At 35.7% G+C, this 117,884-nt stretch overlaps 15 protein-coding genes across 22 annotated transcripts; 8 read left to right on the top strand and 7 right to left on the bottom strand.

Moving 5' to 3' along the window:
* The first annotated feature begins 6,400 nt into the window (after positions 1–6,400).
* Positions 6,401–6,826, top strand: LOC113750299. The gene has a single exon (XM_027294295.1). The coding sequence runs from the start codon at positions 6,401–6,403 to the stop codon at positions 6,824–6,826; it is 426 nt and encodes a 141-aa protein (XP_027150096.1).
* Positions 6,827–15,686: 8,860 nt separating this feature from the next.
* Positions 15,687–17,069, bottom strand: LOC113750298 (MDIS1-interacting receptor like kinase 2-like). Its single transcript, XM_027294294.1, has one exon. The coding sequence runs from the start codon at positions 17,067–17,069 to the stop codon at positions 15,687–15,689; it is 1,383 nt and encodes a 460-aa protein (XP_027150095.1).
* Positions 17,070–18,492: 1,423 nt separating this feature from the next.
* LOC113749052 (serine/arginine-rich splicing factor SC35-like) lies at positions 18,493–22,027 on the bottom strand. Of its 3 annotated transcripts, XR_003464491.1 has the most exons (10): positions 21,860–22,027; positions 21,692–21,770; positions 21,085–21,164; positions 20,901–20,967; positions 20,617–20,688; positions 19,890–20,093; positions 19,608–19,791; positions 19,368–19,507; positions 18,906–19,191; positions 18,493–18,809 (listed from the first exon to the last, which is right to left on the bottom strand). XR_003464491.1 is itself a non-coding variant. In XM_027292694.1 (8 exons), the coding sequence occupies exons 1-8, from the start codon at positions 21,933–21,935 to the stop codon at positions 19,502–19,504; spliced, it is 768 nt and encodes a 255-aa protein (XP_027148495.1). In that variant the 5' UTR covers positions 21,936–22,027; the 3' UTR covers positions 19,193–19,501. The 3 variants fall into 3 exon arrangements, 2 of the variants coding, with proteins under 2 accessions (XP_027148495.1, XP_027148496.1); XM_027292694.1 differs by lacking the exons at positions 18,493–18,809; positions 18,906–19,191 and having other exon boundaries at positions 19,193–19,507; XM_027292695.1 differs by lacking the exons at positions 18,493–18,809; positions 18,906–19,191; positions 20,617–20,688 and having other exon boundaries at positions 19,193–19,507.
* Positions 22,028–25,526: 3,499 nt separating this feature from the next.
* Positions 25,527–31,008, top strand: LOC113749396 (sugar transport protein 5). The gene is made up of 4 exons (XM_027293121.1): positions 25,527–25,889; positions 27,598–27,917; positions 28,322–28,951; positions 30,398–31,008. Exons 1-4 carry the CDS (start codon positions 25,727–25,729, stop codon positions 30,818–30,820), a joined length of 1,536 nt encoding a protein of 511 aa, XP_027148922.1. The 5' UTR covers positions 25,527–25,726; the 3' UTR covers positions 30,821–31,008.
* A 10,325-nt stretch (positions 31,009–41,333) lies between these two features.
* Positions 41,334–42,390, top strand: LOC113749530. The gene is made up of 2 exons (XM_027293298.1): positions 41,334–41,656; positions 41,811–42,390. Exons 1-2 carry the CDS (start codon positions 41,423–41,425, stop codon positions 42,261–42,263), a joined length of 687 nt encoding a protein of 228 aa, XP_027149099.1. The 5' UTR covers positions 41,334–41,422; the 3' UTR covers positions 42,264–42,390.
* Positions 42,391–43,805: 1,415 nt separating this feature from the next.
* On the bottom strand, positions 43,806–52,283 carry LOC113748668 (carbon catabolite repressor protein 4 homolog 1-like). Of its 4 annotated transcripts, none has more exons than XM_027292182.1 (12): positions 51,769–52,283; positions 49,633–49,669; positions 48,864–49,388; positions 48,673–48,759; positions 47,760–47,843; positions 47,594–47,677; positions 47,433–47,513; positions 47,273–47,326; positions 47,112–47,200; positions 45,399–45,507; positions 44,540–44,681; positions 43,806–44,182 (listed from the first exon to the last, which is right to left on the bottom strand). In XM_027292182.1, exons 1-12 carry the CDS (start codon positions 51,903–51,905, stop codon positions 43,989–43,991), a joined length of 1,623 nt encoding a protein of 540 aa, XP_027147983.1. In that variant the 5' UTR covers positions 51,906–52,283; the 3' UTR covers positions 43,806–43,988. The 4 variants fall into 4 exon arrangements, 3 of the variants coding, with proteins under 3 accessions (XP_027147983.1, XP_027147984.1, XP_027147985.1); XR_003464436.1 differs by lacking the exon at positions 43,806–44,182 and adding an exon at positions 44,817–44,872 and having other exon boundaries at positions 44,598–44,681; XM_027292183.1 differs by lacking the exon at positions 48,673–48,759.
* Positions 52,284–54,878: 2,595 nt separating this feature from the next.
* On the top strand, positions 54,879–55,442 carry LOC113748773. Its single transcript, XM_027292321.1, has 2 exons — positions 54,879–55,060; positions 55,158–55,442. Exons 1-2 carry the CDS (start codon positions 54,884–54,886, stop codon positions 55,341–55,343), a joined length of 363 nt encoding a protein of 120 aa, XP_027148122.1. The 5' UTR covers positions 54,879–54,883; the 3' UTR covers positions 55,344–55,442.
* Positions 55,443–56,994: 1,552 nt separating this feature from the next.
* Positions 56,995–64,215, bottom strand: LOC113750297 (synaptonemal complex protein 1-like). The gene is made up of 18 exons (XM_027294292.1): positions 64,056–64,215; positions 63,906–63,955; positions 63,394–63,601; positions 63,182–63,307; positions 62,951–63,049; positions 60,868–61,544; positions 60,539–60,787; positions 60,317–60,445; positions 60,144–60,212; positions 59,958–60,068; positions 59,568–59,675; positions 59,350–59,460; positions 59,198–59,284; positions 58,371–58,460; positions 58,178–58,321; positions 57,715–57,801; positions 57,553–57,615; positions 56,995–57,135 (listed from the first exon to the last, which is right to left on the bottom strand). Exons 1-18 carry the CDS (start codon positions 64,213–64,215, stop codon positions 57,034–57,036), a joined length of 2,670 nt encoding a protein of 889 aa, XP_027150093.1. The 3' UTR covers positions 56,995–57,033.
* Positions 64,216–67,042: 2,827 nt separating this feature from the next.
* Positions 67,043–74,994, top strand: LOC113748694 (probable mitochondrial adenine nucleotide transporter BTL3). The gene is made up of 4 exons (XM_027292226.1): positions 67,043–67,668; positions 72,248–72,551; positions 73,211–73,678; positions 74,384–74,994. Exons 1-4 carry the CDS (start codon positions 67,214–67,216, stop codon positions 74,450–74,452), a joined length of 1,296 nt encoding a protein of 431 aa, XP_027148027.1. The 5' UTR covers positions 67,043–67,213; the 3' UTR covers positions 74,453–74,994.
* Positions 74,995–76,259: 1,265 nt separating this feature from the next.
* Positions 76,260–82,657, top strand: LOC113749358. The gene is made up of 8 exons (XM_027293058.1): positions 76,260–76,655; positions 76,892–77,032; positions 77,422–77,649; positions 79,014–79,221; positions 80,432–80,568; positions 81,026–81,106; positions 81,871–81,937; positions 82,021–82,657. The coding sequence occupies exons 1-8, from the start codon at positions 76,360–76,362 to the stop codon at positions 82,318–82,320; spliced, it is 1,458 nt and encodes a 485-aa protein (XP_027148859.1). The 5' UTR covers positions 76,260–76,359; the 3' UTR covers positions 82,321–82,657.
* Positions 82,658–83,160: 503 nt separating this feature from the next.
* LOC113749252 (multifunctional methyltransferase subunit TRM112 homolog A-like) lies at positions 83,161–83,952 on the bottom strand. Its single transcript, XM_027292941.1, has one exon. The coding sequence runs from the start codon at positions 83,773–83,775 to the stop codon at positions 83,407–83,409; it is 369 nt and encodes a 122-aa protein (XP_027148742.1). The 5' UTR covers positions 83,776–83,952; the 3' UTR covers positions 83,161–83,406.
* Positions 83,953–85,533: 1,581 nt separating this feature from the next.
* Positions 85,534–87,141, bottom strand: LOC113749588 (signal peptidase complex-like protein DTM1). Its single transcript, XM_027293376.1, has 2 exons — positions 86,720–87,141; positions 85,534–85,827 (listed from the first exon to the last, which is right to left on the bottom strand). The coding sequence occupies exons 1-2, from the start codon at positions 86,965–86,967 to the stop codon at positions 85,740–85,742; spliced, it is 336 nt and encodes a 111-aa protein (XP_027149177.1). The 5' UTR covers positions 86,968–87,141; the 3' UTR covers positions 85,534–85,739.
* Positions 87,142–97,156: 10,015 nt separating this feature from the next.
* LOC113750152 (transcription factor MYB93) lies at positions 97,157–98,440 on the top strand. The gene is made up of 3 exons (XM_027294097.1): positions 97,157–97,289; positions 97,393–97,522; positions 97,690–98,440. The coding sequence occupies exons 1-3, from the start codon at positions 97,157–97,159 to the stop codon at positions 98,438–98,440; spliced, it is 1,014 nt and encodes a 337-aa protein (XP_027149898.1).
* A 7,227-nt stretch (positions 98,441–105,667) lies between these two features.
* On the top strand, positions 105,668–112,321 carry LOC113750142 (cryptochrome-1). Of its 3 annotated transcripts, XR_003464634.1 has the most exons (6): positions 105,668–106,329; positions 107,736–107,954; positions 108,975–109,681; positions 110,310–111,115; positions 111,585–111,663; positions 111,772–112,321. XR_003464634.1 is itself a non-coding variant. In XM_027294082.1 (5 exons), the coding sequence occupies exons 1-5, from the start codon at positions 106,017–106,019 to the stop codon at positions 111,773–111,775; spliced, it is 2,049 nt and encodes a 682-aa protein (XP_027149883.1). In that variant the 5' UTR covers positions 105,669–106,016; the 3' UTR covers positions 111,776–112,321. The 3 variants fall into 3 exon arrangements, 2 of the variants coding, with proteins under 2 accessions (XP_027149884.1, XP_027149883.1); XM_027294082.1 differs by lacking the exon at positions 111,585–111,663 and having other exon boundaries at positions 105,669–106,329; XM_027294083.1 differs by lacking the exons at positions 111,585–111,663; positions 111,772–112,321 and having other exon boundaries at positions 110,310–111,119.
* Positions 112,322–112,546: 225 nt separating this feature from the next.
* On the bottom strand, positions 112,547–113,932 carry LOC113750296 (nodulin-26-like). The gene is made up of 5 exons (XM_027294291.1): positions 113,759–113,932; positions 113,447–113,653; positions 113,087–113,293; positions 112,860–112,921; positions 112,547–112,766 (listed from the first exon to the last, which is right to left on the bottom strand). The coding sequence occupies exons 1-5, from the start codon at positions 113,930–113,932 to the stop codon at positions 112,547–112,549; spliced, it is 870 nt and encodes a 289-aa protein (XP_027150092.1).
* Between the last annotated feature and the right edge of the window lie 3,952 nt (positions 113,933–117,884).

Raw genomic sequence — 117,884 nt, 5'->3', positions numbered from 1 at the left:
GATAGACTTGACATGCTCTCATTGTTTGTGATTACTTCCGAGAATTAGTAGAAAAATAGTCGTCGTTTGTGTTTACTTTCGGGAATTGAAAGAAAATGAAAGTTGTAACCAATTGGTTGCATCATTTTTGTAAATTGACTTGACATCCACTCGTTGTTTGTGTTTACTTCCAAGAATTGGTAGAAAAATAGTCGTTGTTTGTGTTTACTTTCGGGAATTGGTAGAAAATGAAAGTTGTAACCAATTGGTTGCATCATTTTTGTAAATTAATGAGGCCAGGAAAATCAGGGTAGGCTTGACATGCTCTCGCTGTTTGTGTTTATTTTTGGGAATTGGTAGAAAATGAAGTTGCAATCAATTGGTTGCATCATTTTTGTAAATTAATGAGGCCAAGAAAAAAGGGTAGACTTGACATACCTTTGTTGTTTGTGTTTACTTTCGGGGATTGGTAGAAAATAAAAGTTGTAACCAATTGGTCACATCATTTTTGCAAATTAATGAGGCCAAGAAAACAAGGGTAAGCTTGACATACACTCGTTGTTTGTGTTTAATTTCGGGGATTGGTAGAACATGAAAGTTGTGACCAATTGGTTGCATCATTTTTGTAAATTAATGAGGCTAAGAAAATAAGGATAGGCTTGACATACTCTCATTGTTTGTGTTTACTTCCGAGAATTGGTAGACAAATAAAGCCGTTGTTTGTGTTTACTTTCGGGGATTGGTAGAACATGAAAGTTGTGACCAATTGGTTGCATCATTTTTTTTAAATTAATGAGGCCAAGAAAATAAGGATAGACCTGACATACTCTCGTTGTTTGTGTTTAATTCGGAGAATTGGTAGAAAAATAAAGTCGTTGCTTGTGTTTGCTTTCGCGAATTGGTAGACAATGAAAGTTGTAACCAATTGGTTGCATCAATTTTGTAAATTAATGAGGCCAAGAAAATCAGGGTAGGCTTGACATGTTCTCGTTGTTTGTGTTTATTTTCGGGAATTGGTAGAAAATGAAGTTGCAATTAATTGGTTGCATCATTTTTGTAAATTAATGAGACCAAGAAAATAAGCGTAGACTTGACTGCGCATAGTTTTCACGCAGAGCTAGAATTTAGTAATATATGAGAAAATTGGGCATTTTCGCACTAAAGAATTAGTGTTTGAGCCAAGGACTTAGTTATTTCTCCGTAAAACTTATCAAGTCTAGCATGAAAGGCAAGTTTTATTGCGAAAAGTAACAGAATATGTCATGAAGTAGCGAGTTTTCTCATAATTATGGTAGAATTGGGTTTTTTGTCAATTGCTTATTTATTTATTTATTTTTTGTGGTGAAAATTAGTACCATAATCTAAGAATGTAATAGTTCAACTGGCTATTTTACAACAAAACTTAGACGTAGATTTTGGTGCCTTGAAAAACTTCAAAGTCATAGCTGCATTTTCGTTGTTCACACGCTAATTAAGACATTTCCTACATGAATGTCAGAATGTGCATATGGTTTTCTTCAGAATCTTCTAATGAAGTAAGCCTTTCCAGGCATGAATGGAGGAATTTTGGCTTGCAAAGTGGGCCTGCTTTGATTCATTGAATTGGTAATTCTACAGCCAATGATGTTCATGGTCAGCATGAAATAAAGTCTTTCCCTCCTCAATGATGGTACAGTCAGAAGCCATTTGACGGGCAGCAATTGATACACACAAGGACAAGTAACTTCAGAAATCAAATATCTTCACTAATGTTACGCACACTGACTATTTTTAGTGGGCTAATTACTCAGAATATATCAAAAAAAACACTAGTTCGTCAAATGTATGTCAAACAAAAAATATTATACAAAATTATACTTGAGCACGGCAGGAAATTTGTTTATTTTAATGGCTGCAGGCTATCGTGCTGACTGTGCACGATAGCCTGCGGCCAAATTTTTTTTTTAAAAATGCAGCTTGTTACGGTGCACAGTCAGCATGGTAGCAGGCAATCGGTCAAAAAAAAAATAGCTACGGTTGCAACTGCATATGCCTGGACTTTCTCAGTCTCTTCTAAACTAAACCTTGGTGTGTTTTGCTAGTGGATTTTTCAAGGGAAGTTCAACAAATACACAAGGCTGTACACCAGCTTTGCCATCTTCAGATTTAGCAGCAAATAAACACTGGTAGAATAGAGATCGTCAGACAGTCTAGAATTTGACACCAATGAACTATGACAGAGTCATACGCCTTTCTCTCTCCTTGAGAGCACTTTCCCCCCCATTGGTGGGTTTTAAAAAATTTCAAACTTCCAAATCAGTATTTCCCGGTAAAACTCTAACAATCATCAATAGCTCAATGTTCCAAACATCAACAAGCATGAAGATCTGGTGCGGACCATGTGTTTTTGTAAAGTTAATACTGACAAAATAGTGAGGGGGCTGAACTTAAGGAAGTACGAGATCCAGAGAAGCTCAAGCGTCATTATTGTTGAAGTTGCATGTCATGCTGAACTTGATAGAATAGCCTACTTCCAGCAACCATAGCTCCAGGTACTGAAATAATGTATATATTCTGAGCTTGATCCACTTGAGGTAGTGTGCGCAGTGATTTGTATCTTTGTGCATTCCTGTCCTTTTCGCTGCTCTGTTTTGTGCGTAGCGGTGATGTTTGTGATTTGTGCTCACTGATCTTGCTTTGCGTCATCATCTTAGATGAGTCAAGATTCTGAGCTGCTTGAGCTCTAGAGTCTGGTCTTTTCCCATCTTTTCCTTGTCCTGTTTTTCTCTAGTGAAGGAACTGTGTTTTGACTCCTCCCCTGCACTTGATTCTACCTGTAATACCTCTGGGTGTATCTATGGAGTCAGACTTGAGTGACATGATGCAGAAATTCTCACTTGCTGGTAATGAACTCTCAGGAACGACGTTAGATTTAGGGGACCTGGAAAGTGGTATAAATGAGTGTAAGGATAGCTTAATTGGGAGAGTTATGGGTGAGAAGATAGTGAGCTTTACAGGGGTAAAAGGATTTACCACTGTAGCATGGGGGTATCCCAAAAATCTGGGGGTGGTTGAATTGGGACCGAACCTGTTCCAGTTCACCATACCTAACTGGGAGGAGAGGGATAGGATCTTGCAAGGTGGGCCTTGGGTCATAGATAACCAAGTTTTGGTTCTGAACAGGTGGAAGGAAGGTATTGAAGGAGATATGGAGGCGTTTAAAGTGACTCCTATGTAGGTGCAGGTGTGGAATTTGCCTGTGCACTGGCTCTCAAAGGAGGTTGGACGTAAAATAGGGGCAGTTTTTAAGCAAGTTAAGGAGATTGTCATTCCCCAAATGGGTGGTAAGGAAGGAAGACATCTAAAGTTATTGGTGTTGGTGGACTTATCTAAACCTCTTCTGCGAGGGACCATAGTAAAAACTGAGGGGAACATGACTTAGGTTGCCTTTAAATATGAACGCTGCCCTGATTTTTGTTATAACTGTGGATTCGTTGGGCATAGTGAAAGGACCTGTTCTAAGCAGGGAGATACTTCTGGAGGGAAGATGGATAATCAATTTGGTCCTTGGCTGCGAGCAGGAGTAGGAAAGGTATCCCCTCAGCCTAAGCAAGCTGGTCCTGTTATGGAAAAGGATAAACATTATTGGAAGTTCATAAATGGGGAGTTAGTTGAAAAAACTCAGGCGAGTAGCTTGCTGGAAAAAAACTAGCTGGAACTGAATAAGAATCTAGAGCGAGGGCTGTCTGAAAGACAGGTTCTCTTTGAAGGCCTGAATGGGAAGAGAACTGTAGTTGAGCAGTTGGCTTCCACTCAACAGGAGGAACTCAGAGGTGAACCTAATAGGTTGGTAGGAGCGCAGGCACACTCTGAGGTGGATAAGATCGAACAGGTAGGAGCAATAGGAATTGATGTAGATTTGAATCCACTGATTGAGGGCATTTCGGAGATGGAGGAGGATAGCAGTAGTGGAATTCCTGTTGTAGGCAATGTTGGGGTAATGAAGGGAGAACAGGAGGACTCATTAAGGAGTCAGGATAGGAATTATAACAAGGAGAAAGTGCAGGAAGCTATTAGGAAGCAATCTAAAAGGTTAAATAGGAAGGTTTATGCCCCTATGAAGTCTAGGAGACCTTTAAGAGAGCTGAATAGAAAGGTAAGTAATCAGCTTGGTGGGAGTAAAAGGAAAACAATGGTGCAAGAGGATGATATGGAGTGTGATGGAAGTGAGGGTCAGAACTGGAAGAAAACTAAGTCCTTGGAGATGCTGGTGGTTCTAGAGGCTGATCAGGTGGAGGTGGGGTCCTTCCCTAATGGGGCCCCCACGGGTAAATGAGGGTTGTGGTGTGGAATTGTCAAGGAGTGGGGAGCCCCTTGACAATTCCCCATTTGAGGGAGGTCAACAACCTCTTCTCTCCAGATATCATCTTCTTGAGTGAGACTAAGAATAGAGAGTTATACATGTCTAAAGTCAAAAATTGGCTAAGATTCGATAATATGATGGTGATTGAAGCGATGCATAGATCAGGTGGTATGTGCCTGTTATGGAATGAGGGGGTCAAAATAGTGAGGACAGTTCAAACAACCTTTACTATAGAAGCCAACATAGGTGGAAGAGATCCTAAGGAGGAGTGGTGGTTCATAGGTGTGTATGCTAGTTGTGATCCACAAATTCGAAAACAGCAATGGAAGGTGCTAAAGGATAGAAGTAAGCTGTGGGGAGAGAAATTTGTGATAGCAGGAGATTTTAACGATATAGTTTCTAATGAAGAGAAATGGGGGGAATTTGAGAGAAAATAAGAGTTTCATGGCCTTTAAGGATTTTATTGCTGGGAACAGATTAATTTACTTAGGATTTGAAGGCCACCCCTGGACTTGGAGCAATCACTGGGATAACACAGGAGAGGTTAGGCAACGTCTTGATAGATGTCTAAGTAGTAGTGACTGGAGACTCAAGTTTGAAGGGGCTACTTGTAAACACATTGATTCTTTTGCTTCAGATAATAGCTTGCTCATGTTGGATACGGAGCCAGCAAGATTGAGAAAGAAAAAAAAGTTCTATTTTGACAAGAGATGGATTCAAAAGGAAGGTATTCAGCAAGTTGTTGAGAGGGCGTGGAATAAGGCTGAACAGGGAACTAAAATGTTTAGAGTCACTAGGAAAGTGACAAACTGTAGAATAGAGATCTTAAAGTGGAGAAACTTCTTTCAAGCGAACTCTAAAGCTAGGATTACTGATCTGAAGAACAACTTGGAAGCTCTTGAGAGGTCAAATGAGGAGAACAAAAGTGTCATTAGATCAGAGCTAAAGGAACTATTAAAGCAGGCTTATAGAGATGAAGAATCCTTTTGGTGCCAAAAGGCTAGGATCAATTGGCTAAGAGAGGGAGACAAAAATACTGGTTACTTCCATGCTAATGTGAGAGGTAGGAGGAATAGGAATAAAATCTTAGAGGTACAAAGAGATGATGGAACTTGGACCAAAAATGATGATGAACTGGTAAGTGAGATGTCCTTATTTTACAGCAATCTGTTCTCTAGTGATAGTGAAAGAGATAACTCAGAGGTATTGCTTGGCATCAATCAAACTATCACGGAGGAGATGAACAACAATCTGACTAGACCAGTTCTTGAAGAGGAAATTAGATCTGCCATTTTTTCTATACAGCCGGATAAGGCACCTGGTGCAGATGGCATGACCCCTTTGTTTTTTCAAAAATTCTGGCCAATGATCAAAATGGTTGTAGTTCAGGCAGTTCAAGATTTCTTTATATCCGGTTACATGTTGAAATCTATTAATCATACCTTTATTTTACTCATACCCAAGATTCTGCACCCAATGAGCCTGAAAAATTACAGACCAATCAGCCTGTGTAATGTGTTGTACAAGACCATTTCAAAGATCCTTGCTAACAGACTCAAACCAATCCTCCACAAATGCATCAGTAAAAATCAATCCGCGTTCATTCCTGATAGACAAATTCTGGATAATGTGATTTTAGCTCAGGAATATATGCATTATTTCAAGAACAAAAGGCAAGGGCAAGAAGGGTATATGGCTATCAAGCAAGACATGACTAAAGCTTACGACAGAGTGGAATGACACTTTCTGAAGGCAATGATGCGGAAGATGGGTTTTTGTGAACAATGGATACACTAGATAGCAAGATGTATGGAGACTGTATCGTATTCCTTTAACTGCAATGGGGAAGTGAAAGGTTTTGTAAAACCTAGCAGGGGGATAAGACAAGGTGACCCTTTGTCACCTTACTTGTTTCTGATATGCTCTGAAGGCTTTTTTAACTTACTTCAAAGAGCTGCTGAAAACAAGAGACTAAAAGGAGTGAAAATTAGTAGGAGAGGCCCAAGCATCACTCATCTTTTCTTTACGGATGATTCACTCATTTTCTGTGGAGCGGATAAATAGCAAGCTGAGGAGCTTATGACTATCTTACAGGCTTATGAACAAGCTTCTGGTCAGTTGATTAACTTAGAGAAATCATCTGTCATCTTCAGTAAGAATGTGTCTATTACGCAGAAACAGGATATATGTGGTAAACTTTGTGGTATGGAGGAAGTGAAACATGGGAGATACCTTGGTTTACCAATGGTCATATCAAGGTCAAAAGAACAAGTCTTTGGCTATATTAAGGAAAATATTAACAGGCGTCTAGAGAGCTGGAAGAATAGATTCTTAAGCCAAGCAGGAAAGGAAGTCATGCTCAAACTTGTTACTATGGCTGTGCCAATTTACGCGATGTCTTGCTTCAAATTGCCAAGGAAGTTATGTAAGGATCTCAGCTCAACTATGGCAAACTATTGGTGGGGAGAAGCCAATGGTAAAAACAAAATGCATTGGATTTCTTGAAAGAAAATGGCTCAGGAGAGAAAGGAAGGAGGACTGAATTTCAAAGATCTGGAAGCTTTTAACAAGGCTTTGCTTGGAAAGCAGATTTGGAGGTTTATCACCAAACCAAATCTACTTGTGAGTAGAGTCTTGAAAGCCAAATACTTCAGCAAGGAGTCCATTTTCACATGTAAAGTACCAAGCACTGCCTCGTGGTTCTGGAAGGGATTGATGAGTGTGAGAGATGTGTTGGAAGAAGGGGTACTGAGGAGAATAGGGAATGGGATTAGCACAAAGATATGGGAACATAAGTGGATTCCACAGGCCCCAAATGGCAAGCCATCAACAACTAAGCCACAAAATTGTAAGTTTGAAACAGTTCAGCAGCTCATCACTAACAAAAGATGGAACTCCAACCTGGTTTTCAGACTTTTCAATAAGTCGGATGCTATGATGATTCTTAGTATCCCAGTCAGGCTAGGGGGGAGAGAAGACTCACATTATTGGGGATACAATGAAGGAGGAGAATACACGGTGAGGTCTGGCTATAAGAGGTTTATGAAAGAGAGCTTAGGCAGTAGCAACTCTAAGAAAAAGGCTGGTACGAGCATGGAGGCAGGCAGTAACCAAAGTAAACAGATATGGAATGCATTATGGAGGCTTAATATCAAACACAAAATTAAATTGTTCATATGGAAATGTATCAGGGGTGCTCTCCCAGTCAGAGAGGCAATTTTCAAGTGAACTGGAGAAGGTGATCCAGTTTGTAAAGGCTGTGGAGAAGAACCTGAAACAATTGAACATACTTTTCTGCAATGTCCCATAGCAAAAGCCATCTGGAAAATAGCTCCAATAACTTGGGAGGGGGCTGATGATCAGATAGGAAACTTCCACAGATGGTGGAGTAGGATCACAGAGGCGAAGAATAGACAAGATGGAAGAAACCATATGGGGCTCACAGCTAATATACTTTGGCAAATTTGGAAGGACAGGAACAAAAGGGAGTTCGAGAACCAGGCAGGCTATAATCCGTGCAGTGTTATTCAAAAAGCACACATGGAATGGCTGGAGATTGTGGAATTAGATTCGAAGAAGGAGCCTCAGAGCACAACAGAAACAGTGGTACCAGTGGAAGTGGACAGTGTTGCACCAGAAAGTCACGAAGGGGTAAATCTGAGAGTGGCAATCAAAACCTCTAAGAGAAATGCAGTACTGGGAATTGGAGTTTCTGTGCGCAGAGTACCAAATGAGGCACAGGAAGTATGGGCCTTAAAAGACAGAAGCTCGGGTGACCACAATATTGATGAGGCTACAACAATCAAGCTAACTTTATGCAAAGCTTTGGACAGACAATGGAGTACCATCTCAGTACAAATTCGTAACAAAGGACTGCTGAAGCTACTCAAGCTTGGTAAAGCTTCGGACTGCAGAATGACAACACTGATTGAGGATATCCTTAGCTTAAAATCACTGTTTCGAATGTGCTCATTTTGTTTAGACAATGATGATGATAACATAGATTGTAACAGTGTTAGTTCTTATGCCCATGGCATTTTGTTGGATGAGGAATTCCTTGTTCCTCCGTGTTCTTGAACACATTGTGTATAGCTTTTCGGGCCTTTGCTCGATGTGTAAACATTTTTATTGATCAATGCAAGAGTACTATCGTTTCGAAAAAGAAAAAAAACTATGACAAAGTCAACCAAAGTCATAATATCAATCTGGAGCTTTTCATCTTCAAAATAAAATATTCTACATCTTTGTCCGAAATTTGACATGAATATGTTTTAGTTAATCATTTATTGGAAGTTAAAGTTACCACATAATGGCGTTTTTGTGTAGAAAGATTTTACTTTGACATAACATATTATTCAGAATATTTATCCAAAACTTGACTAAGAAAAATTGGCGGACTTGATAATTGTTGCTTTCATGGCTCCATCAGCAACATCAATTTGGTTTGAAATATTCCTACCCTTGACTTCCATAGATAGACATGATTCGGTCAAACTAGAGGATAAGTACAAAAACAATAGCAAAATAACTTAGAATGAAACCATGACATTGTATCGAGGCACTTGGATGGTTAGTTAGTTTGCTACATTTTTTTAAAAAAAATTTGGTAGAAGGTTCCCGTGCATAGTCAGCATGGTAGCCTCAGCGATTAAAAAAAATAATTCTTGCCATGCTGACTGGGCACGGCAGGTATAGTTTTGTACAATACATTTGTCAAACATATATTTGACGAACTTTTTTTTTTGGGTGTATATTCTGAGAAATTAGCCATTTTTAGTGGGAATAATTTCAAAAATCTCTCTTGAGATTTGTGACTATTTTACTGATCTCCCTCTAAGTTTTAAAAATTGCACTAACTTCTCTTGAGATTTATTATCTTCTAATATTTTGGTTCAACCAATAATTAAAAAATGATATTAGAAGAGAGAAAATAATGATTCCACTATTGCCTCTCATCTACTAAATTGTTTAATTAATCTAATACCAGCCTAAACATTAAAGAAAACACTAGAATTTAGTGTTTATCATCAAAGATTAAATCACATATGACATGAGAAATAGTATATCATTCTATATATTTCACTTAATGTAAGATCAAAATTGATCTTTTCAGTTACAAATTCATTATCAAACATAATCAATAACAAATAATCAAAAAAATCTGTAACTAAAATATTACAAAGAGTTAATTTTAATAATAATCTCAGCTACTAACCTTAATATGTTGAGAAGAATGTTTATAATATTAAAGTTTGTTCTTTGTAATATTTTAAATATTATAAGATAATTAATTGTAAGGGAGGTTGTGCAATTTTAAAAATATGGAATGAAAACCTCCCTGAGCTTTCTAAAATTATCGCATCTAAATTTCATAAAATTTGGCCTATTCAAGAGTTAAGAGTCCAACATAAAATCGTTTCATTGAAAATGTGCTCGCTTGACCCATACCGCAAATTGGTTCTTTGTGGGTCCCCCTTAGATTGCTTTAGGGCCGGTCTTTAATTAACTCCTGCGTTTGTTTAAATTAGGTGGGTGGGTGTGGGTTATTTATCGATTTCAAAAAAAAAAAAAAAAGACCCGTACCATAAATTGGGTCCTCTACCGTACGGTCGATACAAACTACAAAGCATGTGTGGCTGTAATTTTCAATTGCAATTTGCCGGAACAAATGTAGGTTGTCTGTGAGTATACAACCATACATACATTACCTGTATCACTAAAAATACAACCTCGAAGATTACACATTATTTTCACCTTATTTACACGATTTGAATTGTTTACATCATCAATACATTTTTCAATTATTTTTTTACCTCATATACATCACATCAAAAAAGTGCTACAGTATTTTTTTTCATAAAAGCATCTCAAATAATTTACTATTCGAACACACTCAGATGAGCATGCCATAGCTAGTTACCCCAAAAAAAAAAAAACTGGCCATTACTAGGATCAATGGATCATAAGATTGAAGAAAAAAAACGTGCAAAGTATAGCATGGATTTCTCTTTTAGTAATGCTTAAAACACTAAAAGTTTTACCCAGAAAATTTATCTCCTTCGCATGATGTGTACTTGTTCTTTTGAAAAAACAAAAATGGCAAATCTTCCAATGTAAATGACTTCTTTCCCCAGACCAAGCAGGATTATATCTTTAGTCATATAACCTCTGAAAAGAACTGAAGAAGGCCAATAGGTTGCGTATTATTTCTTGAAATTACACTTGGAATTTTTACACTTGTTCTGTCAATTGAATTGGTCTTAATGACACCGGAGTAATGTACTGATTTAATGGCAAGCTCATACGTTGTCACTGTAAATAGAAAAGAGTGTAAAGTAGCTGGTGGGAAATCTGATGAGTGTGAAGAATATAAAAAATGAAGCAATATCGTACAAACAAAGAGAACAATCACCATATTTCAAAAGAAATTGGAGGTTTGGTTCTGTCAACTTTTAATTGTGTCCTGGAAGTGAATTCGGTGTGATGCTTATATATAGAAATTAAATTTGGTACTTTTCATATAGGATTGGAGAACTACTTAACGATTATGAATTCGTATTTCTTCAGGCTTTTACTCTAATGAATTTCAATTATCCTTGGATGAGGTAATTAGAAGTGATGAAAATTATTTTTCAGTGTCTGTCAGTCGTTAAAGATCATGGTTACTAGAAGGGAATTTGGTTCTTTGGCTACGGGTTATTTTTTGATTTGTCCTCCTTCGTCCTTTTTATTTGAATCAAGTGAAGAACTAATTAGTGATAGAATTTTGGCCAGTAGCTAAAAAATGGATTACGGATGGAGTATGCGAATTGGCATCCAAACACAACAAAAGATGTACATTTAGGAGCCTTTGGATTTAAAACTCAAAAGTTTAAGCACCATTCCAAAAGAAATCCCATGTCATTTTATGATAGAAGTTAAACTAAGCTTCTTTATTTCCTAATTGTTCTAGTTTCCTTTAAATTCCAGAGTTGTTTGAAAACTAGTACTAGTTATTAGTTAGTTTCCTTTTTAAAGGCTTAGTCGGTGATTAGTATTAGTTTGAGTCCGAATCTAATTGAATAGTCAGTTTCCTATGTGTCGTTGGTTTCCTTGTTCGAGTCTCAGGGTGCATTTGATAAAACTGAAATTTGAAATTTGAAATCTAAATCCATTAAGTTATTAAATTATTAAGTATTAAATCTAATACATTTGAGTGCATATCACATTCATGATAAGTGAATAGTTTATCACTTAATTTTGGGAGCAAATTTTGTCTAGGAAATTCAGTGCCATTTAATTAATTCTGATGCTCAATTTTTTATTATCAAACGATATGAATATATTAAAATCCGACTTATTTCTTGATTCATTAGTTAGTTTGGATTTGTACATAATTAAGAAACTATTAGTCTATAAACGCTAGTTATAGCGCTGGGTTAAATTTTGAAGAGTCAAGTCGAGTCATAGAAGAGTTGATATTTGGAGAGTTGAATTGAGTATTGAAAAATAGATTTGAGAGAAAGTTTCATACTTGAGATTTGAGAGTTATCGTAAGCTAAAGACTACAACTTAATATTGTTATCATTGAGTTCTGGATTAATAAATTACTGAGTATTTATTCTCTTCCTCTTTTCACATATTTTTATATGTGTTAAAATTGGTTCTGCAAAGTGTATGCATGTTTTTTCGAGCCAACTACAATTTAGCAACTTCCCAAGTTGTTTCTTACATTATTTAGGTGTATAGCTGAATTCTACATTTGGATGCAACCTATGGAAGTCTGTTTCTGTTTGTATTATTATCATTTCTAAAGCACTAATGGAGCAATGAATGAAAGTTGGCTGATTACTGATTCATAGCAAATAGAAGACATATTATCCGTTGAGAAGGTAGAGCGCTTTCTCCTTTTTTGGACAAATGGCCTTGTTTTCCGTGAACACATTTCCCTATCACCTTTTTACCTCACATACATCAAATCGCTACAGTAATTTTTCATCAAAACATCCATGAAAAATGCAATCCAAACACAAAATTTTTTGGGGGTAAATCTTCAAAAAGGGCTAGCAGTTAACGGGGTCGAGGTAGGGCGGGGTAAATTTCTTTGACATGGCAGGACATGCCATTTTCATACTCAACTGATTGGTTAATTACTCTAATAGCCCATATTCACCTAGATTCTCAATTTCATCTTTTTTTTGAAAAAAAAATGATTTGATGGACTTTTAAATGGCTTGCATTGGGTCCTATTTTTTGCTTTTACGGTGTTCTTAACATGATAACTAACTACTATCATTGCAATGAAGATAGACAGTACAATTACCTGTCTAGCAATTGTTTAAGACGTTAAATGTTCAAATTTTCTTCAACTTTCTCCGCTTCTGAAATTCCACTCATCTCCTATTGAAGGGAAAAAAAAACTTTAAGATGATAGATGTACATTACTTTTCAAGTTACATGTCATAAGTTTATTATTTTACAGCATATTAATAATGAATACTGTTTAAAACGTAGGTCATGTGTTTTTATAGAGCACATTCTAAAACTTCAAAACTTGGCCAAGAAGTCCTGCTCATAATTTGACCTTTCCAATCACCGACGTTTCCAACTGTTAGGGCTGCGGAAATACTATTGTTTGAGGAAGAAGAATACAGCATCCTTTATGAATCTGAATATGATGCTAATATTCTGCATTCAATAGGGAGCTATTCGCTTTATTAATCTGTTATACAAAGATCATTTTTACAATTCCCCAAACTACAACTATATAGCATCAATCACCGCCAAAGATCGAAAATCATTATCATGCGATATCCTACAATTAGATGTATGACATGAAAGATAAATAATTTAGCAAAAAATAATTTATTAGAATTTCAAAAAAAAATTGAAAAGAAAAGACCACAGACAGATAACTCATGTATACTCCTTCTGTATAAAGAAAATTCTACATATTAACTTTGTATACTAAGAAATCTTTCATTACCTTTTATATAGTGATGATTAATTTAAATACTTAATAACTATCACACATATTAAAAACAATAGACATACTATATCCCAGTTTATATATAAATTTAAAATTCACATTTTAATTTAAAGTATTAGCAAAACTCATAGTAACTAATAATAGTAACAATTACTAAAGTGTAACATCTATTGACATATAATGACAAGTACATAGTAAAATACCCTCTAATATAACACTTACAATATTCAACTTCATCTTCTTGACGTACAAAATTGCAAACCTTGTAGCCCATCTCCAATTTTTAGTTTAGTCTCTTTTTTCCTTCCCTACACCCTTCGCATCCCCAAATATCAAGTTCATGGTTCAAATCTTGAATATATGCAGTGAAAAGGATTCTAAGAACTCCTAATTTTTATTTAAATCTAGAGTTATTTATTAGTAACAGCTCAAAAAAATTGTTATTAAGATTGTCAAAAATATCAATACTACACAAAAAGGAAAAAAGTGCTCTTAGGACAAAGGAATATTGCTCGTATTTAATTTGTGTTTGGAAAGTTTAGAACAAGGCTGGCTAGTGTTGATTAAGCGTAACTGACCTGACCTTTTGAAACTCCCATCAATCAATGCTTTTGCAATAAAATAATGAACGTAAAAATCAAAAGTTAGTACAAAGTACAAAGTCGAAGTGTAATTCTTGTACTGCAAACTTGTGAGTTCCTTCTAATCCATAATCAATACTAATTCATAATGCGCCTACGATTAGTGGAAGGAAAACAAAGAATGCATGATTATGAAATGATGCAACCAAATTATCAAAAAAAAAAAATGAAATGATGCAACCAAACTCAATATTCGAATGACCAAGAAGGACAAAAAAATTCGGTTAAAAGTTACACTATTAGTTTTGAATATAGGGCAATGACAATGGATTACACTCTACAATGGGTCACACTCAATAGAGTATAATTCATATACTATATCATCACTTTGTTAACTTCTCTTTCATTATATTATCTTTCACTATAGATTGCACTCTACATAAAGAAATTAATCTTTTTTTAAGTTCAATATTTGGTTGGAATTGATATAGATAAATCCTATTTTATAAAATATTTTTTTTTCAATCTACGTTTTTTTTTCTCCTTTCTTTTGCATTCCTTAATGACCAGTACGAAAATAATAATTAGATTTCTTAATAATGATAACTGGCCAATTTCTATATTGTTTTGCCACTTTGATTATTGCAATTCTTTTCCTTCAATTATTTTTTTTTCCTGATTGTGGGTAATCAGTAAATTTATTTTGAAATATTGGATATTTTGATATTTGAGAGAAAAGGAGTTCTTTCGCCTCGAACTAGAGTATAATAGTGTGGGGCCACAATCAAATCACATATTTATTTTAATAATTCATAATACATATCCCATAAAATAAAATTTAAAGCTTTTCAAATCGTCAAATAGGACCCATAATTAGCCTATTATACGTGTAATAATTACGATACGCATCATGACTATTACACTTCACCTATACTCCCACTATGGGAGGGTATAATAATTAGGTGTAATAAAGGTATTACATCCTCTATGACACGCCATTGTGAATGCCGTTGTAATCTTATGAACTAAATTTAATGATACTGTTAGTATGTAGTAAATTGTATAAAACATGATAGTATCAGTACTTGTATGTTAGAGTTGGAGTTATGAATTATCTAAAAAACTCAAAAAAAATTTCCAAACTCGCTTGGCATTCCGTGTATAACCATAGCAACCTAAATTTGTACTGTCAATGTAGTCAAAGCCAATTTATTGGCAGGTCGCAATTTGCTATGGGATTGCTGTCCAATATCGGCACATTGCTGTCCAATGATGGTATCAGTACTTGTATGTTAGAGTTTAAGTTATGAATTATCTAAAAGCTCAAAAAAAAAAAATTCCCAAAAATGTTTGATTTATAATTCCAAATTCACTAACGTTTTTAGAAAACAATTGATTAAAAAATGACCAAAAAGTACCATGTTATATGGGTGACAAAAAATTCTTTGTGTCAACTTGATTGTGACAATCAAGCATGAGTGGTATTACTGGTGCAATGAAATGTAGAATATGTAAATGTAAATTTTTTTTTTGTTAGAAAAAGTTTTTTTTTTAGCCCAAATATAAGTTTTGAACATCATACACTATCACACTGTAAAAATGAAGATAAGATAGATCTAATTTTACTTCTATCTCTTCATTAAAAAGAATAACATGAATAATTGGAACTGATCAAATATAATATCTACAATTTGATTTATTAAAATAATCTATTATTTTACAAAATAAGTAAAATGAAAACATTCTAATAATATAATTTACATTCTAATTCAAATAACATTCAACATTCTGTTGATTTAATTAACATTCTAATGGTTCAAATAACAGAAAACATAGAGAGGTCGCCATAGAAAAAGTTGTTGCTAAGATCCAAGTGGTCCAAGTGTGGATAGAACCCAAACATGATCAGTATCCCCGAGAGGTTTCCACCGAGCTGGTTTCCACCGAAGGCAGCTCTACGCAAACTTGAGCAGTTCTTCAAGCCTCTAGGAATTGGACCTGTAAGCATGTTGTCATTTACAGTGAAGTTGCGAAGCACTCCACTTTGACATAGCTGATCGGGCAAGTGACCAGAGAAATGATTTTCTCCCATGATCAGATGAAGTAACTTTGTCAAGTTTCCAAGCTCTTGGGGAATAGGACCAGAAAGATGGTTCATGCGGAGATACAAATACTGCAAGTTACTCAAGTTACCTAGTGTAGCAGGAACGGAAGCACTTAGCAGATTATCGGCAAATTCTAGATCCTCGAGAAGTTTCAGATTGCCCAACTCCTTGGGAATTGAACCAGAGAGTTGATTGCCATATAAGTGCAGGAGAGTCAAACTGGCTAGATTGCCTAGTGATGGTGGGATTGAGCCGCTTATACTGTTATTGAATAAACTCAGACTATGCAGTGATGTTAGATTCCCTATCTCAGGAGGAATGAGACCAGTGAGTTTATTGCTGTAAAGATGCATGACCTCTAGTTTGTTCAAGTTTCCAAAGGAGGGTGGAATAGGACCTGATAACTGGTTTCCGTACATGTAAAGGTCAACAAGATTGTAAAGATGTCCTAATTCAGGAGGAATAGGGCCAGAAAGCAGATTATCATAGAAATACAAATAAGTCAAGTTTTTTAAATTGCCCAAGGAAGCAGGAATAGGGCCATCAAGATTGCTAGTGGCCAAAGCCAGATCACTTAGAGACCTTAATTGCCCTATCTCCTCAGGAATTGAGCCATTTAACTCGTTGGCATTTAAATGAAGGGTTTGGAGATTTTTCAATCGGCCAATCTCGCGTGGGATAGTATTTGAAAATAGATTGCGCTGCAAGTCAAGATACAAGAGCTTGGAGAGGTTACCTATCTGAGGTGGTATGGTCCCAGAAAGATCATTCAGGGTCAGATCAACATATTCAAGATTTGGGAGGGATGAAAACGGAAAGTTGTAGAGAGTACCATTGATACTTGAGTTTGTGAGGTTCAACCGGTTGACACTTCCATGAATGCAAGAGACACCATACCAAACGCAGGGGCTGGCGATTTCTTTTCGAGAATGAGAAGAATTCGCAGCATTTGGCGGAAGATTCCATGAAGATGGCAGGGGATTATCCGGGTTCTGAAAACTTGCTTTCCATTTAAGAAGAGCCTCAGCTTCTTCAACAGAAGCTAATGCACTTCCCAGGATGCAAAGGAATGCCGTTAGAACTATAATGATCATGGTTACTACGTTAATGTGTGAATTCAAGATGGCTCAAAGTGAACATTTGAATGGAAAAAATGAAAGTAGTCGTCTCATATATTGTCCTTGTTTGTGTTACTTTCGGGGGGATCGGTAGAAAATGAAAGTTGTCACCAATGGGTAAACTTCGACTACGCGTGGACTTGATCGATCCTCTTAGTCTGTGTTTTAGTCAAAGACTAGTTATTTCTTAGTAGACAAAAACACAAGTACTTAAATTTTTGTTTGGAAGTAGTGAGTTTCTCATAATTATTGTAGAATTGCCTCTTTTTTTTGTGATGATAAGTAGGCATGTCTCACCAGTAGTATTATCTAATTTGGATTGCTATTTTTTGAAATTTTTATTAAAAAAATATATTGTAATGATTTGATGAATGCGAGGAAAAATAGTGATTAAGAAGACGTGTTCATAAAAAACGTAAAAATTTTTTGATAGAAAATTACAATCCAAACATCACCTAACACTTTTCCATAACTCAACTACTATTGTAAGATTTGGTGCCTTCAAAAACTTCAAATTCATAGCTGTTATAAATAGTTGTGTATTTTAAAAGATTTTGTCTCACATTAGAGAATCAAAGAGACTTCCAATCATTTTATAATGCTTAATTTCTTATTACACTTGTGGTGAGTTAAGACCTAGTGTGGACTCGTGCCACAAGAAGGAAGTGTAAACCGATGGGTTTGCACCCACAAATTTTTCCAACAATAGATAGAATTTTGACTAGTATCACAAATTTTTCAACCATCCAATTTCACGTGGGATGGTATTTGAAAATAATTATTGCCCTGCAAGTCAAGATACTTGAGTTTGTGAGGTTCAACCTGTTGTAATGATGACGTAAGCAAATATATTTTGACAAATAAACCGCAATCCAAACAAACCCCTATTTCCCTGACAAAAAATTGCTGCACATGTAACAAAGTTTAACGTTCATGCGCGTTTACTTTCTATCTGGAAAACAACGAGTCCAACACGAATTCTTCAGTGTGAAAATGCCCAATTTTCTCATAACCTAATAAAACCGGGATCCGACTTCCTCAGGCAAGAATGAAAAGGAGTCCCAAAATAAAACAGAATACTCTTATACATACATGCACACACATATATGCCTGCATGCATGCACATAATCATACGAAGTTCATTATCTCGCAGCTTCAATTACCCTGAACTTTGAAGATGAACAAAACTCTCCAGCGACCCTTTTTTTCTTTATTCTTGCTTATCAACGCAATTTTTCGTCGTCAGTTAGCTAACTAAAACTAAACATGTTCTGACATTCAAAAATACCTCTTTGACACCAAAATGTAGCCTACATTCTTCTGAAGTAAATTTCCAAGAATGTGGCCCACATTCTTCTAAAGTAAATTTTCTATGCATTAGTTTACGCAAGCACAGTAGTTCACATGATTAAAATTCTATTAGTTTGAACAAATGTTAAAAAGTAATATTAGATTAATACACATCAGAAGGATAAACACTTGCATGTTGCACGTTCTTCCCACCTAGTTTTGGCAAATGTGGTAAAAGCTAAATTTAAAACCAGCAGAAGCAATAGACCAAACGTCATCCTCCAAGTCCAGACTATGGTTTTATATGTCAAACTCCATCTAGCAAATTATCAACATTACTGGACCCTGGTTCCTGAATCAACTGCACCAGCTACACTTAATAAAGCAGGCGCTCGAACCATCTTCTAATTGATCACATCAAAGATTCTTCAACACAAAATTGAAATCAGCAAAAAGTGAAGGCTATTAGGTCAAGTGCAAACCATATTCGACTTGTAGCAACTTTGAGTTGATTAGTCTTACCAATCATGACAGGGTCAGAAATTTGTAAAGAAACTGAAGTTTGTCACCAGCAACAAAATAAAATAACCAACAGCAAGTAAAAACAGCATCAACAGCTGCTGCATCACACAAACAGCATCTACAGCTGCATCATAAAAACAGCAACAACAGCTGCTGCATCATACAAACAGCATCTACAGCTGCTGCATCATACAAACAGCATCAACAGCTGCTGCATCACACAAACAGCATCTACAGCTGCTGCATCATCTTGCCAATCAGCCACATTTACTCTTCACGAACACAACTATAGAAGGCCAGTAGAGGGTCCATCATGAGTAAAAAATTGAGTAATAGTGGTCACATCAGTCAATATGTTCACCAAAATCGACAATTTACCAAATCCACACAAACCATAGTGCAGAAACTAGCATCAAACTAGATATAAAGAAAGCGCAAGTACAACGACGAAAGGAGCTAAACCTCATAACCAGTTCGGCCAATTAAGTTCTATCAAGGTCTACACATTCATAACATGAATATCAGAAATGGTCTCCTCAAGACAAGCGCTGCACCAAGCTTCAATCTGAAGATCCATGAGATGGTATCCTGCCCACTCAATCCTAAGAAGAGAGAGAGAGAGAGAGAGAGAGAGAGAGAGAGAGAGAGTTTAGATTCAAATCTTCTTAATCCAAGTGAAAGTAAACAAGGTTTTGATCTCACATCAGCATCAGAGTGCGGAGATCGGCTTCGGGAATCAGCACGTCGACCACGCGGTGACAGACTTTTTGAGGTTGGTGAACGATCTTTCTGTTTAACTGCATCAGGACTTGCACCACGAGAAGGGGGGGTTCTGCGGGGAGATTGGCTCCTCCTAGGACTTGCACTGCGCCGAGCAGGGGAGGCACTGAGACATTTATAAAAAATCATTAGACCACAGCCAAAGCTCATAAAGCAAGAATTCATCCCTAAACGATGAATAATGAGCAACAAGAAAAGCACTACCTTCCATAAGACCGACTTCGACTGCGTCTATCATCATCATATCTGCCCCTTCCACGGTCTTTGTGGTAATCAGGGCTCCCACTGCGGCTTCTGCTTCGGTGACGATAATCTCTATCCCTGCCACGACGACCCTCACGATCCTTTCCTCTGCTTCTACTACGGCTACTTCTACGATGATCCCTATCCTTGTAATCATCCCTGTACCTGAAAGGGTTCCAACAAGTCAGCAATTATTTGTAGGTTTCATATGCGAGAAAAGCAACATTCTTGAAAATCCAAGCTACAGATTCCAAAAATTTGAAAGCACAAGAAAATTTCAAAACATAAGAAAAGAAAGATAACAATAATAAATTGAAACGACAATAAAACTTGCAGTCCAGGACTAAAGAAGCACTGTATTTACCACTACACTAGCAGGTCTCTTATAAGACCCAGAATTCAATTATAAAGAGATTCAAACCCCAACTCTACTTGACAGTATTTTTGTGGACCAATCCATAACAATGAACAATGATAACTCTGTTCCCAGAAGAGCAATGTTAACCAGATCTGAAGGTTCCAGAATCACCAACAGAGTTCCAACTCAAGTATGCCATTACACCAACAAAACACAACTCACTATAACCATAAAGTCAATCTTTCTGCATGCTATGTCTCCTCAACTGTCAAGTAAATACAAGACAAGTTCCACAGTAAAACCCCATAATAAACAGACTAAATTAGATACCTTGGCCGAGGGCTGCGACTTCTTGACCTTCCTTTTGACTTGTAAACTGGTTCCATTATTTTTCCTTTGTGACTATTATCCAAAGCAAATGACAGTTGAAACTTAGTAGAAAACCTTAATATACATTCCAAAACATAGTAATCAAACCTAACTACTTTAATCTTATAGTCATTTTTTTAAGTGTCCTTGGACAACTAAGGGGAAAAAATATTCCAGGAAGCTACATTAAAATAATATGGCACAAGTTTAAAAAATAAAAACTTAGGGATAATCAAATCTCTCACATTCGTTCAGCATTTGGACCATATTTTGCGAATTGAACCATTATCTCCCTTCCATCAACAACTCTTCCTGAAATATTAACCAAACTCCATGATGAGAAAGCTTGAAGCAGAAAAGAATTTCAAACCAGAAGATAAACCCAAAGCATACTTAAGCAGGTCAAAATCTTTATGATACACAACTCACCATCAAGCTTTTCAACTGCCTTCTGTGCTTCATCCTGGTACTTGTATCGCACAAAAGCAAATCCTCTTGAATCACCAGTCCTAACAATCACACCCACAATTTATCATATGAATACTATGCACATGCACACACACCATAAGGCGGCAAAAATAGCCATTCAATGAAAATATGTATCAAAACAAACTGGTTTTATTTTTCCCGTGGGAAGTCCAGGTTTTTTGCCTTTTTATTTGTAACCTAAATTTCGACAAAATACAATAGGACTATCATATTTAAACAGATTAAACATTGGGATAAACTTCCAGATTGGATTAAACTTCTCCAAATTTTGCTACAAGTTCTTCCAACACACACAAAACTGAAAAACAAAACCTACAAATTTAAATGCGCGAATACTCTATCTAGAGGTGGAACGCTCAGCATACAAGCATATTTCCAATCCTAACTAGTAATATTTGCTCAAAAAAGAATAAAGCCCAGAACTCGATAAAAGTTCCAAAGTATCGAAACCCTGTTTCTACAACTCATCAAAAGACGAAAACTTATACATTTATGCACATAAATTAATGCTCCGAATCCAGCTGAGTATGAATACAAGAGAGAATACCTGCGGTCGCGGGGGATGAACACGTCAACGACTTTGCCATACTTATCGAAGAGCGGGAACAAATCATCGGCGGTGGTACCTAAAAAATCATAGAAACAATACTAATCGGAAGAAAAAAGAAAAAAATCTTAACAAGAAAAAAAAGAACAGATTTTTGGGTGTAATTACGGAAAGTGATGTTAAGGACGAGGAGAGAATAGGTATCTCTGATGTCCGGAGGGCCCGATCTCCCGAAGTGCGACATTTTTTCAGTCTGAATTGAGAGTGTGTGACTGTGTGAGAGAGAAACTGATGAAGAAGAAGAGGCGAAGGGCGCAGGAGGTGCTAGGGCTTGGGAATTTGAGGAGCTGACGAGTGGATGGAGTAACGAGGGTATTGGTTGATTTGACGAATGTACCCTTGGACACTGGAGTTAATTACTAGTTATACCGCTTGATTATTGTTCGTTTGTTCTAGAATGTTTAATGGACTATTGGCCTGTTTGGAACCTGGAGTTTTTTAGGAGTTTGTCTAGTGTACCGTGGAAGTTTTTGAAAAAATTTTGTTAAAGTTTTTGTAAAACGAAAATTTTTTTTTCCTTTTCTTTTTTTTCTTTCTCCTTCTCTTTCTCTTTTTTTTTTCTTTCTTTCCTTTTTCTTTTCTTTTCTCTCTTCTTCTTCTTCTTCCTTCTCCCTTCTCTCCCCCGTTACCTCTGCCTTCCCAGCAGCCATGGCCCTACCATTTTTTTTTCTTTTCTTTCTTTTTCTCTTTTTTTTTCTTTCTTTCCTTTTTCTTTTCTTTCCTTTTTCTTTTCTTTCCTTTCTTCTTATTCTTCTTCTTCCTTCCTTCCCCCTCCCTTTTCCCTCGCAGTACCAGACGAACCAGCAGCCCCTCTCCCCAAATTTTTTTTTCTTTTTCTCTTCCCCTCTTCTCCCTCTCTGTTCCCCTCTCCCCCTCTACTCCCCTTCACCATCTCCCTCTCCCTCCCAAAGCAGAGAACCAGCAGCCATGGCACCTACAAATTTTTTTTTTTGCTTTTTCTCTCCCCCTCCCTCTCCCATTCTCCTCCCCTTTCCTACTCCCCTCCCCTTCCCCCTCCCCTTTTGCCCAATCCGGTCGTTCGACCAGATCGCAGATGCGATATGGTACCGTGCGATCAGATCGCAGCTAAGGAAGCGGGAGAGTGGCCAGGGAGGGGAGGGGAAGGGGGAGAGGGAGAGGGAGAAGGAAAAAAAAAGGGGTAGGTCGGCGGCGAAAACAACGGCGGAGGTGGTGATGGCCGGCGGCGGAGGGGTGGCCGGCGATGAAGGTGTGGTGGATAGGGATGGGGGAGAAAGAAGAAGAAAAGAGGAAGTTTTTTGTGTATTAGATATTTTGAAGTGTGTAGGTTAAAAAATTTGATAAGTTTTTTTGGGTTCCTGTAGTTAAAGTTGTTAAAAAACTAGTAGCTAAAAAATTTGGCCAAAAAACTCGGTTCCAAACAGGCCCTATATGTTTTCAGATTCGCATCGTAAATCGACTCGGCCAAACTCAGAGTTCAGAGGCAATGAGTTCGACCACCGAATAATGTCATGAATATGTCATATATATATATATATATATATATTGTAAGTTAAATTTACAGAATATAACCAAAGAATTCAATCATCCAAATTTATATCCAATTCACCAAATTCAAAATTCACAAAATTTATAAAATAGAAATCCCATACATACTCAATCCTTGATAAATAGCAATCCAAATAAGGCAATAAGTTCATGTTCAATTCTTGATAAATGTCAATCCAAATAAAAGCAGCATGTTCAATTTCTAAATCAAAGAGCTATCTAAGCCATACTTCATCTTCATTTTCATTATCTCCAATTTCATAACTTTTCAAGTACATATCATCCTCATTATCAAGTTGCACAATATTTGTGTCTTTCTTACCCAAATCTCATTTAAACACTCATAAATAAAAAAATTAAAAATTTCATGCCAGATTCTGTTCTACGTTTATGATCTGATTTGGATGTTGGATTTGGTCAAAAGTACGTAGCCGGAGGCCCGGAACATGACAAAATGGGATTAAATTAAACTGCCGCTGGCATCCTCCCTTTATTTTCATCAAAGCAAAAGCCCCCAACATTTTTTAAGAACAAGAATGATCTTCAGAGCACTCTTACTAAAGAGACATAGCTATCACTAGACGTGACATGAGAAATCCATTGTATATCACCCATTTCAAACACCAAGTCCATCAGATTTTTGGGGAGAAAATGATCACTATGGGTGTATAAGAACGAAAATGCGACATTATGTAGTTAAGAAACATAAAAAGATTCCCATCAGAAATTAAAGTTTGCCATGGGGGTGTTTCATCAAAATGATGACATGCATAACCAAAGCCAAAAAAAAAAAAAGGTATGATGGGTTGGATGATATCTGAAATAGTTTACTATTAAGTTTCTAATTTGACTTTTCTTGGAACATTTTATTATGGCACCAACTAGGTACAATACAATTGCAAGGCTCCAAAATTAAATATACACCTCTAATTACGCGACCCAAAATCCAATGACTATAAGATTATCAGTAGCGACAAAGAAAGCATCAAAGCATGAAAGCAATAGCCCCTTCATTCACTTGAGATATATAGCATATACCTTCCTTGCAAGGCGCGATGTAAATTGCAATCCATTTTTTGTTATTTGTATTTTTATCATTTGCTTTATTATGCAATCTAATAAATAAAAAACATATGATTAAAATTATAGTGAAAATGTAATTAACGAAAATAGAAGTGCCATCTCTCTAAAAATGGATAATAAAAACCATTTTAAGCCCAACTCACAAATTGGTTTTAGTTCTACAAAAAGACTGAAATCAACTTCATTATCTTTCTCATTTGGTTCAAGCATTACAGTTTCTGTATTACTCCAACTGAATACGGCTTGCAGATTGATTTAGAACAAAAAATTTTCAATGGAATTTGAGTTTTGAGGCAATTACTGGAGTGGAATGCCCTTGGTAAAGTAAATTGCAAATAAAAGTATTTTGGACAGGGACTTATGCAATTATTTGCTACGGAGTCCTCCTCAAGATTTATATTTTTTGAGCCCCCACAATTTTTCAATATGGAATTTCCAAAATTACATCTACCAATCAATCGCGAGTAGGGGTGCTAGCAAGTCAAGCTGCTTGCGAGCAGCTTGATCAAAAGCTTGACTCGAGCTCGGTAAAATCGAGCTCGAGTTCGAGTTCGAGCTACTCGTTAAATTTAACGAGTCGAGTTCGAGCTCAAGAAATAAGTACTCGAGTGCTCGCCGAACTTAATCGAGCTTTCATATTTTATTTATATTATTTATTTATATTATATTATATATTATATATTTTTAAAAAAAATTATAGATTTATTTCAAAACTCGAGCTCGAGCTTGAGTAGCTCGGGCTTAATATTTACTCGAGCTTAAACGAGTCGAGCTCGAGTTTAGTTTTATTTCATCGAGTCGAGCTCGAATTCAAATTTTTTTACTCGATCGAGTTCGAGCTCGAGCTCGAGTAGCACAAATTTTGATCGAGCTCGAGCTCGAGTATGGTGCTACTCGAGCTCGACTCGGCTCGATAGCACCTCTAATCGCGAGGAGTAGTAGGCAGCATATTTGCTCGGCTGCCCTTGAATTGGTTCATATTGATAATTGAACCAAAAATTCTCTATTGAGCACAATGCAAAAGGTACTTGGAGGAGCCGTGGGCTCATTTTCAGGGGCCGTCCGCTTCAAAATTTAAACAAAAAAAAAATAAATGAATGGATAAATGAATGAAAGGTCTAGATCGAGCCAAATGGGCCGGCTCGATTAGGATCCTTGCTTGCCGTTACCTAACTCGACATTATTTTCACTCTCCAATTCCCCTCTCATAAGCAAATCTTCCTTTCTTTATACACTGACGATTGAGAAATAGCAATAGTATTACCACTTCAGTTGACTAGCGCAGGGATCAACACTTCTTGCTCTTGCTGGAAAGCAAAAGTACAAGCTGAGAATAACCAAGAAAGTTAAGAGAGTTACAACTTAATGACGAAAGATAAAGGCATGGCTGTAGGCGTTGGGGGTCATGAAAGGCTTATCAATGGCCAGGGCTTAGAGGTTGAAGGTAAGATCACTGATGCTGTGGTCATCACCTGCATCGTGGCTGCATCAGGTGGTCTCATTTTTGGATATGACATTGGCATTTCAGGTATGTACTTGTCTTCTGTTTTCATTCTTTAATTAGTTCGGACTCCTTGCTACGTAGTTTTCTGCTTATTAGTATGATTTTGCTTGCCACCTGATATAAATGAGAAAGTATGTCAGGCTCAAATATGGGGCTCACCAGCTAGATTTTCAGCCCATCTATTGTATTCTTCGTATTTTTTGCTGCTTTTTACCTTCCCGGGATATTAAATTTCATCAGTTAACAGGATAATGGTGCTAGTGCAATCTGTTGACTGTTAGATGAAATTTATTTCCTACTATACAAACCACAGCGGTTATAATGCTTCAGATGTTTGTTGACTGAATTGGTTGAATGAAACATGCGGTCAAACTCAATAATTGATGATCACTAGGAGGTTAGAATACGCAGTTGTTATAATTGGTTCGTCATATTTTAATGTTTTTTAAATGCATAAGAAATTAAAATTTACATATATACAAAAGAGTCCAGTCAAAGTTCCACCAAACTATCACTTCCTATGTGGAATATGACATGTTTGGCACTAATGACATGGCATTAACTTGCTTTCTTTTTGCTCTTTTTCGTCTTGATGTGCAATTTTCCCTGTTTCCTGTTTTCTTTCTTCTGTGTATTCTTTAATTCCATGGGAGCGTCCTCTTGTCGCTGCTGAATCCATAAGCAGGGCTAGCACTATAGCGGCAATGGCTGCTGCCCCTTTTCAAAGACATGAAGAAGCTCAAAGTATATGCATAAAATCTCACAACATAACAACCATCATTTGTCTCCGATCAATATCTAAATAGCCAGCTAAAGGAACATGACATTAGTATCCATCTTCTTTGAGGTGTTGGTCACCAAAATTTCGATTAATTTAATTTGTTATCTACATGTTCATCTAAGCATTTTCAACCTAAAGTAGTTAAGAGTACTTAAAAAAATAAAAAAGAAAAGAAAAGACAATCCCAAATACATGTTGTAATCGAAGGCATTTTTTTTTTTTTTCATTTTTTAGTGTAAGTGGGAGATTTTAAACATGTAACCTCTCACTTACACGTTCTCCTCTGTACAACCCGCTGTAAATAATAAAAAATTAGGCCTACAACTGCACAATTGTTCGCACACTACAATTGACATGTAAGGTGGCTTTTGGGGGAGCACGGGGAGATAAAAGAGGACAATTAGATCATGGTGGAGATGCTGATAATCAAGGGTATAAGAAATTGAAAATATCACTTGTCAATAGGCGTTCAAGTACTTGAAATTAATGTAATTCAATGAAAATCTTAAGTTCAAGTTAGTCATTTTCAGACAAGCAGCATGTTGTGAAATCTAGAAGAAAGCTTCAAAGAATATCTACCAATAAGACCTTCAATTTTCTTTTTCTTTTGCTTTCTTAATGAATTGAGAATGGTAGATTCTATTGCCCACATAAGTGGGAGAAATCAAGAAAACAAAACAAGATTGGAATCGCTAAAATATCAACATTTCTCCTCGTCAGATTTATGCATAGGTGACCAATTGGTGTACCCCCGATTGAGAAATTTTGTTTCACATGTACACACCATACACAGCCCTACTGTTGCCCTATTTTTTTAGATAGATGGCATATTTGATATTTCTCCACATATCATGGAACAAGTCACTCTGCACAAGAACTTTTTAGATGATTTTATATCTCCTTTTAATCACAAAGATAAATTTGTTGATATTAAGATTCCGTACCTTGCAGGTGGGGTGACTACAATGGAACCATTTCTTCAAAAGTTCTTCCCGTCAATACTGAAGAATGCTGCCGGTGCCAAAACTAATGTCTATTGTGTATACGACAGTCAGGTTTTGACAGCTTTCACATCTTCACTATACGTTGCCGGATTAGCTGCGTCTCTCGGGGCTAGCCGCCTCACAGCAGCCCAAGGCAGAAGGAACGTCATGGTGCTAGGAGGTTTCACATTCCTTGCCGGAGCTGCTATCAATGGCGGGGCTCAGACTATTGCTATGCTCATCCTGGGACGTATTTTGTTAGGATTTGGTGTTGGTTTTACTAACCAGGTACTCTGATAACTTTCAATTGTTTCTTTTCTTAACCAGTTGCTACTAAATTCTACAGTTATATCAAAGGCAGCACAACCTTAGACTAACAATTTATTGTTCCAAGTCATGTATCGTAGAACTTAAAGTTAGGACATTAATGGATGGTGGCAGCTACATATAAGCACTTGCTGATGTGCATTGCTAGTTAGTAATTGCTGGCCTAACAAAATTCTTGTTATAATTTGTCGCGTTGTCAAGAAAACTATTATGTATTCTTGTCTAGGTTACCAAATTAACGCTTCAAAAATGGCATTTGATCTCCAAATGTTCATTTAATCTACAGTTAATCTAATTGCTGATCTAAAATCAAGTTGGACAATTCTTAACTTCTAAACTGATTCTTTCTTTCTTTTTTTCCCAAGGCAACGCCAGTTTACCTTTCAGAAGTAGCTCCACCAAAATGGAGGGGTGCATTCAACACGGGCTTTCAATTTTTCATTGGCATTGGTGTAGTTGCAGCAAATTGTTTGAACTATGGTGCTGCTAGACTCGAATGGGGTTGGCGACTTTCCCTTGGGCTCGCCGTAGTACCTGCAGCCATCATGATAATTGGTGCACTTCTCATTTCAGACACACCGAGCAGCCTTGTGGAGCGTGGAAAACTGGAAAAGGCCAAGAAATCTCTAGCCAAAATCCGAGGAAAAGAAACTGATATTGAAGTTGAACTAGCGGATCTTGTCAAGTCCAGTGAAATTGCGAAAGCCATGAATCGAGAACCTTTCTTGACAATTTTTGAGAGGCAATATAGGCCCCATCTTGTCATGTCTATTGCTATACCATTTTTTCAGCAACTCAGTGGAATTAATATCATTGCCTTCTACGCCCCAGTTCTTTTCCAGTCTCTGGGATTTGGAAATGACTCAGCTCTCATTGGTGCAATAATTCTAGGACTGGTTAATCTTGCTTCCATCCTTGTGTCCACTGCCGTAGTTGATCGATATGGGCGAAGACTTTTGTTCATTGAGGGTGGTGCACAAATGTTCATTTGTCAGGTAAGATTTAAATCAGTTTGAAATATGATTATGTAGATTTACATGTATTAGAGCCATAAATTCACGATGCACATCATAAATGAAACATCGTAACACATTAACCACGCACATGGCCGGCTAAAAAATAATCTTTACCTTGTCGTAACGTGGTCTAGTGTTAGGAAGTATACTTGTTACATGGGTTCAAAAGGCAATCTGATACTGAGGTCTGTCAATCGGTTTATTTATTTATCTATTTATTTTTTGGAGCTGGGATTTTGTAAGTCTAAGTTCGATTTTTTTTTTTAAAAAAAAAAGTGTAAAACACTTGGACTTAGGGTGGCAATTAGCTGAGTCGAACTCGAATATTAGCGTACTCAAAATCGAGCTTGTTTGAGAAATAAATTGAGATTTAGATCGTGTTCGAGCTATTCGATCAAATGCGTATAAGACATACAAGTTGTCATCATAGTAGGGTTTTAGGTAATTTAAAATTTTTAAAAAAATAATAGACCCAAGTAACTTGAACTCAGTCAAATTCGAATTCTAGTCGAGTTTTTGACTGAATCGCTTACATACAAACATTGGCACCTCTATTGAGGCTTTTGAATTTTGGACTTTGAGCTCATATTAAGAGGTTTATACTTAGCTCCCAAAGATGCTGGGGCTTCATGCCTATTTTGGACTCGATCTAAACTCATAATTGATTCACAATTACAATGTAATATATCATACATAAATATGCAATTGCATATAAATTATAAATGGTAGACATTATAATATATGCGGTTATTAAATCATATTCATATGTATAATAACGTATATAAATGTCCAAACCAACTTTTAATTGGGCTGGCCCAAATCTTGATCGACCTAGTAACACACAGCGCTCAGTTCTAATTCTTTTGGACTGAGTTCGAGTTGGCTGTACACCATTGACAGTGCTACTCATAAGTGATTTTTCCATTTGCTTGTTGCTCGAGCACGTTGTTTTTTGTTTCTAAATGCTCTGTTTGGATCCCCCGTTTTTGGAGTGTTTTTCAAAAATTAATTTTTTAAATACAATAAAAATTTTTAAAAAGTACTCTAAAAGGTAATCTAAAAATTAGTTTAAATTTTTTTAAAATTTTAAAAAATATCTCAAAATATATTCTAGAAACTCTTCTACTCTTAAATATCCCAAAATATTTTCTAAATATATTCCAAAATATACAACTCTGCTACAACAAAGTTTTTCAAAAACACTCTAAAAAACAGCTAATCCAAACGGTTTCTCGCCAGCTGGAAACTAAATTGATGATGTCTAAGCCTTTCTAGAATTAGGAAAAAAGAAAAAACTAAAAACAATTGGGTAAACATTACATGGAAACCACAATATAAATGTGGTGATTAAATGCTGACAGGATTGAACTTAGATATGCGTATGAGTACTTTATTTTTCCCTAATTGTGCATGATCTTTGTGAAGGTTGCGGTTGCATTTGTAGTAGCTGCGGCGGCGGGTACTTCCGGAACCAGGCACATTTCTAAGGAATATGGTGCCTCCATAGTGGCGCTGATGTGCGCCTACGCAGCAGGTTTTGGGTGGTCATGGGGTCCTCTCAGCTGGCTCATTCCAAGTGAAATATTTCCGGTGAAAATTCGAACGACAGGGCAAAGCATAAGTGTTGCTGTGAATTTTGCTACAACTTTCATCCTGTCTCAAACATTCTTGACCATGCTGTGTCACTTCAAGTATGGTGCTTTTCTTTTCTATGCTGGTTGGATCGCTGTAATGACCATATTCATTGTATTTTTCATGCCTGAAACCAAAGGGATTCCTATGAATTCAATGCATCAGGTTTGGGAAAAGCATTGGTTTTGGCGTAGGTTTGTTACGGTGCAGCCGTAGGCGATATCTATGGTGAAACCGAAAATTAATTTAGAACCAAGACAAGGTTCAAATGTTCCTTCAGATTCGATTTACTAGTTGGTAAACTGAAGAGAAACGATCAGGCCCTGAAGAGCTAGTTTGTTATGAAACTTTGATTTGTTTCTTTTACAGTATTGTCATCAACAGCCTCGAAAGGTATTCTAACATTCCAAAATCGTTATGGCCTTGAAGGGACAATGTATTGGAACTAAGTCTTTTTTAGTCTCGACCAAAAAAAAAAAAGGAATTTACCCTTTATTGATTTTTTCTTTGCCTATTTGCACTCCACATACATACTAACAGTTAACCAAGAAACCTTTGCAATATGCTACACATATCATATATAGGTTTTCTTCTCTTAAATAATGGTAGTTTATCCTGAAAAATAAAGCAAGGAACTTCTTTCTTCTGTTATTGAAATAATGAAATCGTATTTTCCCCACCTGCATTGGACCCAAAATTTTGACTTAGTGGAGGCAAATCTCGAATCATTACATTTTGGGGGATTCAATAAATTTAGAATCACACATTAAATGAATCTAATTTACATGTGACGTGAAGACAATGTGGCCATTTCTTGAAAAAATTCTTCCCATCCATACTGAAGAATTTTCCCTAATGCCAACACACACACATCTATGGTTCACATCACTGGCAAAACCAGAAACTAAGCTTTGTTTGGGGGTCAAAGGAATAAGTGAAAATATATATTAGTACTTATTTGAAGAGGATATAAAAGAATTTCGAAAATTTGAAAGGGGAGGGCAAGATCTAAATTTTATAAGAATATATATATGTCCATTGAGGGACTCAAAGTTGTATAACCGTTACTATCTATCAGAACGAAGTTGGATAGATTTTTCTTAATTAACATTAGATTGTTTTAAAACTTGGACCTTTTGCTTTGATCAATGTGATATTTCTTTTTCGCTTTCTTTTTGAAAGAGCACTGAACAAATGAAGATATAGACGTAATGGATGTAAGGATACATAAATCAACTGTTATTTCTGATTTAGCCCCAAAAGCTCTCCAATTGTATCATTTGTTTATACTCTTCAAGCTCAAGTTCAATATTCTAAACATATCGACTCTTTGATTTTCTGAACTTAATTTGTCATAGATTTGATATGCTACCCTTGCATTAATCGAACATTTGAGGTTGCCACTAGAAAAGCTTAGAGAAAGTAAAAAGGATTTGACCTTACGACCCTCTGGAGAAACCCTATAATACTAGTCATTCCAATGCCAAAAATTTGCTACTTCACTCAAATCTCAAGTATGACATAATTTCAAGAGCCTTCCCCCTCATCAAGTATTTATGGTTTCCAATATCTATACCATGGTTATGTTTAAATTGCTTAGGAAAACTGGTGAGAGACCGGTTAGCATGATTTCTAATAGCTCAAGAATATAGGACGAAGTTAAAACAAAAAAATTAAACCCAATCAAGATATTAATTTTGTTGTTGGAAGGCGAAATTGGCCCAGAACATAAGAATTTGAAAATGATTCCCAGAGTGGAATTGGCCCAATTCCAGACACTTAGGAATTTCGAAAAACTCACATTAGCAATTCATCATTACATTATATGGTAGAAAATGCCAGCAGAATTTGTTTCCAATTGACACTAGACTAATTAAGATGGTAACATTTCTCAGTATACAAAATGCTGAAATTTTTTCTGGATTCATTGTTTTGAAGGTTGCAGTAGCCTGCCTTAGTCCTCGTTGTTCTAGACAATATACGTCTATGCTGCTGGTTTTTGGTTGGTGAATGGAGCCATGGGAAAAATTCGAACCATCGGTGGGAAAAAGCACAAGTATAGCTATGAATTTTGGAGTGTCATTTTTGCTGTCGCAGAACTTCTTGACCATGCTTTAATACTTCAAAATGTGTGTGTTTGTGTAGGAATCTTAGTTCAAAATAACTTCAAATTGGTTGTTTTTTTTAAGAACCTAAGTAGTTGATAAAATTAGCTTCCAAAATTTTTCTCTTAGAGTTCCTTAGGCCCCAATGTTTCATACTGCAGGCACATAAATTATAAGCATTAGGGGGGAACATCATTCTTTAACTACAGAATTAATAGAAAACCCTTTGTTCCTTGCCACATTACTCTCAACTGAAAGGTTATCAAAAGGTTTCAAATCAACCAATTTGCTCATACTAATCATGAAAGTAGACAAAAGTATAACTACAGTTTCAGGCTGACAAATGCCGCATTTTGTCAGACCAAGGCACAAACAATTGTCGGTAACAACCGTCCTAAACGACATAATATTTTTTGAACAAGGCGTAATTCTATGTAAATTACTTGTAAAACTTAGCAACAGAGACATAATTATTACATATGGGATTCATATGAACAGTAACAAAATATCACACTTTTATTGTAAGGATGTATAAGAAATTTACATAGAGTTATAGAGTTGCAAAACGTTCAGAAAATGTTACATTGTTTAGGGACAGTAAATCTGCCCCGCTTCCCATTTTATCCTAGGAAAAGAATAATGGTTATGTGCTAATTAAGCACGCCCATTCTGTTCATCTACTGTAACTACATATGCGTATATTCCGGATAGGGATGGTTTTCGGACCAATTCATAACATGACAAAGCATTCAGTATAAATGTTTAAGACCTGATGAATATATCAATGGTGCTAAATGGAGTACTGATCAAACAGTCAAACAAGCTGTAGATTGAAAAAGGAATGTACCAGATTAGACTCGATCCTTAATCGATAGGATATCCAGACTCTAAATTAACCTAGTGATATCCAGTAACTGTCACTTTGAAAGATGAAACATCTCTTGATATGAAACGGGAGTGTGGCTTGAAATTCTGGTCAGTTTTTTAGTTAGCACCGTTTCCAACAATCAATGTGCTACGTGACACTGTACCAAAATATTGACAACATTTTCCCAAATCAACTAGCTAGGGTAGATAGACATTATTGAAAAGGTAGACCACCTTTTGATTGCAAATAATTGTAGCATCATGATCTTAGATTTGGTGAAAAGCCAACTTGATCAGGATAGATGTATATGTAGATGGATGGTTAGCCTAATGGAACGTGGTAGAGTTTTTTCATTTTTGAGGAAACAGAAATGAAGAAATAGATAATGCCCTATTCGGGCTTGAATGAGATTTGGAAAGCCTGAAATGACACTCTACCATTTATTTTATAAAAATGACGTTTCACCATAAGCAGCATAACGGCATAAGTAACCATGCATCTGATCTAGCTATGTTAGTCACAATCTCTTTGCTTCACTGGTTTCAGAAATTGCTAAAACACAAGCTATCATATCATGAAACAATGCTTTTGATTTTCCACTTTTTTTTTTCTTGCAAATTCTAAGATTAATCAATCTGATTAGTCAGATTCAAAATCAAAATTTCATACGATGTGTTGTATTTACAATGGTTTGGAGGTCAAATTTTGAGTTGGGATAATTTGACCTCACTTTTGACAAGTTCCAAAATAGACAAATTTGTAGTATGATGAGGCTAAAACGGTCTCCAAGTGCGTACGTAGTGTTAGTTTCTCTTCTTTCTGGAATATCTTCATAAGGAGCGTTAAATTGAAACGTCAAAAATGTGTAGCATTAAATGCAATACTTATTGAGTGTTCAACATTGATTTTAATTTTTCTGATGTTGAGTGGACAAATGCTTCTCACCACGTTTAACCAAATCAAACTTGCTGACTGTTAAAAGTCAAATCAAACCGGAATCTAATAGTTTTCCCTTTGAATTAATTCATTTAGGTCAAAACTTCGGGCTTTTGACATTGAAATAATTGCTGTATACATAAATGGTGTTCACATATTAGAGCCCACTTCTTTTTATGAATTTGTTTAATTGCTTTACTAGTTGGCTACGTCCATGGACTAAAAATTCTTAATCATTTTCTTGCTCCATGATGAACCATGAATTACAAATAGGAAAGGAAAAATCGAAGTTGAAAAGAACTAAGAAATGTAAATCACAACCAAATGAAAGTTTATCGGAATTAATAGCAATTAGACTGTTTTTTTCCAATTTGAACTCCTACTGGATGTTCAAAATGTTATACTATGATTCATCAAGTCCACTCTTCCATTTACGAATAGCATCACCATTCCCTCTGCCAACACAAGTTGCCTTAGTTGACAAAAACGGATCATTTCTTCATAAAAAGGTCATTTATTCAAATTTTGCTGTCGATATAAAGACTGTATAGGTGAATGATCTGTAAGAATCTCTGAAAACGACTTACGATCCCAAAAACATGTCTTGTTCCGTGATGGTGATCGTAATCGAATCCATCCAAACTATATATATTACCACTCCCTTTGGCAAGAATATATTTCTAACTCAAAATCAACATATGCTAATTGAGTGCTTCAAAAAAAAAAATGCTAATTGGGTTTTTTTTTAATACTATTTCTTTCGTGAACTTTGTTACTTAGATTTTCTTGAGTCTGTATATATATGTGTAGACACACACAAAGAAACACACAGATACATACGTTTGCCATGTTGTGTACATACCCACACATTGAGTGTATTAATAATATATTGAGTGTCTATTGTGTACATAAAAATCTATCCCTCCAAAAATCCCTGAAACAATTGCACTCACCAACCAACAGTGACTGTCAACTGTCCGCAGGAATGCGCAGGTACTGTACACTTTTCTATATAGTCCACATTTCGTAACGCAGGACCTCAAAATAGTACTATCTTTTTCTAGTAAACGGGACCTCATTTACAGATAAACCCTAATAAATTGGTAGATTAAGACACGATCCGGTGGGACAAATTAATAAGTTCTTATGTCTTACTCCGTATATGATGTTCAAGAGCAACAAAATTGGCTTAATTTTTCAAATTTATTGTGCACAATGTTATTGACTATATTATAAATCAATAAGAGATGTCGAGATTGTTGTACAAGACTTTAATCTAGTGGCTAAATTGAGACATCGAGACTTATGGGTATTATGTTTAAATCTCTTTTACCCCTCTCCGTTTATTAAATTCCATCCCTACCATACTAGAGAAAATTTGTTAAAAAAATGAAAAAAAAAGCCACTTTAAAGTTACATAACTTTAGTTATATTTCTTGAGCCTAAAAGAGAATAGGCCAATAAGGTTTTGGTCCAGTGGTCAACTTTAAAATCTTTCTCATTTGTAATTCGCTTTTGTATTGATTCCACTATTATGGATAGTTGTAAACTTGTAATATTGTTAAAGAAAAGGTCTGTCTGACATTAAGATTGAGTTCAGATGTTGATTTTTTAGAAATAAATAGAAAGGAGAACAATAATTATTAATACTGCATGCATTCATATGATAGGTTATGTGTGATTTAATTGTACAAAATACATCCCTTAAAAAAAAAAAAGAGCTTAAACTTAGAGGAGAATACGAAATATGGACAAGGTTATTTAACCGCTCATCCCGGCGCCTCTTTTGTCCATTAAATAACAAAGGTTTCATAAATTCGTTTGCCAACTTGTATTGATTTTTTGAATCCTCAAAATAAGTTAGACGTCAGAACCATCCAATTATGAGGATGAAGCAATTGAAATAAATGTTGCTAACGTTTTTAATATCATTTCACATTTATTTTGTTGACAAGTTTTAATTTCGTGTCAGTTTGTTCTCATCACATTTAAATGAACATGACACAAATAGTCCCATGATTTGAATAATAAAGTCAAGACATAAAAAATTTGGATCAATTATGAATCCAATGGTAAAGTGTAATTAACCTAATGAAGTAAGAACTGAAGGTAATAAAAAATTAAGACAATAATGATTGGACTTAAAAAAAAAAAGAGCATGTAATAATCCACTTAATTATTCCAAGTTTGACAAATATGTTTGAGTACGCCTCTGCATGCATAAGATCAACTAGCTTGAGAAGCGACCAATTTTATTAACTAACGCGTCTTTAGTAAGTAGTTGACCACCAAAAAAGAAGATTTAAATCTACATATATGTAGTAAAGCACCTTTTAGGTCTAAAATCCTTTCTATCTAGCCCCTCATCTAACTATTTGGGCTCTTCTTTTCCCTTAAAGTAAAATAGGAAAAGAAAAATGAAAGAAAAAAAAAAGACTCGCCCTAATACTTTCTATCCAATTTTGTTAGATTTTCCAATACAGATATAGTCAATTAATTCGCACATTATACAGATTATCAATATATCAAAGTCAGCTTACTTACCAGTGAACGGAATGGAATAAAAGCTAGCAATATATTTAGGTGTAGCTGCCTTGAGATTGATGTATAACTAAAACACAGGAGCTGGCTTTTATGGCAAGACAAATATAAAAATCGAAATTTCTTCATTTATGTAGAGTGTAGAGTACCATGAATTAATGATGCTAAGTTTATGGGGACAGAAGAATGATGTTAAGTTGCTCAGGAGATAAAGTTGCACTTTCCAAATCTAAGGAATGCACCATCCACTTCGATGATTGAAGCCCACTCACATTTTTTAGGTCACGGTATAATCTTCAACTTGTACATTCCTTTTTACGTCAAACTTCAATCAAGTGTGCAAAAAAATTAATCTTCTCCCAAAGAAAAAAAAGGTTCTCATATTAGGCAAACTCATAACCTTTTGTATTGCATGCTTGACTAATAAGCATTCTTATTAGTTTCGGTGGTCAAGCTATCTCTTAGAGTCTTTTTCGTAGTCAAGTTCAGGACTCAAATCCTATGCTTAATAGTCGGAAATGGGAAGAGTGTGGAAAAAAAAAAGAATATTTTTACTAATTGATTAGAAAATATATGTTTTGATATGGCTATATGTACGAAAACTACAAATGACACAGCTACAGAATTTGCAATTTTTGAAACAGTGGAAGAATGAAATAGTTCTTTCTTTTTTCTGGCAAAAGAAAATAGGACTGTAAAATTGAAGTCGTGAAAATGTAGTAGTACTATTCATTACATAAAAGGAAAGTATCGTTCATAGATTGCTTTGTTAATTGCATTTAGATGGGGAGGGAGGGATATTGGCGGAAATGATGTCCGGAACTATGAAGCAATAGGTAGTTTAGTCTTTGAAGCGATAATAAGGAAGCAACGGGTCTGCCTCCTGCCTCGTCGGCCATGCATGCATCGATTCACAAGCAGATGGTTTTGCTCAGATACTGTTGGGTCCCAAGAAAGTAGGACTCTATGCCTCCAATGCTTGTTATTTCTTGTACTACGTACCACTGAAGCAATTACACCTTGATTGATTGAACTAAGAATGTAATGTAATTTCTCTCTTCTCCATTGTTGGTCGGAGCCCAAGTCAGAATGCGGTAGTGAATGATAATTAAATTACTACCCTTTTCTTATGAAATTGGAGGTCTTGATTTTGATTTTAGTATTTTCTTTCAAAGGGAGTCAAGTGGACGCTCGTTATTATATCTGATTTACAGCTAAATTACTGTGTGAAAGCATACATTACACATGTATGTAGACATTTGTCTAAATTAATTTTATTTTTTTAAATTAACATTTTAGGCTTCTCTTAACGAGCCAAATCCTTGATTTTATTGTACACAAGTATTGTTTAATAAAACAAAAGGGGGAAGGAGTTGAAAATAGATAGTAGTCCATTGAAAAAGTTAATGTTTATGTATCTGACAACAAGATTTGGTCATGTAAAATAGTAAAAGTGGGAGAGCTGGAACATACATGAACATTATCAATTCATGGTTCATGGAATATTACGGCCAAAATGCACTTTCTCCCAGAAACTATAGTTTGTTCCCTCTCACATTGATTCCTTGATCAACTAATTAACTGTACCATGATGCCCTCTTAAACTATTTTATTGAAACAGATTAATAACAAACACATGTAGAGCGCAACGGATCTTCTGTCCCACATCCCGTGCCACTCTCTGGAACAGAAGATCCATTGCGTAGACCGAGTATCTGAGGTATTTAGTAAATTTGTTCAAATTGCATATATTAAATGGCAATCTTATTTTCAAACTTAACATCAATAAGCGTCGATCTTGCTACCCAATTGTAGAGTCTCAACAGGTATTTGTCAATTTCCACAGCACATGATTCTACAGTGACATACATATTGCAGATGGTTGTTAAGTGCAATTAAGTCCTTTAATGGATCTTCTATTATTGCTCTTCAATATATGGAGGAGAAAGATTTGATAGCTTCTATTACAGATGGTGCAAGTCTATTTAATTAGGACTAAACTGCACTGTAGGAATAAACCAAAAATTTAGGAAGAACAAGAAAAAGTTAAAGTTGAAAAAGTATTTCTGTTCGCAAAAGAAGCTTTGTGATTAGTGATTATATATTTTATTTTTTTCAACATATATATTGCTATCGTAGTTGTAGCTAGCTAGTGGAGTATATTAGAACAACATCCATTTTGCCCTCCTTAACGAAAATACATTAATACGTATCAAACCTTATTCTTTACGGGAACTCTTCCAAGCAAACTTAACTTAATTGATCCTCGAAAATTTAAGGTTTTTATCTCTCTCTGTCACCCGAAATTGAAGTCAAATTAATACTAATTCTTTTATGTGCATGCCAACAATTATATAGCTCAAATTAAAGTTTTTGGTAGGAAGGCTATGCTGATCCTTCTGAGACCAAAAAGAATTTTCAATTACAGCAATTATGAGCATTAGATATATCGGTTTGGTTAACGAGTATCATTAGGAGGCACTTGTTAAGAGAACTTTCATATGCTTTTTTTTTTTTTTTGAAGAAAAAAATCTTAAGATATATAGGGTTTACTTGAGATCATCTAAATACATTTTCCCAGCTGGCTAGCTGTATCAAGAAAATGTTTTTACATTTCAAGAAAAAAAGGAAAAAAGAAAGATATGTTTTACTACCACTTTTGCGAGGGTACTGTTAAATAAAATAAAAAAAAAGGCAATGTTGCTAATTTTGCATGAAGTGCTACAGCATGAATGAGGGTAGTATAGTAGAAGTACGTGACGTGAGTAAGGGAGATAAATGAGTCAGAGATGGCTAGGCAGAGAGCGGGGAAGGGGCTTAAATGAAGGGAAGAAGAGGTGGGTTGAAGGCATTTAACAGAAGCCGGTGGTGTGAGTGACGAAGGGGAAGATGTTTGTACAAAGCGAGGTGGTTTCAATGCTCATCCTTGAATTCTGCATTTAATTGAATTCAAGATGATTTAATGAAGGCAGGTAGCCTGACTTAAACACTCCCCCCCTCCCTCCCCTTTCCATCTCTCTCTCTCTCTCTCTCTCACCTACACACACACAAGCATACTAACTTCATACTCTACTCTTGATGGAATGAACTTATTATAATTGCGCTTCACCTATAATTGAGAGGCCAGGAGTTACAATTCGCTTCACCTATATTCTTACCGAGTTTGACTCTTTAGATAGATACATTTTGCATATCTATTTATAATTTGCTTAAACTAAAAAGTTAACCAAGTGTTGGATGAGTACGTAGCAGCAGTACTCTACTCTTGATGGAGAGAGATCTAGCTAGCGGTGCTCCTGCCCACAATGGAAATTCATTCTGATTGAAATGCTAACTAGTAGCTTTTTGGGGTCATTCATAAAAGTGCAGTTGAACAGATTTGGTTTCCTTCAAAAATACATGTACTAGTTCTAGTACATAGCATAATGACACACAATGGCAGAGAGAGAGAGTGAGAAGAAGGAAGGATGGATGGATGGATGGGACATAAATTCATAGCTCATAAAATGAGGTGTTATTTAAATGCTGATGAGGCAGCAGTTGCAAGGATTTAAAGTTTTGTTTGATGATGATGATGACAAACATTTGCTCATGGGACGTGGTTTGATTTAATTAATAGCCGAGAGAGAGGGTGTTGAGCGCTTTAATAGTTGTAGTAGTTCCCTACTTGTAGTGACCCAATTCTGAAAGTTGGGAGTTATGATATCCATTAAAGAGATATCCATAGGCCAGCATTCATTCATTCAACACCCTCCTTTCTTCAACTGTTTGCAGACTCCCCTATTTAATATCCCCCCATTCTTCCTTCCTTCCTTCCCCCCCTCTCTCTCTCTCTCTCTCTTAACGTCACCGCCTCTACAAATTGCAACAACTGATGATATATACTTCAGATAATAATTTAAGTCATAAGCAATGCTGATCGATGCTAAAACAGCTAGCGCAATCAAGATCAGGTGTCTTAATTGGTTGTAGTAGCAGCAGCAGTAGTGGTGGTGGTGTAAATTGTAGTACAAATCAGCAAATGCATGAGAGACAGCAGCACATATATAATTGTGCAAATTTGACCAAGAAGAGTTGGTTACGTTTTTAACATCTATCTATGCTTTTAAGAATAGGAGGAGGAGGAGCCATGGAGTAATTGCAGTAACAACTTCTCCACCACGTCAGGGGGTGATATGGATGGGCCCATATGGTTCAACTTCAACCATTAAAGTCATTGCCCTTTTGGATTCTATATATGCTGTTGTGCGCCTGTACGTATTAGCTCGCTCTTCAATCCTCACACCTATATAAGTTAATAACCACCATAAACAATTTTCCCATATCTTGATCATAATACCAAACTTTTCAATTTCAAAATTCACCACCATGGTCTCCCTTCATACCTCTCTTTCTCCAAGCCGAAGAAAAATCATCCCAGAATTGGAGAATTTGTTCAAGAAGAGGAAATTGCATGATGACGATGATCGGCCTGATCAAGCTTCTCGAAACATCCCTGATCACCCCATCAAAGGCCAACCCATGATCAAGTCCGCACCTGACACAGAGCTACAGCTCGAGACTCCTACACCTATGGAGTGGCAACGTTGCCTTGATATCAAGGTACCTACCCCATAATTCATGCAATATTTTGCTTGCTTTTGATATTGAATATTATTGATAAGGTCTGTTTGAAGTAGTATGCAAGTATGAAAAGTTGTATGTGACAGCCGGAGATCCCAAGATTTTTATGGATATATTTCTTGATTGATTGCAGTCGGGGCAGATATATTTCTACAACACAAGAACAAATAAGAGGATGCTAACCGATCCAAGGTCAAGCCCAGAGCCACCACAGCCAAGTCATGGTCACATGAGCTTAGACCTCGAACTTAACCTACCATGTGGCTCATCAGGTAAAACTCAGGTGACAAATATTTTCACGAAGAACAGCACCTCAAATTCCTTGGGCGATGATCATGAACTCCTCGTAAATTCGAGTGCAACCAAGAACAACAACAATAATCAAAAAGGAGGTCTAACGCGGTCTCCCTCATGGTTGACATTCGAAGGATCAGAGCAAGAGATGGTGGCGGCTGCTTGCAAGAAGTGTCATATGTTGGTTATGATGTGCAAGTCTTCACCGTCTTGTCCAAACTGCAAATTCATGCATCCTCCAGAACAAACCTCTCCAAGTCTTTTAAAACGAAGGCTAAGCCTTTTGTGCTAATTAAAATTTCTGTTGTATCAAATAATATATTTAGCATGCTTTTCAGAATCATCATCAACCGTGATCATATATGTTATATATCTATGGTGCAAATGTTTATCGATATCCAACCTGCACCTGTAATTTACTTGTTTCTTTTCCCAACTTCACTTGTGAGATAAAACAGTGACCATCATCACAGAGAGGTGCAATAATACTTAATTTCTGGTGTAAGATATGCAAGTAAATATTGTACGACGAGAATCGGTTCAACGATTCTTCGGTTGGTCACCAATCACCATGAATATATATATATATATATTCATGCAACTAGGACTGACTATATAATGTTAACGTAGTTGTGGTAGTTAATTCCTTCTTTGTGGATTTGGTTTGATTTTTCAAGGCCATAAATTTCAAGACAATGATGTCTTTAGATTTCAAGGAATTAAATTTCAAGAAAATGATATTTCTCCCAGACTACTACGTGGCAAAATTGACCAAGTTAACCTGACTGAGGTGGAGTTATGTGTTAACACGCCAAATCGATTCCTAATGTGGCGAGTCATTTTAAACACTAAATTTGACAAATACAAGTCCAAAAATGATAATAAATGGGCAGTTTGAATGTCACCATTCATGATTTTTATTGTACTTTTGCTTCGACAGTAATTTGCCGACAAGGCAAGCCAAGTCATTTTCACCTGGTATCCGCTCCAACAACCCCGCCCCCCCGGGCGGCAAAGTCCTCCCCGGGCCGCTTTTGGGTATTGGTAAAATGGAAAATTTCAAGCCAATGGACGAAAACTGAAGCACAGCAAGGCATATTTCCATAACCACTTAGGCCAAACTTGCAGGACCGGTCATTCACCAAAAAGGGTTATCAAATTTTCGCCTGAGCATTGTCGGTGATTCAGCAAGTCATGGTAATAGGGGCATCAAGAAATAGAATACAAAAGGGTTACTTAGATCAGGACAGCTTATGTAAAGACACAGCTCAAGACTGAAGTAGACATACAACTTGCTAAATGTTTGAGTCCTGCCTAAAAGAGGATTGGAGTCTCTACGTAGTAGGGCATGGTAAAGCCGGAAAAGGGTTTAAAACCTATGCATGCATGGGCATGAAATGGGGAGAGTTCACCATATTGTAGCCATGTAACATGAAAATAGATGGTTTCAAACTTTCCAATTTGATCATCGTTGTTGATTCCTGGCTCGAAATAGTAAACAGTTTACTTGCCGTATGCAGCTGAAAACTCAAGATTATTTGGCCCCTCAAAAAGGATGTTGAACAACTGCGCATCCTCTAGGCTAAAAAATCTCTAGAAGAACGCAGTTCCAATTGAAGTTTATCAATTTACTAATGTGAACGCATACTTTTCATCCATTCTTAATTAACAGCAAGTTGCTGGCAATGGCCTATTGGGGCTGCTACTCTGACCATAGAGGAATAAATACATTTCCTGAAAACACAGGTGCCCCCAAGCAAGCAAGCAAGCACGCACGCGCATGCACAGACAGAGACAGAGACAGGACCGTGACACCCATGAGAGAGACAGAGAGTTGCACAATGCATGCTAAAAGATTGGCACGTTAACAAGGCTGGCTATGAAAGCATAATTATGCTGTTCGCTGCTATACTATACAAGATTTGGTCATGCAAAGCATTCCGCTGGCATCCATAATTACAACCAAGCGATTGCAAAATACTAATTAAGTTCCTTCTACAAAGATAGTATTCACACGTCAGTTTGTTTGTTTTTGTTCCCACGGATCAGGAGGAGGTGATAAATACTGTACCCCCCTGGAGGCGTGTTTGACTCTGAAATTCGCCATGAGGGCAACATGATCGGATGACCATAGAGGTGAAGGCAGTAATCGCTTCTCCAAACTATCATAATCAAGAAGTTTCAACAGCCCGTCAACCTTCAACCTATTTTCTGTACAAAAAATACCACAGGTATCAGTTTGCTTTTCACTATTGGACCAAAATTATTGGCCATCATAGCGTAATACGTACAAAATTTGTCATTCACCTAACTATACCCAGAAAGAGAAAAATTTTCATAATCTAAATGCCAAGTGACTTGGACAAATATATAACTGATGCTGATAAGTCAAGTTAGCACAGTTAATATTTGTTCCCTAAGACTTGACCGCCAACTACTGAACTATGAAGGATAGCAAGAAAGTATTATTACTTTGAAAGAATTCCATTGTGCAGGCAAAGTAAAAAGTACCTCTTTCTAAAGACAACCGCTGACAAACTTTAGTGAAGCAACTACTATATAACTTACTTGAGTACAAAATATAGTCCAACGTTCCAGTTAAACTTGGTTTGAAGCAGGTGAAAAGAGGCTCCATTGCTTGATAATCCATTTTTTCCTTCTGGTGTTGCCCAACTTCATTTGAATCAAGTAAATGTGCATATGCGCAGGCCTAGAAGAGGAACCTTACTGCATTACAGGGCTAGAAAGTAACACTCAGGAGGAAAACAAAAATTTGGAGGTGCTAATAGTTGTAATTTAGAAGCAGCAAAGGGCCTGCCATCTTTCAAGATCAAAACGAGAGAACCAATTGTCTTTAAAAGTGAACCATTGGAGGAAACTCAACAGCCACAACATTGTCTACTGAACACATTATCAATTACTTCAACAAATAGCTGTAATAGTGATAAGAAGGATATGACAACTGTCAGCAGAATCCATAGATTTCAAGCCAATTGCCAGCAGGGAAAGTGCTCTTTATACCCGACAGAACACTATAAAGAATACAAGCAACAAAAACTGAAGACGTACAAGGATGAAGGATTCAACCTTCTAAAACCATGAGAAAAGACCCTATTCTAAACTCATGGAGAAAAAAAAAAGAAAAAAGAAAAGAAACACCATCTACACGGATCTCTTCACATGATACTGGCTTAATGGAACTTTCACCTTTGGAGCATTAAACAATAATTTTCTTCATCAGTTAAAAAGTAGGGAGAGGAACTTATAAAGCTAAATCACACTACACAAGATGGATCAATGGGAAAATTTGCCTCTTATATCAACATAGGACTAACATAAAAGACATCTCCAAAGATAAGGTCGACAAGCCAGCTTTAATAAACATGCCTCTCAAGCAACAAAAGCCAAATAAAAAGAGCCCACTTACCAGATGCATCGAGTGGCTAAGTTTCAGATGTTTATGTATTCCCAGAGGGTCTCTGAATTTCTCACTAAAACATCCAACTTCGCCATTTATGAGGAAGCGATGAGGATCACTGCAGCATCAGATGGCAAAAAGATATAAGAACTAATCTAGTCAATGTAATGGAAATTCAACATCTGTTGTTTTACTTCTCTACATTGATGAGAAATAACAAGAATTAACTTTTAACAAAACTAGTAGACGTTGCATTGAACACAACAATCATTCACATGTTTTGATATCTGAAGGAAGTATTTAAGATAGTGAAATGTGGCTTAGTCACTTTACTAGAATTAATGAATGATACTACATAGAGAACCCGATATACAGACTTTTCCGCAACTTGTAATGGGACCCTTAAATGTCAACTTGTCAATTTCCATGTGCATAAACAAAACTATAATGAATCTCATATACTAAACTTAAACCCTGAATCAATCATTATGATCATGGGCAATCTAAACCAGAAGAAGTTCATGGCAGCAGTGCAACCCTTATAAATGAATTGTCTGTAAGGTCTTACCATCTTAAGTTTTTATATAAGGTGGAAGTTCAATATCCACCCATGATATACTGCATTATGAACTTTTGTCAAGCAAGACATATTATGGAATATCAAGTTTGTCTCCCAGTACTAACCAAAACATCACCAACAATCTTCCCACAAGTAGGCATATCTTTTTAGTCCAATGTATAGGACAAAACAAAACAAAACATATTTTTAAAAAAAAAAAAAGAATAGGACAATTTTGAATCAGTAAACTAGAAATGGAATCACAAAACATGGTCTGCATCAGTCTAAAGATAATTTGCATTAGTTCCCTAGGACATCCTCAAGCATTGAGTGGCAATTTTGTACATGACATGATGATTCAGGCACCAGAACAAGTGAACAGGTTATAAACCAAACCAGAACAGATAGTTTAAGGAGTGTTACTTCTTTATGACGTGATCATGCAGATCTGTAATTGACTGGCTGGCCCTCTAGAAATTTCAGGTTGCCCTATTAATCCACAAACCCAAGACAATACCCATTTAACATCCGAGTTATATTGATATAATTAAATTCCTTCATTGTAAAATAGAAAAGTTCATGCAAAAAGCATCATTTGATCAAGTTCTTGCGTGTTTTATGTGTAGAAAAAAATTGAAGTAAATGTTGTAAATAAGTAAGTTACATCAAACACGTATTAAGGTCAAAATTATCTCTAAGGAACCAATCGGTTAAGCAGATCTGGCAAATAAATTTTTTGTAGTAGAAGTTAAAAAGGCCTTACACATTCATTGCATCAACTCACCCAGTCAATAAACAGGTCAAGGCACACTAGAACGCAACAGCACCGATACACCCATTTACGCTACTATCCCCAACTACTAAGCAACATATAGCCGTCAAACTAAAAACAGTGATGTAAGATTTAAACCATACCATAAGTAGGAAAATCCATGCATTTTGAACGACCTAGCAATCATATTTTCCTATTCTCAAATCTTGTCCAGAATGACCTAGCTGTTTACATGAAATTAAGTTTGACTTGGAGTATAAGAAGGAAATTAAGGAGAGAAGTATCTAACAGTTATATCCTTTTCCATTCATAAATTATGTCTACATCAATAGAGACTTCAAATAGGGGAAGCAAACCAAAATGCAAGTCACATCACAGATAAAGGACAAACCTTCCAGGAAGAGAATTCATGTCACCGCAAATCAAAATAGGAATGCCTGAAGAATCAATCTTTTCAAGTCCCCTGATGAGATTGACAACCTGATATCGTAACAAATAGGTTTAAGCTGCTGTTTGAGTGGCAACTACAGGAACAAATGGTTGACTACATACTTGGAATAGTCTCACATCAGAAGCATCCGAACCACGGTGGATATGAGTATTTGCCTACAGAAAAATCAATAGTCATGTCAGCTCATTGACCTGTTTGCAAAAAGGACAACACCAAGAATAAAAGTCACAACACTTGTTTGAGTTTGAACAGCGACAGTACCACACAAATTGTAGACCTAGCAGCATCCGGAGAACGTCCATTGTCCTTTTCCTCCAGTATCACAACAAGTGCAACATTGTCCTAACACATTAAAAGCATAACAATAAACCTCTGAATATTGAAAAACTTTGTTGCCAGTGTAGTGTAAATGAGCCACTCACCTTCATAAGGCGAAAAAGACCATTATTTCTTTTATCAGGTTCAAGAACTTCAATTACAGGCAGTGCCATTTTGTCATACTCTACCTAAGATGCACATGGCTACTAAGATTAAGATTCATTTAGAGCAATCACCAAACCACAAGACAAATGAAGTAGCCTTTTTCACCTCATATTTAATAACTATCTTGAAGCGGTCATGGCGGAAAAATGTTGCACACCCATCAATTACATATTCATTGGCACTATACACCTGCAAGAGACTAGAATTTTCATTTTCATATAAATTTGATGGTAGACAATGTGCTCTTTGAGATGGCATGTATCAGGTTCAAAAATGCAGTCATGGATTGCTGCTGCTTTGCATTTATTAGCAGATACTAGGGGTGGAATGCGCGTTACGTCATCCTATGACTGTTGCAATTGCCATGACAGAACATGTGTGGCCCATGCAAGTGTAAAACAAAATCCTTTCACAGCAACCTCAACCAGTATGATAGGTTAATTTGGCAGCAATAGAATGCCATATTTGTGTTAAGTTGCATATAGAGCTATCCAAAAAAATCTTTGAAGTTTCTCGTTCACTTTTGATTTCATGGGTTCGAATTTCACTATGTTACCTCAAAAGAAGTTTCAGTACATCAAAATTTTCCATCAAGTCCCTTTAGTTTTTAAAGTTCATAATTTTCTTTTGTGATGACAATGAAAAAAATTTATTGAGAAGGTTTTATATTTTGTTATAAATAAGTTATACAAATAGCACAAACATCTGGATTCTATTAAGTTTGATGGATCCCTATGTGGATTTAATCCAATAGATTTATCATTTAAGTGAACTCGGATCACTATTAGTTCAATCACTATCCAGTTCTACCAATTTCAATCCGAATCCACCAGTCTACAGCCCAAAGGCAGTCGATATTAGATTTTTTCAGGTGAGTTGATATACATGGTTGAAGGGACTAAGTAGAGACTTCATGCTAGCTTTAGATAATCCTACCACTTTGCAGATTTTAAGAGCTATATTTTCCAAAGAAAAGGAATTCATCCATTTTCAGAAGTAAGTATTTGTGGAAGCACACCTCCTTGGTTTTCCTCTTATAAATAGCTGAATAACCCAATTTTGCAAATTCAGGTTCAAAGAAATTCTTAAAATGATCACTCTGCACCTGCTTGATCCACAAGAAAAGTAGCAAAGAGAAAAATGTTAAGAAGAAGATCAGAAATTTCCTTATCCAAATTCAATATGCACAGAGAGAGAAGCAAGAATTACCTCCTGAAGACAAAGGATATCGGCATCATAAGAAAGGATCTCATTGAGCAAATTACGCCGACGATATTCCCATGTAAGTGCCCAGTTAGGGCAGTGAGTATATGCACCACTTACGGTATATAGGTCAGCTAGGATATTATAAGATAATACCCTGAAACTTTCTTTTTTGAAAGGTGTGGCAATACACTTGGGATTTCTAAATTTTCTGAGGGACCAAAATATGATCATATGGCGAGGATATGGACGAGGTAATCTAATGACAGGAGTGGTAACAAAGACATTAATCGACATTTTGATGCCCATGTCATCTATGGCAACAGAGACCAGCCTTAGGCTGGAGTCAATATCGTCCTCTGAAGGTGTATAGGTTCTTGAAGAACCTACTTGAATCCAAGTTTTCCCCTCTCCCTCGACAATTTTTAAATCCTCAGAGTTCAGCAAACCATGCTTTTCTTGATTCAATCCACCACCATATACAGTCATACTACTATCTCTAGAAGCATGATCTTGGAAAGCTACATAGTCCTGCAATTCAATGAAACAAATTTTACATCAACAAGATATATATATATATATATACATATATATATATTTTTTGGTTTCAGGAATGCTCATAAGTATAAAGCCAGTAAGCTACATAGTCCTGCAATTCAATGAAACAAATTTTACATCAACAAGATATATATATATATATATATACATATATATATTTTTTTTGGTTTCGGGAATGCTCATAAGTATAAAGCCAGTATAAGTAAGAACTGCCAACCTCGACACATTTAGGCAAAGTAGAAAGCTCTCTGTACCTATAGAATAATTTACAAATGTTAGTTTTCAGGGGGGTTCTGCCAGCAACTTGGAATGCCAAACCAAAAGGAAACAACAAAATTACGAGTATAAAGGGGCAAAATTACGAGTATAAAGGGGCAAGAATGAACATGAGATGAAGAAACAAACCTGATGGACAACTTTTGAGCAATCAATCTTCTGGCGATAAAAGAAACAAGCAAGAAATTTAACCAACAAAAGAATGTGGACAAAATAAGGAAAAGTAAAATCCTAGAATTTTTTAGGTTTTTAACATGTGAAAAGCACAATAAATATAACTCGACAAGGGTACTCTACAATTGTCTCCACCAAATAATATCAATCTCTTTGGCAGGAAAAAGGTAGAAGAGATTACCACTAAGACATGTTTTCATATTCAAATTAAGTCTTATTTACCCATACTTTCAATGCAAAAAAATCCAATAACTGTAAATCTGCACAATGAAACACATCTTTTAAGTGCTAAGCCTTCTTATTTTTGTATTCTCTTTTAGTCAATTTACCAAATCATTCAAAAAAAAAACATAGATTCGTCACTTAACTTTCAAAATGCTTTTGAGACTTTTGTAATTATTTGCAGAAAAACAACTCCAAATGGGTCCTATTATATATACTTCTTCTAGATTCTACCATCCTAATGTCATATTCAAGAACTTCTGAGAAGTGGTAGCTTGTGTCACTTATGATCAGTTTCCACGAGCAACAGAACTTCATGTCTTACAATGTTCAGGCAGCATTCTTATTCAAAGAAATTTCAGGACATATATAAGGAGCTTTTTTTCCTTTTTTTTTTTTGGGTTGGGGGGGGGGGGGGGGGCTAGGGGAGCAAAGCAGGTGCTTTTCAAAAGTTCATGGCTGGCAACAAAGAGCCAAAGTAATCAGCATAATCATCGACACATCATGAACCAATTTTATGAAAGCAATTAACTGATGCTTTGAAAAAAGGATGACAAGACACCTAGAAAGAATATTTGAACCAAATAGGTGACACTAAGCAGACAATGTTTCCATGTGCTTTTATCTGGTCTGCCATTGCCCAAAACACCTAAGCCCTCGGTTAAGCCTGTGAAAGACTATAAAGAAAGGTTCTTTGGTGTTATGTCTAACTGCTGTATCAAACAGGGCACCTTTGGCGCGGCCAATTTGAGCTGCTCATCAGGAGGACTCTCAAAAGGTGAAGTTTTTGCACTTTCCACTGCTAAAGATGGATAGTCTCTATTGGCAATAAAGGTTCCAATAGATTCCTGGTGATGGAGAAAATATAATAGCTCTTGCTTGGGAACTATAGCCCACTCATGATGCAAGAAAACACAATTGCTAACAGCTCTTGGTGAGATCTATAGTTCCTGATATAGGCAATTTGCCCTCCTGAATTGTCACTATTGGAAATCATTCAATTCTGCATACTCTTTGGATGCTCTGGTGACATATGGAAGTCGATATCTCTCCCATAGGCCAATATTCAACATGTCACTGAGCCAAATTTCTTCATGTTTGCAAGTTGTCCTATTCTGCTCCTCATTAAATGCACTTCTCATTACTTGTCTAAATTAATGGCAGAAAATGCTATATTACGCCATTTCTGCTGGACTTTGACAAAATCCGGCACCTGAGAAACTATACTTGGCACATTTAAGACCACAATCCCTAGTGTACAGGGATATAATACAGAGCATCTTTTGCAATTAAAGTCCCAAAATAGCCTTGAAGACTAAAACTTGGATTATTATGAACTCTAACACTAGGCAGTGATCATCTTATCCACCCATCATCCAACCAAAAACTCCCCAATTGACTACCTCCCTTCTCGCAGCATATCACAATTCTGACACACATAAAATCATGGAAAATGGACAATTTGCTTATGATGATTTGAGGATTGGGTAAAGCTCAAGAGTCATGATTAATTTAATATAACTTAGCATAATTAGTACACATGACCAATTGGCCATTAGATAAAGCTCAAAATTGATTGACAAGAGTTGTCACAGCATTCATAAAATCTTCCAGCAACCAAAGGAAAAAAAAAAGACTAAAAGCAGCATAAACTAAGAAGAACAAAATAAAGAGAACAAACCAAGCAAACTGGAGGGCATAGTTGGGAGGGGACACGTAAGAGCCTTTGTAATTGACACGGACCCATGGATTCAGCTCAATGCCGGCGACAGGTGTGTTCGACGGGAACCGGACTTGCACTTCCCACTCCAACCCCATGATCAATTTCTTGCTGATCTTTTAGTGACCCTCCTTGTTTGCTATTAAAACCCACAAAAGATTCTTACAATTTGGATGAATAGGCATGAAAACAAGTGAACTGAACTGCAATATCAGCAGAATTGGGCTGGAATCTTATACTCTTTCTACATGGATAATGAATAAAGGTGGGAAGGGTGATTCGTGTGTTCACACCATTTGTTTTTTTTCCTATAATCAATGCTTATCCCAAGTGAAAAGTAAAGAGCCATTGTCCCTTGTTTTCTTGTGAGACGGTTTTCATTTTCTTGTGGGATTTTGGTATGGAGTAGAGGGGAAAGGGGGAGAAGCGGTGGGGAAGACAGGGCGGCCATAGAGGTTGGGTGCTGTCTGACGCTGCATTTTTGTTGACAAATGTTTGACATGGGATTGACTGGAAGTTAGAAAAGTCGATGAACCAGTGAAGGGCATTTCTGCAAATTTCTAGTACAGTGTTTTTTTTTTTTTGCCCCCCGTCTAGGAAAGTGGGGCCTTATTGCTATTAGCTGAAAGATTGGGGTTTCAGTTGAATGTAATTATAATACGAGAGCTAAAGGAAATCCGAATTTTTGGTTACAATGAAATAGGTCGGACGAAGTACTTTCTTGTACAACTTTTTCTATTTCAAAACCAAAAACTAATTTTTCTGAGTAATATCTTCTCATTTTTTATACATAAAAATCAAAGTTCCTACAAAATGCTGTTAAATGAGGTCCATGCAAGAGCCCCACTTGGGCAGCTCGTTTCTTGTACAACGGTGGTACAACGGAAGCTCCTCAGCGACCGTTGTCCATCTCTCCCATCAGGGATCGAGTCCCAGAGTTAACGTACCCGAGGAGAAGGGGCCTCTCCTTTCGGGTCGGAGGATTAGTCGAGTCCGGTTTACGCGATGGCCCGGATACCCCCTCCGTCCCGAAAAAAAAAAAAAAGAGGCCCATGTAAGTAATTTATGTTAATCTTGGACCAGGGGCAATCGTTTCTGAAGGTTATGTGCATTTTACACATGGCGTAACTCTGTTTGCACATGGTGTAACTTATTTTCAACAACGTGTAATTCTAGAACAAAATTTTGTTCGTCCCACACATATTGTTAAAAACGAAGTACAAAATGAAATTTGGACTGTATAATTTTTTTGAATCAAATCTTAGCCGTGAACTGTCAGAAACGGTTGCTTCCTGCCACTCTTCCGTTAATCTTTGATCACTATTTTGGACAAGACGTAACATGGCTAGGCATATATAATGGATATAGTCTAGGTTGGATCCCTTTGATCCAGATATAAACCCATTAAATTTAATTAGGCATAGACCCAAATTCAGACCTTTATAGATCTGAAAAAATAAATCCAAATCCAGACCCTCCTGAATTTGGGTATCCAATGAATATCATTTGTATTTTTGTAAACACACTAAAATAAAAATATATTAAAAATATATAAATTTCAATAAAAATATAAACACCATCCAATTTTTTTTCAAATAATAAAATTAATATTCAAGAAGTTGAATGCGATATTATGAACTCAAAAAAATAACTACTACAGACTACTTTTATTTATTTTTAAAATTTCAACTGTATCTACGTCAAATCTTTCATTTATTTGCCTTTACCTTTTTCCCCTTTTTCTAAAAAAGTTTGTACTAATTACAATAACAGCTAGAATTAGGTTGAAAAAAGAAAAAAAAATCATGAAATCTTACTGTATTCGATCTAATAACCATAGAAAATTAGAATATTTTATAAATTTATTAATATATATCATTTAATTATATATACATGCGGATGAATAGGGTCTAGTATGAGTTTGGATTTAGATATGGATCATAGAAAATCAAACCCTATTCAGATTCGTAATTCTTTTACAGAGTTTGGGTCTAAGTAGAGCTTAAATTTGAAAAATTAAATCAAAGCCCTACTCAAATACATTGGATTTGGATTGGATCTGAATAAGATCTGATCTATTGACACATCTAAACATGGCCTACAATTATCAAGGAATATTAGCGTGTTTTATGTTTTTAACTATTGAGTCTAAAATTTGTAAATGGCTTTGAATACCAAGTGAAGTAGTATTACTAAATCATAAATTATCATAAAGACCATTCTGCCTTTTTTTTTTTTTGTATAAACTATTCTCCTTGTTTTTATTGCCACCCGTTGCAGATATAAGAGATTGTTTCAACAATTTATCCCGTATGTTTTCCAAAAACAAAAACAAACAATTAAAAGATAAGAGAGATTTCAATAAATATTCACTATCAAAACTTTACAATCACTTTTTTTACTTCACATGTATCGCATACTTAAAAAGTGCTATAGTAATTTTCTCACAAAAACTCTTGAAAAATTGCAATTCAAACATTGCACATTGGATCTTCAATGCCACTTTTTCAGTGGCAATTCAGTGTCACTTCCATATTTATATCAAATGTCCTGTTTATTTAATTTATCATATATTATTTATTTAAATTTCTTCTACTCTCACGTGATAAATGGAATTAGCACTGAATTTGGCAACAAGTAATGGCACAGAAATCCCAATTGTAGCCAATGGAGGTTGATGTAACTGTAGTTATCAATGCAATTTCTTAGGCTTTTCTTAGGGGAAAAAGTGTTCAACTCAACTCATTTGCACAATTTTGACGCAGCAAGTCAATAACTAAACTTTGATTCAATTAAACTTGAGCGCTTGATATGTACTAAGCATTTTTTATCAAAAAAAAAAAGGGTTTTTGGGCAAAAATAAAAATAGAGTTGAGTGAGCATTTTATATTCAATTGAGCTTTGACTAGAGACTTAAAGTAGTGATCAAAGGTCAAAACCGCTGAAGGATCCAGCACTCGTATAATAGTAACAAGTTTTACACAGTCTGGAGCTAGTACTTATCTTGCCTCGCTGAATTTGAAAATCAATCAAAAAGATTTAGCAGAATCCAGAGACCAGAAACAGAGAGACTGAGATGGCTACGAAACTTGGAACATCTATGGAGGAGGTGGAAATCAATAATGATATCGGAGGAGAGAATCAATCTCGAAACATCAAATTAGAAGTCGCAATTCGATGCGCCAAATCCGCCATGCTGCTCTCTTCTCTCAAACGACATCATTCCTCCCACAGTTCCACCACACTCACCAATGTGCGTTTCTGTGTGTGCTCTGCTTGTTTCACGTAATTACAGTGTTCTCTACTTAATAATATTATGTAAGCATGAGGAGTTTTAATTAAATTTTCAGGATGACGAAAAAGTGGAGGAGCTGAAGAAAGAGCTGGTAAAGGCCAGAGTGAAGAATAAGAAGATGAGAACCTGCAGCTTTTACGAGCTTTGTCTCCAGATCGCGCTCTTGTTCTCTCTCTGGACTCTGTGTTTGTTGATCGCCTTCAATTTTCTCCATCAGTTCGCAAATAATTCTCCGCCATAAACGATCGACTGCGTCTAATTGTTTGTAACAGTCATGGATTTTAGATTCTGGAACTCTGTAAACAGGAAGGCGGTAGTAATCTGTATTGATTGAATTTCAGTAGAAGCTTTGAGTTTACTTGTAGTTGAAGTATAATATCTATCTCAATTGATAGTTATCACAAATAACGGGATTTTGTTTGTTTTGATCTGATTTCGGTGGGATAATTCATTCAGAATACAACCAGCGTTCATCTCGGCTTTGTTCTCACGTTTCTTGGAGACCAAGTTTTGCACTCAGTTGATGATTTTACCTGACTAATTTCAGCGTTTCTCAATTGGAAACTTTTCCTTTTCCTTTTCTTTTTTTTTTTTCTCATTTTTTTTGCTTCTCTACAGTGGAGAAGATTAGATTATTATGGAGATGAATAATGTTGCAAGTTATTCATCAAAGCCTGCTCCTCTAGTTTTGTTTTATTCTCGTCTGTTTCCGATCCTAATGGTCTGCCTTAAACAGAGTTTTACCACCAATTCCTCCTTTATTTCTTTGGCATCTGATTTCATGATTGGATTTTTCATCTTCTGGAGAAATTGTTAAATTGTAGCGAAGTTGGACGTCAATTTCCATAGTTGTACGCTTTCTACATTAGAAAATTTTGGTAGGCGTAGAACTTAGAAGTATTTTAATTCGAAAGAATATTTGTAATTCGTCACATAACCTCTTCCACAAAAAATCTAGATGCATAGGGGAATGCAATATTGGCCATACATCTTTAACAAGAGCTCCGTGTTATTGTTGCAACATGGTTGGAGAAACTAACGAATTTGGGTAAAGATAAAGCTGTGACACCTGCAACGATTTCTTTTCACCTCAAGTTTCCATTTGTACAATGACCCTGTATAACAGCAGGTTGCGGCTAAAATGAGCAGCCTACTCGTCCAGATACATGCCTCCACTATATACAATCAAACTTCCAGATAAGAGTTCTGGAGCCACGATAACAGGCAATTTCGCATTTCAGACACATGCAAACGTTTAATTCTTGTTTATCAATGAAGGAACATTATTACAGTTGCAATGTACAATTTTTGTGTGCTTAAATGTCTAGAATTAATAAGTTTCATCCTCCATTTGCAAAGCCTTCTATTGCATGATACAGTTCCTGCCAAAATCCAGATGCAACAGCGATTTGATACTACAAACAACTTAACTAAGAGAAACAGCTCCTTAGCAGCATCAAGAACAACTGAACATTCAGTAGTCATCCCAGACTGCAGATTTACCAAAATGATCTCATAGCATTATACCTGATCAATATTGAACAAGCTAAACGTTTAAAAAAGTTTCCTCGTCTAATGTAGCTCAGGACATAGAAAACAATGCATGCAATAAATTATATTGTCTCTCTTATAGAAATAATCAGTGGGTAGAAGCAACCTTTTTTGTAGACAAATCCTTTTTTTTTTTTTTGCACTGGCTTCTTCACAGTCGACCCAAACACTTCATACTTAATAAAAAGGAAAATGTTTAACAATCAAAAGCTCTGTCCTATTCCATTTCCAGTAGCAAAAAAATTAAAAATAATTGTCTAGTTTATGGAGTAAATCTTGCACCTGAGTACATGAACTATTAACCCAATGCAGGAAAGGTTAACTGCACATTAATTAAAGTACTGCAATTCAAATAGAACTAACATGAAACGGGGATACCTCTAATCAAATGCATAGGGATCATCTGCATAAGGATTCAGAGATCCTTCTGAAAACAGATCACCTATATTAGATGACTTTGTATGAACTTGTCCCTTTGTTCCCTATCGTGAAATTCCAATCACAAATGTCAGCGCACATAACATAAAATTATATGTGACCGTAATCACAAGGCATCTTGTAGTACACAGAGACAACCTTCATCCCATACAGTTAAATTTCTCCTTGTTTCTACTTTACCTTGCTCAGGTTAACCAATTGCTCTGTTTCTTTGCATTAATCTATTAGTAATCACAACTTAATCCTAAATGATATGAATAAGAGTAACACGATTTCAAGGTAAGAGAATTTCGTGAGCACAATTATTGTTTGTCTAGTACATCCCATTCATCAAAAATAGGCAAAAATACTACTTCTTGTTGGGTGAGACATGAATGACACTCCACAAAAGATCAAAAGCTAAAACAACCAGCATGATGACACTGAGAAGGAAAATTTATCCTAGTTCATTGTTTAATTACCTTAGTAACAGCTCTAGGTGTAACAGCTTTTGGTGTCTCTAGCTTTTTATGTCTGCTTGGGTCCTGTAGTAATAGAGACAATTACACATAACCAAGAAATATACACATAAAGAATCGTTCCCCTGCAACAATGCATACTGATCAGAAATCAAAATTACATACCGCAAACATTACAGTACTTTTGGTTTTCCTTTTTTTTGTAATTGTTCTTCCATTTGCTGTTTCGACTTCATATTCATGATGAGTGACCTGCTTAAGCAAGGAAAGGAGGTTAGACAAGTGGGTACAAAGAGTTGGGCTGAATTTTCTACGAATACAAAGAGCTGATCAATGATATTCAGAAGCATGAACTGAATTTTCCATGTCTTTCTTGAGATATAGATAAAATTGACGAAAAAGAAAAAAAAGGAGAGCGAGGGATAGGAAAACTGATACGGGTCATGGATTTCTCTTTCATTGTAAAAATATAGACTGGCAGGCTTCCTTTTTTTTTTTATTAGTGCTCACTTCCCTGCTCTTTTTACCTTCAAAGTTAAAGGTTCCTAGCTTTCTAATTGATTAAATATTTGAGAGAACACCTTAGCATACTACCGTTTATTTTCATGATACACAGCTAGAGGCACACCTTCCTACTATGCTTGGGAAGACTCATGACACTTCCTGTATTCCCCTTCTCCGCTTTTCTTAGCAAGTTGGACACAGGTGTTTGAGTTGCTGTCAGATAAGGTGAATCCTGCAGAGACATTAATAGGTTTAAGAATGCAATTTGCTGTAAGCAGTATAGACAAAGGACTACAATTTTGCACTCTGTATATCACCGTTTGTTCAACTTCTCGTCTCCCAGCAGTATGATGACCTCTTTTGTCATTTTCAGAATTTCTCATCTTGGTGGATGAAACAGAGTAGTTCTGTAAAGTTGAATTCTTCCAAACAGTTATTATGATAAATGCACAATAATTCACGCAGATGGAAAACTAAAAGAAAAGCATAAGAAAGAAATAATGATTCAATGCTTAAAATTTCACTCTGTTGCAGGAAATATGAGATGATTCCCCATAATTTAAAATGAAATGATGTGAAAATTCGGAAGTACAAATATGCATTATTATAGTGAACATTTGCAAGTACGACAGTAACAGATTCATTTCTCTCTGCTGGAATGAAAGAGAGGAGAATTAGGAAGCACACTTTCAGCTTTGATCTATGAGAAAAATGGAACCATCTCTGAAACTAGCACAGTTTTTAATAGAGTTATCATGTTATGAGTAATAAAGTAGAAAGATCGTGGGGGATATAGTCCAGCATTCATTTTGAAAATTAGTTGATCCATATCATACCTAGAGAAACAAGAGTTTTTATTACTACCGATTACACATCACTAGAACAACCTTCACATTTTAAGTATTTTGTAAGAATGTTTCCAAATGGCCCAAAGTATGAAGATCCTAAACCCTTTTGAAGTGAAACCATCCAGGAGAAATGTATATCTTGCAAAATACCTAACACCAGGATGTGCCAAACCAGAAAACAAACTCATTTCTGCTCTTCTAATCACTAGAGGAGGAAGGAGAGAGGTAAGAACTATGGAAGAGAGAATATACTTTTTTGAGTGGCCCAATTGAACTTAATGCATAAACTTATTTACCTTTTTTGAGTTCACTTCTTGGTCATCTTGTGGATTGTCAGCCATTACTTTCCACTGTAATTGCAGTAAAGCCCTCTGCCTCTCTTCCTGAAGCACAGATTATTGCATGAAAATATTGCAGAATGTCTAATATACAAGCAATAAGGACATACTTTAGACTTCTGAATATCCAACTCCTCTTGTAATCTTCTGCACTCATCTTCATGCTCACACTTCAAAGCTCTTAACTGGATTTCATGTTCATTCCGCATTGATGTTGTTTTCTACAAAATGTCACACATATTTGAAACAAAATGACAAAAGATGCAAATTTCCAATGCTTTTCTGAACAAATTTGCAATGCTTGCTCTATGAATTTGATGGCATATACCTCTCTCAATTCCTTTTCAGCTTGAAGCTGGACCTGCTTAATCTCTTCAGAATGGTTGGACATAAGAAGTAATTCCTTTTTATCATGCTCTTGTTGAATGCGACTAATCTACAAAATCCATCAACTGAAGTTAACCCAGATTCATTCTCAAAACAATGTGTACTATCATCGTGTTACTGTATAAACAATTTTTGCAGTGAAACTCTACCTTAGAGACCTAACAGAAGCTTTAAATAAGCTCAACAAACCAAAAATGAAATAAAGAAACAAATAAAGAAAAATACTAAAAATGGAAAAGGAATGCTTCTTGTGATAACACACTTCAAATTGGTAAATCCCCCAGATTGACTATGGTAGTAAATATTTTTAAAGATCAACGTCTGCACATACCAAAGCAGCATGTTCCTCCTGTATCCGCAGCAAGTACTGTCTTGATTCCTCTTTGTATTCTTCAAGCTTCTGCTGACAGTTTCTGTCCATCTCTCCAATAACTTTGTCAGCCTGAAATGGGCAAAGAGGCAAGAATGTTGATGTCCAACAAAAGATTGTTTTGGAAAAGAATACAAAATAGCATACCTTTTCTTTCTCAATACTAGCACTTTCCAACTTCTCCACCTCGTACTTCCTCCTGATATCATTAATGGCCTGATCCAAGCCCCAAATTGATTGAAGAGAATTAGATTAAGTTCAGAAAACACAAAGAAAACAATTTTGCAAAATCATAAAAACTTTGTAATGGAAGATTTGACCTGATCATTTTTCTGCGATATTTCCTTCAAATGCCTTGACAGTTCTAACTGTTTACTTTCTAACATCTGATCATATTGCTTCTTAGCTTCAGAAAGTTTAGTTTCAGCATCACTTAGTGATTCCTCAATCTGTGACATGCCACCAGAAAACCATATTGATAGGCAAAACTGTTCAAAAAAACAGCAATATAGTGAATAAATTTGACTATCTAGTTGTGGAACCTTTGCTTTCTGATCTTCCAAGTGTTTCTCTCTGTCTTTGAGTTCCAAAACAAGTCTATCGATCTCCTTCTGTGTATCATTAAGCTGAATCACTTGCTTCTCCAGTGAATCTATATGTTGATCACGATTCTCCATCTCCTTTCTCAAAAGATCAATCTCATCTTGTTTTTTGGTTATATCTGATTGTAGCTCATCAATGTAACGTTTGTTTTCAATTTCCAGCTCAGAAATTTTCAATATGAAATCTTGCTGCAATGAAGTAAACATTGGATTAAGGTCAGTATAAGAAGCAGCCACATGGCACAAAGTATTTGCTCACAGGTATTCACCAATTTTTCATCAGATGTTCTGGAATTTTCTGATAAGGTTCCAATATCATCCTGCAATTTGGCAATCAGCACTTCCATTTCGTTCTTCTTTGATTTGAGCGTCTCTAATTCAGATTCTAACCTACGAACTGTCTCTTCTGCTAAACAACATTCTTCTGCATGCTGTACCATTGCATATTCTTGCTCTTTCTGAAGTTCAATGACTTTATTGCTCAATTCCTGATTAACCAACTGTAGAGCATTTTTCTCCTCTGTAACAGACAGTGACTGATCTTGGAGTTTGCCAAACTTCTTTTGAGCGTGATTAGCAGCAAGGTGTTTTTCATCTTGAAGGAGCTTAAAGCAAGATTCAAATAAAGAAGTGAGCTGAACAACCTTTTCTGAGAAGGACACACTTTGACTTTCCAGTTCAGCGAGCTTCAATGTAAGTAAATTAACAAAGTTTTCAAGGGTCTTTATCTCCTGAAGTGCATATTCTAATTTGCCAGCAAGCTTTTTGTTGATCGACACAAGATTATCCTTTTCTTTCTCTAGTTCCTCCTTCGAGTTGTTCAAACTGTGTAGGTCATCTTCTTTTACTTTCAAATCAAGATCCAATTTTTCCAGCTTGGAATTCAAACTCTCCATAGCCAACCCATTAGTTGCAACAGTTTCTTCCAAGTTTTTTATCACAGCATCTGCTTGAAGGAAAGAAAAAGTAGATCATATGAAGCTGGAAGTATTCTCTATATCCAAATTGATGGGCCAAAACAGAAGGAAACTCTTTAAATCAGTATGTTGGATATGGCATTGCAGTGAGCACTCAGCATAGTTTCCCAGCCAATGTAATGCAAGCACACAAGTACAAGCTAAGGTGATTAAATTTTAATTAAAGATGCGAAAAATTGAAACTTTCCATGAAAGAAAGACCATTTAAAAGATGGCCAAGTTAATACCTATGTTAACTACAGCATCAACACTTCCATTCTTACTGAAATAAGAGTTATAAACAACACAAACTTCATATATGCTTCATCCAACTCTCGTTTGCATTACCACATAAATCTCCTGCTTCTGATTTATGAATAGATCAAAGTTCACAGGTCGTGAAACAAAACATATGTCAGAGTATGGTGAATCTTCATACTGAAATGAGATTGCTTTTATTGCAAGAGAAATCAGATCAAACAATTTTATCCCTTATGTACAGCCCCGGCAGGCTGACGAAAACTGAAATGCCTCAAAGAGCTGACCTTTATAGGGAAGCAGTATCTTGTAAATAGAACAAAATTATGCTACATTTCCTCTTCTAAGTTAAATATGCAACAGTAGTGCAAACAAAAGGCAAAATTACAGAAAAGAAAGCAATAATAACTTTCTACAAAGTGATAAGTGATGATTCACATGCAGTCCAGTCCCTTTATTACATTCCAATCAGCTTGAAATTTCTAGAATTGGCTTTCTTATCATCCAGAAAAACCAAAAAGGAAGGAAACTTAAAAATGGAAATTTCCTAGTTGGTTGATGGAGCTACTCTTTATTAACATGATTTTGTTAAGTAGAAGAAATAAGGAAGAACCTCACAAGAGGTAATTCCCTTTTTGAGTTCTAATAAAAACTCCTTAAAGGAACAATCTGTAGCCTGGCATTAATAATTACCCTGACATATAATGAGTTCAGTTAAGTAGTAAATTTAAAGCAACAATAAGAAAATGACTATCTTGACATTAATGATTTCCCAGACAGAAGTAGGCGTATCCTTCTTTAAAATGTTCCAAATACATATCCATCTCCCCAATTACTACAAGCTCATCTTATTTCTCTTGAGACATGAAAAAGAAATGCATGGAAACCTAATCATAACTTTCTACACCTAAACACATTCTGAGTTCCTAGTTGCTTGAATCTGAAGAATTTCCTCACAGCATCAAATGACTGCTGAATTTTTACATCTGTATAGCATTCAGAACAAAGTATTTCTTTTAGGTTATCTGAGACCAATTGTCATTCCAGAATCTGCTAATGAAACAGTATATATTGCAAGATCATAGAGCCATACAGGTTAGCAGTATCAAAAGCCCAATACCTGACTAAAAATGTTTACCTTTTTCCTCAATAAGAAAGGCCACTCCTTTGAGTTCAGAATTCAAAGAGTTCTCCACTGACTCTTTCTCGGTGTGGAGGTCCCTCAACTCCTTTTCACCTTGAAGTAAAGGTCACAAACATGTAATGCATCAGCACATAACTCATGGTGGCATTTTGCGTTTTTCTTTTGTCATGAAGGATGAGCCTTAAAGGGCTGAAGACTCATAATGTAGAAAGTAATGCAACTCACGAGTTCTAACAGCTTCCTCTGAAGATTCCAACCTCAAGGAAAGAGACTTCATTTGCACATGCAAATTATCAAGAGCTACTGATGATGCAGATAGTTTGTCTTCAAAATATACCTTGTCTTTCTCAGCTGTCAAAGGATGTCTAATATAAATACAACAAAGACAATTCCCAAAAAAAGTAGATAAGACTCATCAATATAAAAAGTATACATACCATCCTGCACTTGAGCAGCTAAATGTTGTAAAGTCTCAGTGAGCTGATCACACAAAGTCTTTGTTGAAGAGAATTTTGACTCTAGCCCTTTCCAGAGTTTCTCATCTTCTTTTTGCTTTACTTTTAGCTTAGCATTTTCATTAAATGCATTCTGTAATTTCTCTTCCAGAATATGAATATGCTCTGTCAATTTCTTCAGTTTTGCATTCTGCATTATCACATTCACAATATTTTTAGTCCTCAAAATATAGCAACATATTTCAAGACAATGACTACCTTTCATGGAATTTGTGTTTTATCATTCTATATACATACTTCGGATGAACAATTTGTGTGTCCACAAGCATATATGCTTCTTTCTATTCTCATATATCTATGAACTAGAATGGCAGACAAAATATACAAGTATTCATTCAAATATGCAAAGATATAGACATATACAGGCACACGTATGTCTCTTTACACATGCAATTCACAATCATATTGGACAGAATGAGAGTCCATGGTAGTACCGCCAGGTCGAGATCAGTTTTCGCAGAGGCTTGTTCCTTTACCAGTTTCTCTATACAAAAACAAATATGAAAAATAAGAAAGAAAATTAGCAAAATTACTTGAGAATTTCCAAAATTCTCAACAAAGAAGTAGAATTTTAGGGAAAATACCTGCAGTAAGCTTTAAATTTGCGAAACTGCCTAAAGAAACAGAATCCGAAGACGCACGCGAGGAGATCGACAGTGTCTTCGCACCTCCCGAAGCAGATCCTGCCAGCGACTTGAAATGATCGAAGCTTTTCAAGCTTGATAAACCTAAAAGCTTACTCATTTTCTCCAGTTCGAGCAAAAATCAGAAGGAAAATAGCTAAACTTCAAATTCCAAAGTTTCGATCGGTTAAAATTCCGAAATGCAGAATGAAACCTTAAAATTCAGTTTTTGGCCAGATTCTTCTCTTGAGCTTAAGCAGTGAAGACAAAAATTGAGAGAATGTCGAAGGAACCCTAGAATTTCAGAGACGGAGTGTGTGAACTGAAAGGTGTGAGAGTGAAGAGTCGGTGAGTTCGAAATGAATTGGGGCGCGAAGAAACAGAGTATTTATAGAGAGAGTAAGCAGGCGGTTATTCGAGCTATAATCAGCTGTACATGACTCCATAGATTACCACCCGACTCGCGGGAATTGGTCATCAAAACATGCAATGGGTTATAAGCTGCCAACATAGTCCCTCATATCTGAGTTTTGTAAGCCTTCAGTCCCTTACTTTCGGAATAATGTATTTTGGTCCCCTATATTTGAGGTTTTGTATTATTTAGTAAGTTTAAATTGATGAGTTTAGTCTCTATGCACATAAAAAAATGCAGCATATCTATGGCAAAACACAAATTTGAACACATTTTCACATGAATTGACTAAAGTAAAAATGTGAAAACATTATCTTATGATTATATGTGTAAAGTCATAAATCACTCATACAACTTTCTGTGGATGTCGATTGAAGATAAAATTGAAGCAAGGCAACTGCCAAAGTTATGTGCTACTAATTCTAACAAAATATCAAAGTATCCAAAAAATCAAGAATAATTTATGAAGTTCCTAAAATTCACCCAAATATGTTAAAACCTAGAAAATAATGGGTTAGTACAGTAACTCCTTAAATTTTTACCCTAGTTGTAGTTTGCAATTAACTATAAGGCACATTAGTTAAATGAAAACTTTTATGAAGCAAATTGTAAACCTAAGTGTTCTTATAGAAAAGCTATCTACACAACTACCAAATTAAGTATAATAAAATTAGAGTTAATCTGATATACACTAATACAGTATATACTATCACGATTGAAAAATTATACGTATGTAAAATTTAGATTGTAAATTTAACTTTATATTAGTTATTAGACATCTAATGATAATAGTGTACTGTTAATGTATAAAAAATTAATTTATAAAATTAACTAGTATTTTTTTTTGTCAATGATCAACCCCTATTCCTACTTCTATTCTAATTTATATTAGGAGAGTATCCAATCAAGTCAAGGGATGCACTAGTACAGTGGTACGTGTGTATTTTTTACCTCAAACAAAAGGGAAGAATGGAAATGGGAAAAGGGTAAAAGTTAAAAACAATAAGGAAGGAGTACAGAAATGAAAAAGTTTTGTTTGAGGTTGACAAATAAAACAAAAATCCAAGTAAGATACATCTTTTGAATCATTAATACTTATCCATAGATTGCATACAAAAATAAAGAGATGGCCTTTAAAAAAATGTATCACATGTTACAATTTTTAATTGGGTGACATTTAAAATTTTTGTCACATATAGTTTCTAATAGCGTAAAATGAAAACTCTTAAACATATTGTAACATCATATATTGCATGTAAAATTAAAGAGGTGGCCTTTAAAAAATTTGCCACGCGTCTCAATTTTTAATTAGGTGGCATTTAAATATTCTCTCACGTGTCTCATATATTGCAATATCAGGACATCATACAAAAGTAAAGAGGTGGCATTTGAAAATTTGTCACGTGTCTCAATTTTAATTAGGGTGTGTTTAAAAAATTTTGTCATTTTTTTTTTTTTTTGTAATAGTACAAAATGAAATTGCTTACACGTGTATTGAAATAATTTATATGGACTTAAAACCTTTAACAAAAACCACTGTCATTTTGAATTAGGTGCATGCATGTATAATTACTATGACATTAAAATCTTAACAAAAGCAATTGCCATTTTGAATAGGTGCAATGTAAGCATTGTTTTAAAGTGTACATCAACAATTTTTTTGGTTTACATGATTAGAATGACAAAAATATAAGTTGCTTAGATTTTACATATGAAAAATCAAGGTTAATCACAATAGGAGGAGAGATGGGTTGAATGATATCAGGGGAGGGAGTGTAAGTGAGAGATCCGAGTTCGAGACCTCTCATTTACACTTAAAAACAAAAAAGTTAATCACAATAAACCTTCCTCATATTTATACAACTATTTCACTAAAAATTTTATTCTTTTTCATTTAACTCCTTGTGATACACAAATGTTGCTATCCTTTATATTATTTTTCATTTTTTTCCAATTTTTATCTTTCTTCTTCATGCATAAAGGATAAGTTTCGGTAACAACAATGACCAAAAGACAAAAAATGAAGGACAAAAAATGTTAAGAAATTATAAGTATAGAACTTTCATTAGAGGTTGCAAAAGCCATATAAATATTAAGATACAACTTTTGGATATCTTACTTATTTGATAAGTTTTATCTACACGAGATATTATTGGAAAATCAACAAAATTTATATTTTATGTAAGCATGTAATTTCATTTTTAGATATATAGACAATTATAAGTCCTAACATGTTTATCAAATTTTACATTTTTCATAGTTTTCTCAATTAGCATAGGCACCTTGTGTTGAGCGTGCGTGTCCACGAACACCTTTCTCGGTTTATTAAAGATGTGTGATTTACATTGCCGTGAAAATCTCATGCATTAATAGTAATTATTAGAAAGATTGGAGCCTGGATAGAAGTTTTCCCACAAAGAAATCCAAATAGGAAAATATTCAATAAACGTAACTGAAAGTTAATACAGAAACAACCAGTAGATATAAAAGGACAAAAAAATCAATAAACCTCTCGAAAGAGTTCCGAGCGTGCGGCGATGGAAGCAAAGCCGTAAAACCTCCATTTTCTTGCTTCCATTCTCCACCTTCAACTTTATATAAACTCCATTTCAATTTAAACATTCAAAAAAAAGGGGAAAAATCAATCCAACCCATTATTGAATTCATTTCCCTCAACAAAGAACAATAGTTTTCTCCTATTTTCCAAATGCCAGGGGCGGGACTAGCAAAAGCCACTGATAAAAACCCAAACTGTAAAGAAATTGTTTTTATTGGCGGAATTTTTCTTGATAATACAATTTCTTCTTCAATTCTAGATGCAATTTCTTCAAAAACAACTCATTCTGATGACCCGCATTTCTCCATTTCTTACCAGAAAAAGAAGCCTTTGTTCAAATTTCCCGCGGTTAAGGGGGGCGATTTTTTGTGTGTTGGATTGTCAATTAGGAGTAAAAACGGTTTGGTTGAGAATTCTAACCAATTTTTGTGGTTTAATGGAGTTGAAAGAAGCTGTAAAGAAGAAGCATTAGTGGAGCCCAATGGGGTTGGCGATATTGAAGATGAGGGAAACAAGCAGAAGGTGCAATTGCGCGACAGCGGTCGCGGAGCCGTGAATACCACCAAACATTTGTGGGCTGGAGCTGTAGCTGCCATGGTTTCAAGGTATATGCTACAATTATTCTGTTTTGTTTTATCATAATCTTTTTGGGGGTTATATGTGATCCTCAGGATGTTCAACTTGAAGGGTCAATTTACATTTATTTTTCTACATTTTGTTTTGTTCTTAATTTGGCTGATAATGGTTATGCTTGCGTTTATATATGATTATCTTAAAACTTTTCTTGCATGGAAATGGAAATGGAAAGGAGAACCGCAGAAACTCTTTTCCCAAAAAAAAAAAAACAAAGAAAAGAAAAGAATTCAAAGAAAGTGTAGTGGATTTATTGTACGTTGATATTGAATTTGATGCTTTAATATAGGGTTAGATGATAAAGGAGCTAATTTTCCTATTAGGATTACGGGCAACTAATAACACTATTTGTCATTTACGTTTAACAACCATACATTCTTGTGAATTTTTTTTTAAAAAAAAAGAAACCTTCAAGTGAGATCGAATGCATCTATTGAGCTCTTTGATAAAATCTAGAAGTTTATACATTTTTTTCCTAATTGAACTGTATTATAGTGACAAATATACCTGTTTTCACTAATTTGATGAGTACGACTAAAGTGCGGCCTAGGATTGTTTCTTTCCTGGGAGTTTTGAGTTATCATCTCACTCACATTCAATTGTAAGAGATGTTCATTGTTTGACTTTCTTCCAATGAAAATGGAATTTATGTCATATATATCAAGTTTAATCTTTGGATTAGGATTGACCATGTTTCCTATTCCACTGGAGTTACAGTGACAGAGAGACATGTTATGACCCAAACTTAATCATCTGATATTCATTTTTGATCAGATCATCATTTCCAGAATTTGGTTAGGGAGTTGTGTAATATTGCTAGATTAGCGAGTACTAATGGCTTAGTTAGTTGAAGAGAAGAGTTAGTTACGTACAAGTGCTCTATAAGCTGAATCTATATATCAGAGCTTTGGGATGTAAAGAAGTTCTGTATGTGAATTGTAATCTCCTCTCTCAGACAATGAATTCTACTCTTTTCTCTCCTTAATTCTGAACTCTATCTTCCCTATCCTTTCTGCTGTCTTCTTCCTTAATTCCTTAATTCTTCAGCCCTGATCATTACAATTGGTACTAGAGCTTGTGGTCCTCGGATGCATGCTTCTGTTGCCCCAATCAAAGAATTCTCTTTCCTAATTCTTTTCTCTCTATCCCTCTGTTCTCTCTGTACTTCCTTGTCTTTTCTTACTCTTATTTCTTTGCTCTTCCATTAATCTGCATTCTTCCTCTACTTCTTTTCTTTTCTTTCTTCCCCTGATTGATTCTTTTCATTCTTGATTCACCCACCTTTAAGACCATGAAATTCTTGAATTTGAGACCGTGAAAATGGATAAGCAACGGAATATGGAGGAAGATGGTATGATTGAAACATCCTTGATTGATGAGGATGAAATCTTCAAATGATAGCTTCCACTGGAAGATTATCCATCAATCTGGGTTTCACCAAAGAGGAGGAGATGGATAATCTAGTAAAATTGGGGAATGGAGGGAGTGAAATTTTGGGCCATCCTATGTTTCTTACTCAAGGAATAACCATGACTCTTGGTTATCAAGAAGTGAATATAGATTCTAACCTTGCCGATAGAAGTGTTGAAGTATCTAACGCTCCAAGAATTGCGGAGAATGAATGTTCTTCTTATGTTGGAGTGACAGGTTCTGTTTTGGGGTAGATGAGAATGGGTTCTGGGTTTTTAATGAAAATCAAGCAACTGTTGAAACTGATTATGACAACGACGAAAATGATAGGATGATGGATATACAAAATTTTCAGGCTCAGATTTCCTTGGAGACGAAATTGATCAGCCCAAACGAGATTTTTTATTTGGGAGTTGCGGAACTCCAATACTAAGCCAAACATTGTTCTGATGATGGTGAAACAGATGGGAATGAGTTTTTTACTTGAACCAAATGGAGAAAACAATTATTCCAACTCCATAGTGGAAACAGTTGGTAATGAATTCGAACTTTCTAATGATCAGTTCCATATCTTGATTCATCATCCAAAGTTACTGCATAATTTTCTTGATGAACTTGCATCTTCTGTCAGTTCTTATAGAGGTTCTTTAAGCTTGAATGAGGATTATCTGGGTCTTCCCAAAAAGATTTCTGATTTTCATGATCTATTAAGTACATTTAAAGTTGATACAAGGTTCACTTTCTTGTTTGATGATGCCTATGGAAATCATGTTGCTGTTGATATGAGAAAGATTAAAACCTTGGCCTTTGTTGATGTTGACTCACGAGGCATCGATCTTAAGCTGGAAAGAGAGATGATTAGCTGGATGGAGTACCAAAATTCAAAGAAAATTATCAAGGATGAAATTTCTACGAATCTAAAGAAGCTGATACGGGTTGGAGAAAATGCATCTAGTAGGGCAGGATCAACAGCTTATATTTCCAGTTGTGGGCCATTCAAAGTGTTGTGGTCTAGATCCTCAAAAATGTTACTGGGCATACTTGAAGTGGTATACTCAAGGGCTGTTCTAGGGGATCTGGGTTTAGTTGTCAATCACCCAAGAAGAAGGAAATATGATTGTTTGTTTCACAATGACGAGCAGATTACTTCGAGATGGTACAATGAGGACGTTCTTGACAGTTTGCAGGGGATTGAATTACCCACGTACTTGTCAAATACCAGAATTTAATCCTGGGGAAAATGAGTCCACTGAAAACAGAATCAGTGGAAGAGAGGACTGGCCTTGTATGTCCAGATGAAAAGTGCAAAAATCTGATGATACATGGAGATCTTAAGATTTGCAGTAGAGTGATTGCTACTAAGTTCAATGCCAAAATTGAAGATTTTGGTTTGGCAGAAGTTTATCCACATTGTTTCGCAACAAGAAATGGCACTATACCATTTGGAACTAATAAATATGTAGCTCCTGATTGTGTTTTGTCTCATTTTCTAGCAATAGGAATGGTTGTTACTGGTGGCAGGGAAATTTGTGAATCTGTCAAGTATAGAGATGGACATGCTCATGATGAGTTAACCGCAATTTATGACATCAGTGGAGAAATGGCCAGAGAAATACATTTACTTTCAGCTGTTGAAACATTTCCTATATTATATCCTGAGAAGCTCACATTTGGAGAATTTGAAGATTACAAAGTTTTAAGATCAAGTTTTCCAGTGGATCCAGGAGGTGCTGCAGTAGCTAGGTCAGTGGGTGAGTTTGGTTAAGGGTGATTAGTCATAAAGGTTCTGAAATCAATCGTTCATATTGCTGTGAAGAAGAATTGGTAGATAAGTGCCTGTCAAACTCCTTATGATCTGTGGCTTACTTTGTGTGCTATGGAGTACTATCATTTGTATTTAGGCACTTTGCCCTTGTACATTTTAGCTTGTGTACTCCATCCAAATGTTTGAAGTTGATCATAGGGACTAGGATTTTTTTTTGGGGGGGAGGGGGGGGGGAGGGGTGGGTATTGTTATGACCCAAACTTAATCATCTGATATTCATTTTTCATAAGATCATCATTTCCAGAAGTTGGCTAGGGAGTCGTATAATATTGCCAGAGTAGTGACTCCTAATGGCTTAGTTAGTTGAAGAGAAGAGTTAGTTACATTTAAGTGCTCTATAAGCTGAATCTATATATAAGAACTTTGGGATGTAAAGAAGATCAGCTTATATGTGAATTGTAATCTCCTCTCTCAAACAATGAGTGCTTCTCTTTTCTCTCCTTAATTCTGAACTCTATCTTCCCTATCCTTTCTGTTTTCTTCTTCCTTGATTCTTCTTCTCCTTCCTCTCCTTCTATCTTCCTCAATTCCTTGATTTTTCAGCTCTGATCATTACAAGATAAAGGCATAGTACAGGAGAATTTTGTCTCCGATTACTGTCTCCCGTGTTAATTAATATAGGGCCATGGGATATTCCTATTGTGTATTCAGTTTTCTTAGGAATCTCACTGACATATGATCTATATATAGGATCAGAATTTCGTATGTACAGTATGAATTACTTCTTGAATGCATCAAAAGTCTTTTTATTGGCTTTTTCACACGTACAACTTTCCAACTTCCATATGTTTCACCATCATAAAATTTCTCGTGCCTGCATGTGTGCTGCTCTGGCTATTGGTTTATGATTTAGTAAATGAAACTTTTAGAAAACAATCAAACGGTATCTCTTTTTTGCATAACAAGCAAGTAATTTCCCCAATCTCCTCATGCAAGACAATGAACATTCACACTCTTAATGTGTGTTGGAGCCCTAGTCTTTGTCATTTTACTTTTCCTCTATAGTTTGGTCGTGATGATGGATTTCCATTGACTTTTCATTTGTTTGGTCTATTCGACATGTATATTCCATAGGCTGGATATTCTTTTTTTTTTTTTTTTGCCAAGTTTCATGTGTCTATAGTGGATGCCTGTCTCTTTTCTTCTTTATGTCCTTGCAACTTTCTGGAAGTGACACGGTGATAACTTTTCATTTCACAAGAATGAATATTAAGGAAATGTATTGGCTTTTGACAAAAAGTAATTCCAAGCTTCTTGTTTTGTCTTTTCATGGTTGTAAACAACTTACTCAATGTATGACTTATCTCGCTTTTCAGAACATTTGTTGCTCCGTTGGAGAGACTAAAACTTGAATATATGGTTCGTGGTGAAGAGAAGAAATTGTTTGAGCTCATCAAGACTATTGCTGCTACTCAAGGCTTGAGAGGCTTCTGGAAAGGAAATTTAGTTAACATTCTCCGCACTGCTCCTTTCAAGGCGGTCAACTTTTATGCCTATGATACATACAGAAAGCAACTTCTTAAATTACATGGAAATGAAGAAACCACGAATTTTGAGCGGCTTATTGCTGGTGCTGCTGCTGGTATTACTGCTACTGTCCTCTGCTTGCCTCTGGACACTGTAAGAGGTTATCCATATACTTTTTGATTTCCATACTTTCAAGCCATTGTAGTTTGGCCACTTTGTTTTCAATGGTCATTTTGGTTGTCAAACTTATTCTTTCAAGAAGAAGAAGAATGAAGGAGATATAATAGTTCAAAACTGAATATATATATATATATATATATAAAGCATGCGTTTTGCTGCTTTTATCACCTAGGCACCAAAAGAAGTAAGTGCAGTTTTGTTTTACTATAATGAACTTAATGTGTCATATAAACCCTGGAGATGTTAGATATTTTTCTTTTGACCATAGATAAGCCATGCAGTATAGTTCATATTGTATAGAGCATTAATGTAATGTAGGCCTGCATTGCATGGGAATTACACTACAGGTATCTTTAGGTTAGTAGATGCTTGTAATATGCAGCAGGGATGTTTGTCTGCATAAAGGAGCAATACACAACAATCAGCCATCTATTGTTCAAAGCTCTTCCTCCAGGCTAATACTAAATGACAATGTACTTATCCATTACTCCATGTTTATTTGTCTGCTCAAAATCCAAAAGCATTGCTATAAGGAAGTGTTATCTTTCAAAGCTGGGAAGCCACATTTATTCTTATTCCTGCAACTTCTATTCACTAGTTTAACATGCTTGACTACATACCAAATCTTTCAGATCAGGACCAAATTGGTAGCTCCTGGTGGAGAAGCCTTGGGTGGTGTAATTGGTGCTTTTCGTCATGTGATCCAAACTGAGGGGTTCTTTTCTCTTTACAAGGGTTTACTTCCCTCCATAATGAGTATTGCACCTTCAGCTGCTGTTTTTTATGGTGTATATGATATATTGAAATCGGCTTATTTGCACTCTGCCGAAGGAAGGAAAAGAATTCAGAATATGAAGCGACAGGGTCAAGAACTGAATGCTTTGGACCAGCTGGAATTGGGACCAATCAGGACCTTACTGCATGGGGCTATTTCTGGTGCCTGTGCTGAAGCTGCCACCTACCCTTTTGAGGTTGTCAGGAGACAGCTTCAACTGCAAGGCCGGTATAATAAAGGTGGTGTGTTAACAACTTCTATAAAGATAGTTGAGCATGGAGGTGTACCAGCTCTTTATGCAGGACTAGTACCGAGTTTACTACAGGTACTTGCCTATGGTGTCTGTAGATCAACCCTGCAGCATTTTTTAATTTCTTTGGATATTATGATTTGTATATCTGCAAAGGTCACTCCAGCTATTGAAACAAAAGGGAAAGGTTTTTGTTTTCTCAATCAGTTTCGGCCTTCCGTCGCCAGTATGGCCCACTGTCTCGTTAGTAAAAATATTTAATTAACCCGGAGGATTCAATTTACCTGAAGTTCTAGTATTTTAAGCTGACTTACATTATGTTGACAAAAAGATGAATCTTTGCTCTCCTGCATAGTCAAGTCTTGAGGTCGACAGCTTTGAGTAATTTTTCTTACTCTTGGATATATGTGTTGAGGATCCCGTTGCCTGTCAAATTTCCCCTTTCAAATCTTAGATGTTGCTGATGATGTAGTTCAAAGACAACAATAGGAAATCAGCACCTGGCTGAGCTTTGTGAATAACTTACTTTTCTTTGACAAGCAGATGCAAATTTTCTCTGCATTTCACTTTTCTTTGACAAGCAGTTGCAGATTTTCTCTGCATGATGATTGTTCTTGCTCTTTGCCGTAGAAGCAATTGGTTTTTACAATCACATCAACATGAGCTACATCGATGTTGGGTCACATTTTATTTCAAAGCATTTATAGTTATTTCCACACATTTATCTGTCATTCTTCTTATTTTTCACCTCTTGTTTTATGTTTCACCCTGAATCTACAGGTACTACCTTCGGCAGCAATAAGCTATTTTGTCTACGAGTTTGTGAAGATCATCCTCAAAGTGGAATAGCAATTCAAATTCTTCTCAGTGAATTTTTGGAGTCAAAAGAGTTCAAAATGAGCGTCTCTTTTAACTTTCCAAGCGGTATGAAAGCTCGTCTACTTCTCACCCATTTCATCTTTTAGACTCTAGACTGATACAATGAGTAGCATAGGTTTTAGACCATTTTCTCATCTGTTATACGTAGCGGAAACTTGATTTTGCTAATTGCAAAACTCTTCTGAGTGCAACTCTGAACTTCCAATAGGCAACATGGTGTACTTTGTGCATCTTATTCTCTAAGGAAGATGCTGCCTGAATACCTGCTGCAGGGTAGATGTTCGTTTTAACTGAGTTTTAGATTGACATTACTAGATGAAGTCCCAATCTTTAATCGTATGATGTAGTATCTCTGAAATGCACTTTTGTTTTCTTTCTTCATCACAAAATAACACCAATTGATTGGGTGATGTGAAAGTGATGATTGCTCATGGTGCTTCACCAAGCTTGTATTTGCTTTTGGTTTTCAGCATGAGGTGTGGTTTCAACTCTCACTTTCACACCTTTCATCATTCTTTGTGCTTGGCTTTGATTCCCCTTACGAGATTTGAATGACCCAAAGAACAAAACTTCGTGCAAAGTCGTGTTCTACATTTCCATGCTTTTGTCTTCCTGGTTTAGCATTATGAAAATGGGTGAATTGAATTGAAACCTATGAATTGAGAGCCCGTGAAACTCGAATCAGCAATAGGGTGGCCCGTTCCGTCCACTCCTTCTTGGAGCTGGAGCCCAAAACTGCTGTTTTTGGCCCAACACATATTTCGATTGGGAAAAGGGCATTAGATTTCAGCTTCCACATCCAAAAAGACCAAGGCAAATCCAGAATACAAAATTATTTCTCAAAAAAGACAGGATTAGTGGATTATGAATGCAATTATATGCAGAAAGTGACTAATAGTGACATAAATTAGATATAAACGTTATTCAGATCCGGTAGAATACATGTAAACAAAAGTAAGAGAATTAAAGGTTTCCTACCGCTTCATTAAGTTCCCTTGAACTTTTAAACATATCGCTTACTTTCTCTAATTTCAATTTTTTTTTTTTTTGGTACCATTTCAACCCATCTTACAAAAAGAGTAAGAATAGAAACTCGTTTCAAGGGAGAGAGAATTTGTCATGCCACAAGTATACGCCTACTTGTTAAATTACTACAAAATTATATGGAAATGAAAGATTTGGATAGAAAGACAAGCTGCAACGAAAATAGCTTCAGCAATTAGTGCCAAGATATTAATTTTTGCATTATCAAGTTGTAAAACTATTTTCATTTCAAGGTGCAAGCACATAATTACAGTAAAGAAGAAAAAAAAACTTAAAAATTGTACGCACATCACGATTATTAATTTACATACATCATAGTTAGAGAGTTGCATATTTATTATCTTTGTTTTACATATATCACAGTTCGAATATGACACCTAAATTGGAGCCAAATTTGTATGGCAATTTTGTCAACAATGATGCTGACTGCTAAGATTATTTTTTTTTTTTTTGGCGCGTAAAAAAGGAGGGTCAACACCTTTTTTTTTTTTTGTTGTCAAAATATTTTGATAACAATCATAAGGAACCTTATGAGGATAGAATGCTTGATTAGCCACAGTATGTGATATTTTTTGAAAGTCAGAGGCACTTAGTGATATTGCTAGAGGTCTCAAGGGGGTTTTCTGAAATTATCTCTAGAAATTATCTCTATTTACCAAAAAAAGAAAGAAAAATAAAGGCGTCCTTTTTCAGTTTTTTGAAGATTCCACTCTCGGGCATAAAGCTTCTTAAATCCCACGTGGAACTTTTCCGCTGGCCTCGTTCAATCCCCATAGAGAATTCCGATATCTCAAGGAAACTTTTGTCCGGACTCCCATCCGACCACCACCAGGATGGCGGCGGCGGCGGGCGACGGAGAAGTGCCTCAAGCGGACGAAAAATGCACCTGCACTTCACCGGACGAGACCTGCTCGATTTGCAGGAGGAAGTCGTCGAGCCTGCCGTCGTCCTCGTCGTCTTGCTCTCTGTTGAGCTTCGATTCTTATCCAGTTGAGGACTATGATAGGCTCTGGAGAATCTTCACCGCTTCTGTTAAAGGTTTCACTATTGGCGCTGGCCTTAAAGGTGGCCTCGGTCTCTTCGCCATCCTCGCTCGTCTCCGTCGGCGACGATCTTTACCTTCCGCCAGGTAACTTCTACTGTTTCACTCTTCTCTATTACTTGAATCTATGAGATTTTTGTTTCTGAGATCGCGGAATTTGAATTGCTATTCAATCTAGTATTTAGTTTTGCCTCCCATGCAAACTGGTAATGCAAATATGTATGTTTGTTTAAATGTAATTTTCAAATTATTATGCACCAATTACGTGTATTCGGTGCTAATTTTTAGTATATTAAGCTGATGAATTGATTGATTATTTTTAGGAAGATGGAAATGGTTTCGAGCAGTGAAGATGTAATTTTGGCTGTGAAGGAGACCATGAGATATGGATTATTTCTTGGGACTTTTGCGGGTACATTTGTGTCAGTGGACGAGATTGTTACCGCTCTTGGTGGTCACCGGAGGCATGGATGCTCCTCTTGATTTCTTATTTTAATGAGATTGTAGTATACGTTGCTTCTGCATATACATTGCATGTCTGTCTTGTGATGTTTGAACTTTTCCCCATTTTGCAACTTCCAATTATTTTATTTTTCTATTGTTTGTGGGGGTCAAACGACTTCCAAAAGTTTTGAATTTACATGATTATTTGATGAAGCACTATATTTTGTGGTTGTTTCCTTGGAAACTGGATAAAATCCCCTTGTTGGCTGTGTAATTGTGAATCAATAGTAAACACTAAATAGCGGGACAACTTTCTTGTTGGACGTCTTCTGTGGGGAGTTGTTTTGTGGAAGGACATTTGATGGCGTAAAGTTTGATTTTTGCCTTTTCTGCCTTCATTGTAATTCAGGACAGCAAATTGGAGGGCGTTGCTCGCAGGGGCAATTGCAGGGCCTTCAATACTACTGACGGGATACAAGACACAGCATACAAGTTTGGCTATTTATATACTGATGCGTGCTGCTGTATTGGCATCACGTTGTGGAATCAAAAGCAAACGTTTTGGCCGCATTTGTAAACCCCTAACATGGGCACATGGAGACATTTTTCTTATGTGTCTTTCCTCTTCACAGATTTTGTGCGTATTTTGCCTTTGAAACCTTGATAATTTAGATGCTTTAATTCATAATTTTGAGCATTTTTGCTGGTTTGCTCTAGTATCTGTTGGTTGCTAATTGTAAGCATATAATTTCACCTGATAACCTGCTGCCATGATGTTTGTCTGAATTCTCCAGATGAGACTCCAGGCACCAAGAGCATGTACTGGTTCTTATGAATCCTATTTGAGAGCTGCATTTTTCTAAAATGACACTTCGGTACTTTAGATAATAAAAATTTTAGTTAATCATTCTAGTGGATATCTGAATGCTGAGCTTTTGAGTTATGAGTCATGTTGGAATGAATCACTTGGTTATTTTTCATCAGCTGTAAATGCTAAGATGTTTTCAGAACTGGAAACTTATACTGTACATTACATTCTTAACCCAGACATGCAGTTCTTAAGCTGTGGCTGTTAGGTTCAGTTGTTGAATTTCTTTTGCAATAAATTTTCCTTCTTCTCCTTCGCCGTCTTCTTTTTTAGGCAAGGTGAGGTAGTGTTGACTTTTCTTGTGTCACATTTCCAGCTACCAGCGTTTTCCTTTAGCTACATATGTATGTAAAAGAAAGAAAAGATCATTAAGTTGTCTGTAATTGTTTGATGACTGAAGTCAGTCACCAATGAATACCTTTAAACATCTGTTTTGCATAAAAAGGAGAACATTATTAAGTTCTCTGTAATTGTTTGATGGCTGAAGTTTGTCACCATTGAATTCCTTCATACATCCTTTTTGCATAAGAGAAAGTAGCTGACATAGTTCTGGGTACTAATTAGAAACATGAAAGCTAAAACCGCAGATCATGATATGAACTTAAATAAGAAAATTCTTTGACTTTCTTATAAAAGACATGTACAATGTAAAGATCTATGGTTTTTGTAATGTAAAGATGTACATTTACCTGTTTTACATGAATAATATGATGAAATCAAAAGCTGCTGACAGTTTTTTCAAATTGAAATTCCTAATGAAGACAAAATTTTCCCAGCTGGTTGGTCTCTTCATCTCTGAATGAAACATACCACATGCAAAAACCATAACAAGCTCTCTAATTCTTCCTTCCCTGTACACTTCCCTTAGTGGTTTATGTGAATCATATTGGGATGAAAGTACTAAAGTTTCTCCCTTTTGATGTTTAAGAGGTATCGATGGAATTTACATTTTCTAAATATCTGATCAATTCATCTGCGCACCAAATCTTCCATTTACAGAATTGTTGGAAACCTCATGATTTTTCATCTCATATTTTAAACCATTCGTTTTAAGGATGTTCTGCTTGCAGATATAGCTAGTGTATGTTTTCTTTAAGAAAATTATCTGAAGGAAAAAATATTCTATTTTTCAGGTCTGCTTACATATTGAAGCAAGAGAGCCTGCCCTCATCTTATAAATCCTTTCTGAACAAACATGGGGGAAAGGATGCTGTTATCCTCCAAGGAGTTAGAGATATTGCATGTGGCCTCCCTTTCTCAAATCTGGATGCCATAGAAAAGCATTACAAGTCAACTGGTATTGACATCACATTGGATCCCAAAATGAAAGTTCCTTGCTCGGTAGGTAATTTTAGTTAACATAGAGTTGGTAGAGGTTAAATTGTTACTAGGCTTGTAAGTTAGGAAGTATCTGAGGCAGTAGAGCTTTTACAACTAGTCTGCATGATAAATGTGTTAACGGAGAGCTCTATGACAACTTAAGAGGTTAAAGTAGTTTTGATTAAGTATACAAGTACTAGATTCTTCATACTCAAGAAACATTGTACTAAACTACTAATAGAGTTTACCAAACCAATATGAGAATATATGATCTTGGACTAAATCGGAGAACTAGTGGGCCATCATTATCACAAAATAATAGAACCAGCAGTGAGAATTGCTATGCCATAAGTGGAATAAAAGTGATTAGTCTATTACATGTTAAAGTATCACCTAAAAGATTGAAGTGAAAAGTTAGTGTTGAATTTCGGCACATTTGCTTCAGACAATTAATCAATGAAAAGTTACACTATTGTAATGCCTTCTATAGAGATTTTAGTTTTTGAATAATAAAAAGAAGAAGACAATTCATATGGCTGACCTTAGATCATATGGAATCAAGGCAGTTTATCTGAATAAAATCTGGAAAAGCTTATGTATCTAATACTCTTTATCATGCGAAAGCCGTTTGTGCCATCTATATTGTCAACATATTCAAGTTTGTCAATAGACATAGAGCATTAATGGACATGAAGTCAGCATTTGCTTTTAGTGCTGTATAGGCTCCCTGTAAAGTGTGTCCAACAGGTAAAACAGTCTATCGCAATAGTTGCATGGCTTTTCAAGTCTCACCTGATGTCGAAGGCAGGAATAAGGTGCAATGTGAAGCATGTACCATAAAACTCTGGTAATAGTTTCAATGCTGTCTCATGGTTCAGAAGAACTTTGTATGACTGATGGAAGATTGACTACAGCTAGCTTAACTTGAATGACTTAACTGGGTCTATTAAATATTTTACGTATTGCTCAACTTTGAGGAAAGAATTAATGATTGCATGATTGAGAAATATCCGTAGTTGGTAAAATAGACCTCTCAACCCCTAGTTGATCCTCCTTGATCAGGCAAACAGTACTTTTGGTATTCTCTCAGCGTGGATTTCTGATGCTTGAGTACTATATATATTTTTCCTCTGGCTGTAAACCTTGGTTCTTTAGATCTGATTAAATCTTTCTCTATTAACACTGGTTTGTCAGCTTGTTCTTTACATTGCACACTTTTTGATGCATGCAGATAGTACATGGTAAACAAGCATGTGAAGCGCATTTTGTTTCATTTCTTTTACAAGCCTATAAAAGAGCACTACCCGTGTATCTTCCAGTCTATCTATTTCCTGCATTGATAGTGCATCGCCAAGGCCTCCTGAAGAGGTATAGTATTTTTGCTTAAGTTCCTTATTTTCTAATTTTTCTCTTTTTTTAAAGCTTGTGCATGTCCATTTTTTGAAATTTAATCAATGACAAATGACAAAACCTGTTAAATAGGCCATATCATTATTTTGTCCATAGCCTTGGGGCTAGGGTCACCATCTGAAGGTCAATTTATGTACTGGTCAATAAGGATCTGGATACGCTTGGACAATTTATAGTGACTGCTTTTAATACACTGTTTCTTACTAGTTTGTTTTACTATTGAATTCCAGATTTTGGGAGCAAATCATGCATTAGAGCCTTTACTTTTAATATTTTGTTGATTGGAGATCTTATTGTAGTTGTCCTGAACAAGTTAGCCAGAACTTGTGATCGCATGGATTGTTGTTCTTTTAATTCTGGTAGCTTTGATATCTTTTCGGCTATGAGCTCTAATATCGTATTTGAATTTTCGCAGACCTTTTTCAATATTGGCAAGAGGCCTCCTTGGTACTTTCAGATCAAGCTTGTTTCTCTCGATGTATTGTGCATCTGCATGGTAAGCACAAATTTGTTCATATTTGTAGCATAGATGATCTTTGCATACTTCTGCCTGCTTCAAGGAATGCTCAAACCAAGTATTCTTATTTGTATAATACTAAATGACTCAACGTGTATATCTACCTTTGTTTTAGCTCAATAACACGGTGATCTGTCAAAACTTACTGTAGTTGGAATTGATTTATCTCAATACCTTGTACCTGTGTGAGCCATACTACTAAATGCTATCTATAAAGTAGCTAGTGGTGTCATTGTCCTCCGCTCCTTGACCTTGGATTCTGGCAAACGTTCCCAACTCTTCTACATATATATGCTTATGTTGCTCTCCTCATGCCTATGCATGTGTATAACTTTCCCTGGTTGGCTATAGACCTTCTGAGTAACATCAAAAACGAAATTATAACAACAGAAGTTGGTACTGTACTTGCAAATACGGGTTGACCTGATGCGAAATTCTCCTCTTGCAACTCAGTATGATACTTTTAGGTGCTAAGTTGACAATCTGAAGAGATTTTCCTTCTACTCATCTCAGGCTTCCTCCCTGTCCCTGCACCTCCCTTTCAGAGAACATTTAGAAAAAGAAGGAAAAGGTCGCAGTGCAAAATAAATTGATGAAGGAAAACAATGAAAGATCAATGAATGTTCTTGTGTTTCAATGTTGAAATTAATGTGCCAATATGGTGTGTTAGAACTGTGTTTATTTTCTTTAGATTAGTGAACACTTATATGTAACTAAGTCATCATGTTACTTATTTTTGGTAGGATGTGGACATGCCTACTCTTCAGGCTTCTCAAAAGATGCAATGTTCCTATGGTGGCGATGGGAACGGTGAAATGACTATTTCCGACTGTTCCTTGAATAGATATTGCTTATATAACCTGTTTATAACTGATTATTATGATCTTGGGCAGTTTCCTACCGGTCTGGCGTTGGCAATTGAGAAAAAGAGCAGGCGGATAGAGATAGCACTATATTGCATGGCGAGGGCCATTGAAAGTTTCTTCACATGCATGGCTGATGTAGGATATTTGCCTCAGTCGAAGAAATTGAAGAGAGCTGATGTAGTTGTTTTCAGTATCTCAACAGCTATAATCATGCACTGCTATGCAGTAGAGAGGGATGTTTTTCGATCAAAGTATTTGAATGTTCTTGATTGGGTGTTTGGTGTTCCTCTTCCTCCCTATGAAACTACTCCACGTAAGAAGAGGTGACCGGGGGAATGCAGCGCGGGCATATTAAGTTGTTCAATTTTATTGATCTCCATTTCTCTCCTCAGATTAAGCAGGCTGACGTTTGTATTAGAATTATTTTACAGCAGTCTGGAGCTCTTTGTTGATACAGAATACCTCTACCAAGAAAAAACTGCCCAGGCTTGTTAGATTATTTTCACCGAAAGGTTTGCTAGATTATTTTCACCAGCCGTTTCCTTGATCACTTTGTATTCCTTCATCCTTATTGTTGCTCGTCCGTTGAACAATCTGTATTATTTTTCAAAGGAAAACCTCAATCTTTATGACAGTCAGAGTTGCTACAAAATATGCTGCAATCCAAATTATTCCGGCACTCTTGGTTATCATGTTCTTCTCGCCATTTTAGTCTTCTGCGGTCTCCTGGTGAAGAAAGAAGACGACATCAGTAGTGGAGACGCCATTCTTCAACACGTCCGACGTTATTGTTTGTTTTGGCCAACACCTGAAACAAAAACAAAGTCGTTCTTGCTCATGAAAGTTCTCCAGAGGACCTCCTAAAACCTTCTAATTTCACGAGTTTTCTGCTGGGGAGACTTCTATTTTTTTTTTTGGGGGGCATGTTCTACTATTGTTGGTCTCAATCGAGACTGGGATAAATTAACCTAGGTCATCGAATTGTTAAATTCTCTTTCATTTAACACTCCTAGTCTCAGCTATGTCATCACTGAAATGAAACCAACTAAATCTGCTGATAAATTAGCATAAAATAGCAAGTACCCAAGAGCTAGAAAATTTCAAAATACTGGTAAATTTCTATAATGAGTTCCAATTCTTTTGTTCTCCGTATGATGAAACTGTTGCTTCACACAGACTATTTGGCATTTAATTACTCAACAATTAAACCCGTACTCTCAGAAAACAAAAGATTATTAAATATTAATATTTGCTAAACAGGAGAATGGATCACAAAAGACTTGGATGAAGAAGGATTCCCAGCAAAGGAGGCTACAAATTCTCCATCAATAACATCATTACACCAATTACTTCTCATAATCCAAAGTCCCCTTAAACCCTGATCCCCTGTCATCAAAGACAGATCCAAAAAAATCAGACCTCATCCTCATGGAGGAGCATATTAGGAACCCCTTTATTAACAGGAAACTTGCGACCAGTTTCAGGGCAAACCAAAGTACCCTCTTCCAAATGAAGCTCCATTAAGGCATGGTGAAACTTCCGAAGAAAATCATCAGATTCCAACATGGACGGCTCGGCGTGGTCGGGCAACTCCGCATAGCCCATGATTCTGGAAGCTTCCACGAGGGCTTTGTACTCAATCTTGGCAAACATGTTCTTGAGGAAATCGGGGTTGAAATCCACTGACTTCTCCACCACTTTCTCCACTTCAATCCTTAGGGGAAACCCATTCGTTACACCCTTGATGTTTGATGAAAGCATGTTATGGGTTAATAGCCTCATCTCTAGTGTGGAGGGTTTTTCTTTCTTGTACTTTTCTGTTGCAGGGTGGCGTCCTGCAGGGGATTTTTTTTCAAGAAGCGGAGGAAGGAGGAGGACGAAGACGAGGAGGTCAAGGACTTTATATGCCGAAGGAAGGGCTGGCAATTTGGAGGCGGGGGAAGGGACTGGAGGAGTGGCTCTTCTGCATGAGTTTACATTTTTAACCTTATTCTCTCCCTCAGTGGCAGCTTGTATGCGTTTCTGAAACCTCTCTAAATCGAAAGCCCACTAAGCACTCCTTAATCAAATCCAATAGGGGAATCAATAATGTTTTAATCTTTGGGAAGAAAACATAAAGAAAGAAAATTAGAGCCTGTTGGGATTGTAAATTTTTGAGAGATTTTGTAGAAAAATATACTGTGTCACTCTTTCTAAAATGTAATGTTTGTGAGATCTTACTTTGTTTTGATAGAGTATTATTTGAAATATTATTTGGAATAATTATCGTATCACTTTTTGTGATGTGATGTATGCGAGATAAAAAAGATGGTTGAGAATATAAAAATGTGGATTGGAAAATGTGTTTATGATGCAAGCGAACTATTATTTGGGATAATTTGCTATCCAAACACTCATATAATTAAAAAAATGTAATAAAGACTATTTTCATGGACATTTATGAAAATTTTTCTGCAAAAAATTACGTGGTAGTTAATTTTTGGTAAGAATTCCCTCCAACCTTATTTTGTTAACTTTAAAATTAAAAATAAGAGATGTTGCATCGAGAGAAATGAGGAGTACAATTTTTCTAGAGATTCTAAAAATTTGAAAAGCATTTCTTAATTCAAGAGCATTAATTTGGGAGAGCTAAAATTAAGGTTGACTTTTTCCTGAATCCTAAGATAAACTATCTAGCATCTATTGAGAGATGTGTTGGCTTGTCAATTCGATTATGTGAGTTGAGTTTGAATATCATTTTTTTTTAACTCAATTTCATTTTAGTTAGGCTCATATTTTTAAAACTCATACTCGGTCCACAAAAAAAGTCGAGTGTAGGTCCTAGTTGGGGCAGACCCAAACTCACTTCATATATTTTTCATATTCACAAAATTTAGTTAAATCGAACAACTAGCTTATCCAAAAATGTTCTATAAAAAGTTTCAATATCTATAAAAGTTTGAATTTCATGACAAAAAATAGTATAGTTTACCATAACATCTATATACCTACCAACTACATATTGAAAAAAAAAAACATTTATCATAAAATTATCCATATAAATTTCAATTTTTGGCTGAATTTAGATAAATAAATCTTCTTAATTCTCACATATGAGCTCTCGTACATGTATTGTTTGGACCTAGTATTAAGTGGGTTGAGTTCAGTGTAACCCAAATTCCACCAGATAATAATCAACTCAGCTCATACTGTATAAGGCTTAATCCGCTAAATTTAGACCCGATCGAGTTGACCTCGAGCCAACCCAATCCAATTGACAGGCCCAGAGATGGGGTGGGGGAGCCCTGTCATAATTAAAGCTCTTTTTTCTATTGCTAGCTACTTTCGTTCCTCTATTTTTTTTTGTATTTATTTTTCAATTTTACATGGAGGTTATCATAATTTATCACTAACTCTTAGGATCTCAATCTAATTAACCCAATTTTAAATGGATCGTTTATCTCAAGTACTTGCAAAAATAATTTCAGGGGTACATGTTCAACATTTTTTGAAAGCTAGTGAAAATTTTCTCTTCGCGCGACCGAAAAAAAAAACTAGAACAACAGAAAATAAATATGCATTATTAGTTTCTCCATATTCAAGTCTTCCCCTTGAAAGATGAGTTGAATATCATACTACAACTTAACATGTCACAGCTATTGAGCTTAATGACGAATGTCATCATAATTTAGAGATGCAGATCGATATTACAGGCAAATGAAGTGCATAAAAGTAGAGCTGAAAGCCATTTAGTTTCCACAATTGAATTAGGTTGATACGAACATCCACCACTTGTAAAACCCAAACCCGTAAACGATCGTGTAAATGGCCACTCTGATTGGATGTATCCTAAACCTGCAGAAAAACTCATGATCCATATGAGTAATTGCACAAAAAAAAATGAATAGCAATCAAAGCAAAATCTTAATAAATGGAAGGATTGCCTGTGTATAAGCCAACATAATAGTTTATCCACACCCCAAAAAAAAACCCCATAAATAAAGGAAACGAGTTGAGATGGCTGTTTTTCTAATTTGAAGGTTTGCTTTTCTTGTCTTTTTTTTTTTTTTCACCTTGTGTGCCTGCCTGTCAGACAAATATATATATATTCATGTTTCGTAAAACCCTAAAGTATTAGTCTCCATACATATGAGATTTTTCATTTTTGTGTACTAACATAATGGGAAAACATATGTAACCATTTACATCTGCTTAAAATTATTACTTCGTTACACCTTTGTCTTCGTGTTAATTCTTGTAGTCAGTCAAACTACATTTCAATCCTTGTACTTACACTTAATTAATAGAACAAGAGGATAATATTAACATTTAGACCCTATTTTATAATCGAATTCAACGCTTAAACTTAATAAGTTCAAATCTGTTTTATAACAAAAAATAAAACATTTGAATTAATTAAGTAACACTAAATTTACTAAATCAAAATTTTGCTCTAAACAATAAATGATAACTTATTTACTTATTATTATTTAGTACTGAACAGTTTAGTAACTCAACGGATTCAAATTTCTAAATTTTAAAAATTTCAGATTTCAGTTTTATTAACCGCAACCTTAGTAATAACACAAGAAGGAATCAAAATTATTTTAAGTGGGGGTGAACATAATAGAATATTCATGGCAGATGGGCTGTATTTTATTTCAAAATTCCTTTCTTTGCTCTTTTAGGCTGGGGAAAATCACAAGTTCTAATTCTTGAGGATTTATACGAAAAGGTCATGTTTTACCCGGTTGGTGTAGCTTGGGTGTGAACAGATCGCGGAGTTCGCTTCTCATCGACTGTTAAAGGGGTGCGCCACTGAGAGAACCTCCGGTCGAAGAATTCCCAATCAGGCAAAAGAACTCCACTGATTGCAAACATCCCCAGGATGTAAGTGACCAACATTTTCTTGAAAGATTGGGTGCACAATCCCACTAGCAACACCATTGCAGCCAACCAAGCCAGTGCTGAGCGAAAAACTGCATCATTAACCATTGTTAGTGGCAAATTATATGTCGACCTTTTCTTGATTTTATAAGCTCGATCGTGTTTTCCAGGAGTTCTACTGGTACTGGCACTCAGGGCTGCTGAATAGGGGACGAAGGTGATGAGGAAGGAGGAGATGTATTGTAAGAGGAGTTATTGAATTAGAATGTGAGGTGTTGGTTGGTTGCCCTCGAGACAGCCTACATTAATTGCTTTTGTGACAAGATGAAGAATTAGCTGAGACTTGAGACAGCCTTTTAATGAGCTATCTTAATTTCCTTCCTACGTCTAAGTGTGGTCACACACTACTCTTTCTTGAAGAACTTGATTTGCATGCATGACTAGTAGCTGTATACTAATTACGTACAACATTTTGTTTTGCAATAATTTATTTTTTAACATCATCCATACCATTCATATCTACAATTAGAAAGAATCATTCAATAATTTCATAAAACTAGGTTGATGGACAATGTTTGAGGATAGGCAACACGATCTTTGAGTGGTCTTGACTCGTTACAAATTCATTGACAATAGGGAAATTCTTGGCTGCACAAGATTTGGAGGCGTATGTCATCTAAAAGCGTTATTTGACTTGGCAACACGCCTATAGGGTTCGTCGTCTAATGGATGCACAAATTTGGTCAAATTCGACTCATGCCTTTACCTTTTTTTTTTCCCCTTTTTAAATCAGTTTATTGAGGGCTTTATCAATACATATTGCATTACAAACTGGGTCGACAGCAAAATCATTTTAGTTTTAGATGGAGTTCTGAAACAGGGAGTAGGAAGGGAATCCATCCTCCGAACAAGTTTCAAGAATACGCATGCCTTGTTTGGATTGCATTTTCTTGGATTTTTTTTTATAAAAAAATTACTGTAGTGATTTGATGTATGTAAGAAAAAAAGATAATAGAAAAATGTGATAACGAAAACGACACAATTCTTCACTCTTCTCCACCGGCTTGCAGAAGTCCGAACTCAGAAATTGGATTAGAAGATTCACATTTCACAATCGAGAATTGTCAGCATGGTCAAGCCCAGGGCCCGAGGCAAAAGAAACATAAGAACTGTTACCCAATTCCTTCAAATTTCGAATTTCTGCTATCAAAATGTTGAGTCTTTTCTTTTTTTTTTTTTGTCAATCAGCAACATCTATATTGTTGTATTCTACAGACTACAGAGGAGGGGGTCTAGAGAGAAGAAGGCCCATCTAGATTAAAGAGGAGTTTTGACATATTCTTTTAACTTCAAACTGTGAGATTTGAACACTTAACTTACAGTTCAATGAGATTTTTTAAATCCATTTTGATAGCCAATTTGTCTAAGATAAGTTGGTTAAATGTTGAGTAATCCACTTCGTCTTTCTTTTTGCTTTTCAATTTATGAAGCTTGATTTGCAGGAGAATGGGTACATCTCTAGAATTAAAAAAAAAAGATATGAGTCATATATATTTTGAAAAAGGAATGGTTTTTTGCAATTATGATGAATATGCAAAGCCAAAATGTATTACTTTGGGCAATAAAACTAGGAAAAAGATGAAATTGTGTTAGGTCTGGTTCAGAAAATTGACAAATAAGAATGATATGGTTCTTGGCAACTCAATAATGACAATAACAAAACAAATAAATCAAACGAAATTTAAGTGGTTTGATCCAATTGACCTACGTCCACGAGTGAAGGGGTAGCAGATTTACTATAACAGAAAAGAGTATAAAAGAGAGAGTACAAAACCCTAAAAAATAATTCCCAAATCCAAAAGGCACCTAAAACTGAAAACACAAAAAAGTCTAAATAGCATTAGATACTTAATAGGCCAAAGTCTTATGACATGCTCTTTTGGTTTGATGTCAAACCAAAACTCCTCTCAGATTGGGGCGTAAATCCCTCCAAACTTTTTGGGTTGGTGCATATTACACTTGGACTGGTGCCTTTAACACAATTAAACTCACTTAAGTTTACTATATTTATAACCATCTAGAGAAGATATATATATATATATATATATATATATATTTATAAACTTTTGATGTGAGATGCAAAGATAAACTCAACAAATCTTCACTTTGGCATGTATCCAATATCGACAAATAGCAGACGAATAGCAAACAAGTTCCATCTTCTCCATAAGAGTTCTAACGGATCTCAACGAACCACCAGGTCTCAACAAATCCCAACGAGCCACTAATAAACCAAGATTCAAAAGGTTCAACAGATCCCAATGGACCAAATCTCACAAAAGGTTCAATAGATTCTAACGAACTAAAAATCACAAACATAGTAATTTTGCTCCACCTTCTTCTCAAAACCCTCAATGAATTCCAACCGACCAATTAATTCTTCTCAAAAATTCAACTGAACTTCAATGAAATTTTTTTCTTCACTCTCTGTAGCACCAAAAATCTGTTATTGTCATTAAGAATCCAAAATCTAAAACTTGAAACTCTCTTGAAGCCCAGAACCTGAAACCTGAAACTCTGATACCAATTTGTTAGGTCTAACCCCAGAAAATTGACAAATAAGAATAATAAAATTCTTGATAACTCAATAATGAGAATAACAAAACAAATAAATCAAACAGAGAAACACGAAATTTATGTGATTTAGTCCAATTTACGGGTGAAGGGTAGCAGATTTATTATAATAGAAAAAGAGTACAAAACCCTAAGAAATAATTTTCAAGTCCAAAAGTCACCTAAAATTAAAAATACAAAAGAATCTAAATAGCAATAAATACTTAATGGCCCAAGACTCATGACTCGCTCTTTTAGCTTGATGTCAAACCAAAACTTCTCTAAAAATGGGGCGTGAACCCCCCAAAACTCTATTGAATTGGTGCATATGACATTTAAAGAACGGGTGTGCTTAGTGTAATTAAACTCAATTAAGTCCATTATATTTATAACCACCAAGAGGAGATATTTTTTTGTAAATTTTCGACGTGAGATACAAAGATAAACTCAACAAATTGATATTTGTTTCCATCCGTAATTAGTCGCATCGTCAAATTTGGGAATCAAATTTGCAATGGAATTCGTCAATTCAAAAGGTTCGACATGCACAGATTCATTTGCACGATGCCACTCTATACATATTCATGTACATAGCTCCACTGCAAGCCTGCACTAAAAAAAATGTACAACTACATGATTAAAGCTTACAATATTTACCGGATATGAAACTTTAGTTTCGATATTCCCAATGATGTAATTAATTAATAGGATAGTTTTTATTTTACTACTTTTCCCGCAAAACCATCATATTGGGGAACTATCAAAGCACTTTCTATGTCCTCAAGATTAGAGGGATTATCTTTGCAGAGATTAACTGTTGAAACAGTTAGGCTGAAAGAGACGGCAGTGAAGAACATGGTGGAAGAAATTTTCTTTTCTTTTTTTTAATTGAATGGAGGAATACCAGCACTTGACATAATCAATTTTTCTGCAAATACCAAACAGGCTACAAATCACTATTGGACTACCATTTTCAAGGTGATGTCAGTGTTAAGTGGGAGTTTAGCCAACAAAAAGATGCGGTGGTTGATGGCTTAATATCTAGTGACATCAAAGTTGATCATAAATTATGTTCCTCATCTTCACTTTGTGATATATTATCTTTTGCTTGTTTTCTATTGTTTTTCCCCCAATAGATTAGCTAATACCAAAAAAAAAAAAGAAGAGGAATAGGAACAGAAACCTGGACTATTGTAATATTTCCCGTTTGAAGGGCGAGTAGAACTAGTTTGGTAAGACCATACATGCATAATTAAGAAGAATTTCAATCATACAAAAAATTAACGTACATACTTTTGATCATTCTGGACGGAAATTATCTACTCAATGTCATCATTGGATTGTGGGTAGAAACTAATTCAAACTAACGTCTCACCTATGTTTTAAACGATTTCTAACTGATGACCTCATCATATCAAGTAATTGACTTGGTCAAATCTATAAATTTAAAATTTTCTTGCTTCATAAAAATGATAACGCCTGGTTTCTCATACATTTTTTATTCAAACAAATGATAAATCCAAAAATATTGCATCCCATTCCATTTTCCCGAACAAATACACCTGTTTTGGGTGGAAGCATACAAAAAAGAATAATAAGAAAAGCCAATCATGAAACTTAAAAATAATGCAACGTTATATGTGCATATATTGTTAAAAAAATTTAAGTGTTTCTGAACTTCCTAGTCGAAAAGCAATAATATTATGGGATAATTTCAGAAACCTCCCTTGAGGTTTTTAACAATTTCATTTAGCTCTTTCGAGATTTTTAAAATTACACATACCTCCCTTGTCATTTAAAATGACAATACTACCCTTATATATTTTAATAAAATTCCCTTTTTTGGTATATTTATACTTAGAATGACTTTTAAAATTATTTTTTATTCCTTTTCCTTTTTATTCCTTGTTTTTAATTTTTGCCAATAAAATTGTAGAACTACCACTATTACCTCTAGTTTCTATTATAATCAAATGTTGAACTATTGATTTTTTTGATGAATTAACTTTATATGCAATCCAATGTTTTTGCTGATCTTTGTTTTCTATTTTTTGGTATTAAAATTAACAATAAATCAAAAAGAAATGGCCAAAAACCACTACTAAATCATGATTATCCCACTACTAGAAAATTCTTAAACTCTAAATGAATTATTTCAATATTTTCTTTTCTATCTTATAAATTTAAATCCATAATAAAATACCATCAAAAGTATTTTATTACAATGATAAAATTATTATTATAGTTGTTTATCAAATATTAGGCATGGACATGAAAATTTTGACACCTTTTTTTATAATTATACTAGATAATCTTATAATTGTATAGGAAAGTAAATTACAACTCATTACACAAGTGCATTTTTGGGTATTCATTTAAAAATTTGACCAAGTTAATATTATTTTAAGATTTTGTTACTTAAACTATCAAATCAAAGAAGGTATGTGTAATTTTTCAAATCTCAGGGGACCTCAGTGAAATTGTCAAAAACCTCAGGGGAGGTTTCTGAAATTATCCCTAATATTATTGTATGTTGAAAGTTGCTTCCAGATCCATTTGCACGAGGGTTTAAGATGCTTTGCTAATAATTTTATCATGTTGCAAGTCTTTCTTCAAATTTAAAGCAACTTTCATGATTAATGAAAAATAATCATTCATGTGGTTGTGATATATACTTAACATCCTAATTAATCAAAGTTGAACGGAAATGATGGTATACAGTATACTACTAGCCATGGTTTGATTTTGAATTTTCTTCGATGATCGTTTCTGAACCCAACACAGTCTTTTAGTTTCCTGGAAGAGTTCATTGTATACCAAAAGAATTGTAGTCTTGGTTAGGTCACCAGCACACTTTATACTAAAGGTTTCCCGAGGTACCTTCCATCTCTTGCTTCATCAGTCAAGTTCTACTTCTATATGCATTTTGTTTTATCCCTTTCTACGCATAATGCAAGTTTTTAACCATATAGCATCACGAATATGGCTGGATATATATGTTCTTGGTTTATATTTATTTTTCTTTTTGAAGGGAAAGGACAAAGATGAGAATGAGTAAAAGCCCTAGTAAGAATTGATCAGCAGTTTTTCAAGAAGGAAGAACATGTACCCAGACATGATGGTTTTTTTTTTTTTTTTTGGGGTTATTGAATAGTTAAATATGTACATGGTCGGATTGAATAGTCAAAATTGAAGGTAATATCTTGTAATCCGGCTATTGGAGCTTTTGCTCTTGACTAGCTAGCAAGTAATCTGATCTCTCTCTAAATGGAATTGGAGCTAGCTAGGAGGATTTTGAAGCCAACTGCAGAATGGCCACGACATCAAGTCTTAGAGGTAAATTGGTTGGACAGCAGTCTCTGCAAGCAAATTAGTTGTTAATGTTGAAATTGGATGCAAAAACTTCTACCGATTTCTAACAACATAGAGTACTTTATCTCCAGCATTAGTCAATCCATGATGTCAAACTGAAGATTATGTGTTCTGGAAGAAACTATCCCTAATCTTGGTTAGTGGAAATTAAGAAACTCCAAATCCTAGCAAGTTGAAAATTAATATGAAGGTCTCAGTATATATTATTGTTTAAATGAGAACGATAAGTATATATATATAGCCTTCTTGTTACATTTACCTCTCTAATTATTCTCCTCAATTATACAAAACTTGAAGTCATAATTAGTAGTGTAATTTTATTGCATTGTGTGTCTATGTGAGATAGCGTGCTGTCTTTGCCATGTTTTTTTGCACTTGAGAATGGACCCAAAGAAAGGCAGAAAGCAGACAAACATATGATCCGAGGTTATTAGGTTGACCGTTGACCTATTTGTTTAGCGATTATCTCTAATTAATGAACCTGTATTTGCCAAACTTGCAGACCTTTCATGGCAACCGATTGACAATAATGACTAATCTAATATAAATAAATAAATAAATCCATCTTGTGGGCATTTTTTTTTTTTTTGGTAAGATTTTTAAGTAAATATTGAACTCAGCAACTAGTAACATATGAAATTATTGGCCCTTCTTGAGTAAATGGTACTCTTTTCACTAGTGCTCAATAACATAAGACCCTCAATATTTTCCAATCAACCTAATAAAATAAATGTCGGCTTTAATAAATAATAATAATAAAGAGAATATACATATGGTTGATCTTAATTAACTCCATTCCACTGCACCGCAGAGACATATATAAGCATTATAGTAAGATTTATTCACTATATTTTCTTCTTTTCGCACTGTTTATGGCATGTGATCCTACATTTAAAGGACAACACCGCAGAGATAGTAAATTTTTTTTTTCCTGTCATCCTTCTACATATGTATTCTGTTCGATAATAGTAAAGTTCGAATTGGACTTACCGAATTTTTTAAGGCTGCAGGGAAAACTAAAGCCAAATGCCGACAGCCCTCATAATTTTTTAAGCGGAAGCTAAATTAAAAATTGGACTCCATGTTGCTGCTCTCAAGTTTGCGCGTTTGGTAAGAAAATTTTTTTGCTTCTGAGGTTCAAATATCTAAAAAGCAGAGGTCTGGTCATAATATTTGTCCCATGCATGAAAACTGTTGCTTGTGAAACATGAAACCGTTACTCACAATCATATATATCCTGGAATCAACAAAAATTCAACGTAGTTTATGCACACGAATCAAAAGTTTAACCAAGACAACAAGAAAAGAAACAAGTGATTAATTAAAGGATAGAAGTCATGATCTAAAGTGATCTTATTTTTTTCAAAAAACAGGTGAAGATTTAGGAGGTCGGCTGCACCAACTTCCCTTCTAACCAGCCGTTGTCTTTTGATTAATCAACTCAATTGCCTTTACAGTAGTCTCTTTCTAGCTGAAAAGTTACCCTAACGCTCTGAGTTTTCTTTCACAAAGGTCAACATAATAATCTAATTCTACTCAAATAAATTTTTTTTTTCTGTTTAAAGTTTTGCTATTTTAATGCTCCTTCTCTAGGGAAGTTCTGTTAGTTTACGTGCGGGCATAAACCTATTGCGCCACACTCGTATTTAACAAGCCATCGTGGCCAAGAGGTAGCTCAAGCACGTAAGATCAATTTGTAGTTTACATAACTAATTCAAATTTGGTTCAATTTTAGTTGGATTTTTTCTCGATCTTCTCTCTCTTTCAAAGTTATGATTATTTATTGGCCCCTCTGGATGCAATTTTTTATGTGTACAATTGAGGTTCCGAATGAATCGGCAATTGTCGGTATAGATGTTACTCTGCAATCGTTCTTGATTGTCTCTTTATTAGAATTTTTTGTTTATGAAGTTATCCCTTGCGAAATTACTATAGAAGATGTACTTCATGAGATCAAGTTGCAAAAAATTGAGATTCCTATGGTCTCAAATTATACTAAAGTCTTTAACAAGTGTATTATACATTTTGGCAGCAAACAGGGAGGTGTGATCGGATCCATTAGAGTCTTCAGCTGGGGAAAAACTATATAGTCTTTACTGATGAGCTTATTGAATAGCATCACATATTTGATTCTGTTCTTCAAAAAGAGTAATCGTTAATAGAATCTTGGCCATCGGATATTTTCTTTGTTGAAACCAAACTTGTTAATTTAATCCGATTGTCCTACCTTTTTTTGTTTGGGATAATTCCAAAAGCCTCCTTGAGTATTTTTCTTTTTTGACAATTTTACTGAGCACCCCTGAAGTTTTAAAAGTTATAGATGCCTCCCTTGATTTGGTAGCTTTAATAACAAGGACCTAAAAATTAACATTAGCTAGACAAAAGTTTAAATGCCCTCATTTAATAGGTTTGATTTACTTTCCCAAATAACTGTAAAATAATTTGGCATAATTATAAAGAATAAGAATCGAGTTTACCGTGCCCATATTTGTTGTTTGATAAGCAACTACAATAATCACTCTATTATTTCAATATGTTATTCTTTATGACACTTTATTGGGGATGGAGATTTCCAAGATGGAGAAGAAAATGTTGCTATAATTCTTTTGGAGTTTATAGATTTTTGGATTGATGAAATTGCCATAGTTTGCTAGTGGGTTCAAGCCTTTTTTTTTTTTTTTTTGAGTTAGTGTTGATTTTGATAAACAAGATCAGTAAAAAAAATTAGAATGCATTGAAAGTTAACTTGTCAAAAAAGATCTCTAGTCTGATATCCCATGAAAAAAAGGGCTAGGAGCAATGTTGGTAGTTTAATGGTTATGCTGATAAAATATAGAAAAGAGGACTAAAAAGGAAAAGGAAAAAAATGCAATTCTGAAACCCATTCTTGGTATAACCATAGCAAACAAAAGGGTTATTTTTCAAATTGGCAAGGGAGGTAGATGTTATTTTTCAAAACTCGTTGGTGCATAATGATAATGTCAAAAAAAACCTCAGGGGGATTGCTGAAATTATGCCTTTTTTTTTTTTTATTTCGATGTACCTTGGATATCTGCAGTTTTGGCGTGTTTCTATCACACCTATGCTAAAAGTTCACCGAAATTTTCTAGCTCAATGGATAATTGGTAGTGACTATGAATCATTGCCTAGGTTATTGTATACTGATAACCGACAGCAGTCTAATTAATTAAAGAATCGTAGTAGAATAATTTATTTAAGATTCATTTTAGTGACTTGCTAGTCAAATTTAACGAGTTAAATATCGTTAATTTCCTAACCAAATCCACTTGGTTTACATATTGTTATTGACGTAACTATAAAATCATTTTTGGAGAATCTTATGTTCATATGTACATGTTGAATTCCTTATTAATCTATGATTTGGGAAGACATTGTATAGAACGAAACTTGTTCTGATAATAGTTCGGGGTGGATAAAAATTGCAATTTCATGAAATGATAAATTGAGCCCCTCACGGGTCAGCTCGTTTGGTCACGGTTTCTTCCTTAAGGCCGTTGTCCAGCCTCCCGCAAGGGTTCGAGTCCCGTGGTTAACGTGTTCGGGGGGATGGGGCCTCTCCTCTCTGGTCAGAGTGGGATTAGTCGAGCCCCGTAAGGATTAACCCGGATACCCACTCCATCAGTAAAAAAATAAAAATAAAAATAAAAATGAAATGATAAATTGAGCTTCTATTGGGTACGTATATGGCCTTACATCCCCATGATCGGGAACTAACTGTCCATCATCCATGTTGTTTAACTTCAACAATTTCATTCGGGATATATGTAATGTCATTAGTTGCAAATCAAAATACTGCCTCTGAAATGAAAGAAAAATTCTGATTTCTTTTATCACTGGTTTTTGGTGCTTCTTGCAGAAAATTCATAAATTATCTATTAACACAAATCATACCTCTGGGCAAGTTTCAATAAATTTTTAGTTTCCTGTATGGTCTTCTAAAGTTGTGCTGGAGATGGATGAACAATGAATAAGCCTCCGGCCACAAACCTCACCATTTTTATTTGTCATGTCCTGATTTTGATTTCTGAATTTCTAGTATTGTAAATTAGACAAATTGGATTAAGGCATAATATTTTGTCTTATTGTTACGACATTGCTTATGTCGCCCAATTAGAGGAAGTGTCACATCTGCTAGTTTTGTCCCTTTCTCGAATTGAGAAAAATAATAGTAAATTGAAGACTGAAACTTGTATAAATACTAATCTTGCCCACCTTCGGTTGAGCAAAGAAGCAAGCTTTCCCATAACCCAAAAAAAAAAAAGAAAAAAAAAAAAGAGGAAATATTGCAACAATGGGAAGGTCTCCCTGCTGTGATGAAAATGGCCTCAAGAAAGGTCCCTGGACTCCTGAAGAAGATGAGAAACTCATCGATTACATCCAAAAACATGGCCATGGCAGTTGGAGAGCCCTTCCCAAGCTTGCAGGTATAGGTTATGATCAAAACTCACAACCACTAGTTTGATTAATCATCCCCATGCATGCCATGATCAAGCTGGTATTCTTCTGAATTATTCATCCTCTTTGCAGGTCTAAACAGATGTGGCAAAAGTTGTAGGCTGAGGTGGACTAATTACTTGAGGCCTGATATCAAGAGAGGAAAATTTTCACAAGAGGAAGAACAGACAATTCTTCATCTCCATTCCATCCTAGGAAACAAGTAATTATCTCTTCACCCTCGTTATCTATGTCATTTATTCCGTAGTAAGCTAATTATCATTAGCCTAAATTTGTACGTCAATTTTATTTCAGAACATTTTCTAGTCCTTTTTATTCTTTTCTCCTTCTTTTGATGATCTTAACGATCGTAAAAATTTCCATTGAAAGGTGGTCAGCAATTGCAACGCACCTGGCAGGTCGCACAGATAATGAAATCAAGAATTTTTGGAACACTCATTTGAAGAAGAAACTGATCCAAATGGGATATGATCCGATGACTCATCAACCAAGAACTGACCTGTTTTCAAGTTTGCCTAATCTCATAGCCTTAGCAAATATACTTGAGCATCATCAGTTGGAAGAACATGCTGCGAGGTTACAAGCAGAAGCGGTTCAATTGGCTAAGATTCAATATTTGCAATGTCTCCTCCAAACTTCCCCTTCAATGACAACTAGTTCAAACAGCCATTTCAACCCCGGCGACTTGGGAACAGTTAATTCGATCAGTTCGATTCCTCAGATTAGAGAAATTCCAAGTCTGAATTTGTCCGACTTTGAAAATCAACCACCATCAGTTTCGATTGAAAATATTGCTAATTCTCAACTGCTCCACCAGCCCATCACCTCAAATGCTCCTAATATTCCAGACCCACAAGTCCCTTTCCATTTCCAAACACATTTGAATAATGATGAAGTTGTACGCATTCCAAATTTCACAAGGGTCAGCCAAGGAGACAATACACCTAACTCTTCCTGGATTCTTCCTTCTCCTGATTCTTCTTCTACACTTCCACCTCTGACTGAAACCTCGATAAGCAATATAGGGGATGCTAGCAGCACCTCCAGCAACGTCGAAGGATCTTCCTCCTATTGGTCCGAGCTACTTTTCGATGATCCTTTCCTGCATGATATATCTTAGATAAGGACTGTGTTTGTAAGAGGTTTGAGGAAGAATTTATCAGAGTTTTGCAAGTCACCACATGTCTTCGCTTATCATTAAACGTGTTGATACATGCTGATACATTGTTTTAGTGTACCCGGGCTGGCACAGCATGTAAATTGATGATTCCAGGTAATGTACATAGTTTTGGAGTGATTAATTCTGGGAATATAGTTAATTTGTTTGTTCTCCAAGTTACTATCTGGAGTCAGGGTGGTCTTGTGTTGCATTTTCGCTTTTCGGGAAAGGAAAGGAAAAAAAAAAAAAAAAAAGGAAGGAAAGAACAAAAACTAAAGGAACATATTCCTTTATGGTTTTGTCATCTATTAACGTTGTATATTTCTAAAGGTCGGAACCACTCTCTCTGACCACTCTTGTTCCATTAGGTCGGTCCTTCCTTAGAATAGTATAGAAGTTGATTGACTTGCAAAAAAAAAAAAAAAAAAAAAAAAAAAAACCATTGTATATATCTGTTCAAAAATTTTCCCTTTTATATGACACCAAAGATGAACTTATTTAAATCAACTTGAAGGGTATATAATACATGCGTAGAAGGCAAATTTTATGTGACATTTATATGCGTCTTCCTAAGTAATAGACGCATAATCAAGAATTTATATGCAGGCTTCTTTCTATGTAACTGGAGCAGAAAAAAAAAATTACTCTGGTGAATTTTTTAAAACTGAAAATTTGAAAATCTTTCACTGTTTTTTACTGTCTTAGTCATATGCAATATATACTCCAAGGAACCGTTATAATTCAATTTCTACCTTTTGTTGCATGGTTTAAAATAGCCTTTTTACGTAAAACAGCTTAAATGGCACTCCATGCAAGTATAGAAGACAAATTTATCGTGACCTTTACATGCTTCATAGAGGGAAGTGAGAGAAAAACTTGACCAACAATAAATACCTAGCACAGTAAAAACGGGAACTTTACCACAAAAAAAAAAAAAGGAAGGAACAACGATAAAAAAATAATAATAATAAGAAAAGAAATTACAAAAGAGCAGAAACGGAACAATGAAATATCATATGGAAACTAACCAAAAGAATATCCATGAGGGTTTGCCAAGAAGCATTAAATATGGGACAAAGTTCCCACTGCAATAATTGAGGGGGCAAACTGCAATTCATGCATAAGTTCACAAGGATTATTGCAATTAACCTCGTAATACATCCATCTCATGCAGTAATAGACAAAGTTCCTAGTCATCATTGTAAATAAGTTATGCTAATTTGCACATATGATTATGGGCAAGGTTGAAATGCGGTTTTTTTTTTTTCAATGTGAAATTGTAGTAACATTACATGAAACAGATGATAAAACTTTTTTTCATACTAAGTGGTGATATAGATTTTATTTTGTTGTGCTTGGACTCCTTTTCCATGAACAACTTATTTTCGGACCGCACTTATCTCTTAAAAAATATCAACTTACAAACTCCCGTACTCTATTATGATGCGAAAATTGAAATGATATATGAGGCAGCAAATGCCTTCAAGAATTGTAGAATCCAAAAATTATATACACACACATATATAGATGAGCTAGTTTAGGCACAAATATATACGAGGCACGTTTATATACATAAGAATATGTGTTAGAGAAGAGAAATAAATTTAATAAAATATTAGTAATAACAATGTACTGCTACATAATTGTAACATAACAAATATACATGGCTTCACATGGATATTGATTTAATATAACATCTTTGTTACAAAAAGGTTACTATCTGTGAAGATATTATTTGTTACATTTTTTACCTGAAAGGGAACTTTATTTCAGGGGATAACTCACGAGGTAGTTTGAATGCCAAGAAACCATATTATTAGTCACTTTTGCTTGATTTTCTTCTCCAATTATCCGTCCACTTTCTTTCCTATATAAATACAATAAATTGTTATGACATAATCTGCTTGGTCATAATTGTATTTGGCAAGCAGATCAAGAAACTTGAGAATGAAGTTGGGCAAATGATCTTTCTTCTCAAGTCGCACAAATCTTTTGGTCAATGCAAAATAAATTAAAATTAGGCCATAAGTTGCAAAGTTTGATCCAGTAGCAAAATTTATCAAGGGATAATTTCACAAACCTCCCTTGAGGTTTCTAACAATTTCACTGACCTCCCCTAAGGTTTCAAAAATAACACTAACCTCCCCTCAATTGATTTTGGAGCCCATTGCTGATGTAACTTGGGATGAATTTACTGCTTTGCCCTAATACATAAAAGGCTGATGAGAAATGAATTTCTGGAAAAATATAATTAGGTCACTAATTAAATGATATTAACTATGGTTCTATCTCTAATAAGCCAATGTAACTGCACTTAAGAAATGACACTAATTGATGCACCAATATGGCGCCATTTTTTGTGATTGGACATGACTTCAAAGCGCAACACAAGGACAATTTTATACGAAGGCTTGGAGAAGATAGAAAAATGGAGGGAAAAGAAAGAGAAAAGCATGGCTCCCCTCAGGTATTGAGATTATGGTTGGCATGGCTACCCACTCATGCTTTTTATATATGGTTGGCATTAGTGACAAATAATCAATGGTCATGAAATTTGGCTTTGCAATCCTCACCGTCTGCTTTATTCATTTGGGGCAAATGGCATTTTGAAACTATCTTGGATTGCAGCAATAGTTAAGTAGTACTACAACTGCTACAATTATAGCAATTTTGAACTAATGTCAAGTGACTTGTGTTGTCTTACTAACTAGTTCAAGTGTTCAACTAATAAGTTGTTGCTTATTATCTCTTAGTAAAGTTACAGTAGCAATCATCAAATAAAAGTCATATATTTCTTCCAAATATAATCCAACTGACAAGTACTACTGGTTTTCTTCTTATATAATCAGAAAAGACTTAAAATGGTTGGTACAGTGTCGTGGCACTTTTACATTTGTTATGAGAGTTTATCCAATTAATTTTACAATTTGGATGAATGTAAAAACAACACCTGGTGTGATATTTATGATGAGCATCATGTTAACTATAGCCTTTGGTTGTTCCAGCCTTGCCATTTTTTATTACCTCAAAATTAGATAATCACACAAAAAATAAATTATTTCTTGAGTTGCTTGAGCCGTTTATATGCTTTTGAAAGAAACTAAAAATATGGCCATTGCACTAGACATTGGTGCAAACTAAAACTTCAAGTTGTTGCTACTGCACTTTTCCTAATTGCTGTTACACCTACTAGAATTTACTAATTATTTATGTCTTTTAATATTTTTCATTTTTTTACTAATACAAGTTGTGGATAAGCAAAAAGGGCATATGTGGAACAAAAATATCATCTCACTTCTCAAAATACTTTTTTGATGCTCATTTTTCTGACATGGGCTGATCATGTTACTACAACTATAAATTCAGGGGAGGTTTATGTCATTTTTAAAACCTTACGGGAGGTCAATGAAGTTGTTAAAAACCTCATGGGAGGTTTCTGAAATTATCCCAATTTATCAACTTAATTCTAGTTTTTGTATACAACATAAACAAACGGGGAAGTATGTTATTTAATGGTTTTGATTTTCAAAAATAAGATCATAATTATACTTATCTAAAGTGCTATGGAAAGAGAATTAATCGTCTCCAATTAATCGGGAGGAGCTAATCCATCAAACCCATCATAGTTACTTTAAGTAGTAGTAGCATTTTTTTCGTAATGAATTTCTGTCCTATTCACTGTGCCAATGCCTATTTCACTTTTATTATATTACTATTTTTCCTTTATAAACATCATATTTTGATTTTTTTTGTTTTCTTAAAATCCAATAAATATTAATTGAATAATACACAAACTTGAACAAATTCATAACATCAAAATGCATAAAGTGATTTTTTAATGAATTTTTTGTTGTATTTTTTAATTTTCTATTATATACTATTTTTTTTGGATCTATTATATTTTTTTTTACTCAATTAATAGTTATTGAATTTTAAGAAAACAAAAAAGAATTAAAATATGATGTTTATGAGCGAGAAATAATAATATAATAAAAAATGAAACAGAAATTGGTACAAAGAGTAGGACAACAGATCCGTTCTGCATTTCTCCTGTTTGTTAGTTGAGCTTGAAATTATGGAAACCAAAGTCCTAGCATTAATGATGTGTTTGAAGCACAAGTACTTCCAAAAATCAATGAAAGTACAATAATAAAACGATTTCAAACCTCACATTATGATAAACAGAATAGAGAACACTGGGAAAAATGAGCTGTTCAATTAATCGCCTTTACAGCTGAGGTAAAATCCGGACAGGATGGGGAATGATCCTTTTGTAGTCATCCTGGTAAAGGACGTCAAGTTCTGTGTGCTTTGAGCTGAAAAAGGCCCAATCATAAGCTTCAGATTCACATGCGAACTAATTAGTCTAGTTAGTTAAGACGTCATATTCACTAGGTGTTCTGTCTGGCTTTATATCTATTTCAGCATCTAGACGGCTGAAATAGATGGAATCTTCTCTCAATCCGCAGCATGTACAGAAATGCATTTGTTGTTACTTATTGCCCACAACGAAAGTCCTGCCCTCTGAGGTTTCCATTTTAACCCATTCCTTGGTATCAAAATCCAGCTCGAAACCTTCATGGCATTTTGTCAACTGTTATAAGTATACTTTCTTAGGTAAAATCCGACTCGAATGTGTTAAGAAACCTCAAGACAAGTAACAATTCACCCAAAGAATCTGCGAGATAATTTCTCCGACTTAGTTGAGCTCTCTTTTCGCCTTCTCTCCTTAGGAGGAGGCACCAGTGAAGGCAGGGCATCTCAGATTTGACAAGGGTCATCTTGGGGGAAGAGGCCGGGCAACTCGAGAGATCCCAAGCTTCGATATTATCAGATTGAGACAAAGCATAGAACTATTGGTACTTGCTAAACTAGTAGGTGATATCTTGATGAGAGGTGCGTGGTCCATTCAAGGGTGTCCAGCTTTTGTCTGCAGAAGGCAAGCCGCGAGCTCAGATCTTTCTTGTAGCCATGGATAATATTCAATAATATTAAGGAAATTGCAAGTGTGTAAAAATATTAAAGGGTATGGATAATGGAGAAATCTAAATATTGTAGAGTTATAGATAATGTGGTAGCCGGAGAAGATTAAATAGTGTGGAGTCCAGAGGAGGGGCCAAATGATTGTGAGGGTGGGCAATTACTTCTCCTCAACTTTCAAAAATTAGAAATTAGGCAATAGAGGTTTTTATAATTTTTAACTAGTCTCATATTTGCATCCCCTGAATTTTATAAAATTTTCTTTTACTCTGTATTACCCCCTTAAAAATATAAAAAATTTTCCATTGTCCTATTTGAAAAGTGAAGGTCTTGGCTCTACCATTGGTGAAGTCATGCTTAATTCGCAGCTTTTTATTTAGGGCAAATTCCACATTATTCCCTATGGTTTAGTGTTTTTCTACATAACTTCTCTATAATTTCAAAAGTTATACATAACCCCCTCATGATTTGGATTAAAGTGTCAAAATGACGGAAATAGTAATTCGTAACGGAACTTTTAAAAATGTCGAAATTATCCTTATAAATACATGACACACTAACCCCGTATGGTTTTTATATTTTATCATATAACTCCCTTATACTTTAATACTTTACCATATAACCCCCTTATGATTTTCAAAATATACACAAAACCCTCCTTGGTTAATAAATAATTTTTAACTTTACATAAGAGTATTTTTGACATTTTAGGTGACTCCGTTACGAATGATCATTTCCATTACTTTGACACTTTAATCTAAACCATCAGGAGGTTATGTATAGTTTTTAAAATCATAGGGGGGTTATGTAAAAAAAATTAAATCACAGGGTTAAGGTGAAATTTGCCCATTTTATATAACATTAATCTTCTTCTTTTTTTTTTTCACTATGCTTGGCCTATTTTACTCTTTTTTAGTAAAGGTGCAAACGGCAATATATAAAGTAATCACTGTGTGCTAACACCGTATAGTAGGCTCACACTTTATGTTATTGTATAGATATCCCTTATTGTACGTAAGACAATCATGCTATGAAGGCCAGTTGGTAAAAACTCGTATTATGCACATGTAACAAGATCAACGTCACTAATGCTCACATTTTCTAAAGATACATCATGAATGTTTTTTAAGTAGCAAAAACAAAAGTTAAAATTGATATAAATGAAGTGTAATCCACAAAAATTCATAGTGATGCTGCTAATATCATATTTTTAGACAAAAAGAAGAAGAAAACCCAAAAACGAATGCAGGCTTTCATGGATGAAAATATCAAGTAATTTTCCAAAGTGGAAAAAGAATCGAACTTCCAACACCGTTTAGTGTGAAAGGAAAAAATAAACAGAAGAAGAGATGAAGTCAATCTGCAGTAAGACGGGAATCTGGAGGTCTGCTTGGTAAAGGAGCCAAGGCCCACCACACTAAAAAGGCAAAATCCAAATTGTGTTATTAATGGTGTGTCGTTTCCATATCTTTAGGAATAATTGAAGAAATCTCTCTTTGAAGCCTTTCAGGACATGGAGAGACTTGCATAAATACTACTGTGTCACCAAACTCAGGGAAGATATCTAAGCTCGTTACCTTTTTGAGTCTAACACTATAAATACTCAAATGAAATGTTTTTTCTACTTTACCCTATTTCTATTTTGTACATGGTGGCATGATGAACTGCTCGACCATAGGCTTATATCACGAATGTAGCCACCCAGTATGATGCTGCTTGCAGCAGATTTCAACTGCACAAATTTTTTGCCCTTTTACTCTAGGAAACCTACACATACAGTATTGTACAAGGAACAATCAACAAGTATGTCATGTTATTCATTCATTTGTAGGGAGCAACATGGCATGACGATAGAAAAGTATAAGCTCTCAGATCACTTTCAACTTGCAATAATTCAGAGCGAAGAAATCCACAACATTTGTCATTTTGTACATATTCTGCCCACATGACTTTTCGTATTGCACACTGAGCTGTTCAGCAAATTTTTCAAGAAACTGCATAAAATTTTCCACCCTGTCAAATGGGTACGAGACTGAGAGAAGTCACTAGAGGGTTGTGTGTGAGACGCGATTTTTGTTTTCTTGCTTAGGATCAGAGGAAGTGAAAAGATATAATATTTAAAAAAAAACAAATCTAGGAAAACAGAAAAGTTGTGGTTGCAATTGGCCTATCAGTCTATAGCAACCCCACTAGCTTAACCAATCACCTCCAATCTGTATTTCTCTTCTCTCTCTCTCCCTAGTTGTTTAGCAGCCTCCCTGTTATACCAATCCCAATTTGTCCAGTGTCAAGTTCAGAAAAACAAAGATTCACCCAGATATTGGGAGAAATTACACAAGTTTCTCCCGAGCTCTTTCCCCTTAGAAAGATGCAATCTTTCTATATTGCAACCTGAAATCATCCATCTCACCACATGGGGAAGGTTGAGGGAACAGTGAAAAGGATAAGATTAATTGTATAGTCATCCGACGCAGGCACGTAATAGTATGGTTTGAAGATAGGACAGAGAGAGTTGATAGAAAAAAAAAAGTTAGCTTCTTGAAAACAATTTTGGGAGATGTCAAGTGGGGGTTGTAGTATTGTATGGTTCAGAAGGGATCTGAGAGTAGAAGATAATCCAGCCTTAGCAGCTGGAGTTAGAGCTGGAGCAGTTGTTGCTGTGTTTATTTGGTCACCTGAGGAAGAGGGTCAGTACTATCCCGGAAGGGTCTCAAGGTGGTGGCTCAAGCAGAGTTTAGGCCATCTTGATTCTTCTTTGAGGAGCCTTGGCACTGCACTTATCACAAAGAGATCTAGCAATACTATTTCTACATTACTTGAAGTTATCAAGTCTACTGGAGCTACTCAGCTCTTCTTCAACCATTTATATGGTGAGTTTTGGCTTCAGTTTATGGGTGGTTGGACCATGTTGATTTGTCTCATAAGCATTTAATATTAACTTTCTTGTTTTGTTAATATTTTTATTGGCCCTTTTGTGTATTTTAATTCTCCGGTTCTGTTTTCTGATTATTTTATATTCAACTGCTTACATGAGTTCAATGTCTACTGGTTTTTTCAAAAAGCAATCATTGGCATCAGAAGTAATTTGTGCTTATTTATATACTTTTCCAGTTTTTCTTTATAGTTACTCGTGGGTCTCTTCTTTACATTAATGTAATGCACATCTTTAACAAATTAATGAGCGGTTAGGTTCCTGTTCCCTTTTTAGGAATGAGATTTGGATTGTCTTTTCCTTCAAAAAAAAAAAAAAAAAGATTTTGATTGTCGCGATAAAGATATGTATGTTTGTTCTTGGAGTTTAATATTTACTAAGGGTAAATTACTTTTTAACTCTTCTAGTTTAATACTTTATCATATAACCCCATAGATTTAAAATTTATATATAACTTCATCGTAATTTGTGTTAGGGTGTGATCTGTTGGTTTTTTCATTAAAACTAATGGTCAACAGTAAAAAGTCGAAATCAAACTAATAAATTGACAAATTCACCCTTTCACTGCTTTTTTTTCTTTTTTCCTTTTCTTTCTCTCTCTCTCTCTCTCTTTTGGAGAAGAAAAGGGATGATTTTAAAAACCTATACTTTGATTTACAAAATCTTAATTTTTTCCAAATACAAAGAGATGGAAAAGGAAATAAAAATAAATAAATAATAAACAAAAAAGATGGAAGGGACAAATAAACAAGAAACAAAAAATACCTGAACTTTTTTTATTACAAATATCATTATAGGTTTTTTAACCAAATCTTTAATGGCATTTTTTGTTTCTTATTTATCTATTTTTTATTTCAATTTCTTCTTTTTTATGTTTGGAGGGAAAAAAAATAATGAAACGGTAAATTTGTCGATTTATTAGTTTGAATTTGACTTTCTACTATTGACCGTTAGTTTTATCGAAAAAATTAACGGTGACAATTTAATTCAAATCATAAGAGGGGTTATATATAGGTTTTTAAATTATAGGAGGCTGTGTGATAAAACACGAAATCATAAGGAATAAAAGGTAATTTGTCCCATTTACTAATTATGGAACTCTAGCTGAGAATATGGTCTCTTGGTTGTCTTATTTCCTGCTGACTTCTGTACTTGTAAATTGAGTGCCGCCTAACTTAATTTAGATATTAACTCTCTAAAATATGATCCTCATTAATGTCATCTCAGAAGCTTGTTGTCTAAATTAAGCGTTTGAACTCTGAAAGCTTATTCATTCTTCACTTATTGTTTTTAGTTACATTAAGGTGAACACATGATACCTTACCTGGTTTTTATATGATGTAGACCCCTTGTCGCTTGTCCGGGATCACCGTGCAAAGGAAGTTCTAACAGCTCAAGGTGTAGCTGTACGCTCCTTTAATGCTGACCTGTTTTATGAACCTTGGGAAATCCACGATGAGGAAGGTCGTCCATTCAGAACTTTTGCATCTTTCTGGGAGAGATGCCTCAGCATGCCTTACGACCCCGACTCTCCACTGCTTCCGCCCAAAAGAATTATCTCTGGTTTGTATACGTATTAAATGTGTGTGAGTGTGTTTTTCTTTTCCTTGCATAAAAATATATCAATAGTAATTTTCTTGAATTTTTATGGGTTTGCTCGACTTGAAATAGTCAATTTCAATTGTTAAACTTTTCAAGGTCAGCATGTCTTATCTGCATCGAAATTTATCCAGACAGAAATGGTGAGTACTTAAACTGTTTTTTGCTCCATCAGTGAAAAGATTCCAAACGCAAAAATGGCTAAAATAATGGAAAACAGAATATGGACTGGAGTCTATGATGCATTCCTTGTAGAAAGTTTAATTGTTTGAAAATCCAGGATCTGATGTTTTACAAATTTTTCCAAATTTATCATGCATTTTAAACCCTGCATCTGATGGTTTTACTTTAATCGCACAGAAACTTTTATGTAATTGTTCATTAGCTTCCATGCCTTTTGAGGGATGACATTACTAGCAATGTGGCATACTTGAGGAAACACTTTTTTATTTTTTTTACATCTGCAGATAGAACCTTCATAACTATCCATTCCTCTGGCTAGAAAACTAAAATTGCTATAGAGGATTTTCTACTTAGCCTTTTATTTTGTTGACATTGGTGGGAAGTCATCTCTTGTTAGGCAAAGTTAAAATGATAACCTTTAGGGAAGAATAAACCACTGCAGCATTCATATTCTTGTAGAAATTGTGTCCAATTTATTGATTTCGGCGTGCTAATTACCCTCCTCAAAGATGAACAAATTTCCCCACTGACGTTTGTTTCAATCAGTATACAGTCTTCAAAAGTTGACTTGCAACCTTAATCAGCCACCGAAAGGCTTTTAGCTGTGAATGAACTTCAACAAAGTATGTCAGTTTGTTAGAGTGATTTATTGGTATTAGTTGACTGATTCAGCTGAGTGTCTTGTCATGTTATTAAGCTTCCATCGTTCGTCTATACTTTGCTCTCCTTTGTGATTATCATTTTCCGTTGTCTTTTTTTCTTAAATGCAACTGTAGTAAACTGTTGTCCATACTATTTCAGGAGACGTCACTGGATGCCCTTCGGACATTTTAGTCTTTGAAGATGAGTCAGAAAAAGGAAGTAATGCACTTCTCGCTCGAGCATGGTCGCCTGGGTGGAGTAATGCTGACAAGGCACTAACTACCTTCATTAATGGGGCACTAATTGAGTACTCAAAGAACCGCCGAAAGGCCGATAGCGCCACAACCTCGTTTCTTTCTCCCCATTTACATTTTGGGGAAGTCAGTGTAAGAAAGGTTTTCCATCTTGTTCGCATCAAGCAAGTTCTATGGGCCAATGAGGGAAATAAAGCTGGTGAAGAGAGTGTCAACCTATTCCTCAAGTCTATTGGTCTCAGAGAATATTCAAGATACATGAGCTTCAATCATCCTTACAGCCATGAAAGGCCCCTGCTTGGCCACCTAAAGTATTTCCCTTGGGTAGTGGATGAGGGATACTTTAAGGCATGGAGGCAAGGAAGAACTGGTTATCCTTTGGTAGATGCTGGTATGAGAGAGCTTTGGGCAACTGGTTGGCTACATGATCGAATACGAGTTGTTGTCTCTAGTTTCTTTGTTAAGGTTCTGCAACTCCCCTGGAGGTGGGGTATGAAGTATTTCTGGGACACACTACTGGATGCAGATCTCGAGAGTGATGCTCTTGGTTGGCAATATATTTCTGGTACTCTCCCTGATAGTCGTGAGTTTGACCGCATTGATAATCCACAGGTTAGAATTGTGCTTGCATAAAATAATTGTTGGTTTAGTTTGGATATGCCTCTGCAGACATTTGGAATTTTTGCTCCCTAAACGATCCATTTAAATGTTGGGTGTGGTTTCTCATTTTACTCTTCAAGTTGGGGAAGCAACCTTTAGTGTTGATGGCCTTTTTACTCCTCACTAGTCTTGGACAATGCCTTGATTACTTTAGTGGACTGGAGCCCTGGTTAACCTAATGTGGAGCAATGGTTTTACTTGGTTCCAATCTGCATTTTAAAGTTTTAAGTTACTGTTTTTATGATAAATCAGCAGAGACTTCTGAGTCTCGATGGAACAAAGAAGAGGGAAAAATAGAGCATGAAGCTCTCGCATAGCTCCACTCTGTAAACGGATCTTCCTGTAGAATTTAGCATGGTGTAATAGTAGTCCCGTCATGGTTTTAGTACTTACAGGGAGAGAATGGATTACGACTACCACTTGTTTCTGTGTTTTATGCATATCAGCCTAACAAAATGCATGATGCGATGCTATAGAATTTGATTGCACTTGCATCATTTTCTGATCACATTAGTATTTGATTTGTGGAACCATTGCAAAAAATGATAAGAATATTTCTGTTATCTATTATTTCTTGCAGTTTGAGGGATATAAATTTGATCCCCATGGAGAGTATGTTCGAAGATGGCTTCCTGAACTTGCTAGGCTACCTACTGATTGGATACACCATCCTTGGGACGCACCAGAATCAGTCCTCCAAGCTGCTGGTGTTGAACTAGGTTCCAATTATCCTCTTCCAATTGTTGAAATAGATGCAGCAAAGGTCAGGTTGCAAGAGGCGCTTTCACAGATGTGGCAGAATGCAGCAGTGTCAAGAGCTGCACTTGAAAATGGAACAGAAGAAGGACTTGGGGACTCCTCTGAATCAGGCCCCTTTGCCTTTCCTCAGGACATGCAAGTGGAGATGGATCAGGAACCTGCTAGAAATAATAATGCTGCAACCACAACCATCCGACGTTATGAAGATCAGATGGTCCCAAGCATGACTTCATCATTGGTGAGAACGGAATATGATGAAACTTCATTTTATATGAGAAATTTTGTAGAAAATAGAGCAGAAGTGCCAAGAACTGTTAATGTAACTGAAGAACCTGCAAGAGAAGTAACTACCCGCCCTCCCAGGCATACAGTTCAGAGTAACAACATTATGCCTGTATATAATTTTACAATAGGACGAAGAAACTCTGAGGACTCAACAGCAGAATCTTCCAGCAGTGGTAGACGAGAAAGGGATGGAGGCATAGTTCCAGTTTGGTCTCCCTCAAGTTCAAATTTTTCGGATCCATTTGCTGCAGAAGACAATGGCATAGGAACTAGTGCTTCATACTTGCAGAGGCATCCGCAGTCTCATCAGCTAATGAACTGGAGGGGGCTCCCTCAAACTGGGTAAGTTATCCATAAATCTTGCAGCATTCATGGGGCTATGAAATTTATTGATGACGGGCTCGCTGGTTATTCCCATATGAAGAGAATGGTTTCTCCAAAATGGGACTTTTCTTGTAAGAGAATATGTATCATCTTGGTGTTTATGTGCTTTTCCTTTTTATAATCACACCCCTGGTGCAAATATCATAAACGTGTTTTCCAATCAATTATTATTTTTCCAACTACATTTTTTTTATTTCACGTACGTCATTTCACAAAAAGTGCTAATAGTGTAACTCCAAAAAAATTTTCCAAATAACCTCCTATTCAAACACACTTTTAGTATCTTGTTATTTGTTATTCGATTTTGTTTTCCTTTCTGTATTTACAGTTTGTCTTAAAATAGATGAAGATGACGAATCAGTTCTGTACAAGTATCGTTTTCTTACTTCAACTTTTCATTTGTTATATCCTTTGCTTAATGTCTTAGAGCCTAGTGATCATGCATAGTGTTGCTGCTGCTCAATTTATCTACCAAGTCACTGAAATGGCTATTTCTGAGGAAAGAGGTCTACACTCTTTAAGAAGAAATATCTAGTTTGTGTTTTAATTTTTTTTTTCAATTAACTGCCAGTATTTGTGGTAGCGGTTCTTATTCTTGTGTGCATTGCTAACAGGTGAGCCCGTACAAATCACTAGCTATTAGGCAAAAGCTGGACGATCTAAAATGATGGTTACAATTGGCCTCTGACTGCTAAATTAGCTCCTGATGCCTGGCGTTCACATCCTTCCTCTCTGACCCAATCAGCTGTGGAACTGTGTCCAAAATTTATGAAATCAGATTGGGGGGTCTGTCTGTATTCTCTCCTCGCCCCATCGGTGTTGCAGATGTGGCTCAGCTGTATAGTGTATAATGTATTCTAAGCACAGATGAGTGTTTTAGAATAGGGATATGCTGTAGTGATATAATCTAAATAGGATCGAGGTTTTGGTTTTCTGAGTGTAGGCTGATTATAGCTGATGTTATAATCACCAATAAAGCGATCTCCTTTTTCTTCCCCCGAAGTCCCTTATTACTGTATCAGAAAAATACTGTAGGATTGTGCGCTAGCTATGCTTTGTCTGAGGGTGTGCATGGTATATTTTTGACAGTCCGTGGCTCAGTGGGATGTTGAACATTAACTCTCCCTGCCTTATAAATGAAATGAAAGTTTTTCAGTTTGGAAATGTTTTTATTCATCCTGTAATACGTGCAACGTGGACAGGATAATTGTGTAGTCGCTTTTCCAAATTGTGAAAGGTTTATAGAAAATATCTTTTCCCTCTGCGAAGTGATGGTACTTGCATTTGATGGATACAGTAGTAGTAAAAATAATGAGAAATTCCCATACTAGAGCAGAATCCATTTGCATACAAAGATGCCTCAGGCTTCAATATCGAGGGATATCTCATTCACACATCAGGATGTACGTAGAAATCATTATGGCCGACATCGGTGCTCTCTTCCTTTTCTGATTTTGGCTCTGGCATGCGAAGGAGACTGTATGCTAGCATTGCAGCCAGGGCTCCAAGGATGGGTGCCACAATGAAGACCCAAAGTTTTTTATTGACACCAGATGCTATTGCAGGACCAATGCTTCTTCCAGGATTCATTGATGCTCCAGTGATGGGTCTGCATTTTTCATTAAAAAAGAATCACGTTTACGCTCTTTTTCCTTTTCAAGGGAGACAGAAAGAATTGGTCATACAAGAACTTAGAATTTACCCGGCTATGATAACATTAAACAACATGGTAACTCCGGTTGCCACTCCAGATAATGCCTTGTTCTGTTTTCATGTATCAAACAAAGCTTTTCATCAGAGATCACAAGAAAAGTTTCTACAACAGCAAAACTAGCTTGCATAAAATAAACGAGGCAAGTCGATACTTGTACAGTTATATACTCGATGTAATGCATTTAGGTTTTAGTTATTTTTTGAAGAATTACTTGCTGAGCGATCATCGGTTGCTGCTCCACAGATGATGAACATTAGAATGAAAGTGATAATGAATTCCCATGCTATTGATTCAAGATCACTGGTTGAACTTCTGTACTGAGTATGAGTAGGAAGTATATCATGTTGGCCATGGAATAACACCCTCAAGGTTAGGCATGCAAGCGTCGAACCAATCAACTGGGAGACGACATAGATAGCCACCTACAAAACAATCACATGCCAGGATGCATCCTAATCACAAACTGATACATGGAAAGAAAGCAAAAACTGTGTATTTTTGTAGTACTAGCAGATTGCTTCATGCACTTAGTTTGAAATGTTGTAATTACTGCATGTGGAAAGAAATTTTTCTACCTGCACCAAAGGAAGTCTAGAAGCTGCACCGAAAGCAATGGTGACTGCAGGGTTGAAGTGGGCACCTGAGACGTGCCCAAGTGCATATATTAGAGCCATTATGACCAGACCCCAGATGAGTCCTATACCAACAATTGTCAGCGGAGTTATCCTATCAACAAGAGCCGATCCACAACCCATAAATATGAATATGTAGGTGCCAACCAGCTCTGCAAGAGCGTGTTTCACAAAGTAAATGATAAATTTCAGTACTCAAAAACTATATGGAAATCACACTATCAGTAGTACATGATGCATAATAATCAACAAAGCTAAACTGATCACCTTCTGATAGTTTGAAGGTGACTGAAGCTTTGGAACCTTTTTGGCAAGCATTATTCGCTTAACAGTTTCCTTTGCTTGCTCCACCATATTCAAGTCATCACGGGAATTCCTTGTTGGAGAATTCATGCCAACTATTGAAGGTGAGTCGGGCTTATAGGCCATGGTAGGTGATGGTCTCCCGTTGGTTGGCCTTGGTGCAAATCAGGCTAGTAGTAAATTTTTCTTTTTCCTTTTTCACTAGCAGGCTAGTTGTATTAGGCACACTGATTTAGTAATCGAGTGTTGCTATTTATACTAGGCTTGTCCAATCATTTCAATTGCGATGTAATGAATATTTTAATTAGAAGATTCATGACAATGACATTAGGCTTAAGACACATTCAAAATCAAGATTTACATGTGGAGATTCTGGCGCAATTCCTTTTTTAAGAATGTGCTGTTAGAGGAGTATTTAAGTATTCGGCTGATATTTGTGCTATTGTCGTATTGAAGACAAAATGGACGGGAAAAATATACTTAGTTTTTTTCAAATTAATCCCTTTAACATTCGGCAAGAATCCTTAGCCGGCAAATTACGTGAAGAAAATACATGTATCAGAAATAAGGAAAGGCTTAGGGCGAATTCTGCCACATTTGATGATGGCCGAGTGTAACGCTTTCGGTCCATAGGCTGGCTCAAGTAATTTTCGAACAGAATCACATATTCAAAATGATTAACTCAAATTACTAAATAATTCATAGGTTTCGAGTTTATATACAAAATATTTCCATTACTTCCCATTGATGCAAGACAAATCTTGGGGGCTCATATTCACCCTCTTAGGCTCTTTGCATCCTCGCAGTTTCACTCTGCATACAAACCATGGGATGTAAGATAAATCTTAGGATCTCACATTCACCTCCCTAGGATCTTTGCATCCTTGCAAAAATGGTATTTTCTGAGAGACCATGTGATGTGAGACAAATCTTGGGGTTTCATATTCACTCTCTCTTGAGACCTTTGCATCCTTGCAAAGATGGTCTCATCTCATGCAGAATCCATACGGGATTCACTCTGATATTAACTGTGACGTCCTCGGTCCATAAATTGGTTCAAGTAAGTAAAACTACTGATTCAAAATGGTTAACTTAATTTTCTAATTAGCCCATGACCCCAAATATATATACTTCCTTTCCTTCCCATTGATTTGGAAAAAATCTTGGGGTCTCTACACCAGGACAATAGGAAATCACTAAAGAGTAAAAACAAATTAAGATTAGAAGCCAGGAAGAGAAGGCTAATTAACCAAGTCTTGAAATTCTTCGGCTTGTGTAGGGTGTATGTGGGCGATAAAGGCTCGTCTCCACAGGACTACTTTTTTTTTTTTTGTCATCACTGGGGTATCGGGCCTACACCCGACTATTTGCTATTAGAAAGATGTAAGCATATTTGGCCAAGGTCTCTACTAACTATGCTTGATACTGATTCCAAAGAAAATAGGGATAAACCTTGGATTGACGCGGAGGTCTTTGTCAAAATCACAGGCATTCATGATTATGCAGATCAATCAAGTGGACTTTTAGGTTGTTTGCATGCTTTTTTGTTTAATCATTTTTTCCATGATTTATGTGTTGAGCAAGTTTGTGAGCAGTGGCAGAAAAAACCAGAACAAGTCTAAGTTGAGCAAAATTGCCCAATCCAGCCTCCTGCGGCCAAAAAAAAAAAGTGCAAATTATGCAAGAGAAAAAGCAAGTTAAGTTGTCGAGTTAACAAAATAAATAAATAAATAAACGAATTGACCAAGGTAAGGATTATAGCCGCACTCTTGTTTTACAATTGTGTGACAGCTGCGTTTTATGATTGAAAAAAAAAATTTCCCAGCGTTAGTGGGGAAAAATGATAATGAAGGCTTGCCCAAAATCTAAGCGGCTGAAATTACTAAAAACACAAGACTGCAAAGTAAGAAGCAAAAGCCGGCAGCACCGGGGAAAATCTCAGTAGCATCGCACTTTCATAAAACTAGAGATGACAATTGAGGCGAGTATCCACGGGATTGGGATAGAGCGGGGTCATTTTCTCCTTTCATTAAAAAATGAGGTGGGGGACGGGAGAGTGTACCCTTGTCTCGTCACCCGCTTGAACAAAATAAATATATAATATATTTAATATTATTAATATAAGTATTATATCATGTATAATTATTAATTATGCTAATAATTATACATTTATAGTAAATGATTATTAGACTTTTTACTAATTATACATTTATCCTATTAGCTCGTGAGTCGTGAGGAAAGTGAGGTGGAGCAAGGGGAATGTTTGGACAACGAAGTGAGGGGTGGGAGAAGGGTCCCCCACCCTGTTGCCATTCCTGCTTCCTATAAAAAACCAATACATTTAGGGCCGTCAATAAGTCCAGATGAACCAAAACCCAACCTATTCAACCTTAAAAAAGCCTGTTAAGTCTAATTTTTAATTGGATTTGACAGAGTTTGAACCTAAATATTATATCAAAATTAAATATGATACGAACTTGGGTCATGTTAGGCTTGATTAATACTAGACCATACATAAGTGTGTTATATATATATATATATATATATATATATATAGACACACACATACATACATGTTATAACATATTATACATAAAATGTTATGAATTTATACATAAATTTATAGTAATTCATAATTATAAAATATATATTATATATAATTATATATTTAATTATGAGGTTGGCTTGAACCCAATTTGAGACCAAAATTTATAAAATAGCATGAGCTGAATTTGAACTTTTCAATTTGAACTCGAAGCTTGAATGTCCAAAATCTAAAAACTTGCATATTTTGTGAGGCGAGTTTGCACTTGCCAATACCCCGTCTAAAAACTCCAATCGACATCACTAAATACATTTGAAAGCGGCTAGCCGAGAACAAGGCGGCAGCTCCTTCTCCAGCAGCACAAAAGTCTATAAGTACTGCAGTACTTAGCTGACAGCGAATTACAGAAGAACCATTTGTTTAATTATTCACGTACTTTTCTTTACTTCTTCCGTAGCATCTGGGCTTGGAGGAAGTCCAACCTTTATTTAAATGGCTTGACATGATTCTCTTTGACTATGAAATGTTTACGTGCATACGTACATATGTACGTATATACATACATGTATATCTATTGAAAAAAGAACAGATTTGTGTTTTCCAATATAGGCAAAAGTTGGTTTGGCTTGGACCAGGCAGCGAAGCGGGCTTGTAGGCTTGCAATGGATTTTCTATCCCATTTTCTATGTCATTATTTATTTTTTTTAATTATATTATTATTAAGTGTCATATTTTAGTTTTTAAGAAAATAGTACTATAATAAAAAGTGTAACAGATAACAACAGGGAATGAGACACAAAATTCGTTGAGTTGTAGGCTCGTAGCCTGTTGTAGCACTGCACCTACAACTGTAACCCGGCAACGGTGGATTTCCCGGCTATTAAATCCAGTTAGCTCCAACTGGCTCTCTAGTTCCATAATCAACTGGCAGATTTCTTCTCAGGGAAAAGACTTAAGAGTCACCGATCATGGAATCCTGATCAAACTCTCTTGATACATTTTATTGCTTATAAGTATTTAAATTTTCTACCCAAAAAGGGAAAAGTAAATATCCCGATGGAGCTCTCCTGTCTGATCCTGCATGTGACTATTTACTTAAGTACCAAAACAAATAGCTAGATACATTGAGATTACACTTGGATGGTACCCTTTTGGCAATTGGAACACATTAGGCTCCAAATCTAATTTTGAGTTAACGTTAGATGGTTTCTCGAGAAAATTTGTGCTATGTCTACTAGAGCACCATGGAAAGAAACAATAGCAATAAGAGCTAAACTTTAAAAAAGAAATAATGTTAATTAAAAATGCCCCGGTATTTAGTAGTGGAAGTGTTTTTCCATGTACCTAAACTCCAGGACCCCAACTTAATTGAGTACATTATAGAAAACTAACATCGCTGTGGACCATGGTCATATACTCATGTGCATGGTCAACATTATAATTGTTGTTGTTATTATTATTAGGGTTGTCCTATTTTGTTTTTTGAGTGAGAAAAATATTGAGGCACAAACTAGAAAAAAAAAACGTTCGTAT

This window comes from Coffea eugenioides, chromosome 10 (assembly GCF_003713205.1).
Source record: "Coffea eugenioides isolate CCC68of chromosome 10, Ceug_1.0, whole genome shotgun sequence".
NCBI classification, from domain to species: Eukaryota; Viridiplantae; Streptophyta; class Magnoliopsida; order Gentianales; family Rubiaceae; genus Coffea; species Coffea eugenioides.
Note: the sequence above shows the minus strand (reverse complement) of the source record. Positions and strands in the feature narration are given on the sequence as shown.

What these genes read in the sequence shown, in the direction of transcription:
- LOC113749530 (XM_027293298.1), top strand. Translation starts at nt 41,423, where the DNA reads ATGGTCTCCCTTCATACCTCTCTTTCTCCAAGCCGAAGAAAAATCATC. An exon ending in AACGTTGCCTTGATATCAAG is followed by an intron (nt 41,657 to 41,810) that starts GTACCTACCCCA and finishes GATTGATTGCAG; the next exon opens with TCGGGGCAGATATATTTCTA.
- LOC113749252 (XM_027292941.1), bottom strand. Translation starts at nt 83,775, where the DNA reads ATGAGGCTATTAACCCATAACATGCTTTCATCAAACATCAAGGGTGTA.
- LOC113750142 (XM_027294082.1), top strand. Translation starts at nt 106,017, where the DNA reads ATGTCAAGTGGGGGTTGTAGTATTGTATGGTTCAGAAGGGATCTGAGA. An exon ending in CTTCTTCAACCATTTATATG is followed by an intron (nt 106,330 to 107,735) that starts GTGAGTTTTGGC and finishes TATATGATGTAG; the next exon opens with ACCCCTTGTCGCTTGTCCGG. An exon ending in ACCGCATTGATAATCCACAG is followed by an intron (nt 109,682 to 110,309) that starts GTTAGAATTGTG and finishes TATTTCTTGCAG; the next exon opens with TTTGAGGGATATAAATTTGA.
- LOC113748668 (XM_027292182.1), bottom strand. Translation starts at nt 51,905, where the DNA reads ATGGGGTTGGAGTGGGAAGTGCAAGTCCGGTTCCCGTCGAACACACCT. An exon ending in ATATCCTTTGTCTTCAGGAG is followed by an intron (nt 48,760 to 48,863) that starts GTAATTCTTGCT and finishes TGGATCAAGCAG; the next exon opens with GTGCAGAGTGATCATTTTAA. An exon ending in TTAGCCACTCGATGCATCTG is followed by an intron (nt 44,682 to 45,398) that starts GTAAGTGGGCTC and finishes TTCCTCTTCTAG; the next exon opens with GCCTGCGCATATGCACATTT.
- LOC113748773 (XM_027292321.1), top strand. Translation starts at nt 54,884, where the DNA reads ATGGCTACGAAACTTGGAACATCTATGGAGGAGGTGGAAATCAATAAT. An exon ending in GTTCCACCACACTCACCAAT is followed by an intron (nt 55,061 to 55,157) that starts GTGCGTTTCTGT and finishes TTAAATTTTCAG; the next exon opens with GATGACGAAAAAGTGGAGGA.
- LOC113749588 (XM_027293376.1), bottom strand. Translation starts at nt 86,967, where the DNA reads ATGGTTAATGATGCAGTTTTTCGCTCAGCACTGGCTTGGTTGGCTGCA. An exon ending in ACCCAAGCTACACCAACCGG is followed by an intron (nt 85,828 to 86,719) that starts GTAAAACATGAC and finishes GTTTTTCTGCAG; the next exon opens with GTTTAGGATACATCCAATCA.
- LOC113750299 (XM_027294295.1), top strand. Translation starts at nt 6,401, where the DNA reads ATGACTATCTTACAGGCTTATGAACAAGCTTCTGGTCAGTTGATTAAC.
- LOC113749052 (XM_027292694.1), bottom strand. Translation starts at nt 21,935, where the DNA reads ATGTCGCACTTCGGGAGATCGGGCCCTCCGGACATCAGAGATACCTAT. An exon ending in TTCATCCCCCGCGACCGCAG is followed by an intron (nt 21,165 to 21,691) that starts GTATTCTCTCTT and finishes TGTGATTGTTAG; the next exon opens with GACTGGTGATTCAAGAGGAT. An exon ending in AGTCGCAGCCCTCGGCCAAG is followed by an intron (nt 20,094 to 20,616) that starts GTATCTAATTTA and finishes GAACCCTTTCAG; the next exon opens with GTACAGGGATGATTACAAGG.
- LOC113750152 (XM_027294097.1), top strand. Translation starts at nt 97,157, where the DNA reads ATGGGAAGGTCTCCCTGCTGTGATGAAAATGGCCTCAAGAAAGGTCCC. An exon ending in AGCCCTTCCCAAGCTTGCAG is followed by an intron (nt 97,290 to 97,392) that starts GTATAGGTTATG and finishes TCCTCTTTGCAG; the next exon opens with GTCTAAACAGATGTGGCAAA. An exon ending in CATTCCATCCTAGGAAACAA is followed by an intron (nt 97,523 to 97,689) that starts GTAATTATCTCT and finishes TTCCATTGAAAG; the next exon opens with GTGGTCAGCAATTGCAACGC.
- LOC113749396 (XM_027293121.1), top strand. Translation starts at nt 25,727, where the DNA reads ATGACGAAAGATAAAGGCATGGCTGTAGGCGTTGGGGGTCATGAAAGG. An exon ending in GTGTTGGTTTTACTAACCAG is followed by an intron (nt 27,918 to 28,321) that starts GTACTCTGATAA and finishes TTTTTTCCCAAG; the next exon opens with GCAACGCCAGTTTACCTTTC. An exon ending in CACAAATGTTCATTTGTCAG is followed by an intron (nt 28,952 to 30,397) that starts GTAAGATTTAAA and finishes ATCTTTGTGAAG; the next exon opens with GTTGCGGTTGCATTTGTAGT.
- LOC113750296 (XM_027294291.1), bottom strand. Translation starts at nt 113,932, where the DNA reads ATGGCCTATAAGCCCGACTCACCTTCAATAGTTGGCATGAATTCTCCA. An exon ending in ATCAGAAGGTGATCAGTTTA is followed by an intron (nt 113,654 to 113,758) that starts GCTTTGTTGATT and finishes GCTCTTGCAGAG; the next exon opens with CTGGTTGGCACCTACATATT. An exon ending in TTTAATGTTATCATAGCCGG is followed by an intron (nt 112,767 to 112,859) that starts GTAAATTCTAAG and finishes TGAAAAATGCAG; the next exon opens with ACCCATCACTGGAGCATCAA.
- LOC113750298 (XM_027294294.1), bottom strand. Translation starts at nt 17,069, where the DNA reads ATGATCATTATAGTTCTAACGGCATTCCTTTGCATCCTGGGAAGTGCA.
- LOC113749358 (XM_027293058.1), top strand. Translation starts at nt 76,360, where the DNA reads ATGGCGGCGGCGGCGGGCGACGGAGAAGTGCCTCAAGCGGACGAAAAA. An exon ending in CGATCTTTACCTTCCGCCAG is followed by an intron (nt 76,656 to 76,891) that starts GTAACTTCTACT and finishes GATTATTTTTAG; the next exon opens with GAAGATGGAAATGGTTTCGA. An exon ending in AAATGAAAGTTCCTTGCTCG is followed by an intron (nt 79,222 to 80,431) that starts GTAGGTAATTTT and finishes TGATGCATGCAG; the next exon opens with ATAGTACATGGTAAACAAGC.
- LOC113748694 (XM_027292226.1), top strand. Translation starts at nt 67,214, where the DNA reads ATGCCAGGGGCGGGACTAGCAAAAGCCACTGATAAAAACCCAAACTGT. An exon ending in TCTGCTTGCCTCTGGACACT is followed by an intron (nt 72,552 to 73,210) that starts GTAAGAGGTTAT and finishes CAAATCTTTCAG; the next exon opens with ATCAGGACCAAATTGGTAGC. An exon ending in TAGTACCGAGTTTACTACAG is followed by an intron (nt 73,679 to 74,383) that starts GTACTTGCCTAT and finishes CTGAATCTACAG; the next exon opens with GTACTACCTTCGGCAGCAAT.
- LOC113750297 (XM_027294292.1), bottom strand. Translation starts at nt 64,215, where the DNA reads ATGAGTAAGCTTTTAGGTTTATCAAGCTTGAAAAGCTTCGATCATTTC. An exon ending in TGGAAGATCAGAAAGCAAAG is followed by an intron (nt 60,446 to 60,538) that starts GTTCCACAACTA and finishes GGCATGTCACAG; the next exon opens with ATTGAGGAATCACTAAGTGA. An exon ending in TATCGCAGAAAAATGATCAG is followed by an intron (nt 60,213 to 60,316) that starts GTCAAATCTTCC and finishes GGCTTGGATCAG; the next exon opens with GCCATTAATGATATCAGGAG.